Source organism: Micrasema longulum, unplaced genomic scaffold, assembly GCF_059751315.1.
Source record: "Micrasema longulum isolate JH-2025_06_02 unplaced genomic scaffold, ASM5975131v1 h1tg001739l, whole genome shotgun sequence".
Lineage (NCBI taxonomy): Eukaryota > Metazoa > Arthropoda > Insecta > Trichoptera > Brachycentridae > Micrasema > Micrasema longulum.
The window spans coordinates 275,412-409,098 of record NW_028278917.1 but is presented as its reverse complement, the minus strand read 5'-3'; the positions used below and the strand labels follow the sequence as shown (position 1 = coordinate 409,098).

Here is a 133,687-nt window from a genome sequence, read left to right as displayed (position 1 = left end):
TCCAGTCAGTGATCGATTTGTGTTTCAATTTAATAAGACAATAGCGTTAAGCGCACATGAGTGGCCCACTAAAAGACAATTACTGAGCGCGGTAATGAGCATATTCGATCCGCTCGGTTTTCTAGGGTGTGTTACGGTACGCCCGAAAATATTATTACAAGCAGTATGGCGATCGGGAATAGGATGGGATGACGTCATCCTGCCGACCCATCAAGAAAAATGGGCCGAATGGAGAGCCTGTGTGGAGCGCACAGAGAGCTCTATACCCCGGCGGTGTATAGAAAATCGCACCAGTCGGGTGGAACTACACGTATTCTGCGATGCCTCCGAACTGGCGGGGTGCGCAGTAGCGTATTTTGTGGAAAAGACGGACCGTAATAGACATGTACGGTTCGTGGGCAGTAAAGTTAAAGTTAGCCCCTTGCGAGCTCTATCAATACCTCGACTGGAGCTGCAAGCGGCGCTAATGGCCGTGAGACTGGCAGACACCATCAAGCGGGAGAGTGACGTCACTGTGGGGAGGACAGTCTATTGGACGGACTCGGCGACAGTACTGTGCTGGGTACGAAACGACAGCCGTGCGTTCTCGCCGTTCGTGGCCCATCGCCTCGGGGAGATAGATGAGTTATCTCACCCGAAAGAGTGGCGGTGGGTTCCGACTAAGATGAATCCCGCGGATGCTGCCACCAGGGACCTCAACGCGCCTGATCTTACACCTCAGGGAGCCTGGTTCGGGGGACCGGCCTTCCTGACTGGGGAGGAGGGCGAATGGCCGCATCACAAGGGACGCGGCCTGCAGCCCGACATCGCCGTCATGGAAGCAAAGCGCGCCGAACGCATAGTCACCGCGTTACAAGCGGCGCTGCCAGACGCCGCACGGTTTAGCTCGTGGAGACGGCTTATACGTGCCACGGCATGGTGCCTGCGGTTTGTGAATCGATGCCGCCGTGCCGCCCCAGAATGCGTGGGAAAATACCTAACCGCAAAGGAGTGTATAGCCGCTGAGCGATTGTGGATCAGGCGAACGCAAAACGACGCCTTTGGCAGCGACATAACAGCCCTAAAGCGGGGGGAGTCGCTACCCAGAGGCAGCCGCCTGCATGCCCTCACGCCCCGGCTAGACGACACCGGACTGGTGAGGATGGGAACGCGGTTATACGCGGCCAGCGGCGTACGGGAAAATATTGGATTCCCGATAATATTAGACGCCGCGCAGCTGTACGTACAACTGATGCTGAGACACCGGCATGAGATGTGCTATCACGGAAGCACTGAGAGGACTATGGCAGATGTGCGTCAAGATTTCTACGTGATGAGAATACGCACAAAGCTTCGATGGATTGTAGCTAACTGCCAGAAGTGTAAGAACGATCGTGCGCGACCGCAACCGCCTTTGATGGGACGTCTTCCGCCGGCGAGATTGGCACATCACATGCGCGCCTTCACGCATTGCGGAGTGGATCTGTTTGGACCGCTACACGTGACCATGGGACGGCGCAAAGAGAAGAGGTACGGGGCCTTGTTTACGTGTCTCACAACCAGGGCCGTACACATTGAGTTGGTGACGTCACTGAGCACCGACTCGACGATCCAAGCCATCCGGCGGATGGCCGCCAGAAGAGGACACCCGTCTGTCTTGTACTCTGACAACGGGACAAATTTTCGCGGGGCCGATAAAGAGATGGCCGCTGCCTTCCGAGACGTAGCCGAGGACAAGAAAGTGCTAGATGAAATGAGCACTATGAAGATTGAGTGGAAGTTTATCCCTCCTTCATCCCCGCACATGGGAGGGGCATGGGAACGATTAGTTCGTTCCATTAAGAGGGCGCTGTTTGCTATACTGAGAGAGCAAGCGCCTAGAGAAGAGACGTTACGGACGGCGCTAGCCGAGGCTGAATTCTCGGTCAACAGCCGTCCGCTGACGCACGTGACAGTAGACCCTCGTGACGGAGCTCCTTTAACTCCGAATCACTTTTTAATTGGGTCATCCGGGGGCATGCCTTGCCTCGCGGATTACAGCGAAGCGCCGGAGAACGTGTGTTTGCGCAAACAATGGCGCATAGCCCAGAAGATGGCGGATGCTTTCTGGCGCCGATGGATGCGCGAGTACCTGCCAGGCCTGGGCGGACGTCAGAAATGGCGCATCGCGGCCACTCCCCTGCAAGTTGGAGACGTGGTAGTGATCACCGATCCCGCGATGCCACGGAACCAATGGCCACGGGGAGTCGTCACGGGAACCATGCCCGGGGAGGACGGCCAGGTGCGAGCCGTCAGGGTGCGGACCTCCACGGGCGAGTACACAAGACCCACGGTCAAGATCGCGGTCCTGCTACGCCCCACTGATGACAGCGCCCGGAAGACAGCGCCACGCGGCGGCGAGGCCCGATGCGGGACCAGCAGGTGCCGACTGCGCGACACCGGGGGGAGTGTATCGGACATCGCCGCGCGTGCGATAATACAACGTACAACACGGCCTGTGACGCGGCGAACGAGCGCCAAACGTTAGGCACCGACACCAAGCCGAGCGGCCCTTTTGCGGGCGCCCAGGCGGAGATGGTAGCTGCACGGGGAAAATGGACGGAATGACCGCGGAGAGACGGTCGAACCCCCGGCCACGACTGAAGCTTCCCGAGTGGCCGCTAGGGCGACGAATGGCGCTCGGACGAGAGTGTGCGGTGCCAGTGTTTTTAGGTTAATATTTGTATATCATGTTTTTATGTTTATTTTCGGCTAGGAGTCTCGATTTGTAATCTAACTAGCTGCCCCTAAAATAAAGACGGTTAATTATGTCACTCGCAGGGGCAGAAGTTAGGATATCGAGACCCTAGCCACATATTTGTATCAGATTGCGGGGAATCAGACCCTGTCAAATCCTCTAAAACTCATGTCACCCTTTTTCTCAGTATGTAGGACCTTTCCCTGTATCATTTCTACATTAAATAAGATACGGGGAAGAGGCCTACATACTCCCTTTACATGTAAAACTCATCTCGAGGGAGTTAATTTATCTTATAAGCATACGTGTAAAAACAATATCTGAAATTGTCCAGCCAATAGGAGAGCGTGCTACGGCGTAAGCCGGGAAAGTCCGACCCCTTCTCGCTCTCCCTTGCGGCTTATGTATGCTGTCTCGTACCGTGCCCGACTGCGGCACGGTACAAATTACTTGATAGAACCTCTGTATTTTTATTGAATAAAGTGTGTATAGTGTATAACCAAGACTGCGTTTTTATTATATCTACGCCCTCTCCGCCTCTGATGTCGCCGCCTGCCCTTCTGAAGAAGAAAACTGAAGCCTGAAGAAAGCTATCACCCGATAGCCGGTCAAATAGCAGCTCCAAGCCACCTCCTATCTACAGTTCAACTGTATGCACGGCGAGGTGTCGTGTATAAACATTAAAATCTCATATTCAGATGCATAAACATTAAAATCTCAGAGTAATAATGCATAAACATTAAAATCTCATATTCAGATGCATAAATATTAAAATCTCATATTCAGATGCATAAACATTAAAATCTCAGAGTAATAATGCACCAAGCTACAGAAGAGCCCAAACGTAGGAAAACCATTCTAACAAAAAATAAACAAATTAATCAGTGAAACTTAGAGCAGGGGTTTTTTTTCCCCTTATCTAAGGTGTTAACATATGAATGGATAGTTATCTAAAGTACAGATATGAAAACATGATCAATAAGGGACAGGGGGTAAAAAAATAAAATTGTGGAACACTAATAACAAAGTTTTATTTTCATAATAATTTATAATGAAGTGTTACGAAGTGAATGCCGAATCATTTTTATTTTAATTCAGCATAGTTATACTAATTTTACTTTCCAAATCCAGCGTGAAAATATCAATTTGAAGATTACAAAATACAACTTTATCATTTAACTCTTGTGTGGCTGTGATGTCACATTGGTCGACATAGGACACAAGACTTGATATATCTCTCTTATTTAAAAAAATGATGAATTCGTATTTTTTGTAATCTTAAAATTTCCCATCTGATTAAAAAAGTAAAATTTGTGTAACTATGCTGGATGTTAATACAAAAAATATTTATTCCTGCTACGCGAAGAATGAATGTCCGCTAATTCAGCAACACATCTATACAGATACCTTATACAAGAGAGAACATGAAGATAAAAGTCATAGGAAGGAAGATAGAGACGCTGTTGCGGCGGGTGTTGTCTAAAACAGATTCAGTCTTCAGTCGGTTGATGACAGTGATGGGGGACGCACGCGCGTAGCATGAACGGCGTATTTGTGATTTTATATTTATTTTGGTATAACGGGGCCAAATTATATGTTTTTTTGCATAAATTATGGAAAAAGAATTATTAAACAAAGTGTCTCCGTATATATTTTTTTTAATGTCTGAACTTTAGAATATTCCGTCTTTTACTAGAGGTAACACGATGTTACATCACCGCGCGCAAAGGAATTATTTACCACAGTCTTTTAAGAGTTAAAAATAAGAGAGAAATATCAAGTCTTGTATCGTATGTAGACTTGTGTGACATCACAACCACACTAGATTTAAACCAGTGGATGTGAGAGCGCTCGCCCATTACTATTTTAATTACCCGATACTTTTAGGATCTGGATTTGAAGAAGGTTCAGCAATATTACATATGAGCGCTCTCCGCTCAGTAGACCGGCTCTTCGAAGACCTAGGCTTGGAAAGCGAGGATCAATTCAGTTTGTTTCGATTATTTGATTCTTTTAAAATTAAAATATTATATTGATAAATCTCAATGATATTTTAAAGCAGAAATATACCAGTTTCAGCGGGGTTCGTAAAAAATATAATTGATTTGTTTAAACGAACTTTTTGTACACTACGTAATTAAAATATGTACCATTCGCCCCACGATTTAAATAAATAAAAAAATAATAATTACAATCTCTGAAATTAAAAATCATGTGGGAATATTTTTAAAATTAAAAAGTCATTGGTTATGTACAACTTCTTTTATTTTAGATTTTTTAATACAAAAATAAAAAATAATAAAATTATCTTATTACTAAAATGTAAAAAATGGTTTAATTTTATGGAAATGTCACTTTTTACTGGCCGCGAAATACATTTACATCTTAATTTAGCAAACTTACATTTTTTTTCATTTTATATAAAAATATGAGTAATTATTGGTAACATCACTGGTAACAAAGTGGTAAACTTATCACGAAAACAAAGATATTTGTTTATTAACAATTATTGTAGATTTTTTTTAATGATTCCAACACGTTAAAGCGAAATATATAATTAGGTACTATAAATCAGTTTCGGAATAATTGGGTCTTTGAAATAAATAAAGTCAAACGTCAACTAAAAAAAAACTGCGTAACTGCTCATCACTACTTATTTAGTACTTATAACGTTTGACAATTAATTGTTCCCGTCCAGTAGCTCAATCACAAATAACTATCGACGTGCTTATAAGCGAGGTGATAACAATTTCTTATTATGGTTATTTATCGTATTCGCGATCACAATAGAACATCCGTGAACACCTAATATTAAATGTCAGAATATTTACGTTTCGTGACGTATAATCCTGCGGCGCAATCACATATTTGAATTTCACTGATGTCAATATGGAAAATATTCTAAAACTGCTTTTTAATTTATTTATCATGCTATTTATTGCATTTAGCCGGTGGTTGGTCAGCCAAATGTCAAGAAAAGCAGTCGCTATAGTAAATGTAATTTAATTTTCACTTTTTTGTATTAGATACTCCTTACTATTTTGTAAATGCTATTGTATTATTTTATGTAGTAAACGCCGATTTTTCGCCAGTGAACTGTATTTATTTACGAGGAAAACAAAAAACAAACCGACACGAGCGTTGACTTGGATATTACTCACGCGTTGACTTATGACTGCGATAACTTAACCATGTTCAATATTGTTCATTGTGATCGCTCAAATGCTTAGCATGTTTTTGAACACGTCGATAGTTATTTGTGATTGAGCTACAGAGGAATGAGATAATACAGCTCTGTGTGCAAGGACACTCAGTGAGGCAAAATGATGACAGGTGGGCACCCAGAATAATAAAGTGGAGACTATGGACAAACAAAAGAGTGTTGGAAGGCCACAGAAAAGATAGGTTGATGACATTGCCTCCATAGCCGGTAAAACAGGGTGATGAAAGCGGGATAAAGGAAGGAATGGAGACGTTTAGAAGAGCCATTTACCCAGCTGTAGAGATAACAGGCAACAGGGCTGAAGAATATGTGTGCAAAACGGAAAAAGAACCTTGGAAAAGTGTTTCCTTATCGATGGCTATAATTTGAAGATAAGTCGGCCGTAGAAAACACTTTATCTTGTGTAGTTTGTTTTATTTATTTTTTAGGTTAGGTTAGGTTTATTTTGTCATAAATAGTTTTTCTACAGCCACGAGAGCGTTTGGAATACCTGCCCTGGCAGTGCAGTAGTTGGCGCATTTGGCTACCACGCTTAAGATTCGTTCTTCAGTTCGATTATTGGTGGGGTCCACGTGAAAAATTTGTCTTGAAGGTGGTTGATCATTTTTGCATACTGTACGCCCGAAGATGGCAGATAAAATTAGGCGCTTTTATCCCTTAAAGCACGCTGGCTTAAAGAAATATATGCGTGGTGTTAGAGTAGAAATACAAATTAGACCCTATTGGACATTTTTGTGAGTTATTTAATAGTATTATTTCATCTTAATATGATGTAAATCATGAAAAAAAGTGTGGTAAAATGTTGTGTATATATTTTAATGATTTAGTTAGGGAAAATGACGTATGATTTTTTTTAAAAATTAAACAAGAATTTACAATACTACTGGGTCCAATCGGACCGGGGTTTTCGGATGATTCTAGCTCCTATCTTAATTGCTATAATAGGCAATTGATAAAAACAAATAAAAAATGCTAATGGCAAATAGTGGATTGTTTTAGTTTGTAAAAAAATATCACTCTAGTCTCATAATCCAGGGAGAAAATACGGTATACGTTTGTATGAAGAAAAGTCAGACCGAAGAAAGTAGATTCATTGTAGATACAAATTATTATCTAGAGCCGCTGAAAGCAAAATAAAAATTACCGGTTCACGATGGAGTTCTATTGCCAACCCTAATGTATAGGAGCGAATCGGGTTGCGGTCCCGCGGCTAGTGTTGCGGACTCACGGATCAGAGGTCCGAGGTTCGAACCCCACTCTAACCCAACTTGATTTTCATTTTCTAATAGAGAGTTATTTTACAACTCGTTGAAAATGGCCACCAATTTTAATATTTGGGTAAATTATAAGAACGCAAATATTTCTTTAAAAAAAAAATTTAAAGTATGGAATTGGAAAAAAGATGAAAGTGGATTGAATGCTCTCGAAATGCAATCTCTCAGGCGAATTCGTGGTAAAACGATGTATGATAGATGTACAAATGTCTATGTAAGGCTGGGACGAACGTTATCGACAGAATTAAGAAAGGGGCGCTGCGTTGGTTTGGACATGTAGAGCGAATGGAACGGCCAAAAAGATCTACGATGCGAATGTTGATGGATGCAGAAAACGAGGAAGACCGAAAAAGACATGGCACGATCAAGTCCGTCAAATTCTTGAAGATGGAAATGTCAAGAGTAGGAATGATCGGCGTGCGCGCATGAGAAGATGCATGGATGTAAAGGAAGCGAGGTCTATATGCAAAGACAGAGTGATGTGGCGTTGTATTCCTTTGCCTAACCAACCCTCACCAAAGAGTGGCACCGTAAAAAGAAGAAGAAAATATTATTTTAGACTATGAATGATAATATAATTAAATAAATTAAATTAAATAATAAAACGGATGAATACATTAACATAATCGTAAGAGCAGGCATCTTGGCGTAATGTTAGTTTGTTTTGTAAAACAAAATTTGCGCTGCATACCTAATTACTCGTATTACATTTTTGCAAACTGGAACAAATCGCGATAAGGAAATTAAAAAAAAGATAAAACGTTTCAAAAAAGATAAAAACGTGTTTGAAAAAAGACTCGCGTGTTGCCAGTATAATCGATTCATCTCGAAACTTTCACTTCATGTTTTGGCAACGCGGTAGGTATCTAGTCGTTGCTGGTATGGGAATAATCAAGATTATATAACGTTTATAATTTATAGCCATAAACATTGGATAAAAAGATCGCGAGTTACGGACAGAGGTCTCCTAACCTCAAAATGGTTTACATGAGCGAGGTACCCACGTAATATAGAAGATAAAATCAATCAAATCAAAAATGATTTTGAAAATTGGCAAATACCACGCAAGTCTAAGCTTTTTTTCCTTTTTAAGGCAAATAACTACGTAGATCGATGGCAATCTGGCTCAGACTATCAAAATGTTGCCCATGTCTGACGCAAATGGCATAGATAATTCAGAATTTACATGATTTGATTTATTTTTATATTATTGTACGACACAAGTGCCTTTTACAGTATAAAATATAACAGCATAATGAATTAAGTTTTTAAAAAATCAATGTAATAACATAAATACATGCGAGTATAAATAAAAACATAAAAATATACATTTTTTGTTTGCACCACATTAAGCCAGAAGGCCCAATAACAGTAGTGAATCACAGCACAAAACACTATTTCGTATGTAAACTGCGGGTTAACAGTGCCTTTTACAAATCGTTCGTACAGTACATCATAAAATATTTATAAAGAAATGGTTTGAACTCACAGAGACTCGAGTCAAAGATGTAAATTTGAAAGGTAGGCACATTTATTCCCTAGTCTGTGTATGCGCGGTATACTGTCGTAGCATGAAAAAGGGCAGCTATTTGCAAAAGCCGTAATTTGAGATATGACGCTTTTGAGTATTTATCAACTTATTTAAAACTATGAGTAATATAAGTAAAAACACAGTTTGTTTATTATTTCGAAGTATAAAACCAGTGAGTGTCATACCTATACTGGATTTTTGCTTATGAATCTCTAGATACTCTGTTATTCCATAAAAACATCAAAAAACAAAATATCGTTTTTCATCATTGAGATATATAACTAGAGTAAACACGAGCGTTTGAAATATGGTCCCTCAACCTGCTGCCAATTGGCATATGTTTGATATAACGGACTTAAGTCTGTTGCGAGCGTTCGCCGGCTACTTTTGAACTTTTGTCTTCTCGCAATTACTAAAATGTCTATATTATGTACGCTAAGATACTGCACAAATTAATCTGAAAAAGCTAGAAAAAGCGACGGCATAACCTTTCACCAATAAGTAATGTTTTTATCATAATCAATACTTGTTTAAAATAGCTATTTTAATGTTAAAAAACGTTTTATTAATATATTTCCAGTCGTAATCTATCTTCTGTTTCTGTCCTGCTCAGTTAGTCGGGCGTACAGTGAAACGATGAACATAGGTGACGCGTATGCGGAAGGGAGTGACATACCGAATAGAACTCACAGTAGACCTATGTAAACAGTCAGTGCTTTTTACCGCACTACGTGTTTTGCTTGCCAAAATCGACGTGATATGATGTGACGATACTTGCTCCCTCCGCCGGTCATTCCCTTTCCTTTGGGGACGACTTTTTAGCTCGGATTTGTATAGAGTGTCCTCTCTTTATGTTATATCTCAATGTGTTTAACTCATTTTGTAAAGCTACTTTTTTGCTTATGGCGACAGTATAGGTGTGTGACAAAGATTATTTGAAAAAGGCGACAATAATATAGAGCATTTTGTCTAATTATACGTGTTAGTATGTTAATGTTGATTAAGTCCAGAAACCTATATAATTATACAGAACCGGGTTGTGGTCCCGTGGTTAGTGTCACTGACTCAAGGATCAAAGGTCAATTCCGGTTTTCTTATAGTGAACTCGTTGAAAATTGTCCCAAAATTGAAATACTTGGGATAATTGTAAAAACTATTTCTGCTCATTAAAAAAATAACGAACATTTTGTAAAATTTACTTTGTAAATTTATGTAATTATTTACAAATTGGCACTCAACTGAACTGAAAAGAATTAAAAAATCACAAGATAAGCGTAAGAAAATATAAAATATGTTATACCTAACACAAATTAACAAAATTGTTTATTGTGTTTCAAGTCATAAACAGTTGCAAAATATTATTATGACATTTATGTAAGCTCTATTGAGAACTGGTACCTATGTTAAAAAATCAAAATAAAGGCATATGCATGTGTAAATACTAGTAAAATGTGGAATAACAAAAAAATAATAATTGGTAATAATATGCCCCGTTTTCATAATGAATACCTACGCAGATGTATGAATATGTAGCCCGTCGTAAATTTATTCAATAGCCATTTATTACGCGTTCTTTTTGTACTATTTAAATAATTTAAACGTAATGGCGTGAAATAAATTTCGCAAAAATCCTCCAGATGGCAACCTAGTACCTACTGGCCTGGGTTGCAACACCAAAATAATGAGAGGTATATACTCTACTCGAGCCGTTACTGACCAGTTAGTTAGGCAGTTCCTACCCGACCGCCTTACATAAGATCTTTTTGCCCTCTCTGAAATAACATAGTTATATTGTAACTACACTTAATTATAGTAAGAAGTAATGGCATGTTGCATCTGTGGATCGCTTCACGAAATAATAATCTACTCGGTTTCTTTGAAATCAGATCATAGAGAAAGATTTGTGGTGATTATTCTTGGAAACTGTGTTTTTTAAATCGCAAAACGGAACGAAAGATCACGAAATATTGTACAATTCTCCACTACTTAATTTAATGATCTGATGCTTTATTCTGATAACTTATCTAAAAAGGATTTCTATAGACTACATGATGAAAAACTGAGACAATAAGGTTCTTAAAAAACTATAAATGGTTGCATGCATTTTATAATTATATAGTAGACGTTTACTACTGAATAACATAACTAAAAAAATATACTTTGATTTCATAATATAATAACTTACTTTGTCCATATTTATTAAGTTGGTGTTTGTGCAAGTTGTGAAATAAATATTTCTGGTAATTGCGATGTCAAATTTTTATCTTTTTTTTTTTTAAGGATGTTTTATATTTATTTTTAAGCATGACGAAAGTACCCATAAACTTTAATTATTAAATAAAAAATATATTATGTCAAAGTGGTAACTGTCCCCTCGTCTTTTAGTGGTACCTATGTTTTGGGTACTCTTTCGCATTGTAAAAAATTGTTTATTTACTCTCCAGTGGTATAACTATGCAGTGTCAAAGGCATCGCTAGGTGTGAAGGATGATTATGACAGTGGTAAAAGTAATTTAATGTACATACTAATACAGATAAACGTCGTTTTGCACCGGTTCGATTTACGCCGATTTACAATTACGGCGGTTGGTGCCAGCGTGGGACTCCCCGGTTCGGCCGACACCAGACGACAGTAGGCGCCGCGATTCTAATAGTAGACACACTTTTACACGTTCTTTATTCTATTGCCGTGTATGCGAGCAGCATATTGTGTGTGTAAAATTGTTTCCAAGTTAGTTTTACGCTTTTTTTTTTAAATAAAAAGAACTGATTATTTATTTTAATTTAATATTACTAAAACCAAAAGAATATTCAAATGTTTGTAGTTTATGCCATGATTCCGCAAGAAAGGAAGCAACAATCAAAGCAAATGAAATTGGACGTCTTTTTCAAAAGAATATGAGAATTTAATTAAGTACCGATGAACTGGTGAGTTATTTTTTATTATATTTGTATAAAGAGATTATTATATATTTTGTAAACGAATTAAAACTGTATTTATTGAATACATTTATAATTTATTTAGAAAACATAAAGGATATGTATTTAATAAACATTTTTGACACGGAACCTAACCATATATCTTCCGTTTTATTTGTGTTCATTTTACGCCATTTTTTTTTACTTAGTGTCTCTCGGAAAGGAACCCCAGCGTAAAACGACGTTTACCTTTATATAATTAGCAATTATCAATGATGTTAAAATTATGGTATCGAAAAAATATTTCACTTATTATATTGTAGGCTTAAGAAATATATCACCAATCTTCGTCGTTTGTATCAATCATATTTTAAGTAACTAAATAAAAAAAATCGTAAAGTTGACCTCTGTTGTCATATCAACATAGTTACGAGTAAATTATTTGATGCTTTTAAATTTACAAAATGGTTGCGCCAATTTATCAATGTTTGGTTATGGCTATGTGAACTATAAATAAAATACATAATAATTATTATAAATAATACTTCAAATGAAATAGCTGTAAAATTAGCATTGATGAGGCGGTTCCACCTTATATGCTGTAGCCATTAACATAATTCTACCGTTTGTTAACGCTCCGCCTAAGAATATCGCACGAAAGAATTGGTGTTGGAATCACCAGAGTTGAACGAGTATCTACTCTGGTCTCCGCCAAGGTCAAGGTCATATTTTCTCCTTTCAAGGCCAACTGGAAGGACATTAAAGGATCTGGCTTGCGCCTGGTATTGAGGGTTATAGTAGTTGTTTTGGTTGATGGGTTGCTGAGGGACACCGAACTGGGAGTTGTATTGTCTTTGATTGTACTGCGGCTGGTTTTGCAGCAATTGGGGAGCAGGCTGTTGCGAGATGTACTGGGGGTTCTGCAGAAGCTGACGCTGCTGTGCTAAATACTGCTGCTGGTATTGCAACTGTTGGGGCTGGACGTATTGAAGCTGCTGATACTGGTTGTAGAAAGCCCTTTGCGGTGGTTCGTGGGTTTCGTACACTTCCATCGACGCCTGAATCAGAGATTTTTGCCCTCTTTGGTCAAATGCCGACTGGCGATAATTATCATAACTGTTTCCACCTAGCTGTTGCGCTCGGGCAGGCTGGAAGTCGTCCGCTCGCCGGTGGATAGCGGAAGGAGCGACCGGGTAAACGAGCTGAAAATTGGCGTCGTTCACATTCAGAGGCGCTTGGAATCGTCCTTGCTCCAGGCTGGCTAGGTCTCTATTTAGGAAGCGAGAAGTGGGAGGCCGGTAGGTGGTCGCCTTGAGGTCGCCTTGATTCTGGTACTTGGAGGAAGAACTCGCGTGGCCAGCTCGAGAAGCGGAGGAAACGAGCTCCTGGTTTCTTTTCTGTAACAACAGAAAAATGGATGCTCTCAGAGATGGCAGTGACATGAGGTAAAGTGGGATCAAGGCAGGTTTGGAAATGGGGACTCGATAGGAGAGACCTTTATACGACTGTGTTACTTTCTAAATCGAGTTACTCCAAACATTTATCTCTTACCAACTCTTTAAAAGTATCCGTCTGTTAACAGAGTATAGAATTACAATGCGTTACATCATTTTATAAGCTCACGTCATTAATTTATAATCCGAAATGAGAAAACTTTCACCTATAATAAAAAAGATATTTGGTTTCATATCTTCAAACTAAATAACCAATCTCGTATTAAAATATTATGATAGTAGCTAATTCATTAATTCGAAAGAAAACCTATTAGCTGGAACACAACCTACCTACTATAGTGCATCATATGAAGACAGCTGTAGTTTTTTACTGTGTTTTAAATTTATTTAACAACTATATTATTAAGTTTACTTGTTTAATTTTAAATTCGCTTTTAAAATGATTTTGTATAAACATTATTACGAATGTGGCTCATTAAATTAAGATCCGTCTGTAAAGTTGTTTTGGTTGTGAATCCCAATATGATGGGTCCCAATTACAATGGGATGGTAATAAAGTTATCTTTAATATAAAATTGCATTTTCTGTACAAAAATGTATATATTTGTATAAAAATGTAAAGTATCTTCGCCGGTTACCTGTAATTTAGCATTTTTTGGAAAAAAACACAAACAATACATGAATACATTGAATATATACAGTTTCATACAAATAATCCGATTTTACTTTATAGACAAATAAAGATAACTTTGTTACCTTTGTTTAGTAATCAGAATCTAGGTTTTAAAAAATATGTATGATTCTTGTTTTTTAAATGGCTGAATATAACGATTGATTTTTGGCGATCTCATTTTGTTGTAACAGAGATAGTAAAAAAATCTTGAGAAGGGAATATGGAAGTCTAGGCCAGTGGTAAATGGTGATTTTATTTACAGGTAAGCTTAAAAAAATATCATATATTTGTACCTACATAGGATGAGGTACATAATATAATGTAAGTAATATATACTTTAAATTGATTTTTTCTGTGGGTCTGTGTGATACAACAACTCTCATCCATGAAATCAACTCAAACTATGTAAATTCGTGATATTTTGTATTATATAGATATATTATCTATTACTTTAATATATATTCATTAAAAAATAAATTAAAAATACCACTATGAATTCAGTCGATATTTGGTATTCAATTGAAATGTCAACTGGCCGAATTGTTCTAATGATTAATATCTCTAAAAACGGCCGCGTGGAGCGCTTTATGTCCTGCAATATGACGCATGAAATTAATTATGGTCATATGCCAAAAATACCACCTCAAAGAAAAATAGTCTTTCAGAAAATATGTTTGAAATACTGTTTTTCAAACCAAGAATCTTCAAATAATTTGTGTAATCTGCAAGTTTTATCTAGGAGAAAAAACCCACACTGGGGTTAGTACATTAAAAATATAATATGTATACTTATTTGTATAAAAAATAAGCTCGAATAATCGGCTAGTTTCTTGGCTCCCCGCAGGCGCTGGGCGCGCTTTATTAAAATGTATATTTGTATAAGGATAAAAAATGTTAATTATTTATTTGTTTTTCTGTAAATAAAGTTAAAATAAAGCATTATTATGGTTAGTCAAATAAAATGGTAAGCGCATAATCGCTTCTATACACGGTTCGCCCCTGGTCTAGGCATTTACAGGGCTCATGACCTGTCATTGTCTAGTTTAAGTGGCCACTCTACACACTGTGCAACATTCACCATTCTGCATATGTTTAGACATTCACATTTTTTCCACTCTTCATCTGTTGAGTTTTGTGACGTAAAAGAGCTGAAACCTTTATCATGTGGGTGAGATTCATCCAGCTTCAATTCACCTAGTTGCCTTTTGAATGAATTGATTTAGCACGTCAGCGTTGGTTTAAAATGTAATTTAGCTTATAAATTCAGTACTTTATTTACCAAGCGTTGACAACCCGCTGGATCTATGTCTGGAGCCTTAAATAATATCGTAAAGAGATGCATATTTTGAAATGTTATACGTAAACAACTGAATATTCATTGACCCGGGTGTTAAATAATTAAAAACTTACCTATTTCCATTACACCATGAAATATAATTGATCGTCCGTTGAATTACGTTCACGAACTGGAGAAGAAAGTTTTTGGTTATTTAAATAACCGTCGTTATGTTTATAACCATATTGTTTATAAATAATCTATGGAAATTGAATAATAAGCGTACGAAATCCCGGCGGACGTCTTGGGTAAGTCTTTCATTGTTTATAAGAACTTTGCCGCTTCGTATGAATCTTGAATCTTTACATATAACATATTTTAATACTTATTATGTGAACACTTTCAACTCGGTGAATGCTAAGACGGAGAACAGGTTTCATAACCAACAAAAAAGCTAAATGCAAAATCGTTTGACATTAAGGTGACGCAATTCTGTTAATACAAAGGTGGATGAGCATACGAATCCACATTGCAATATTTTCCAATGCATTGAAATAGAATCAAGGCTCAATAAAATACAATATAATATCTTGCGGAGATTTATGGCGAATTTTAATCGTGTGAATGTACACTTTGAATTATTAATATCAAACCATTTTGACTGTCAGAGTAAATCACTAGATATTAATATTATTTTGTGTGACTGGAGCTCAAAGCAAACTAAACAAACAAACTAATACTAAAAAGGTTTGAATTTTTTTATGAGTTGCCAGAAAGCTTTAGGGATGTTGGAAGTGTCTCCATTTGTCGATCAATTTTATTATTATTATTTTTTTTTTTTAATAATAACAAATAAAATACAATATTACAACCAAATACAATTTTTTACATTAATCAAATACTTATATTTACATTAACGTTTCCCATTATATCAAATAAATAAACAATTCTTGTGCACATAATGGGGAGTGACATCTTACAACAGTTTATTTTATTTTAATTAATAATATTTTTAGAATAACATAAATAAATTACAAAAAAGATATAAACGATATTTTCAATCAGTGTTAAATAAAGAAGAATTATAAATGTAATTTTTCACTTCTTTCTTAAATATATTGTATTCCTGACTGTTATTACTGTTACTTTTTATTATCTTTGTTCATTTCATTAAAGAAAAATATTCCTCTGTAATGATGTTGTGCAGTAGTTGTTTTTAATTTAGGAATTAAGATATTACCACCTGTTCTAGGTCGCGTACTTACGTTTTGAGACCTAGAAATACTACTATTAATTTTATCTTTATGTATTTAAAGCAAACAATTTTTTTTATATAGCAGTTTTATATTTAAACTTAAAATTTTAAAATAATTCGACAGTGAAAAAAGTAGACGGTTTTTTCAAAATAACTTTTATAAATAATTTTTGTATTTTTCAACCGGTAAAATATTTGTTTTAAAAGCACCACCCCATCCGATTATTTCGTACTGTAATATGGATTGGGCGAATGAAAAGTATATTGATTTTAATTTTTCGATGGTTAATATATTCCTTAATATAATAAATAAATTTCATATGTATTACTATTAGAAATAAGAGAACAAAAAAAAATTCATGCAAATGTAAGTTAAAAAAACATATGTGAAGCAAATAAGTTAGCTCTTACAAAGAAATCTTATTAGAGCTTGCTTTTGGTAGAAAAATAAATTGTCTGTTTGGCTCACTCTATCCTACAAATTTATATGAGAATCGCGCACGGCGAAATCAATGAAAATTAAGAACGTTTTATTAAATGGCAGATCACGTATTCTTGTTTTTACTAGCTTTTTAATGTTCTCTATGTTATAAACTTGAAAGAATCTCACCCGCATAATAAAGGTTTCAGCTCCTTTACTTCACGAAATTCAACTCGTAGATTGAAAAACGATGAAGTACTGTTCATCGATCATCATAGAACAAACTATGGCCTTAATTCTCCAATGACCCGTCTTTGTCGTATTGTTAACTCAAGACAAGATCTGGACTTTTTTGGTTTAAGTTTACAACGATTTAAACGAGCACTAAATAAATAGTCCAGATCTTGTCTTGATGTCCCTTATGTTTGTCAATGCTTCTTTTCTTTTTTTTAAATGTTTTAAACTATTCTTTTATTGTAATACCTTAAAAATTGTATACATGGACAATGTCCGTTAATAAATAAATAAATAAACAGATGGAAGAGTTGTGGAAATGTGGATGTTCAAACATGGGCAGAATGGTGAATGTTACACAGTGTGTAAAGTGGCCACTTAAACCAGCCGATGACAGGTCATAAGCCCTGTAAATGCCTAGACTTCCATATTCCCTTCTAAAATGTTTTCCCTCTCTGTTGCAATAAATTTAAATATGAAAAACTCTCTACGGAGGAAATCCAGCCAGTCCGCATGCATTTGGACATACTTAAACATTGTTGAGACTTTTTATACTGCTATTTTTTAAAACATTTTTTTAAATTTATTTATTTTTATATCATTTAAACCATAAATTTAATTGCCAACCTAAAACATAATGACAAACAAGTTTTTTAAAATCAACCGATCAACTTCAGCGTTGTTATGTGTTGTGATAGATTTGCAGTTTCCGTTAACCGTCAGTGTGTTTTTACGATTCGGGGCTCTACTTTTGAATGTCAGCAGACCTCACCAACGAGAACTTGTGACTTCACGGGTAGAGTTGTTTTTTTACTTAAGGTTTTTATTTTTATAGTGTAAATATTGTAAAAACATGTGTAATTTATTAAATAAAGACTATGGGATTGGCAATATTTAGAATGATTTGTAGGCATAGTTGTGGCCAGACAAAAAAGCCTACGCTATCACATAAAAATCCTTAACTATACATTGGTACGAAGCATCTTGGAATTTGCATCACAAATATGAAATCCTATGTACAATGTGCAGATATCACGCATTGAAAATATACAAAAGAAATTCGTCAAGTATATGTGTTTCCGGTTGAAACTTGAGTTTAAATCCGATCAATGTATGCAAATATGTAAAAAAACATCATCTATTACCTCTGCAAAAACGTTGCGAATATCTGATATAATTTACCCATTAAAAATTGGCTTTGGTTCAATTGACTGTCATGAACAGCCATGCAAACTCTCAATTAATGTTTCTCCAAAAAATTTTAGGAAAACTCTTCTTTTTCATATTCTTCTTGTTTTATCTAATTACAGGCGAAATTCATATTTACGGCAAACTTTTAATCATTTTAATGTAATAATAAAATCATTTGATATAGATTTATTTGCAAATAATCAAAATGACGTGCGGCGTTTGCTTTTGAAATGATTCGTAGTGTTTTTTCTTTCTTTTGAATTTAAATTAGATTACTGTTTATTTTGTGTTCGGGAATATCTTTTAACTTATTGTGATGCTACTTGTGAAAACCTATAATTGGCTAATTTGTGATTTGTTTTATTTTATATACAAGATAAATAATATAGCTGTTGGTTATCTAAATAAGAATAAATATATATATATAAAACACATCTTTTACATTGCAGTCACTTTGTGAGCGTAGGCATTTATATCTGGCAACGACTTTACAAGTATTTTCAACTCAATTTACTCTCAGGTTAAGTCCTGAAAAATGAAATCAACAGGATATACGTGCCAGATAATTTAAAAAAACAGGTAGAACTGATTATGCGTAATTAAAATCGACAAAATCGACGTTTCGCTGTCTTGTTTTGGCACCCCAAAACTGAACAAATATATTTATTTATTTTAAGAAAGAGTATTATTAAAAGATTTTTTTGTGTCGGTACTTTTTCCGTTTTTATAAATTATTTAATATGTAAGGAACAAACATTCAAAAAGTGATTCATCACATAAATATAGAGCTTGAAAAATAAATAAAAGCTACATAGTCTACAAGAGTATTATTTGTTTGAATTTTAGGACATATTATTTTCATTCATCATAAATAGGAAAAGACGCATTAAGTTTGAAAAACCTACAATTTTTTATCGATAACGACTCTTAGATAAAAACCCTGAAAAAATAAATCAAGTAAAGATTAATCCGTCTAATGGCCTAGTGTTTAGAGCGTTTGCTTAATTTGAATCGGGTTGTGGTCCCGTGGCTAGTCTTGCGGACTCACGGATCAGAAGTACGAGGTTTGTATACCACTTTACCCTAATTTGGTTTCCATTTCGTAATATTGATTCATTTACAACTCGTTGACATGGCCACTTAAATTGTAAACAAAATCTCAATTAATTCAGTAGGTAAAATTATCAAGCCTTGCGATTTGTTCTACAAATTAATAGTGCCAAAAACAGCCGCGTCGAGCGCCAGATGTCCGGCGTTATGATTTCATGAAAGTAAAGGTAGTTATATGTCAACTGCATCATCTTAAAGGAAAATAGCCCTTAGAAAATAAGGTTCGAAAAACGGTTTTCCAAATCGAGAACCTTTAGATAATTTGTGCCATCTGCAAGCTCACTCTAAGACAAAACCCTGACTTGGTTTAAGATGTTCAAAATATAGTACCAATACTTGATTTTCATTAAGAAATAAGCTAGAATAACCGGCTAGCTTCTTGGATCACTGCTGGCGCTGGGCGCACTTTATCATTTTTTTTTTTTTTAAATACAATCGGTGGCAATGATTTATAAAATGTAAAAATTATTAGTTAGTTTTTCTGTAAATAAAGTTACCGTAAAACATTACTATGGATTAACATATTACAACAGAAATGAATACCATTTTAGAGAAGGTAATATAGAAGTCGGCCCCGTGGTGTTATGGTCAGTGCGTTTGTCTACCATGCAAGAGGTCTCGGGTTTGTTTCCCCACATGGTTGATATGAAACATTTATTTAAAAGGGTGTTTTTACACAAGAATATTTCATAGTTCCTGGACTGGCACCTAAAGCGTAAGACTGATCATCTTACCTTCATGCAACAAAAATTATCAAGATACCCTGCGATTGGTGCACCAATGCAGTGCCCTATGCACCATTAGGTGTGGAAAGGGAACTATGAATATAGAAGTCTAGGCACCCACAGGGCTTATGACCTGTCATTGGCCATTTTACACACTGTGTAACATTTACCATTCTCCCCATATTTGAACATCTATATTCCTTCAATTCGTTCGTCTGTTGATTTTTGTAAAGTTAAAGAGATGAAACCTTTATTTATGCTGGTGAGATTCATCTAATTGAATTATTTCACCTACATACTAGGCAACGTCCGAAAGAATTTTTTTTTCAATTTCTATACTTCTTCATGGATTATCAGCCCCCCAGGGAATTGAATCCAGTCCATGTCTACAAAAACTATTGGATATGGATATTCATATATAGTGGTAAGCGGCACATAATCGCTTATCGAGACAATTCGCCTCTGGAAGGCGGCACCCTGTGTGAGATGCTCAGTACACCGATCCGTGTAGCCGGCACGCAACGTGTTAAGTGAATGAATTCGCAATATGGTAATTTAGCCCCTTCAGACATGGTCTGTAATGCTAGTATTGCGCAACATGAAGTAGCTAGTCAGGAGTGTTAGAATAACATGAATTGATGATTCAGTATTGAAAACCAATAAAACAGAATTTAGAAAGGAGATTGTCTTATTGCGTACAGCGTACTCATGCGCATATTTAAGAGTCTCCTAAACAACTATGCTGTATCTACTTACATTAACCTCTTCACCCGGGTGTTAATTTAACTCTTGTGTGGCTGTGATATGTGATGTCACACTAGTCTACATACGATACAAGACTTGATATATCTCTCTTATTTTTTTAAATCATGAAGTTGAATTTTTCGTAATCTTCAAATAGATATTTTCACACCGAATCAAAAAATTTTAATACAAAAAATATTTGTCCTTGCTACGCGAATAATGAATGTCCGCCAATACAAAAATAAATCTGTATAAGAGAGAGCGCAAAGATAACAAAAAAGACAGAGACGCTATTCTGTGGCCAGTGTTTGTGTGAAACAGATTCAGTCGGTTATTGACAGTGATGAGAGACGCACACACTTAAGAAGAGTGGCGAATTCATGATTTTTATTTTTTTTTGCTTTATATAATATATATTTTAATAAATATAAATGTGCTGGATTTTAATACAAAAAATATTTGTCCTTGCTACGCGAATAATGAATGTCCGCCAATACAGAAATAAATATGTATAAGAGAGAGCAGAAAGATAGAACTCATAACAAAAAAGACAGAGACGCTGTTCTGTGGCCAGTGTTTGTGTGAAACAGATCCAGTCGGTTATTGACAGTGATGGGAGGCGCAGACATTAAAAAAGAGCGGCGTATTTATGATTTTTAATTTATTTTGCTATGACCGGTAAATTAAATGTTTATTTTTTTGACGAAATTGAAGTTTGGCTGTCACGTTTTCCGCAACCCAAAATTTAACCAGATCGGTTTTTTAAAAAGATATAGTAACAGAATGAGATTTTTTGTTTCGGTACCTTTCTCATTTTCCAAAATTATTTATCATATTTCTATATCGTATCAAATACTTGAAGATGGACATGCCAAGAGTAGGAATAATTGGCGTGCGTGCATGAGAAAATGTATGATTGTAGAAGAAGCGAGGTCTGTATGCAAAGACAGAGTAATATTCCGTTCTATCCTCTCTGCTTACCCCTTCGGGAAAACGGCTTGATGGTTTGTTGTTGTTTTATCGTATGACCGAAAATGGCACACAAAACCGAGCGCATTTTTGGGTTTTCGGATGGTCCTAGCGACACGCCAACAGCAAATATCTGTAGCGTGTAAAAAATCATCGATCCAGTGCCATAATCCAGGGAGGAAACCCGCAAATACGCTTCTCTGAAGAAAAGTCAGACCGCATTTCCTCCTAAGCAAAAACATTGTTAAGCTCCGTAAGATTTTATATTTTGGCCATTTGTTGAGAGGTGATAATTATGCCATCTTCAGCTTGTCATGAAGGGGAAGATCGAGGGACGAGAGAGGATGGGAAAAAACAGTATTCCTGGCTTCGAAATGTCCAAACATGGGCCAGGATTAGAACTGTGGAGAAGCTGTCTTACGCTTCTTAGGATAGAGAAGCTTTCTCCCCAGTGGTCGTCAACGTCGGGGGGACCCGACGTGACACGTGAAGAATAAACACATTTTGAATTCGCCCAAATACTTGTATTTTTTTTAAACTATTTTACCCAGCAAACATACAGTCATATAAAATAAGTATCAAAAACAAAGATTTTCTTACATAAAAAGACCAATAAAGTTTTCATAAACTTTCGTTACCCATATGAATAAAATAGTTAATAGAGCCACAAAAACCCTAGGCTTTGTTATCAGAAGAACAAGAGAGTTTAAGTCTGTTGATGCAATAAAAATATTATACACGACCCTAGTAAGAAGTCAGTTAGAATATGGGTCCTCAGTTTGGTCTCCTCATTATGTTACCCATATAAACAGTGTGGAGAAGGTCCAACACAAGTTTTTAAGATTCATGAATTTCAAATTAAACATTCCAATTGAGGAGCTAAACTATAAATGTTTAATGAAGCTGTTAAAATTATTATGTATTTGTGATAAAAGGGATATTTCAGATTTGGTTCTGCTTTTTAGGTTATCAAATAATGTTCCCGAACTTTTAAATTGTGTGAATTTTTATGTGAGACAGCGTGGGACGAGACAAAATACTTCTTTTGCTGTTGATTTGCATAGTTCAAACTATGCTAAATACTCACCTATTCCACGGCTCCACATGTTAGCGATCAAACATGGAAACTTTGATTTATTTCATTTATGTTTATACAAAAAAAAATCATTACTTTTAAATCACTTCTTTTCTAAATTATAAAAATGTACTAACTGTTATACTTGTTTGACTGTTTATACTATGATACTCGTTCATCGCCTCTATTACTTTGATACTTTTCATATTTAAACTATTTATGTATTGTTATTTCAATGTTATAATTTCTTATTTAATTTTCCTTTATAAATTATTTATTTATTTTCCGCTGATTTTTTTTTATGTATCTATTTATAAACCGGTTGAAGGGTGATATTTGAGTTCATTGAACAAGATCGACGTTACCATTAGATTAAACGCAAACGTTTTATAACTGCTAAATCTCAAATATAAAAATGAATCAGCCAAATCGAAGACCCAATTACCAGAACCCTGAAAATTGTCGATGAAGGTAAACATGCCATCGATGGAATGAAAAACACGGTGGACTCAAGGAGATGGATCACAAATAACAAAATAATTTAACAAATAGATGAAGGAGGCCTGTCTGAAGTGGTAATTTCCAGATAATACTCGGAGGCATAAGACAGCGGGGACAACACAATAGGTAGGATTCACCTAACTATATCTTATCGAGATAGGTAAACTATGACATGCAGTAGCAGCACTGAGGAGGCGCTTGTTGTTGCAAATCAATATAAAATAACGCTCAATATGTGCGTTATCCAATTTATTACATAATAAGCATAATTTCTAGTGGTAGAATCAACATCTTTACAGGACTAACAAATAGTATAGTTGAATAATGACTATTTTTCGTGCTTTATACATAATTATGGTTGGAAAGATGCGAAGACAGCAATATATATGTATCTACAATATTTTCTATACTTGTGTACATGTGTTTTGTTTCATTATAATTATTTTTTCAATATTATTTTATACTTTGTCAAAGGCGTAAGCCGTCGAAATAAATAAATAATTAAAGTTAGTAAAAGTAAACATTAAACAAACAAATAAACAAAAAAACTTAAATGAGAAAAGAATATTCGTGAACATTTGCATTTTCTGTGGAGGTAATAATGGAGGATTGGTAATAAATAAAAATACCGAATGCACACTCTGAGTCATCGATGCACACATATATGAATGTTTACATATACACACATGCATAGCACATCTACATGCATATTTAAAACATTCACAAACACATACATTACATGCGGTTCATATGTTTATTATAAACCACTCAAGATGTACATTCAGCAATCATTGTATATAGACAAACATTGGATTTCACCCCCTGGGGAGTTATTAAGGTTTACATATTAACTACACTCTGTGTCCACGCGGATGAACAATATAATATGTGAAAAAGATCTAGATTCCTGATCAGGTATTTATGACTCGACTTGTGGTCTCGGGTATAAATCATAAAAAGGAAATTGAGTGATTGAGATATGTCTGCCTTCTAGTGAAGAAATTGGCGTTTTCACCTACTATTTTTAAGGTCCTAGATTCGATTCTTGAAGTGCTATTCTAAACCGCTCTCGCGGCACGAGAAAACAGTGTTTTCGTGTTTTTTTTTTTTTTTTAAATTTAATTTTACAGTAGGCCCAAGGGACATTTACAAAAAATATACATGTAAGTACAAACATATTAATTTTAAAAATCAATATATCTTTTTTTTGTATACGTAAATACACGAGATAATACGAAGGCGTTTGGAATACCATCCCTGGCCGAGAACACGTTAAATTTTGATATTAAGTGTTGTTTAAATGGCAATATTTCATTGTTTGTGAACTGGCATCTGAAGCGTAGGACTAACCATCTTACCCTTATATAACAGATATTGGGTGCGTAGGAAGAAAATTGGATAGGTAGGAAGAAATTGCCTTAAGGCAATATGCCCGCCCTTATATGTATATATAAATATATTGTACATGTATATAAAGTGTAAACAAAATAATAGATGATTAAAAACGAAAGGAACGATGATGAAAAAGATAATTGCCCTATGCACCACTAGGTGCGAAAAGGTAAATAATGTTGAGGATTAAATGGAATAATTATTTCAATATTATTTATTTACATAAAAATATACCATATTACAACAGAGATGGATAATATTTTAGAAAAGGAAATATGAAAAACAATATTACTGGAAATGGAATATCAAATTTAGTCATACCAGTATGTCATCATTTCTTTCAAAAACCATCACAATCGATTGATCGACATTCATCATCAAATCTTTTTTCTTGTATACATAGTAAATTTTTGATTCCAAGAATTTCAGGTCAACTTTGTTGCTAGCAAGATGCACGGCATCACCAGCATCCAAAAGACAATTGACATTTAAATCATCCATTTTTGCTCACGATTTTAAACCTTTCAGTTCTTTCATTCGGTTATCGATAAATACGTTGAACAGCCATGGTGACATCACGCATTCCTGTTTGACTCGAGTGTCAATCTGCAACGTGTATTTTCCATTTACCCTTGAACAGGCTGTGCCGTCCTTATACAGAGAAGCAATAGCCCGGGTCAGATTTCCGCTTACTCTATAATCCGTTTATATAGGTGCGTTTGGCGATTGAGCACAAGACCAAGATAAACTAATCCACTTCCACTGTATTCGGTCAAGTTGGTTAAGGATTTTTTATCGTCGTGAAACATCGATATTCGTTTGGACACAGAATAAACGTTAAAAATTGGCACGAGGTATTTATATTACAGGAAAAATAAACAACAAAAATACATAATACGCTTGCCGGCTCAAGAAATCGCACTTTTCTTCGAGAAATAAATTTAACCTCTTGAGATCCAGCTGTATTTGTATTAAAACTGTATAATATTATGTATTCTCTGACAAGCTATATAAAATGGCTTCGTGAGTCTTGACACTGCCTAATTATTTATTCGTAATATATTTGAGGTACCTTTGTTTATTTTTTTTATATTTTTTATTCAATTTTTTTTACATATTTATTACAGCAATTTACAGGTATTTATTTATACAACAAATTAATTAAGTGGTAAAAGTAAACATTTGTATTTTTAATTTTTGCTGTTGGTTCATCTAAACTGCCTAACTAGGGATAGCTTCCCCGTTCTAAGGCAGTAAAATTTGTATTTTATAATAATATTAAAAATTAATTACAGTTTTATCATTATTTGTGCTTTTTCAGTCTTAAAAGTAAATAATAAATATCCGGAGAAATATAAATAAAATAAAAATCTCTATATCCTAAGTCATTACTAGTAAAACAAAAAACCAGCTTACGTCCTTCTGCATCGGACAACAATTTCTCTGACTCCCTCCGACCAATATGGATTAAAAATGCAGTCAACACCTTCCTCAGCCTGGTAATCCCACCACATTTTCACGAATCTGGGATAAGGTTATATACCCTCGGGCCTATATAACATTGCTGCCTTTGAGCCAAAAAAGTATTAACTCCCCTCTGTAGAATCAGACTTTTTGGAGTGTGTAGTATTATGAAAATGAAAAACCCTTGCGTATTTTTCCCTGTTGAGATGTGTGACCGCTACTGACCTCAATATATACTGTTGACGAATATCCAGCACTTGAAATTCTTTGAAGAGCGAATCACTCGGGTATCGGTATGGTTTTTTTAATATAACTCTTATCACTGATTTTTAAGCTGTAGCTGCTGAAACCATAGTCGTTTTAGTGCAGCTTTCCAAGCCAATTAGACCATACGTCAGTATTGAATTTACCAATCCATAATACAATTGTTTCAGTTCTTTAATCATTGGTTTATTTCTTAAAGGTATGAAAAAATGAATCAAACTATTGTATTCATCATCATCGTCATTATTGTATTCATATAAAATATTGTATTAATCATCATCGTCATACCCCTGTCCGTGCCCAATGGTGCATAGGGCATTGCATTTATTTACCTTTTTTTCAATCACGGTAACTCGTTTTAAACACAAAAAAGAAATAAGTCAATTTTAACCCTTCACGGCTCAATGCAGACGATCTGCTACATACCAATAATCAGAGCATAAAAGTGATTTCAAACATTTTTATCAATCGACGACCAATGTATTTTATAGAATACATAGTTCATAAACCATTTTTAATTTATGTCAGAAATACCCACAGAGTAAAACTGTTCGATAAATATGAAAAAAAGTCAGAGGCACGTGTTATGTCAAAACCGTAATTTAGCCAGTATTAAAACGGCGATTTCTCCGTAATTTAAAACACTGGATTTCAACACCCATGGAGTCGTCAAGATTAAGAAATTACAACAGAGGTGGAGAACATTTAAGAGAAGGGAATATGGAATTCTAGGCATTTACAGAGCTTGTGTCCTGTCTTTATCCGGTTTAAGTGGCCACTTTACACATTATGTAACATTCACCATTTTACCAATTGTTTAACATCCATATTTCTTCGATTCTTCCATCTCTTGATGTTAGCCAAGTTAAAGAGCTCAAACATTTATTGTTGTGAAGAGATTCATCTGATTGAATTATTTCAGATACTAGGCAACTCTTGAAAACCTTTTCTTTATTTTTTTTTCCATCCCTGTTGTAATTTGTTAAAGCCATTTTAGATTATAAATAACAGTATAGACTATTTACACAACTTTATGAAACCAACAGGTCGGAGAAAAAGTTAAAAAAATGGAAAATTGTTTTCATTGGGAGGAAGTAAACCAGTCTGTCTACAAACATTTCGACATACTCAAAACAAAGTTGATTAAACTTACCGGTGTAAGAAGATGTATAAAAATTAAAAAAATGTTTTTGGAGTTAACTAGTATTGGTTAAGCCGGATGCGTCTCACCCACATGATAAGGGTTTTAGCTGTTTAATTTTACAAAGGTTAACAGATGAAAGAGTTGAGGAAGTGTGGATGTTTGAACATGGGCAGAATAATGAGTGTTGCACAGTATGTGAAGTAGTCACTTAAACCAGCCGATGACGGAAGGTGGGACTTGTAAATGCCTTTACTTTCATATTTTCTTCTCAAAAATATTTTCCCTCTCTGTTGCAATAAATTAAAAAAAAATAGTTTTATTTTTTTAAGTTAGAATTTTAAAATTGGGCAGTAGAGGGTTAATTGAAATTAACACGCGCGGAGTAAAGTTTGACAGTTGAGACAGCAGTGACAAATTAAATAATAAATCTTATGATACCTAGGTTTGAAGAGGTTTTATACGCAGTAAACTTGACTTTAACAAAGAATAACTGAACGTACATAATTTTGCAGTTTTTTCGTTCTTTCCGACCGATTTCATTCTTCACACTCTGTTAAACATCCACGCCACAAAAGCAGAAGAATATCTTTTTATTTTTAAAAGAGACGTTGTGGTTTAACGTCATACAATTTTATTTTTACTTGTTAAAACGTAAAACATTAAAATAGTATTACTCTATAGGTATAGAGGACAAGGAACATAAAATATAAGTTAATAATGTTGACTGGTTAAAAAGAGCAAGTGAATTTTAAAATGTATATACTAGTATTATACATCTCATCTCTATAAATATAAAAGGCAACATTTATTATTTATTTATTTATTAGTTTATACATACGTACATTGTTACAAAAATGGCACAAAAAACACTGGCAAATTCTGCTTGTACGAGTAGGCTCAGTGTATGAAGGGTCGGCAAGTCAGAAATATTAGTATGCCTAATGTTGCAATCGGTTCCTATATGGGCAAATGCCTGTTCTAAGAAACCAATTTGTTGCGGCAAATATGGTTTTCGAATATGTTTCCCATAAATCAAAATAAAATTGAAGAAATAGAAAAACAGTTATAGCCCAAAAGAGAAGAAAAGAAAAAAAATAGTACAGTTTACATTAAATGTAAAAATACAGTTAAATATATAAATATATAGCATACAAACATACATATACACATACATATATACACACATATACATACATATACATTTATATACACACATACATACACAATAAATATGCATATGCGAAAATACAATAAATTTATATATAATTCAATGGGATGGCATAATATTTAGATTACTATCCTCAATAAATTCTCAAAATCCTTACTTCCAATGTCTGTCAACCAAATTTTTTTTTTTTTTTTCAGTACTGATGGTTTATCAGATTTCCGAAAACACGGTATTAGATTGTATAGTTTAGGTCCGTTATATAGAAATGATTTTTGGATGTATGTGTGTTCTCGATTGACGAAATAACTGCTGGAGAGATTTACGAGGGATTTTTTGCAAAATAATGAGCTTTGTCATGGGCTTTTTTATAGCTCTTATAATTTTAAATTTAATCTACAGAAAAAAGTGAGCAACGTAAATATTATATTCATCGACCTACCGGGGTTGCATTTGACGAAAATGCAGATACTTAAAAATTGGGATGATGTTATTTTTTCGTATATAAAAAAAAGTATTAGAATGTTTACAAACGTTTGTTTTCATGAATCACAATAAGATTCTTTCCTTAAGTTCCTTATAATTTTTATTCATTTTTTTTACTGGACTTTTGGTAATGCTGAAATAATATTAACTTACAAGTAATACATTTTTGAAAATCGAATTCCTACATAAAGTGCACCCCTGTTGGTAATAAGAGAGGAGTTTGACATTTGCTAAAAAATCATATTTAAAAAATTAATATTTCAAGTTTTAAAATACAATTAAAAACAAGCACCTAGGTATATATCTGCTTACCAACGAAAATTAACACAACCTTTTTACGTTTATCCGAGCGGTTTTTATACGCTTTTACGACCGAATCAGGAATTTTGTTTTCGAATTAAATGTCACGCTCATGTTTAAACCTGGCTGGCAGTTAAAGAACGACTAAATACGCTATGGGCACGACTGAGTGTTTAAGTATGAGTTTAGTATCATAATATTAGAATGTAAGGCGCGTCTATGTGTATCAATTGGTCGATGGTTTTATTTATAAACACCGAATCTGATTCTACTGTTACGTAAAAGCATTATAAAGTAAAGTTTTGTAAGTGTATTTAATCATGTCTAATTTGAACAAAGAACACGATCTGACTTTTTTTCCGTATTTTCCAGTTGAATTAAGGCACCAGAGCAGAGATTTATTTAAATATTTATTTTAGTTAGGCATAAATGGCCAGAAATGCCGTTTTCTTTTTCGCACAGTATTGCGGAGGCATCTGCAAGACAGTGACAGATTTAAAAATAAGTATTTATTGAAATTCCGTGACACGCATATTCTGAAAATTTATGTAATCCAAAACAAAAAAAATAATAGTGTGTTTGTACATACTTAATTAGAACTCGATACAATAATTGATACCAAACTTTCGACTTTGTTCATTTAATCTATATACAAGTATATACTCAAATCGGATTAAGGTTTGGAAGAATTGCCGGATTCAGCTCGTATTGCATATATTTTTGAATTAAGAAAAAAACGGACAAAGTAAAGTTAACACCTAATAAGCTAACATATATATTTTTTATTTTATTGAAAACATACTTTACATAATTTTATTTAATACTCCTAAGGAGTTTTTGTAAAAACTCATTTGGATCATGCAGATGTTTTTTTTTTTTTTTTGACAATTTTATGTTTAAAACAATATTATTATTTACAAAAGCAGAATAGAAATTATGATACACTACCAATTAAAACAGTGGGAATTAAAAAAAAAAAAAACTACAACAAAAACATAATACAGTGTATGGAAATGAATTCAAAATGATATACTCGTATACGAAATCATTCATTAATTTTTTTCATTATTCCCTTTCTGCACCTAAAGGTGCATGGGGCAATGCGTTGGTACGCCAATCCCAGCGTGTCTTGATTATTTTTGTTACATGAAGGTAAGATGATCAGTCTTACGCTCCAGGTACCAGTCCAGGGACTATGAAATATTCTTGTGTGAAAACACCCTTTTAAATCAATATTTCATATCAATCATGTCGGGAGTCGAACCCGAGACCTCTTGCATGGCAGGCTACCGCACTGACCATAACACAGCGAGACCGACAAATTCGTATACATAATACAGTCTTTAAAAGAAAAAAAAGGAAAAAACCTTTAAAATTTCATGTATGAATATGTACAAGCTGAACGAGTACGAGAGTGAAAATGTTAAAAAATTACAAGAATGAAAAAGTTTTAAAAATGAACAAAATACATGTACCCAATACAGGTTTAAAAAGTATTTTAAAAACATTAAAATATTAAAAAACATATGTTCTCTGGATCAACTAACATATTTTTTTCCGAATGTTTGAGTTTACTGTTTGTTTACCATGTATATATATATATTTTTTTTTTCTATTTATTTCTTAAGTTAGCTTATATCAAAACTAATATTAACTATTATGTACATTTACATCATCTATATATATTTACATTTCCTTACAGTAACTTATACATTTATTTTTAAATTCTTTCAGACACTTTTCATTCTTCATACATTCAGGCATCTCATCATAAATTTTTAAACCCTTATACATCAAACAATTTTGCGACTCAGCTCTTTTCAATAATGGTAGTCTTATTTTATCCTTTTGTCTAGTAGCATATTCATGACAATTTTTTTTTAAGACAACTTTATCCTTAAAATATTTTGGTAATTTATCGTGAAAAAATTTATGTATAAATATCAACATATTAAATTTAAGTCTCCTTCTTACAGATAACCATTTTAGTTCATCTCTCATTTTTTTTACATTGCTATATTTATTTTTCTTAAGAACTATTCTCATCGCTTTATTTTGTAAAATTTCTAGTTTATTTAAATTTCCTTCGTTTGCTAAAAATAATATTGTTGAGCAGTAATCTATATGTGGAAGAATGATTGTTTTGTAAATTAGTTCTGCAGTATCTTTATTTAATTTATTTCTCAATCTACTAAGGAAAAATTTTTTTTTTGATATTTTTTTATTTATATGTGCCATTAACAATTGTTTTTAAAATTATTATTATGATTGTAGTGTTTCTGATCCCATACAATATTTGTAATGATATACTCATGTGTCTGTGTCAACTAATTGCTCGATCAAACTCAACACAGGACTTTTAGTCCCAAGGAGTTAGAACTTATGTCTCTAATAATTTATAATAAACTGCCTTCAAATAAATGTATGAAAAAATGTCAAGATGAATTGTCCAGTATATTTTGATTTCGAATTTAAATACGTGGTTTTAAAACATGTTTTTCCTAGATTGATAAGCTCTTTAACAATCAATATGTCAATTTTTGGCCATTTTGGACCAAATATACACAGTGAATAGAATATATTTATACAGAAAGACAAAAATATTTAATAATTATTTATTCTTACCTGGGGGCTAACTCCGAGCATTTTTAGTGATGGAGGAACATTCGCTAGTTCTGGTATTTTAATGTGTCCAAAATCTACCGTAAACGCCTCGCACCAAACTCCGAAATGCCCAATATCGAATACTGTCAGGTCCTGCCGGAAAAATGTTTATGTATCAATATTTTTAATATGTGCAGATGTTTGTAGATATATTGATAGGTTTTACAACAGGGATGATAAACATTTTTAGAAAAAGGATAATTCAGGCATTTACAGGGCTTGAAAATTTAAAGCCTTAATTAAGAAAGTTTAAATTGTTTCATTATTTTACCCATGTCCGCACCCAATAGCGCAAAAAGCACAGGATTGGTACATTAAATGCAGCGTATATCGATCATCCGTTAAGTGAAAGCAAGGTGATCAGCATTACGCTTCAAACGCCAATACAGGAACATCAAATGAATAAAAGGCAGAAAGCAGCCAGCCATTGAAAAGTGAAACTGAGATAATAGCACGTTTGTGAAAAGAGTCAATAATCAAATTTACACAACAGTTGAAATGTTTTTGACTTTGACAAATGATAAACTACCCACTACCCATTCTAGATTACGCTGATGTTTCCATGACTGATTTAAGCTGTGAGCAACTCGATAAACTAGAACGACTTCAGAATACATGCATAAGGTACATTTTTGGTCTTAGGAAATATGACCACATTTCTGATTATCGTAGGCAACTGGAATGGCTCAAAATTAGACAGCGGAGAGACTATCACTCCCTCTCACTTGTACTTCATATTCCTAACGCTCTTATATACCTGTATGAAAAATTTCAACGCTTATCAGTTCATGGTTTACCTCTTCGTTCTCATTCTAGAGGCACTCTCTTAATACCCATACACAATTCCTCTTTCTTCTCTAACTCATATAGTGTCCATGCGGCTCGACTGTGGAATCATCTCTTATCCACCATCAAAGATGTTACTACATTATCTCTGTTTAAATCACGTCTGAAGAAACATCTCCTTTCTCTTCCTTAATCTCACCTCCTTTCCTTTTTCCTCTTTCCGCTTTTTTCCTTTTTCCCATTGAGTAATGGTTTTGATTTAAGGTAATTTATAAACAAATACGTTTATTTATATTTTTATTTATTTTTAACTTTTTAATCTTTTTTTTTTCTATTGAATATTTTCTGTAACTTGAATTATAAAAATAAAACTTTTATTTTATTGGTTGGTTGGAAGAAATTGCCATTTGGCAATAAGCCCGCCAATGTACAAATAACATTATGTACAAAAAGTTAAATAAATAAATAAAAAATAAACAATAAATAGATTGTTTTTATTTTATTTTACAAACAAGAATATTATGTATTTGACCTGTTTAAATGATTTTTTAAGTATCGTAAGATTTTTCTAGTGCTGTGGGTGTTATTTTCAAATTGAGAAATGCCGTTTTTGAGAGCGACACTTTTTTCTGAAGATGATTATTACAGTTAATTATGTGGAAGTGGTCTGGCTGTTTTTAGCAGGACATATAATTGACCTTACTGCGCCCGATAACACCAATATCTCATGTTTTCAAAATTGTGGACTAGCTGCTTTCATGTCAACAATGTTTTGAGTGTGTCCAAATGTTTGTTGACAGACTGGATTTTATCCCTAGGGAGTTTTTTAGATCTATTTTTTTTGCAACAGAGAGGGAAAACATTTTGAGAAGGAAATATATTAGTCCGTGCATTAACCTGTCATTGGCTGGCTTAAGACTTAAGGCCACTTTACACACTGTGTAAAATTCACCATTCTACCTATGTTTAAACATCGGCATTGGTAAAAATCTCTCTAGATAAATAAATGTACCTTTCGCAAAACAAACATTAAAAAGCATTTTTGCCAAATAGATACACAAATTTTATCCTGCCTTTTCGGTATATCCTGTAACGGAAATGAATTTTATAAAATAAAAGGAAAATGCCGGCTTATAAAAAAATATTTAAGCAGTAATAATTATTGGAAAGCCTTCCGATATTTCTCGCAGTGGCTTTGTGTATTTTTTTTGATACTAGTCTTCAGAAAGAAAGAGGAAATAAATCGGAGGGAGGAAAGTTGTGTTTATAATGTAGGTATTGTTACAAACTTACTCCTGGCAAAGTAAGGACGATTGTCTTTCGGTCGTACTTGATGAGAGGTTTAACTTTGCCGTTTTCATCTGGAATTCTGATTCCCTGAGGAGAAGGTTTGTCTCCGCGACCAACCCAAAACTTGGCGTCTGCAAAAATAAGAAAATACATTAATTGGGGTTGCTAATTACTAGTAAGATTATGGCAGCCCTGCACTAGTTGCAAAGTCAGTTATCTAAAAAAAAATATATTTTTTACACCTCGTATTTACTCATTGATCAAAAAGATCCAACCTCGGACCTATACTCTTTCTGATATTTATGGTCCTTAATAAATAAATTAGCTTTATGAGTTTGTCGGCCATGTTATTGATATAAGTGTTCCATGTTGTCATCTATTTCAAGCCCAAGATATTTAATAGTTTTAGAGTGTGCCATTGTAGGACAGCATCTTGATTTGTTTTAACAGTTTGTAACGACTATATTTCATCCTGCTCCATTTAAGCAGCGCGTCATTAACCACGGGTCTAAATTAAATTTTTGCTACGTTAAAATTCAAGCATGGCAATACCACCTCAGACTGTGCATTTTTAAAAAAGCAAAAGAGCGCCCCCGACAAGCGGAAAAAACGTGTAACGTAACAAAATCTAAGATGTAGTACTTTTATTTAGAAGAAGCATGGCTTTACGGCATGTAAGTACTATGTAATTGAATTTGTAATCCTATTGTCGTTTCAATTTGCCAGAACACGGAATCTAATGATGTATTTTGGTCCATAATTATAGGCTTCTTAAATACCCCTTTTTATTTTTTTATATATTAAAAATACGAGTATATGGTATTATCATTACATCTGTCTAAATCTCGACAATTTACGTCAATTTAAATATATATAATCTAAAATATTTAACCCGATGCCGAATCGACGACAATAAGATCGGTCAAAGTTTTATTCAGAGGAATGACGCGGACAGCTATGGCTTACGCTCAGATGTTGGCTGGATTTACTTTTAAAAACTGGAACCCTTTACTTAATACTCCGGCTATTTAAAACCAAAAAAAAATTTTAATGTCTACAAAGAAGATTTTAAAGAATTTAACGTGGATGATTGGTGTCAATATTTATATTTAATTTTCTAAATCATTTGCAATTTGGTCTTTAAAATTTTATATTTAACTAGGTAAACACACAAAACTGTATAATTTTTGCTTGTAAAAATAAAATTGTAATTTCGAGAAAAGCCTTTGTTATTTTGCAATTACCTGGTCTACATATTTTAATTAGCAATACACAGTAATTATTAAGGATCCGAGATTTTTTTAATTTTGAATCCTAATTTTTATCTTGATTCTTCACACATCTTGTGGGAAGGTCGGACATAATGATTTCCCACATTTTGGAGAGTTTCTTATCTTTATTGGTTGAGCGACATTCGTGAATAGCGGATATTTTGTGATGGATTTGATCTGCATATATTTATTCGGCTCACTTTTTTTGCATTGTCTCACAATAATGCTCAGAGCATGACTGTCAACCAATAAAGGCACAATTTAATTTTTTTGTATCATTAAATTTCTTTTTTTTATAAATGTTTGAAAACTATTGATACATTGAGTGTTGACATTCTTTTATTGAAAAAAATGTCATTTTTCACACTCCTCACAAAAGGACGATACAAGTTATGTATTTGAAGTGTTGGTAACTCGTCTGGTTTGCTTCTTGATGTGATAAAAAATGTCAGATAACTTTACACATAAAGAAAAGTTCAAGAAAATTCAATGGACATTTTTTAGACATCTTGACTGGAGATGCAGGAATACCGATCTCAATTATATATCTTCCTGCAAAAAGCACCACTTGCTTACTTTAGAAGATCGCCGTCTACTATTAGACATGGGGGTGCTTCATGACATACTTAGTAGACGCCTTGATAGTCCGGCTCTTTTGTCAGAGTTATCATTAAATGTGCCAGCAGCTCGTACGAACTATGCTCTGAACTCTCCGCTTATACGGTTTGCTCGTGAATATAATTTGAACTTTCCCCTTATTAATTGTTAAAAAATAACATTTAAAATTCGCGTCTTAAAACATACTTTTTTGTCTTATACTTAGTTTCAATAATAAAGTCTTATTTTATCTTTTTATTTTTTTTTTTTATTATTTTATCTCTAATTCTTAATATTTTATATATATATTTATATTTTCGACACTTGACACTTGTGCAATATTTACACACGTGTCCACGCTTTCCAATATAACACCCACTCACCCACCCTCTCACTCACTTACACTCATACAAACACACTTGTATGTATTGTACGTGTATTTAATGTATTTCTGTGGATATCTGTCATTGGTTTTATTCTCTGTATATTTTATTTGTTATATTTTTGTAACATGTGTTACTGTTGATATCCCCAATAAATAAAAAAAAAAAAACTCGTTTTCTTAACATTCAATGTTAGAGAGTTCTAATCCAATTTTGAACAACTGCAAGTCCTTTTAGAGCTATCACGAAAAATTCAAACAGCGTCATATGTATGTAAAGCTTATAATATTTCCATTTGTACGTATGTTGCATAGATTGTTAATATTTATTTTTGCATTTAAGTATCTGTCTGAGATGTCTTGAGATGTTCGCGAAAGGTCACCACATATAATAATAATTAATCACAGAACGAAACACACCTATAATATATTTATACTCTAAAATAATTATGAGGTTAACGAATAGACCGACCTAATTATCTTTGGATAATTAATGTAACTTTAACATTTACGTAATGGTGATTTATTTATGTTCAAAAGTTCAAGCGATTAATTTTATAAGGAAAAGTCGTGCTTATGCATTGAACGCCGCGCCGTGATCAATTGGTTTACCTTTATGGAGATGTATATGAATTATTAAAATAAAAATAAAAATACCCTTTGAGTTAAGGTCTAATGAGGTGTTATCGTATGAAAATAGAATAAGCCAATTATTTATTTATTGTGTATGCAATCGATTGGTTGAATTTCTTATTAAAATTTAGGAAGGCATCCAAAATAAATATTATTGAATTAAATTCTACTTTTGTTTTTATAAATATATTCGAGAGTGTATAATGTGAAATGTTTGGTAATTGGTAGGCAGTGCCTTCTCGCTCGCAGACCAGGGCTGCAATTATAAAGCTTCTCGTTCCCCTAGGAAGTAGTTAATTTGTTTAACTTTTAATTCTTGCTTTCAATATGGCCACACTGATGATTAAACGCCAAAAAATATGAACACGTGATATAAAACAGGATGATTTTCATTTTGAACATTATTGCGACCTGACCTGGTGAATTGACCAAATCGTATTAACTTGATAAGTTAGAACGATTGCAGAATATTTGTATACGTTATATCTTTGATCTTCGCAAATTTGACCTCATAACTGAAAATTGCACGCAACTACACTGGCTCAGTATCAGGCATCGAAGAAACAGTCACATTTTATCACTTCTTCACAATATTTTAAATAATCCCACTTCGCCTGTTTATCTGAGAGAGCTCTTCCAACCTCTTTCACAACACGGACTATCTCTTCGTTCTAGTAACAAGAGAACACTCATAATACCCTGTCATCGCTCTAATTTTCTTGCCTCCTTTTTCAGTATTAGCCGCTCAATTGTGGAATAATCTACCCACTAATGTTAGAGTCACCCCTTCTCTATTTACATTTAAGTCAAGATTGAAATGTCACTATCTAAATATATTATAAATACTGTCGGCCTCGTGGTGTAATGGTTAGTGTATTTGTCTACCATGCAAGAGGTCTTGGGTTCGATTCCCGACATGGTTGATATGTAATATTATTTGAAAGAGTGTTTTTACACTTGAATATTTCATAGTCCCTGGACTGGCACCTGAAGCGTGAGACTGATTGTCTTACCTTCATGTAACAAAAATGATCGAGATACTCTGCGATTGGTGTACTAATGCAGTGCCCTATGCACCATTAGGTGCGGAAAGGGAATGATGATGATAATCTAAATATTTCAGTTGTTCCTTTATCCTTTTTCATTCCTTCTCATCCTCTCTCCTCTCTTCATGGTACAGTGTTATTTTTTTATAAATTTTTATTTTATTAATCTTTTTTTAAAATTTTTGTATAAAATTGTAAGCTTCAATATGTCCATGTATTTGTAATTTTCTCAAACTGAATGGTTTGGGTAGGTAGGAAGAAATTGCTTTAAGGCAATATGCCCGCTCTTATATCTATATATATTGTTTATGTATATAAAGTGTTAAATTAACAAATAAAAAAACATTAGTTTTATTTTCGTTTTTGAAGCAGTTTTCCGAAACAAGGAAACCTTTTTTAAAATTAACTTTATAAAAACCTTAAAATGGAGCTATATGTATTACAATTACTAAATGTATATGTTTGTGCCTATTAGATATTTAATTGGGAATATTTTTAAATAAACAAATGTTTTTTTATTTCCGAAAAAACTTTATGTTTCCGGTACTAGGCAACCTTGCCCGATTTTAATGTGTTGTGTACGTAATTGATTCTACGATAAATGTATTTAATTTTCATAATTGTTTTTGTTGTTTATAATAAAAATGTCTGGCGCACAACTGTAAAAAACTATTTAGCTAAACTATAATTTAGTAGATTGTTTACAAAGAATTCAATGAATCACTAATAAACGTCAATAAATCATAACTACAAATTGCAATTCAACAATCAGTAAATTAAACTCAACAAACTGATAAATTAAATAATAATAATAAAAATACGTATTTAGTTTTATTTTACTTTTATTTATAATTTTTTACCAGTGACTAGGTTTTGTCGTGACCGACATCGTCAGACTAGTGGGAGACTAAACAAATTTCCATACTATACGCAAGTGCAAGCAGGGGTTATAATTCACGATTTTATGGAAATAAACGAGTTTAAATTATAAATAAAAGAGGAATAAAACTATAAACGTATTTTCATTGTTATAATTAAAATGCAGTTCTACCAAGAAATGTAGCAGAAAAAATCAATCGAATAAATTAAATTCAATAACAAAATTCAAATCAACATACTTAAATCAATAAACACGAATCTAATGCCAAGCTGTCTTGTCCTGCAAATATTCTTCGACTCATTTATGTGTGTTTTTTTTGTTGGCAAAGCCAGAATTTCAAGAGGTACCATGTTGTTGAATCGTATGCAGTTTGAGACAAAAAAAAATTCATTTTTTCTATCAATAATAATTAGTGGGCACAGGGCATTTGACAGAGTAGATCATAAAATTCTCAAATATAAATTACATGCCTTGTGAATAAAAGATCCTTTACTCTCATTTATTAATTTGTATCTTACTGGTAGGAAACGAATTGTTCGGATAGATAACTATTTGTCAACCAGTGTTGATGTTACATCGGGTGTACCTCACGGTGCCCATTTAGTACCCCCGCTTTTCAATTTGTTTATTAATGATGTTAGTAAATCATTCTCTAACTCTCGCTTTTGGCTCTTTGCAGACGACAGCAAAATTCTCAAAATAATTCAAACTTTACAAGACTGTTTTCTTCTTCAATCAGACATTAACTATTTTAACCAATAGTGTAAAGTCAATAAATTAGAACTAAATATTAAAATATTCAAAATAATGTCATTTCATAGAACAAAACAACCGATTTCCTTCGAATACCCAATAGAAAACTCCAAAATTGATGTAGTTAAGTCCATCAGAGATTTAGGAGTTGTTTTGAACGATAAATTGACATACAACGAGCATTTAGATAATACAGCAAATAAATCACTGAAATTACTTGGCTTTATTGTCAAAATATCCTCTGATTTTACTAATGTCCGTACAATCAAAACTCTTTATTGCTCAACTGTTCGCCCTTTTCTAGAATATGCCTCTGCGGTCTGGTATTCATTCTATGTGAATCGCATAAATCACATCGAATCAGTATAATATTGCTTGCTTCGAAAAGTAGCGTGGATGCTTGGACTAGAGAGAGGTAATTATTCTTATACTGATATAGAGTCAATGTTAAACATTACTAGCCTACAAAAACGTAGAACTAATATTGATTCCATTTATATGTTAGGCATACTAAATGGTATAATCGATGTTTCATCATTACTGGGATAAGAAAAATTCCATATTCCGATTTGTAGGTTGAGAAACAATGAAGTACTGTTCATCGATCAGCATCAAACAAACTATGGTCTTAATTTCCAATGACCCGTCCTTGTCGTATTGTTAACTCAAGACAAAATCTGGGCTTTTTGGTTTAAGTTTACAACGATTTTAACAAGCACTAAATAAATAGTCCAGATCTTGTCTTGATGTTTCTTATGTTTGTCAATGCTTATTTTCTTTTTTTAAATGTTTTTAACTTTTCTTTTATTGTAATATTAAAACCCTATAAATTGTATAAATGGACAATGTCCGTTAATAAATAAATAAATACAACTAGCTTATTTTTATTTTTCTCGAGTTAAACCTATGGAAGCTAAAAAATGAGTAAAAAAATGCCTTACCTGGAGCCTCTCCATCATAACTGAAGTTAGGGACGAGAAGTGTCTGGGCGTCCACCATAACTATGGGGTCGGAAGAGACCCCATGCACGCCAGATAAACCAGAAATCTTCTGAGGCTTGGGGAAGTCCAGATTTTTAGGGATTTTCACATCTCCGAAGTTGACCTGAAAGAAATAAATATTTTTTAATAAAATATTTAATGTATTACGTACAACTATGTTATATTATTACAGTTTTTATCACATAAAAATATAGTTTAGTAATTTTTTATTTTAATGATTTTTGTCTCTGAAAAAGAGACAAGCTTTTACGCTTGGAGAGGGACACTATTGCAAGTACGAGTATTATAAATATTTTATGTTTATTTTATTTTTTTTTATTTATTTAAATTTAATTATCATCATCATCATTCCCTTTCCGCATCTAATGGTGCATAGGGCACTGCATTGGTACACCAATCGCAGAGTATCTCGATCATTTTTGTTACATGCAGGTAAATGATCAGTCTCACAATTCAGATACCAGCCCAGGGACTATGAAATATTCCAGTGTTAAAAAAGCGTTTCTTAAAAAATATTTTAATTCAACCATGCCGGGAATCGAACCCGATACCTCTTGCATAGCAGGCAAACGCGCTGACCATTACACCACGAGGCCGAAAAAATATTATTATGATATACCTCCGTGAGTCACACACCTCCGTGGTGTAGTGGTCAAGACGCTTGACTCACGCACGGAAGGTTCCGGGTTCGATTTCCGGGGAGAATAGAAAAAAATAAAAATGTGATTTTTGTCAAGCCTGGGTGCTCTGTGATGTAATTCACCACTGTAATTAGGCCTCCTGGCCTGTTGTGGTGCAAAAAAAAAATGTAAAAAAAAAAAATGTAATGTAAAAATAATTATTGTTATTATTATATTGCTTTCGAAATTTATATAATTTCTTTGAATTTTTTCTTTATAAAGGAAAAAAAAGAAACATGCTGACGAGGGTTTCATTATTTTTTCTTTTATATTTTCTGTTCATGTACTCGTATGCATCTTCTTTAAAAAAATAAAAAACGCATAAATATTCATTTTAATGTATCGAAGATCCATTGCATTCGCAAAAGCTTAAAAACCCATGTTTACAGCACCAGTGGAATAAACACCATAAAAACTTGTTACAAAAAAGTGAACACAATAAATAATTTTAATCTAAAACGTACTAAAACACAGGGTATTCCTAACGTAAATGCTAGTATTAAACGGGAAGATAATTAATTCAGACATTTCTTTAATTTGAAATACTTTTTTTGTACTTATTAGTAGGATAGGAAATGTTTTTAAATTTGTAATTTTGAATTCCCGCGGAAACGCTTCATTGCGTTGGCCACGCCCCTTATACGTCACAATTCGCATTAAAGTTTGTCTTTTTGTCATTCCAGTACGTACTTAATTTTAAAAAAAACTTACTTTTGATTACATTGTTATTATATAAAAGCACATTTAAGATTATATTTACGTGTGCCCTATTTTCATAATTCAAAATAAATAATATATTAATAAAAATATTTGTGATTTTGCAAGTATTTTTTTACATTATATCTAGAAGAAAGGGTTATTAATATTATATAGTACCCAGATGTACAACAAATACATAATTTACAAGTCAAAATCCTGCGTAAAAACTATGCGACAATAACAGCCCATACAAATAGTAAGCAAAAATGCCAAACATTGTAAGCGGAACTGAATATTGACGTCACAAGTGTCAAGATTAAACATGTTGCGTTTACGTGTGGGCGTATTTTTCAACAATTTTATTTAAAAAATAAAGAATTTTATTTTTTCATCATGTTCTTTTTGATTTTGAAAATACGATTAATCTCTCTAAATCCATTTCACATATTATTCTCGGTATTTTAAGTATGTGATATTTCTCTATTATCATCAGTGGGCATTGCATTTAATCTAGGTTTAGTAGTGGTAGCATAGCATATATTTATTTATATATTTTTATTTATTCATTTAAAGATATCTATTTAAATAATATAAATAACGTATCCCTAACTCTAAAAAGCCAATAGCCCTGTGTTGAGTTGGGATACTTTATGCTTCTACCAGCTGAGACAAATGCATACGCAAAAATTTGCCGGTTGATGCCGCCCGTCAATTAATAAATGCGTTTGTAGTGTCATCGATTATTGTTATAGTATCTATGCAGGTCTAACAATTAAAAAAATGACTCGCCTACAGTCTGTATTGTATCCTGCAGCGAAACTTATTTTCGGAATTTCTAAGTTCAGCCATATGACTCCGCTACTTCGGGAATTGCACTGGCTACGTTTTCCACAGGGGGTCGAATGCAAACTCTGTTGGCTTATGTATAAGTCACTGCACAACTCTGCTCCGGAATATCTAAGGGAACTTTGCATTCCAGATGAACTAGCTGACAGACGTCTCACGCTTAGATCAGCTACGTCTACGGCGAGAAGAAAAAACAGTATACCTCTAAGCAAACAGCGCACTAAATTTATTGAACGCGCATTTGCGGTCGCAGGCCCTATTGCATGGAATGCTCTCCCAGCAGAGGTGCGAGGCTGTGAAAGTGAAGTGATGTTTCGGAAAAAACTTAAAACCCACTTGTTCTCTAAATCATTTGAATAAATCCGTAGCATGTGACAACAAAATAAATTGTTTTCATTAATTTACAAATTTAAAAGCTTCAATTAAGTTTATTTATCTAAAGAATCACTATGTAAATCGCCTTTGAGGTATTATATTATGAAAATTGCGCTTTATAAGTTATCCATAATAATATAATAATAGTTTCCCTCGTCGCGGGACAAGTCGGACTTGTCCCAGTACGTCGATTTGATCTCCGAACTCCGGACCTTCGAAGTTCCCTGGCCTAGTCTGCTAGCATTCACCACGTGGCCGCTTGGAGCCACGTCCAAGGCGCCCGCTTACTGCCAGCGTAGGAACCATCTTTACGCCCCTTGTCATCTCTCAAGAACGCCGCTTCATCAGCGCATTTTGCGATGACGCAGCTCACGCGTCGTCAACAAGACGTCCGCCTACGCGCTAACCGTGCGCCCTTGCCGCAGCTGGACACTGCCGCCGCAAACAACAACTCCGCTTGCAACACGCAGCCTCACGCGTCGTCGACAAGACGTCCGCCTACGCGCTAACCATGCGTCCCCGCCGCAGCTGGACGCTGCCGCCGCAAACAACTATGCCTGCAACACGCAGCTCCACGCGTCGTCCACAGACACGACGCTGCCTACGCGCTAACCGCGCGTCCTCGCCGCAGCTGCCGCCTTAGCTACCCACCCACACCTTGTAGCTGAAAGCTGCTGCCTTTAGATCGTTTTTGGGTAGTATTAAGTTAAGTAATAAGTCTGTAATCTTAAGAATTAATCTAAGACATAGGAAAAAAATATTTTGTTTAATTATAGGGATTGTTATCCTTTAATTGTTTAAAACTAATAATTCCGTAAACCGTGTAGAGTGCAAGTACTAATATTTTTGCTCTCGCTTTAAATTCAGCTAGTAAAGCTTAAAGGTGCATATTTATGATTGTTTTTGAACATACGTATTTATAAGGAATCGATCTTTGCCTGGTGAGATATTTTACAATTAGTTTACTTGTAATCTCGAAGGATTTGAAATTTTATGCGAAAAAAATCTGTGTTGAGTCTACCTACATTAGAATAAATCATATTGTCCCGGCTGAGGTCTATTTGACAGCGCCGCATTGAGTAGGTACTTGCTAGCTAAGTCCGCTACAAACTCAGGCGAACACAGCAGTGCCATTTTTCAATTAAAAAAAAACGAAAAAGTATTTTATACTTTAAAAAAAAAAAAAAAAACTAAAAGTAAATATGGAAGCTCAATCCTTCGTTGAATATGCTAAGCGTGCTATAAATGCATTGACTACACTGCTAATGGATCCTAATAATAAATTTACAAAAGAACAACTCGGGAAAGTAGTCCCAAAAACCAACGAAATTTTGTGCACAATAGGACAAATGGCAGTAAAGATGAGCGCATTAGAGACTGAGGTTGCTACGATTAAGAAGTATTCCTCTTCAACTAATATCGACGTCTTTAATATCTGTGATCTAGTATCCGAAGTCCAAGATAGAAGTTACAGGGAGAAAAATATTGTTTTATGTAACTTACCTGAGAGTCAATCTACGACCCGAGCCACAGCTATTAAGGAAGATGATTCTGCTGTCAAGAAAATACTGTCTGAGCTTGATTCCTCTGTTCAAAGTCAAGAAATAAAAATATACCGACTTGGAAGAAATACTGGAGAGAGGCCTCGAGCAATTAAAGTTGAATTTTTGGAGGTCAAATGGTCACGACTACTACTGAGTAGGAAGCACCTTTTAAAAAATAATATTCGCATGTACCAGGATCAGTCTTCATTACAAAGGAAACAGCTTATCGAACTTCGTAATGAACTTGATAGTAGAAAAGCAAGCGGCGAGACTGATATCACAATAAAATACATAAATAACAATCCTAAAATAGTAAAGATGTTTACAAAAAACGACAATCCATCAAACTCTACTATCAAAATGTAAGGGGGGTGAGAACAAAACTACAGACACTTAAAACTGCATTACCAACTACGAATTTCGACATCTACTCATTTACAGAAACATGGTTGAACAACAACATCGACAATACCGAACTTGGTTTTAGCAACCACCTGATATATAGAAATGATCGGGATAAACTTGCTTCTAACAGATCTCGTGGAGGAGGAGTTTTGATTGCAGTATCGACTAAGTTCTCATCACGAATGCTCAAATGTAAAAAACAAAATTTTGAACAAATTTTTGTAATGATTTCATCAAAACGAGAAAAAATAATAATAGGCTGTGTGTATATTCCCCCTTCGTCTGATACGCAAACCTACAAAGATCATTATTTGGAAGTGGAATGTCTACGAAGGCGGTATCCCGAGGCCACTATAGTTTTGACGGGTGACTACAACTTACCCAATATACTGTGGGATCCAGATGGTATCAACCCTAAATCTAGTGATGGCATAGACCATGGGTCAAGTGAGATAATTGAAATGTCAATGTTTTTAAATCTCCGTCAAGCAAATTATGTTTATAATTGTCTTACTCGTCTCTTGGATCTTGTTTTTTCTAATTCAGATAACATTTCAGTGCAACTTGCAAATGAAAATATTTTACCAATTGATAGATACCATCCACCTTTATGCATTAATTTTGGAACCCTTATCTTAGCAAAGTACAAAACCTCTGATGTTAGATTAAATTTTTTTAAAGCAGATTTTCCTGCCATTAACTCATTTATCCTTAGCAGTGATTGGAACTTTTTAAATCAAAATTTAAATGTAGACGATATAATTGCACAATTTTATCATATCCTTGATACTGCCATTGAGTCATCTGTGCCTAAAACTAAATTCATAGCAAGTCATTTTCCTAAATGGTTTAGTAAAAAACTTATTGAAGTTATACTACATAAAAAGATTGCTCATAGTAATTTTAAAAGGTCTCGAGACATTAAAGATTATGAAGAATTTTCGAAATTGAGAATTTTGTCTAAGCAGCTTTCTAAAACCTGTTATCAAGACTGTGTAAGTAAATTTGAAGTCGATGCTGCATCTAAGCCGCAACATATTTTTAAATTTTCCAAGATTCTTAACAGTAGGGAATCTGGAATTCCGTCCACAGTGTATTACAAACGCAAAATGGCAGACACACCACAGGAAGTTGCCAATTTATTTGCTGATTACTTTAGCAGTGTTTATAGTTCTACTTCTAATTCTAGGTTACACAGTATTGATAATACAGATTTAATTGATTTTAACGACTGTGTATTTACTGATTCTGATGTAAAAAAGGGGATTTGTGCCTTAGATCCAAAAAAAAGCGCTGGGCCAGACAATATCCCTACACTTCTTCTTATACAATGTTGTCCCTCTTTAACTGGTCCACTTACAAAAATTTTTAACTTGTCCTTGAAAACTGGAAACTTTCCCAAGAAATGGAAGATCTCATACTTAACCCCCATTTATAAAAAAGGAGATAAAACTGACGTCTCCAATTACCGACCCATTTGTATTCAGTCAGCCATTCCAAAGTTACTGGAATCTGTTTTGCTAACTAAGTTCACCAATGAAATTAGTAAAGTTATCACTCCGTTACAACATGGTTTCATAACTGGTAGATCAACTCTTACAAACCTTATGTTGCATCAGAATCGGTTGATCACATCAATGGAGAGACGTCATCAGACTGATACAATTTATACTGACTTTAGTAAAGCGTTCGACAAGGTTTCTCATACAATTTTAATACACAAACTTAGTTCATTGGGAATTACTGGTAATATCTTGGAATGGTTTAAAAGCTACCTGTCATCAAGGAAAATCTTAGTAAAAGTATTCGGTTATAACTCGTATCAGTTTGAGGCATCTAGTGGGGTACCCCAAGGCTCCCACCTGGGACCAGTACTGTTTTCTTTGTTTGTTAATGACATTGTGTCGATATTTGAGAAAGTAGACATTCTTCTCTTTGCCGACGATCTTAAAATTTCAAAAACTGTTACCTCTGATACCGATTGTGGAGTTCTTCAGTCTAATTTGGTAAGGCTGTACAACTGGTGCCAGAAAAATGAACTTTATTTAAATGTCGACAAGTGTTGTGTAATATCATTTACAAGAAGTAAAAAACCCATAATATTCGATTACAACATTAATAATATCAATCTGGGAAGAGTTACACAAATAAAGGATTTGGGGATAGTTTTTGACGAAAAATTGACATTTATTCCTCACATTGATACCATCACTAATAAGGCAATGAAATGTCTTGGATATTTGCAGCGAACCGTAAAGGATTTTAATTCCATCACTACCCTCAAAGTGCTATTTACTGCCTTGGTTAGAAGTAATTTAGAATTCAATTCAACAATTTGGTCACCTTATTACAATGTTCATATTTTAAAGTTAGAAAGAGTACAACGTAAATTCCTTAGATTCATCAATTACAAACTTAATATACCCGCTGAAAATATTGATTATGATAATTTATTATGTACACTAAATATGTCAACTCTATGTAAAAGAAGAATTATAAATGACTTATTAAATTTATATAAAATAGCGAATGGCGTATTGGACGTCCCGGAATTAACTAGTGTTATCAGCTTGAAAGTACCTCTTCGAAATACTCGGCAGCTAACGTTATTCTTTGAATCTCCTGGCAGTCACAATTATTATTACAATTCACCAATACCTAGACTACACCGGCTAGGTAACGAGTATGGTGAAGTTGATATATTTTGTCTGTCTTTATATAAATATAGGTTAAGTATTCAAAAGGTTATAAATTAATTTATGTAAAATTTCTTAATATTTTTCTTTTTTTACTATTTCTTTTTCTCATGTATCTCTTTAATAATGTATAAACTTATATGTATGTATATGTATGCGTGTATGTTTTCATATGTAAATTTTTTAAATATTTTTCTATGTACCATATACCTATGTTGGTACATTTCCTGATTTTTACTTATTATTGTATCTTTTAGCTTTTCTTATGTTATCTTTTATTTTTACCAAATTTACATACTTATGTTTCACTGCTGCACTTAAATGTAATTTCTAAAATATGTAAAAGCCCATTGGGCGTGTAAATCAATAAATAAATAAATAAATAAATAAAACTATAAAACCTACATGGAAATTTTAATCAAGCACTCTTTCATTATTATATACTCCTCCCTCTCAACATAATATTACAAGGCAATCTGGTTAATTTTACTGAATTCTTTTAATAATTAAGATTAACTTTAGAATTAAATGAAACAACAGGAAATCCTATATTTCTACTGAGTTAAGTTCATAAATATTTAATTTTGTAATTTCGAATGAATAAATAAATAAATAAAATAAATAAATTTTCCGTTAATATTAATATAGACATTCGGATCGCCCTGTATAAAAAGTATTGACATAACCTTCTTGACCATGAAGTAATTTGGCCTTGGCAAATGTACCAAACGATACTAGATGAATTGAAATTGATATAAAACACGATTTGGAAAGTTTAATACACTTCTTTATCTCTTTTGAGACCTGTTTTTCAATAGTTTGTTTAAAAGCGACCATCATCCATTATTACCTACAACCACTGACTTTTTTATTTTTCCGTTGGGTACAAAACTGCCACTTTTAATAAAGTTGCTTTTAAGACGACGTAATCCAAATAGGATGAAGCGGAACCAACTCAAGAGTTTTGAGTTTAAATGAGATAGAATTTTTTAAAAAGCGCTTTATTTTATTCAGATTCGTAGGTAATCCCATTTTTCGCGTCATGTTTTGAAAACTAAATCAAGAAGATGGCGGCCATCGGCAGAAATGCATAATTGAAGAATCTTGAAATTTTTCTCAAGATTTTCTGCACAATTATATGGGTATGGCAACAATATAAATAGCGTGGTCTTTTGTGGAGTTGCTGTGTTATTTTCAGACCAATATCGAAAATTGAAAGCTCCAGAGAGATGAAAATAGGCCTCGTCGCTACAGAAAAAATCGGTCTTCATTAGCTTTGCTGAAGCATTTTCTGACAAAGATTTTTGCGGTTTGCCTAGTCAATAACACTAAATTCTTGAACGGGAATTCGTTTAGAGGGGTGAAGCAATAAATCTTCACTAAAAATTATCCTCGAATAATGTTGTGACTACGATTACCATATGATTGGCATTTGTCGTATTTGACAGGCATTTTGGGGTTTAGAGAGACGTGCGACTGGCATTGATCTGAGACGGGCATTTTTGAATTTTAAACTAAAATTCAGTCCATTAAAAAATAAGATGCATCGGTTGTAGAAATTATTTATTCATTTAACTCACCTTAAATGTCATCAAATCGCGTAAGGATGAAAACTTAATGTAACTACGGTTATTAAAAAACTCAGCTCTCTGTAAAACAGTAAATTTACTGTAATTTGTACATAAGTTCAAACCAGAAATTCAAAGCTTGTATGTCAAATAAAGGTTTTTCCTTTTTCCGTTGGAGCCTCTTTTTTTAAATGTAAAAAGCTTATTAAGATCCCATATGGCTACATCTATAAAATTTACTTCAAAGCTGGATAAATGTTGACGATGTAGAGCTATTTGAGCAGTACAAATTTCAGTATTGATGAGACAAAAAAAATAATTATTTATTTATTTATTCATGTAGAGAGACAAACAAAAACTAAAAAAAACATATCCCTAACTCTATTAGACCAAGAACTCTGTGGTGAGTTGGTAAGTTGGGATACAACATGATGGAAAGTGGAAGCATGCATATTATTTAAGAATATAGAAAATAAAAATAATCACATTAACATCTGGACAACACATCAGTTTTCTGCAATAAATGAATCACATTATTTTTTAAAGATTATGATAAAATTATAAATAAACTTATCAATGAAACTTCTAAGTTTAGTTTTACTTTTTATTATTTTGACAAACGAGCGCTTTCGCCTAAGTAGGCATCATCAAGACTGGTGAATTGTGTACAACATTTACAGTATTTATACAATTCTTAACATATTTTGGATATATTCAGAAAAGTATAAAAACCGTAAATGTTGTAAACATTTTACCAGTCTTGAAAATGCCTACTTGGGCAAAAGCGCTCGTTGGTCAAAATAATAAAAAGTAAAACTAAACCAAGAAGTTTCATTGATAAGTTTATTTATAATTTTATCATAATAATTAACTTTGGAGTTTCATCAAGAAATATCAACAAAAAACATCTATCGCGTACTGTATTAATTTCTTCAATCAAATTTCAATGAAAACGTTTGTTATTCTCTTACTGTTTTTAACCGTTTTTTACGTAAGAGGCATTTCCAGAAAAATAAGGCATTTTAGGTACCCCGTTTCTCATTTTTCTCTCCATTTCTTCATTTTCAAATAGTTACCCTGTGGCTGTAATATTCCCAAAGCAACCGCGTGCTTTCGAGCTAAATGTTTCGGTGGATATGCCGCTCTAATTAACTGGACATTTCCGGGAATTTTCACTGTTTTGGGTGCTAAATATCCACCTTTTCTATAACTACGTCACATTCAAAATTTGACTGTGTTAGCAGAAGGGACAGATATGGCACGCAAAATCGCGCCCTCCAATCTAAATTATGATATGACAAAAAACGGGATAATATTATAAATACAATTAGGCTTCTCGCATTTTCCTAACTCAACCTTAGCCCAAGAAGTGACTCTTTAAAACTAGTCCGCCCCACCTTGTACCGTAATTGGACAATAATAGATGTTTTACAATGATGTATTCTTATGATGTTTTAAATACTTACAGAAAACTCATCGCACCAAACAGAGAACCACTTGACGGAGTTGAGAGACTTTCCTTCGGGCAGTGTGAGGGTTATGTCCTTCCCTCTGTACTTCTTAAGAACTCCTGCAGACCCTCGTTCGTCCCTTAATCTCTGTGCGCCAGCGTTACTTGGAGACTTTCCGCTCCCAACATAGAAGTACGCAGCTGAAACAAGGAATGTTATGTTATTATAAATATATTTGTGGGGGTCATAATAATTCATAGCATCTTCACGTTACACTGCGCTAGCAGCTTTGGCAGCGTTACTCCCTCAATTGAGCGCGCAACAGAAGACGAATCGAAAATGTTCATTTTCATCTACTCGGCACTGCATTTTGAAAGATTGTTATCAAATAAAATAGTATATGTAACGTAAAAGCAAACACGACATTTTGTAGAACAAAAAAATTCTAATAACGTACAACCTTTACATCTTTTTTTCTTTTTGGTGGTTTTTTTTTTTAATTTAGCAAAAAACGGACACAACCAATGATCATATATAATAGTTTTTTTTTAATTTTTATTCCGATATATTTTTAAAATGAATTTATATTACATGGAAATGTACGTAACAATAGAAATAGAAATAGGATTAGGCTAGCAATTAATGAAATAAAATATAATGCTTTTATCTACTAAACAGTTATTGACAAAAAAAAAATCTGGAATATAAAATCTTTGTTAAACTGTTTAAAGATAAAATATGAAAGAAAGTCGATGCATTTTTCGCACATTCTCAAACTCTTGGTAAATATAAGTTGACACCCAAAAATATCATATTAAAGAACGAAAGGAAATAAAATCCTTATGTGTTATAATAAATTTAAACTTGAGTTCTGAAATTGACCAAATGACTCAGCACTCAATACTGAGCCAGGGTCATGAATTGTCCACCATTGTCCTAACGAGGTCAGCATTGAAAGAAACATGCGAGTAATATAATAAATAACATGATAAGTGTAAGATTTTGATATTATAAAACAGGGGTAGTAAACTTTTTTTAAAGGTTTTGAACACAAATAAGATTTTAAACTTAATTCAAATAGAAAAGGAAAATTATAACTTGAATGATTTAGAAGAGGATAAGTCTATTGCTTGCTAGTTCATTTAATTCAATTATGTACTTTTTAGTAGATTATAACATTCACATTACACCACATTTATGTAAAGTCCAAATTTATCATGTTTTGATTTCACAGATTTTCATTTCTTTAATTTTTTGTTGTAACTGATTCTACAATTTACACCTAAAGTGCTATTTTATAGCTTAATTATATTATAGAAGAGTTACAACGTGGAATTTTCAAACAAGTCGAGACATGGAAAATGATAATTGTGGTGTTTTATATTAATTTTAATAACTCTCAAAGGGGTTGAATTTAGTTGTTGTCTACAAAAATTTGGACAGACTTAAAATATTGATGAAATATAAAATCGGTAATTTTCGAAATCTTTCTCCTCCACTCCTCTTTATTTTCTCATCCCCAACCATCTTACTGTTCTCTTTTTTACTTTTTTTATAAAACGTTTTTATTTTATCTTTATTTATTTAATGCACAAAATACACAGTTTTACAAAGACAGAATCATATGTTTTTTTTATGTCCTGATTTGTTGGAAAATTCCGTGTTAAGTCGGGACTCTTCGATTTATAAATCAAAAATATTTATTTACATATTGAAACAGTTTGCAAAATAATCAAAACAATATACAAAATAATAATAGAAAAATGTAAATGATAAAAATGTATACATGTCGAAAAATGGAATATAGAAAAGTTATATAATAATACGTATGACAGTGATGATGTACACATATACGTGTATGGATAATAATGAAAACAGAAGCGATGTTATATATTATTGTGTAACATATTATTGTATTTGTGAAAAACTTTAACAGTATTTATTTACAGTTTTTAGATGTTATTATTTGTGTAAAACCTGTTTTTTTACATAATAAATGAATATGTACATGTTTAATATATTCTGTTACACATTATATTTATTTTCATTCTATTAATCCCGCGAGCCATAGATTATCGATCCCTGACATAAAACATGAGATAAGTTTTTTTCGTATCTGTCAATGAATTTATTAATCGCTTTTGCCACCGTGTTAGAAACTTATATGAGAATAGTCCAAAGTAGTTGTGTTAGGTCAAAAACGGTGAATTAAGGTTAGTTTATTAAGGTTTAAACAATTGATTGTAATCCTTGAGATATCTAACTGTAAGAACATATCTTAATATTAAAATTATTTACTCTTTTATTATGATTGTAGCTTTATGATACGATACCAAAATGTACTGTTTAGAAACCATTATTTAACGCCTTGGCCTATTTTCAATCTCCTAAGAATCTACAAATCATTGATTGCGAAAACTGGATTAAAAATGTTGATATTTCGATCTGATCATCTGTTACATGAAAGTAATATGATTAGTCTAATGCTTTGGGTGCTTAAATGCGTTGATAAAGTATTAAAAAAATATATATTGTAGAACAAAGAATCGGGTTGTGGTCTCGTGCTAGTGTCTCAAACTCACGGATCAAATGTCTGTGGTTCGAATCTCACTCTACCTTAACTTGATTCCCATGTTCTAATAGTGAGTTATTTACAACTCGTTGAAAGTGGCCCTCAAAATTAATCATAAAGAATACAATTTTTTCGTGTGAATGATAAATCCACTTGGTCCATGAAGAAGTATAGAAAATGAAAAAATTACATTTTCAGGCATTGTCTGGTATGTAGGTGAAATAATTAAATTAGATGAATCTCACTCAAAAAAAATGTCAGCTCTTTAACTTCACAAATATTAACAGAGTAAAGAATTGAAGAAATATGGATGTTCTTTTTTACTGATAATATTTCATTGATCCCAAACTTTCAAAATTTTCTGCACTATCCTGGATTCAAACTAAAGATATTAACTCTTTTTTCTATGATATATTATGTTGCCCTTTAATAACAAGGAATATTTTTATTGTTATTTTCTTTTCTCTTTCTTATATTACTCAAAAATGTGTACCTGTCTATTTATTAAAGGAGCAAAAATTCATAAACATTTCCGGTGTACCCACGAGCAGGCCATGCCTTTCTGGGATTTTTTTGATTACTATTTTTACTGTTAATATGTATTTCACTGCTATGTAAATATCCTTTATTTTTTTAATACTCTGTTTTACCTCTAATGCATATTGTAAAAAAACAAAAAACATTTTTTTTTTAAATATGGGTAGAATGGAGAATGTTACACAGTATGTAAAATGGCCACTTAACTTTTAAAAGACTGTGATAAATAATACCTTTGCGCGCGGTGATGTAACATCGTGTTACCACTATTAAAAGACGGAATAATTATAAGTTCAAAAATTGAAAAAAAAAACATGGAGACATACTGTTTGATAATCCCTTTTCCATTATTTGTGCAAATAAACATATAATTTAGCCCTGTTATAGTAAAATAAATTAATAATCATAAATACGCCGCTCAGATTACGCGCGTGCGTTTCTCATCACTGTTATCAACCGGCTGAAATCTGAATCTATTTTACACTTTACTTAGTTTTGTTTTTGTCTCTTTCACACTAACATCTGCCATAAAACAGCGTTTCTGTCTTCCTTGTGATGAGTTCTATCTTCGTGCTCTTTCTTATACATATGTGTTGCTGAATTAGCGGACACTCTTTTTTCGCGTAGCGAGGATAAATATTTTTTTGTATTAACATCCAGCATGGTTATACAAATTTCTTTTTCCAAATCCGGTGTGAAAATGTCCATTTGAAGATTACAAAAAATACGAATTCATCATTTTAAAAAATAAGAGAGATATATCAAGTCTTGTGTCCTATGTCGACTAGTGTGACATCACAGCCACACAAGAGTTAAACCAGCCAATGATAAATCATAAGCCCTGTAGATGCCTTGACTTCTATATTACCTTCTCCAAAATATTATTTATCTCTGTTGTAATATGTTAATGTTAACAGCTCCCCAGGGGGTTAAATCCAGTCCTTGTCTACAAAAATTTGGACAAACTCAAAATATTGTAACTAAACCAACTGGTCAAAAAAACGTGACCTCCTTTTCAGTAGAGATTTTGTTTTAGACCTCCGAATGCGCACAGTATGATGTTACGTCTTCTCAATTATTTTTTACTGCGTCGAAACGTGGACGCTTACCCAAGTCAATTCAAAACAATGAACAATCTACTTCCATTGTCCATAAGGACAATAAATTAGTACTCACAATATAAAATTGCTATTAAGAAATGGATAGTGGAGGTGGGTTGCGCACGGATCGATGAGTGGATCAAGCCGAATAGGTAAAAATTTGTGTCCTCTTTATGAAATTTGGTCTACAAGTCTCTATGAATTTGTTATGTTTTTCATGATTATTTTAGTTTATATTCCTTATTATGTTTATGATGATAGCAAGGTTAATTAGATTCAAATTGAATAGATAATAGAAATATATAAAACAGAAATATAAATATGTAATATTGACATGGATATTTATATGTGTGTATATATATGTTCATATGAATGTATGTGTATGTGTATATGTATATATGTGTATATATGTATGTATGGATATGTATGTGTGCATGTACGGGTATATATATATAGATATGAATATAGATATAGATATAGATATAGATATATATATATATATGGATATATATACCGATAGTCAGATGGCAGAAGGGACCATCTGTTATTTTCAAAAATGTTCAGGAGAACTGAAATAAGACTTAATTTCATGACTTAAATCCACAAACTAAAATATTTTCGAGTTATTTTTCAATGATAAAATACCATTCTTACTAGTGCTGTTTTTTTTCTTTTCTCCGTGTGTATTTACTGAAATATTAATTTTAACTTTTGAAAACTAAAACACAGAAAAAAATACAGATGGTCCCTTCTGCCATCTGACTACCGATATAGATATTTACATCTATAGATATATATATATATAAAGATATAGAAATGATATTTATATAGATAAAGATATAGATATGAATATGGAAATGGAAATAGATATAGATATGTAAAGAAATAATGGCTTTAATAAAATGGTTTGTGCCTATTAAATGTGTACAAACTTCTGTTTTAAATTTTGGTACTCTGGTTTTGTATTTATTTTTTATCTTATAATTGCGATATCATTTACTTATTTTTTGTTTTTTTTTTTACATTTTTCTAAATATTATTTGAAAACATAAATTATTAATTGATTAGTGTAAAGGATCTTTACCAACAAGTAATATTAATTGGCTTGTTAAGTCCTGTAAAAAAAATTTAAAAAATAATGTAATATTGCATGTAAATAATAAATAAAATTAATTACGTTTTCATTTTGTTAACTATGTTAAATAACTAATTAAAGGCATGTTTCACTTATTGTAAAATGTTTCCATCGGCACGGAACACCCCAGTGAGGGAACATTATTCAGTATAAAAAAAATACAAACATTGTAAAAGTATAAATAAATAAAAGTAACAGAAATAAACTATAAAATAAGAAAAAAAAGCTACATTAAAAAAATAACGTAACATGGAAACAAGTCTCTTTTTTACTTGTAATTTTATCGAGACGGGATAACTTTCTAAAAACAGCTAAATTATCGTTTGAAATTATAAGCTTGTCATTATTAATTTGTCGCTTTTCGCTCATACCATGTTCTCATTGTGTTTTGAGCGAGTTCACAGTAGCGTGGAGCAATTTTTTAAACACCGTAATATTTCACACCAATGAATAGACGACATGCACTTTCGTGTTAAATTGTAATATGTGAAGATATTCTTTAGTACTATTAAAGGCATAAAACATATTAATACAAAGAAACGCCGCTCTGTACTTGGTAATTGAAAATATTCTTCAAAATGTTAAAAGTATGTCGAAATGTTTGTAGACAGGCTGGATTTCCTATTCGGATACGGTGGTGTTTGAATTCCCTTTAAGTCCACGCGTAATAAATGTATTTTTTCGTAAATACTATGTATACTACGATGATGGTAAAGGTTATAGTGTATTTTAGTATTTGTATGTTGGCGTAGTGAGTGTCCTGACGAAGAGACGGTTACGTCTCGAAACCGGTAGACATAAAAATTCAGTAAATGGTTATTTACTCATGTTTGATAACATTAACCTAGATTCCCATATTCTCCTCTCTGTTACACTAAATTTAGATCATAATAACTCCCTAGGGAGTGAAATTCAGCTTGTCTACAAACATTTGGGCTTACTGAAAACATTGTTGAATAATACTTTTGATCTAAATTTGTTGTAACTGAGAGGAAAAACATTTTTCAGAAGGGAGAATAGAAGTATAGGCATTTACCGGGCTTATGACCTGTCATTGGATGTGTAACATTCACCATTCTACCATTGTTTCAACATCCATATTTTTTCAACTCTTCCATCTATTGATTTTTGTGATAGCTGAAACCTTTATCGTTGACTGTCAACTTAAATGGACTAATCATCTTGAAGTAATTATTAATAAACTAAATGTTAAACCTATGTGTTCAAACGGTTAAGTATTTACGCCCAGCAAAATACTATTAAAATGGTATATTATGCCATTGTCCAGTCATCGCTTTCCTATGGAATAGTTGAAAGGGGAGAGAGCTTTTAAAAACCTTATTTAACCATTTGAAACTGTTCTAAAATTTATCTTAAAAACAATGCTTCACAAAAATCGCACATTTCCCTCATTCCAATTGTTCCAAGATCTAAACTTTTGGAAATAAGACAAGTATATTGTTTTCTATGTTTGAAGTATATATTTAAGAACAAAAATGTATTTACAAGTAATTCAAATAGATCAAGTCAAATTAGGAATCGGTGCTAGAAATACCACATTGTAAAACGAGACTAGAATAGATATATGCATATTTTATAAGCACAATTTTTTTATTTTTTTTACTGATAATATTTCACTGATACCAAACTTTTAAAATTTTCCTTCTTTTAAAAAACACGCACCATCCTTTATTCAAACTAAAGGTGTTAACTCTTTTTTATTATGATACAATATTTTGTTGCCCTTTTGTAATAAGGAATATTTTTTTCTTTTTTATTTTCTTCTATACTACTGTAAAATAAAAAAGTACCTCATCATCTTTTACAGAATATTTTCTTTTTTCTTTCTTATATTATACAAAAATCCTCATTTTTTTCAAAATCCAAAAATCCACCTCTTCCGAGTACGTATATTGTAAAAAAACTATAATATATATATATATATATTAATCATGTGTGTGAGATTAATCCGGCTAAACCATTTAACCCACTTGGCATCTCATGAAACCAATTTTCTAATTTTTATAATTCTCCTCACATCAGTTGGTTTAACCAACAATGTTTTGCGTGTGTCCAAATGTTTGTAGACAGGCTGGATATCCTCCCTAGGAGTTATTAGGATCTAAATTTCTTACAAAAGGGGAATCTTACGGATGAAGTTATAGAGGCACAATTACAGGTCATAAACACTGTAAATGCCTAGACTTTCTTATTTCTTAAAAAAAAAAAAATCCTCTTGCAATAAATTTGAATTCTATTATTTGCGTGTATTGTTTAGTTTTTAATGAATGTTTTGGTGTCCTCCCAAAATGCTAAACTGATAAACTTCAATCAGTTTTCAATGCAGCAGCGAGGCTTATTACGGGAGTAAAAAAATATTCTCACGTCTCACAACATCTTCGAGATTTGCACTGGTTAAAAATCCCAAAGAAAATAAAACACAAGCTTTGCTGGACAATATTCAAATCCCTTCATGAAGTGGCTCAAATGTTCCTATTGGACCTATATATTAGGGAAAATACATGTCGAAGAAAATCTACTGTTAGGCCAGCATTTGATTTAGGCAGAGGAAAACTTGTTGAAATCCGGCGCTCCCCAAACAATAGATTCGGAGATCATTTTAACCGTTGCCAGCCCCTCTGCCTGGAACCAATTGCCTTCAAACTAACTAATCATTGACAGTTCCAGACAGTTCAGATCCCAATTAAAATCTCACTTCTTTAGTTAACTATACCCTCAATTTTAAATCACTTTTGCTTAGTTAGAATGTAAGTTTACGTATACAGTTGTACAGCGCCCTTGAGGTGATTTTTTTTTACAAAAATGGCGCTGTATAAATCAGTTAAACATATTGTCAATAAATAAATAAATAAATATAATGTCTCTCATCGCTTCGATTAAGGTACATTTTGATCATATTTTGACCATAATACTAAAGGGGAAATCAGGCTAAGGCGTGAGATTTCTTCAATAACGATTGTATTTCAAATGTCAAGGGCATAATGAGCAGATCGAGAGACTGGTTGGCAGTTTTATTGAAGTAATTAATCAAAATGATATACATTATGTACATAAATGCGATGAACATCAAAGATAAATCGATTATCTCACCTTCTTAATTTATTTTAACTTTGATTTAGCCATTTCAACACAGCAGCCTCCGTGGCACAGAGAGAACAAAAAAAAGTGATTTTTCTCAAATTATCATCATAAGCTCGACAGCCCTGGGTGGGCCTTGGCTGAATTCAGAAATCTCCACCACTCTCGCCGGTCTGCTACCCTTACTCTCCATTTTCTTATTTCCAACATTGTCGTATCTGCACTAATGTAGTCATCCTGGTCTTCGTCGTTCTTGTGACTCAGAGAGAGTTTGGCGTTTTATATGCTTTTCATCTTCCATTATAATTATATGGCCAGCCCAACTCAATCGCCCTACCAAAATGAACGGTGTGGGTATGTTCGATGAAATTTATTTATTTATTTACACTCTTTATCAAAATACAATTCCATGTTCACTTTTCCCAGCTAACAAGGGCACATACCCCGTTCCAAGCTAGTCAATTACATATTTATATATTATAATAGTTAACAAATTAATATAGAGCACAGACAAACAAAATATAAACTTATTCGTATACACATTTTGATACATATACATACAGACATACACATATATACACACATATATATACACACATATATACACATGTACATACATACACACACACGTACATACACCCATGCGCATACACATACACACATTCATAAAAACATCGACAATTTATTTATGCGAAACTTCATGATTGTCATCTATGAATATATATTTTTTTAATTATTCCTATTTTTATATTTTATTTTCGACATCCAGTAAGAATCTCCAATCCGTGGCATGCATCACCTTTTCTGACTCCTTACGACCAATGTCATGAAAGAGCGAGGTCAACACCTTCCGTAACTTGACAACACTCCCGTCTTTCCACGATTCTGGCAAAAGGTTATGGTTAATCGATTTAAGGTAACATACCCACCCTTATATGTACACAAATGTATATAAAGTGTAAAATAAATTAAATGAAAAACACGTTGCGATACAACAAGACTCAAACCTGGAACCTCTTGATCCAGACTTCGCGACACTACCCACGAGACCACAACCCGTACTTTTGTCTAATAGTGTCATATATTGTTGTCCGTCATTACGTTTATCGGGTTTTTTGTGTCGTAGAATAATCTCAATGAATATTTGTCTTAAATGTTTGTATGTCTAGTATTAGAAATCTATCGGTAGAGTATTCATAGGATTTTTCGTTGGCATTGCTCTTTGTATATCAATTATTATGATTATATGTACATATCCTCTCGTGTGTAATTATCAAATAATTCAATTTAGTATAAAATTCGATGACTGTCATTAGAATTAAAACCGGTATATTTTTAACGGTTTTCCAATAAAACCGGAATCGCAATGGTAATGGCAGTTCGATTGGCTACCTATTAAACTTGAAAGAGAAAGGTGTATTCATATATAGTTGTCTCGTAAGTAACCAATAAAGATAAGAAAATATCACGATTCATCTTTATCTTTTTCTCTGAATTTAAAATGAACTAGCTAGATTGCCTAGCTTGGAACGGGGTATGTACCCTTGTTAGCTGGGCAAAGTGAACATGGAATTGTATTTTGACAAAGAATGTGAATAAAATAAATAAATTTAAAAAAATGAATATTCATAATACATGTACTCGTATCTACAATTTGGATATTTTTTTTTTTGATTTCTAAATAAACTCCTGACATCACTGCAACCTGTGCAGATACATATTACATTAAATATATTTTTTTATTAACTGTATTTTGAGAAACTTGTTAAAGTTTTCTTCATTAAAAAACATGAAATTTCAGAAAGCTTCCGAAATGTGTCTCACTTTAGTCTTGAATCTGTGTATTGTTGTCGATTTCAGTATGTACGGTAGATTCTTGTACATTTTCTGCACATTGTTCAACAATTGAGATTATTATTATTTGTCATAGGCAGTATGTTGCAATATTTTTACTGATTTTGTGGGCGTTCTTTTTTCTTCAAAAAAGCATCCAAACGGTTTTTGAACTGGCTGACCAAAATAAAAAGGAAAACTAGACTTCTCAATTTATTCATATCTGAAAACATCCTGCTGCAAATGATATTTTTCTTGTAGTTGAGGTGGAAAAAGGGATAGCGGAATTTCAGTTATGACCCTGTAAATTGGTGCTAAGATTTTTTTTTTTAAATTTAATTTATTTTAACAAATAAATAACAAACATAATTTTATTTTTGCTCCCGCAACGCCGAAGCTTGTCTGCGGGTTACATTACATTTTTTTTCTAATTTATAAAAGGTAAGTAGATAGTTTAATAATAAATGAAGAATAAAATATATTTATGTGCACACTTAAGATTCACTTACTGTTTTTAATAAGTTTTTGTTTTTTTTTAAAATAAATTTAGGTTTTTTCCTCACGAATTTTAGCTGGTATTAAATTATACAGTTTTGGTACTACACTCCCCATTGATCTATCTGCATAGTAGTTCTGTTGTCGTGGCACCGTCAGCTGCTGTGCCGATATTTGTCGGGTCACGATCTGGTGGGTTACTTTGAATTTAAAACTGCAATCGAGGAAATGATCTGTCACTATCTTATACTGACACTGTTTGTTAATTTAATATTTTATTGTTGTCTTTTGCCCCAATCTTTATTCTTACAGGTACGATAGTTTTTAAAATTTGTACCTGTGGGTTTAAGACTCTGTCGGTATAAGATTTGAAACTTAGTCCTCATATTCTTAACCCATATTGAATTATTGGGTCAACTAGCCCCAAGTAAACTAGTCTAAGCACTGGGTATGGTAGATATTATGGTTGTTTCAACTGGTACATGCTAAGTAGGCAAACTCTTAGCTCATTAAAAACTGTTTTTACCTGTTCTTCCCAATTAAAAGTAGAATCTATAATATTACGAAATACTTATATTTTGATACATGATCTATTTGTGTGCATTTGCAGTCTTTTAGATTTTTATGCAAACATTCGCGAGTGTGAGCACATATAGATAAATCTTCTTTTGGTCTATTATATGGGAACTGTGTGTACATGAGATGACTTGTGCAGAGATCAGTAATAGTAGGTACCTTATCATTCAGTATCTTAAAAGTTTCTATCAAGTCCCCTCTCTTCCGTCGTTCTGTAAATGATGTAAGTTCTAGTGCTTTTAATAAACCAAGATAAAGCACCTGTTTGAGCTATTTAGGAAATTTTCTTAGCACATCTTTTGGCTGTTTCTAGTAGCTTGGTGTCTTTAGTGAAGTAGGGACTTGGTATCATTCTCCAATTAAGCTCTTACATAGGTCTTGTATATGTTATCAAGTAATATTGTAGAATGACTTCTTAATCAACTAAATTATTAACTTGGGTTTCTTGCAAAAGATGTGACGTGAGCTTCCTATTTTAAATCCATTGATATTATTGTGCCGAGATCTCTGGAGATTGTCCTATTTTTGATAACAATGCGTTGTTGTCGTGTCGTGATTGTGTATGCCAGTTACTTGTGTTAGAGAAATGTCATTCTTAATATGTTATAGTATGAGTTGTAGATGAAAGCGGGTGATAGGAAGGATGGAGACGTTTGGAAGAGGCATTTATCCAGCAGTGGAGAGAATAAGGCTGAAGAAGAAGTGAGTTTATGGATTAATTTGAGTGTTTCAAGCTTTCTTTTATTGTGTTTTGTCAATCATGAGCGCACGTTCTTTTATGACACGTTCTGTTATGGCAAGAATATTGAGTAGCCTCCTCCTAAGCTAAGGGAAGACACCTTTTCCAATTTAAACCAAATGTAACAGAAAAACCTTGGTTCTATAAAGTGATTCTGAACAAATTTGAGACATATTCTATATGCAAAATTCGCATTGGACATTGTTGTAATAGTTCTCATTTGTTTAGTATCCATGTTCTGGACTCTGCCATGTGCATATGTCAGCTTGAGGAGGAAGATCTAAATCATGTTTTCTTTGGATGCCTCATAAATGATTGTTATCCTAAGTTCCTATCTGATCTCTCTAAAATCAGCGTCCCATTTCCTAATAATATTTAAACTCTCTTTTCCCCACCCAATGAACATATATTTAAAATTTTATGTAAATATGTAGTTGTAAAAGGTATTAAGTTGTAAATAAGTTATATATTATGTAAAGTGTATGTTATATTTAATACTAACTAGTATAGTAGGGTGGGCTGATACTATTTTTTTCTGAATTTTGAAATAAAGGGGGTCTAAAAAGTTCCCTTTGGATTACTTGGAATGCAAAAAATAAAATAAAAAATATTCGATACTACTTTTGGCCTTCAACCAGAGCTTGAAATTTTCGAAAAAGTCAATTTTTTGCGCTAAACCGGCTGTCATTTCGTATTTAGGTAAGAAAATCAGTCCAATTAAATTTTATAATGTGCATAAAACCTTATTAAATAAGCATCTAAGGACGTAAGTTGCACTTTGTTTTGTGATAAATGGGTAGCATTATTTTAATGAGCCATTGTTTTCGTCAATATTAGCCAGGCGCTCAACGGAATCAGTTCCAAGGAGTGTAAACTTTTTGCATTTCGGTAGTTGTAAAACGTTTCCGAATTTGTAATTAGATTAAGTTATATCTTTACTAACAAAAAAATAAGTTTATCAATATAGATTATTACAAAATGTTCAGACACTGATAAACTTCAAACCTCGTCGGTTGAGGGCCAAAAGAAGTATGAAATGTTTTTTAAAATAATTTTTCCGTTCAATGTGATTCAAAACGCAACTTTTTAGACCCCTTTCACTTTGGTGTCATCGGCCCACTCTAGTGTATAGTACTAACACATGTGTAAATATTTAAATAAGTCAATCTCAAACTTGACACTGGCTAGAACACCCCAGTTAGGGTTGAAAACAGCCAAAAATAAACTAAGAAAAAGAAGAGCGTACGTTCGATCTCAGTAAAAAATCCAAAGATTTCGTGGCACTGCAAAATATTGTGATTTGAAAAATCGATCCTGCATATATGAATAAAAATATGATTTTGCTAATATGTTTCTGTTATCTATTTGATTAAATTTAATAATCAAATTTTATACCTTGATTTACTTGAGAAATAAAATGCCTTATAATGTTATTCGAACGATAATTTAAGGCGATTGAGCCTTCGTGCTTATAAATTAGTTGACTGTTGTAATTTTGCTTTGGGCAATAGAATGGCTGAACAAAAATAGACTCAATACATGTTGTTGCAGCCATGCAAATACGTTATAATACTACTTAAGAGGCCAGTTACAATATTACAAAACAATAAAAAAAAACTGGGAAAAAACATTTTTTTATAATTTTAATTTTTGAATGTATTTATTAGAAAAACCAACTGAAACTATATAAATAATCAACAGTATTTATGAGAACTGGAACATTTCACAAAAGGGAATATGGAAGTCTAGGCTTTTACAGGGCTTATGAGATGTCATTGGCTGGTTTGAGTGACCACTTTCCCACAACATATGGTAGAGATGAGGAAATGTAGATGATTAAAAATAGGCAGACTGGTGAATGTTACAAAGTGGCATACTGCATACTGCGTTCTCATTTATGTTTTCCCTGACTATTGCAACAAATTAAGATAATAGTATTCTATTACGCATTGTAAAATTGTGTTTAAAAAAAAAATTTTGACCGTGTTATTTCTAAACTGTAAAAAAATAGTTTAATACGCGGTTTGAAACCTGAGTGAACATACACAAAATTAGGTGAGAATTTTTTTCTTATAGGTACATCGATATGAACCAAATAACGATAAACATATAAACGCACTTTAATGACATACTTTTATTATGACGCCATAGTTAAAGAGCGATCACGAAGATACATCAACACCCCTTTATGTTCATGTTTTAAAATAGGTGCGTTGGTATGTACCGAGGGCTCAAATACCCAACGGTACACATTTACTCATTTAAAGAGATAAAAGTTTTGTTCAACCGAGCAAATTTCTAAGGTGGGCATTTTTTTTTTTAAAAGCCTTTTTCGAATACGAAAGAGGAATAAGTCAATTTTGAAGATGAATTAAATTCTGAAATACCTGTCAGTTTTAAAAACAAACGACTAGATGCAGGAATAATATGGCTAGATGCTGCCCTATTCACATAAAAGCACCATCTAGCCGGAAAAAAATGCCACTTGTATTCCTATTTTTCTGTTTTAATTAATATTTTTTAATTTTTAAATCGTTCAGTAGCTGCTTTTTATCACAGAAGCTTATTTAAAATATGAATGAGAAATTGTTACAATTTTAATTAAGTAAGGAACGTGGAATAAAGTTTCGCCATCACTTATTGGTTGAATTCGATCTTATGACGTCAAAGATAACTATTCGGTAGAGCATACCAAGGTAGATAGAGATAGTACTGGAGTTAAGTATACCGTCTCGGTATGTATCGATGAAGACAGCGTTTGTAATTGCTGATCCGGAGTCCGCGACACATCACGTGCCATAATCCTACTCTACTTAGCTCGAATGTGACTCTCGTCTTAAATTAATAAAACTATCAATATGTGGATGACTTCAGAACGCTCTTGACTTTTTAAACTTACAGCTAATATTATATAATGTCTAAGGCTTTAGAAAGTGCTTTAAAGATTTGACTTTATGTAATTTTCTTTTATTTCTTACTGTCTATATCTAGCTTTTTGTGGGCGTGGCTTTGTGGGTGTCAAGTATCCATTGAGAAAGTTAAAATTAACATAACAATAAGATATTATAAAAATAATAATTTAAGCACATCTAAATTTTTGCAGACGTGTTAATTTTGTCTTCCAGGGAATTATCAAGAGTGAAATATTATATAATATTTTTATAATTTTTATACAGTTTATCTTTTAGACTTCTCAATTTGTAAATAACTATTAGTATAATTTTTTTATGCTTTATTTTACTGTTATGTTTTAACTTTACTCTACTTGTATGCATATTTTTGTATTTGTAACTTAATAATAGTGCCGTTTATTTCAATTAAAAAAATATTCAAAAAAATATTTCAATCTCGTTTATCTACTTTTTGGTAGATATTTTAGATTTCTGGGCATTTACAAGGCTTATGATATTTCGTTAGCTTGTTTTTGAAACCGCAATTTATAATTTACATACTTTAAATAAAATTTTCAGGCGGGCAGGTCATAAGCCCTGTATGCTTTAACTTCTATATGACCTTCTCTAAAATGTTCTTCCTCTCTGTTGTAATATGTTAATGTTAAAAGCTCCCCAGGGAGTTAAATCCAGTCTTTGTCTACCGAAATTTGGACAAACTTAAAATATTGTTGATTAATCCATCTGGTCCATGAAGAAGTATAGAAATTGAAAAAATAAAATTTTCAGGCGTTGCGTAGTATGTACGTGAAAAATTCAATTAGATGAATCTCACCCGCGTAAATAAAAGTTTCAGCTCTTTGACTTCACAAAAATCAACAGATGAAAGAATTTAAGGAATATATATATGTTTAAATATGGGCAGAATTGTGAATGTTACATAGTGTGTAAAGTGACTACTTAAACTATGCAATGACAGGATATAAGCCCTGTAGATGCCTAGACTTCAATATTACCTTCTCTAAAATTTTATTTTTCTCTGTTTTAATATGTTACTTAAGCGATATTTAATGTCTTTTTTTTTTTTAAAAAAACCCGCTAAAAGGATATCAATAGGTATCATTTCCGGGTGGCTCAGTGTAAGTTGGATTCGTTTCGACGTTTTAGCTACCATTACAGAAGCCATTTTCAAGGTGAACTGTATTTTTTTGTAGAAAAAATATGTTTTTTTATACTAATAATTTGTACCGTGTCACAGTCGGCAGTAGGAACATTCCGCGTCATCTTTGTAGTGTTTATGGAGTTTAATTTTTGGATAATTTGGATCAACCAAAAAAGATACGCATAGATAACAGTGACTTTGAAAACCTACGCATCTGTTAGGGTTATATGAGAAACTAGCGGACCCGACAGACGTTGTCCTGCCCAAATGTTGGCTTGCCTGCTATTAGCTTGGAAAAATACTTTTCATTGATAAGTAGGTACCTAGGTACTTGTTTATGGTTGAATTCTCAAACATAAAATAATTCGATTTCAAATCATGAATTCTTTTTGCATATGTCAAACTCGGCTCTTCTCACTAACAGGTGTGCAATTTATTCAAGAATGCGATTTTTAAAAACATATTAAATGTCAGTTACTATTATTTGAGTTTTATCAAAAATCCAGTAAAAAGAAATAAGTGAGAAGAAATTATAAAGAAGGTGAGGAAAGAATCTGATTGGGATCCATAAAAAGCGAATATTGTTTGTAAACATTAAAAAACAATCTTTTTAAAACACATAAAACAACATCCTTTTATTTTTTGTATGTGCATTCTTGTCGTATGAAACCCTGGTAGGTTGATGAAAAAAATATTTATACTTCTAGCTTTTTTTTCAGATTTGATTGAATTTTTTTATATCTACGAACACGCGCAGCGCAAAGATCTACATTTCACTGAAAACCGCACATAAATCGGTTAAGCCGTTTAGGAGGAGTTCAGTGACATCACGCGTACAGAAGAATTATATATATTAAGATATTATTATATTAAATCGTCTTCTGTCTACCATTGCAGAAGCTATATTTAAGGTAAATAATATGTTTTTGGAAAAAAAAATTAAATTTATTTCAATTATAATTTTGTAGAAATTTGTTAGGCAAGGTAAGTTATGTCTACGTAGCATTTAAGTCCATTGTATAGTATTTTTGACGGTCCTTTGTTTTTGCCATTGTTTTTTTCAATATGGTAGTGTTGTTGTCTGGTTTTATTTGTGTATGTCAACATTTTTTGGTAGTGTCATAGTGTCTTGTGTGTTTTTCAATGCAATTTCGAGTACAACCTTAACCGCCTATTCTATTTTTTCAAAAATAAATTAACGTTATTTTTTTGGATTGTAATTTCAAATACTTTTATTGTTTATTGTAATTATTTATTTAATTTGTTTTGTTTTTTCCTTAGTTGATTATTATGTCTTAAAACGGGAGACCCTAAAAAGAAAAGAAATGAAATGAATAGTTTGTAACATTCACCATTGCTTACGTTGAAACGTCTATACTTTCTAGTGGGATTCCGTCTTTGTCTACAAACACATGGCCGTAGTTAAAATACTATTGATTAAACGAACTCGTCCAAGAAGATGTAAAATAATTGAAAAATACAGTAGCCATTTACGTTGTAGAGAAAAATTATATTTTCAATTATTATTTCATGTCGACCTAACCAGAAATCAAATCGGGCTTCAGGTATAGCGAGCAAATGGACTATCTCTATTCGATTTCGATTTTCGTAATCGCTCGGAAGTATTTATCTTTAAGTATACATACCCAAAACTTGAAAATACAGTGCCAGAAGTGTATCTTCGTAATCGCTCGGGAGAATATATCTTCAACTATAGTCAAAGTGAAGGAATGGATTATGTATCTTCTGATTTAACTACCCCCCAGATTAAATTCGGTTTTTCTATTTAGTTTTTCTATTTAGTTTTTCTATTTGGTTTTTCGTATTTTTTATTTTCTCTCTAGTCATCCTTGCCTCTATTGTATACACCATGATCGATCTGACACTTGTGTTGGATATCCGAATTATGTTTCCAATAATCATGTGTTCATTGTACGACATTTCTTAGGCATCCAGATGTTTACTAACTGAGATGGATATGTTCTCATCATCACTATGGCTGCATCATCTGCATGGCATGTGATGTGAATGACCTTATCTCCCTTAGTAGATTCACTAACTTTTTTTATTCTTACAAGCATTTTGTTTATATTTTTATCCTGTTTGTGTAAGAAAGGGTTTTTAGCGTATATATTGTTGTGCTATATTTAGTTATAAATGTGCTTAACTTGCTTTGTTTCTTTGTTGTTCTCAATATGTGTTTTTTTAATGTTAATATTATATATGTCCCGAATTGAGTTGTTGTTACTCCTGGGAATGTAATTCAACGAATTATACTTGTAAAACACTTTGTGTTAAATGATTTATAAATAAAAAATAAATATTCAACGTAAAGGGATCTTCTTCTTCTTCTTAGTTTTTTTTTGGCTCTTTTCACCCCTAACTGGGGTGTTCTAGCTAGTGTCAAGTTTAATAACGTAAAGGGACCTGACATGGCCCCAAAAAGAAAAAGACGTTTGCGTGATTTTATTATAGATTTATGTTGAAAATAGTCATGTTTTTAATTCTATTTGATACTGAAATGGGTAAATTAGAGAAAGGTGAGATTGGCTAACATTCCTACAATGATTTCAAAATTTTTAATCAATCAGTTTGAAAACCATCTCATAAGATTCGCAACTTTTTGGACAAATCAACATAGCTTTGAATGTGAAATTTTCTATTGTTAAACATTGAAAAGAATCGAATACTTAATTAGTAGAAATTGTTTTTGTAAAACGCCGTAGTGAAATAACCGATTATCTTTACTTGCTTATTGACAACCGTTCAAACTTCATGAATAATTCATTTCATTTTGCATAAACTATAATGAAAGTCGAATTATAGAACAACGTGGATATATCTTCAACAACAACAACAACAAACCATCACGCCGTTTCCCCGTAGGGGTAGGCAGAGAGGATAGAACTCCATAATACTCTATCTTGGCATACAGACCTCGCTTCCTCTACATTCATACATCTTCTCATGCACGCACGCCTATTATTCCTACTTTTGACATGTCCATCTTCAAGTATTTGATGGACTTGATCGTGCCATGTCTTTCTCTTAGCCGTTCTTTCGCTGTCCATTCGCTCTACATGTCCAAACCAGGGCAGCATCCCTTTCTTGATTCATCGGATATATCTTACTTATATTTATTCATTATAATACATGTTTCTGATAGTTACAATAAAAATTACAAAAAACGCATAAACCAAAAGAATCTTACAAAGGAACCGCATATGTTTAGGGTGGATATACATTGATAAAAAATCTTTAAAGGCTACTTAAAGAAAATTATTTATTTTTTTAATAGACATATATTTGACGATCTAATCAATTACCCATATTTCAATTTTTGGGGCAACTTTCAACAAGTTTCAAATAATTCACTATTAGGAAATGGGAATTAAGTAAAATAAAGAGGAGTTTGAACCTCGGACCTCTGATCCGTGAGTCCGCGACACTAGCCACGGGCCACAAACCAAATATATACTTTTTATTTCATTAAAATATTCCCCTTAAAACGTTTGGTACCTAGAAAAAAAATTGAAAATAAAAATAAAAATATACTCGTAGAATTTGGTAAATCCGAATACATATACGTATACCTAGTAAAAAACGTATTCTTAAATATGTATAAATATATACACAAAAGCAACAACAACAAACCATCATGCCGTTTCCGCGTAAGGGTAGGCAGAGAGGATAGAACGCCACATTAAATTGAAAACATTCAAAAGAAATTTATAAGGAGCCTGGAATATCGTTTTGGTAACATTGAAAATGATTACAGCGCATCTTTGATCAATTTTAATATAGAATCACTACAAAAAAGGCGCCTTAGATATGATTTAATTTTTCTTTTCAAAATTCTCAATAACATAGTTGATTCGCCGTATCTTTTACAAAATATTGGTTTCCGTTGTCCTCTTCGCTATACTAGATTAAATTCCCTTTTTTATGTACCAACTTGTAAAAACAATTATACCTCGAATTCATTCATTAGACGCACCTGTAGAAATTATAACGGACTCAGTATTGATGTAGACATTTTTAACTGCACGTTGCATTTGTACAGAAAATTTCTTCATGGGGTCGATTATTTGGGATAGTTGCTGAATGTACATCTTGAGTGGTTTATGCTATGCATATGTGCCGCATGTAATGTATATGTTTGTGTATGTTTTATATGTGCGTTCATGTGTGTGCGTGGATGGCTCGGAGTGTACATTCGGTATTTTTATTTATTTTAATTTATTACCTCCATGGAAAACGCAAATGTCAACAATTATCTTTTTTTCACTTAAAATTCTTATTTATTTTTTATTTTTTGTCACATTTAATGTTTATATCTTTTTAATTTATGAAAACTTAATTGGTCTTTTTATGTTAAAAAATTGTTGTTTTTAATACTGATTTTGTATGACTGTATGTTTTCTAAATAAAATAAAATAAAATAAAATAAAAATAAAATTACTCTATCTTTGCATACAGATCTCGTTTCCTCTACATTCATACATCTTCTCATACACGCGCGCCAATTTTTGGTGTACCAATCCAATACCCTATGCACCATTCGGTGCTGAAAGGGAATAATGATGATATATATGCTAATAAAAAATTTAAATCCTTAGTCAACACATGGCAACCCATATATATACAGTTGCATGCAAGTAGAAAGAAAATTATTATCTTTTTTTTTTCGTTGTAGCTATTGCAAATACTTACTTTTCGTTTGGATTTGTAATTGATTTATAAAAAAGTGTCAGCTACTTAGTATCTAATTGATTTGCATGAATCGAAACTTGAATCAATTAATTATTTTATGCCCTAAATTGTTATGTCGTTGTGGTAAATTCAACATTCAACAACATTCTTTGATTTTTTATTTTTTTTAAGAACAATTTAAGCATTGCTAGTAGCTTAATCACAATGGCCGCACTTGTCAGTTTTACCGACGCGACAAAGTTTCTCACCGCAATGTTTTATCCTTTTAGCGATCCCAACGGAACATAGACTAAAATTTATCGATCGAGGATAATTATCACTCGGTAAGGTATCAAAAAAACACTTTTATTGGGTTAAATTCTATTTTTGTTTTTTTCACATATATGTGACGCGTTTTTTTTTGTTAGGACATTATCAAACTAATTTTAATATTTACAAAGTATCCTTAAATACTAAAAATAATTTATGTTTCATAATAGTGATAATAGTTTATGAGAGTAATTGACAAGTTTTGAGGATTTTTAGACTAAGAAAAAAAATGTTAAAACTCTATTTTTTAAAATAAACCTTTGTAAATTAAATAGTTTTTTTTTTTAATTGTTTTATTTTATTCAGGAAACATACAGTACGGTTACATAGTTTTATATTTTACGCATTAAGACTTTACTCTAATGGACCAGTGAAGTTTCCATATTATATTATAATTATTTTTTAATACAAAAATAATAAGTACAAAAAAGAGACGGAAAAAAAGTTTTGTAAATACAAGCAAATGTCAAACTCCGCTCAGGGATGCACTTAAGTCAGGAATGCGATTTTTAAAAATGTATAGAATGTCTGTTGATAATATTTTATTATAACCAAAAATCAAGTGAAAAGAAATAAATTAGTAAAAATTAAAACGAATTCAATGAAATAATCTGATTGGGATCCATAAAAAAACCAATGTTGTTTGTAAACATTCAAAAACAAACTTTTTTAAACGCAAAAAAATAACATGTATCCATTTTTTTTGTATACACATTCTCGGCAAATGCAACCCTGGTGATGGATAATAAAAAACATTTACGCTCTTGACTTTTTTGTACTAAATAAATTGAAGATTTTATGAGCTATAAACCTTCTCGTGGCAAAGATGTACGTTTATCTGAAAACCACACGTAAATCGGTCCGGTAGTTATCGAGTCCATTCGAACATTTCCTTTTATATATATATAGATGTCAACACCTAAAATATTAACGTTTTCTAAATTACAATATAATTTTCCATCGTTTAATTATTATATTAATTAAAGAACGAAAAATACTTTAAAAAAAATTAGTTGTAAAAACTGCTTTTCTTGACATTTGGCTTACCAACCACCGGCTAAATACAATATTTAGTACGATAAATAATAAATAAATTAATGAAAATAGCAGTTTTTGAATATTTTCCATATTTACACCGGTGAAATTTCAATATGTGACTGCGCAGCAGGATTATACGTCGCAAAATGTAAATATTTTGACATTTAATATTAAGTGTTCACGGATGTTGCATTGTGATTGCGAATACGATAAACAACCATGGTGAGAAAGTTATTACGTCGCTTATTAGCACGTCGATAGTTATTTGTGATTGAGCTACTAGAGGCGTTTTGGTGTGATCGATAAATTGTCAAGATTATTCCCGACCGAAAATGACGAACGCCCGAACGCGAACTGTTTTTTGTCGTTATGCATGAGGTTTTTTGAGCATAGTCTTAAAGCGTCAACAGACTCACACAATATTTTTTTTGTATTAAACTTTTCAAGGTGACTTTGTGTAAGGATTTTTTTTAACAACCCAATGGCGGAAAGAGTGTTGTGCATAGTTAGTTCTACAGACTGTCAGATGGAATGAATGTTTATATCGTGTCACGCGAAAGGGGACATTAAATTTAATTTTGGACAGTAGGTTTAAAGAGTCTTCTTTATTATTTTATCATTTATATAAATAGCGTTATTCTTTAAAATCCCTTTTGTTTAGTAGATTAGCTGAAGGTGCAAAGCGTTTTATTGTTTTTATTATCTAAGTATTCAAAAAAAATATTTTAACATTTTCAATCCTTTCGATGTATATTATGTGTTGTAGGTTCCAAACAATGTATGCAAGCTCTAATTATTTTTTTTATTAATCAATATATTTTCACAAATGATAAATGTTTTTTTTTCTAATGCAAATCTACTTTTATACATTTGGTTTCATACATATTTGATCTACATAATTTAAATGTATTTGAGAAAAAGCGCCGTTCTGAGATGTAGATATTAAACGTAGGTATAGATATATATATATATTTATACAGGATGTTCATTAAACTCTGTCACATCCGAAACCATGATGATCAGTATGAGCAAGAATACATATTGGCACATGAAAATAAATTTTTAAAACGAAAAAAAAATTTAAAAATATAACATCAAAAAAAGGAAATGGTATCTGACTTCAGTAACGAAGAAACGAGGAGGAGGGGAAGGGGAGTCTGATACGCCAAAAACACGTGGCCGGGCTCACCTTGCTTCTCCTCTGCAGAAGTAAGCAACCATTTGTTTTGTTGAATTTTTTTTTTTTTTATAACTTTGTTCTAAATATTTTTTTTCATATGCTAATGTTTTCTTGCCCATACTGAGCATTGTGGTTATGGATGTGACAGAGTTTAATAAACACCCTGTATATATATATTTATATATCTATACCGTTAAACATCTATATTTCAACAGAACGGTGCTTCTTCTGAAATAAATTGAAATTATGTACAATATTTAAGTTTATCCAAATGTTCGTAGACAAAAGACTGGATTTCACCCCCTCGGGAGTCATTAAGATAAAGGTATTCTCCATCCCTGTTGTAATTTATTAATCTTAATGACTCCCGAGGAGGTGAAATCCAGTCTTTTGTCTACGAACATTTGGACAAACTTAAATATTGCAATGAAACCAACTGGTCCAAGAAGAAGTTTAAAAATTGGAAAATTGTTTTCAGGCGTTGCCTATTATGTGAAATAACCCAGTCAGATGAATATCTTCAAAACAATTGAGGTTTCAGCTCTTTAACTTCACTAAAATCAACAAATTTAAGAATGAGTAAGTTCAGTGGTTTTTAAAAAAAAAATATTTGTAATAGACTGTTAAACTAAGTCGATTTTTTTTTTTTAATTTTTATATATCGTATTATCGGCGCTATGATTTTTCAAAGTTTTGTATTTCTGAAATAACTCCGCGTGTAACGTCAGAGGTTCATTTCCGCTTATTCTCATTCAGTTCTTCCCATTGGTCCAGAAGCGACAAGCATACCGGAAGTCTTCCATGGCTCTCAGATCATAGGTCGATTCACATGAACCAGTGACGTCATTTAAAGTAGTGCGTATTTATCAAAATATTTTTTATTATTTTTTCTGTACATTTTTTATTATTTTAATTTATTTCTCTTATTTTTACCCCACGTAAGAAAACATTTTTTGTATTTAATTTCCCGTAGGGCTGAAGTTCCTCATTGAAGAAATATGGATGTGCAAACATAGGCAAAATGGTGAATGTTACACAGTGTGTAAAGTGCCCACTTAAACCAGCCAATGACAGGTCATAAGCCCTGTAAATGACTTCCAAATTCCCTTATTTAAGGTATTTTTCACCCCTGTTGTAATTTTTTTAATTATGTAGATTAGATATTTATGTAGAACTGCTGGTTTCCCAAATATAATAAAGGGGAAAAAAAAACAAAAATTTAAAAAAACAAATAAATTACACAAATAAAATTCAATTTAATTTAATTAAATTAAAGAACTAGAAGAAATTAGAATAACGGTTTAAAGAACACCCTGTTTTTTTAGTGGAGAAAATTTATTTATATTCCATGTTATGTAATTTAATTAAGAAATAAGTACATAATTATTTTTTTTAATGTTAAAACAACCAGTAGTAAAACTGACTTCCTCAACCGAGGTTGGTTTTGGATGCGCCACATTTACTATGAAGGTTGCTATGTTATAATTAAATATTACCTACTGAACTCTGATCAAAATGCAGTAACTTCTCCGTGGGTGACAATATCTTTTTACAACGGCATGAGGTACTAACCGTCTTAGCGAGTGCATGTGATTGCTGTATTTATGGCACAATCTCTGAGTTATTTAAGTGATGGCTTTTGTGAATTTTTGATTCTTACGTTGTGCAATGAGGAAGTTCAGTGATGTGGGAAATTGTATAAAAAATGTTTTCTTAGACGCGGTAAAAATTAGAGCATTTAATTGAATTGTGAGGTTTCTCGAAAATGTATGAAAAAGTTTATGTAAAATATTTTCATCGTCATTGTTCTCTTTCCGCACCTAATGGTGCATAGAGCACTGTATCGGTACATCAGTCGTATTGTAACGTCATCATTTTTGTTACATGAAGGTAGGATTATCAATCTCACGCTTCAGGTGCCAGTCCAGGGACTATGAAATATTCTAGTGTAAAAACACCTATTTAAATCAATATTTCATGTCAACCATGTCGGAAATCGAACCCGGTACCTATTGCGTTGTTGGCAAACGCGCTGACCACTACGCCACGAGGCCAGCATAAAATAAAAATAAAAACGAACTAGTTTGAAACGTCACAGTTCAACCAATCAACTACAGCGTTGTTATGTGTTGTGATAGATTTTCGATTTTCGAGAAGTCTTTTTTTAAACGTTAAGTGTATTTTGACAGATACGGGGCTCTACTCTTAAATGGCAGCATAGATCTCTGACGACAATAAGTGAAGTTACGGGCAGAGTAATTTTAAAATTACAAAAGTTTAAGAAATCGTATCGATGATAATACGATACGTCAAAATATTTTTTTTTAAATTTGGCTTAGTTTGATAAGCAAAAGAAATAATGAAAAAACTACTGAAATTATTGTCAACTAGTTTAAGTTATAAAAATCCATCGTGTTGTCATGCGCTTTTCAAGTTAAAGTACTCTGTTCAAGCCTGCCCGCGAGAAGAAGCTCGAACAATAAGACTCGGACCCCAGTATAAGGTGAGTGATCGCTGTCATTTTGTATTGAAGTTCAGAGCAATGTTAATAACGCGATTTGCAATATTTTAAGCCTGGCAAACCGGCGACCTGTCAATCGAGTGCTAATCGATCTTCAGGCTGCTGGCGCGATCAGGTATATTTAAAATCAGATTAGGTCACTATAGTTAGTTTATACCTACATAGAATACAAACAGGTTAACCTGCTTTTGTGTGTAGAATTTCCATACTCTGAAGTGAGTGCATTTGTAACCATTCCTAGGTAATAATGAATATTAAGTGAACCTAGGTAAGTTGTAAAAGTACTTGCTCTACCAACAGTCGTTATAAGAAACCGGATGAAGCAAAGGTACGAGTACAATGATTGGAAAATATGAGGTTAATTGTTCAAATATCGTCAATTTACAATAATTATAAAATAAAATGAGAATAGCATTTACAATCATTTAACTTATACCTTAATTTGTGAAAGTGTACAATTACTTAATAGGGAAGTATCACGAACTTCGAATACCGATAAAAATACATGAAATAGATTGTGAAAAACTATTGTATTTTTATTTATTTTATTTATTTATTTATTTGTTCACACTCTTTATCAAAATACAATTCCATGTTCACTTTGTCCAGCTAACAAGGGCACATACCCCGTTCCAAGCTAGGCAATTACATTTTAATATATTATAATAGTTAACAAATTAATTTAGAGCACAGACAAACAAAATATAAACTTTTTCGGATACACATTTTGATTCATATACACACAGACATACACATATATACACACATATATATATACACATATATACACATGTACATACACACACACGTACATACACCCATGCGCATACACATACATACATTCATAAAAACATAGACAATTTATTTATGCGAAACCGTTGCATGCATCAACTTTTCTGACTTTTTTAAAATCAATATTGATATTATTAACTCTTAAAAGACTGTGGTAAATAATCCCTTTGTCTTCTCCTTTTTATGTACTTTTTATTTAATATTTATATTTTAACTTTTTTAGAATTCAATTATTTCCCCTCTCCTCCTGCATTTATAATAAATTAGTTTGAAATCTGTAATTGGTCTTACTTTTTTTAATTGTTCTTTTGTACCTTGTTTTATATAAAGACTGTATGATTTTATTAATAAATAAATAAAAATAGATGACAATTTTGTTTGTAACCCCAGATAGGTGTTTTACACTCAATGACTACTATAAAAAATGTCATAATAAAAAAAGAAACGAGCAGTGTAAATCCACGTAATTCATTAATGTGGTGTTGCTAATTGATGTAAAAATTAAATTACTTTTAAATTAATGATAAGAAAATATTAATTATACTATGTACCGACCTATATTTAATAAAACTCTCTCTTAAACAAATACTTTCTAATTGATAAAATCAATTATTTAAAGTTAAAATAGTCATTATTTTTTTATTAACTCTATTATAAACAATCTTAACTTGTTGAGTTAATTTGACATGTTAGGTTTGATCACAAATCGAGGTCAAAGGAATGTTTTTTTTTTCATAAAATATTAATAATGTCACCATAAAAATAGTTTTACTTTTGTGTAAATGAATTTTTTAACAAATTCAGTACTGTTTTAATTTGAATAAATTTACGGACATCCACTTCCGGAATCCATTTATACATACGATATGACTAAAAAGACAATTATATACTGTGACATAAAACTAGGAACGCAACAATAAAAGAAAAATCAAAATTAAAAAAATATAATGGACAAACATTATGGAATCCAGGTTTGAACTATAATAATTATTTAAAATACATATTTAAAAAATATACTTCTACTGCTACTACTACCGTCATGTCATTTTCCCGTAGGGATAGGCAAAGAGGATAAACCGCCACTCACATCTATCCTGACATAGATTCCTAGCTTCTTCCATATTCTTACATCTTGTCGTGCATGCTCCTTGGTTGTGTCTGGTTTTGACGTGACAATTCTATTTATCTGTCAATTCTAGCCATATATATATGTTTTACCATTCTTTCGTCATTTATTCTTTCTACGTGACCAACTATCTTAGTTACCTTTTCTTCAAATTTTTTTTTTCCAGCGGCAGTTTTCAAAGCTAAACAAGCTTCTTTCTAAAGGTATACATAACTAATGAATCCTTCCCTATTTCATTTTATCAGTATTCTACCTATAAAATTTAAAAAGCAAGTTTTTTTGTCTTGAAAGGATGATAATGTGAGATAGATACGTTCGAAACAAGACAGGGGTGGACTAAAATAAATATTGTTTATTTGGCTATTTATATTTTTTTCTGATAATGAATCCCTTTTCTAATTTCTGAGATTTCCATTTATTTTAATTTTTGTATTTTATTATCAACATGAAGATTATAGATGATAATATTAGAGTAAAAGAACACTTACGGTGCCTAAATAATAGTATTTTTTTTAATTCGCAAACAATCTAATAGAAAATAATCATAATTTCAATAACGACACTGGATTAAAAGTTCTTTATGTTGAAAATAAAATACAACTTGGAAATCTTAGAAATTAAAAAAGCGATTCATATTAAGAAAAAAAAATAACCAAATAAAAAATGTTTCTTTTAGTCCACTCCTGTCTAGTTTTGAACGTTTCCATCTCACATAACCATCCTTTCAAGACAAAAACACTTTATTAATTTTACTGGCAGCATACCGATAAAATAAAATAGGGAAGAATTCGTTAGTTAAGTAAACCTTGAGAAAGAAGCTGGTTTAGCTTTGAAACCGGTCGATAGAAAAGAAAAATTGTGGTTAAAAACAAAATTGTTTTATTTATTTTATTAAATATTTTTTTTACTACAATAGCATTACAAATAACAAAATATTTGAGGCGTTATATTGGGACGAAATATAGAACCAGAAAACGTATTTGCTGGAAAAATTGAAAAGATGATTCTGAATTAGCAGAAAAAATCAACGAGAATCACCTTTTATTAGTTCATGCAACATTCAAAAAATTTAGTCAAAACGTTTATTAGCATTTTGATAATCCATATAATTCAATGCCTACGTTTTACGACGGTTTATTATGTTCATTTTGATTATTTTATCATAAAATAAAAATAAATAAATAAAGCCACAGAAATATTGAGTTTCTTCTTTGGCCATATCGATTTTCGCTGAAAAACAAATAAATATGTTACCTGGTCCTTCTCCATCGTATGTGAAGTCCTTAATAAATAATGTCCTTCCATCTACAGCGTACACATGACCCGAAACTCCGTGGTGGAGTTCAGAAAGCTTTCCTAAGGATTTGCCATAGTAAGCGCCTTGTGCTGATCCTGTGAAAAAGAAAAAAAAACATTTAAATTCTCCATACTGTATATTAGACAGACATTACAAGATTTAACTCATTAAATTAATAATACAACTTATTGTTTTTGACTCTTATGCCTTAACTGTACGAAAAAAAAGTCAGTATTAAGTAATAAAATTATAAACAAATGAAATCTATATTGGTTACCCAAATACCTCGTAATAACCCTTTCTTTTTCAAGGATACTTTTAGACTCAGAAGTATGCATTAGAATATATAAGTGTCTTCAAACTTAAAAGATGTGACACTTTTATAACAACAGTTATGTCATATTTATGTTACGCGGTATTCGTGTCATTGGGACAGTATTTACCGAAATGTGCAAATTACGCATTCCATTATTGTCTTCAAAACAATATTGTTTATTCAAAGTCGCTTTACTGCGCGTGATGCGTGTGATATGACTTTGGCTTGTAATAAATGTAATTGTACGGTCAAACATTTATTTATTTTATTTATTTAAAACATTGTGCATACATTTATTAGGCACAGAGACACAGTTTATAGCGACACAATCAGGAACTACCTATGCCTGTGAACTTGTCCCAACTCGCTATAAAATCCGTGTTGAGTCAAGTCACTTGTAACGCATTAACAACCATACATATATACATACACGAGTATATTCGCATATACATTTTCATATTATTTGATTTAAATTATTAATTAACAATTCTTGATGGAATTCCATTGTCATGATGTAATAACTTATATTTACATATAAGTTATTAATTTAAAGAAGTCTGTCAGTCTGAAAGTGCCCATTAAATGGTGAAAGTGCTAATCGGTCAAACAAATAAGTGGAAGTGTACCAAGTGTTTTTTCAATTAATAACTTATTAAAAATAAGTTATTACATCATGTTTATATTATATTTTATACATAGATATTAAGTTTATGCATATCATTATACTTTATACATTATACCACTTATTACAATTTACATTTATAAATACATATTGGTCGTTCACCAGTTATTCCACATTCTATCGAAGCAATCCATTTCCGTTTGAGCAAACCAATCACCCAAACTTAGTTTTTTTATTGCCATTTGTTTTATGTTTGAATACACTTTTATTAATTAAACGTATCCTTCAAAACTAAGGAATTAAATTTTTTTATATGTATGTTATGCAAAACAAATCTGCCAGATTTATGCACAGTTTAATTTTTAAATTTAAAAAAAAAAAAATATTTGTTAATAAAAAATAAAAATACAATATTACAGCTAAATACAATTTTTTACATTTATCAAATACGTATATTTACATTAACGTTTCCCATTACGTAAAATAAATAAACAATTCTTGTGTACATAATGGGGAGTGACGTCTTACAATAGTTCATTTTATTTTAAATGATATTTTTTTTAGGATAATATAAAAAAATGACAAAAAACTTGAGTTTTGAAAAGGATTTTAACTCCTTTGTCACCTGATCCAGTAAATTAAGAGTCCTTTGACCTACCACAGAAAAATGCCTCTGAGCCAAAGTTGTTTTACTTTTTGTTACGTAGAATTTCACGTTAAAGGAATATCTTTCTTTTATTTATTTATTATATATATACGGCCTAAGCCAATTACAACAGTTACATGAAGAAACATAAATGCAAGAAACTGTACAAAAAGAACATAAAACTATTAAGCAAAGACAAACAAGGGCAAAACAATAATAGTATACAGTTTATTAAAAAAAACGAAAGACCAAAAACTTTGAGCTAAACCATGCCAATCCAACTTCATCCCACACTGTTTAGTCGCGAAGAGATCTACAAAAAGCCGGAAGATCTATCCTAAAAATTTCCAAGTCGTGTGATGAATTGACTTATCTACACATTCTGGACATTGGGGCATAAAAACCAAAGTTGCTCTTAGAAGATTTTATAAATAGCAGATTTTGACTTCTGGTGACGCGGTTGGGAACATGAAAAGAAATTGATCGCAACAGAGATGGGACATCACTTAAAGCATTAAGTATTTTGAAAATGCATATAAGATCCATTTCAGTTCTACGTCTCTCCAATGAAGACAGATTAAGAGATTGCTCTATTTCAAAATAAGAATAATTACCCCTTTGTAATCCGAGCAACCATGCCACTTTTCTTAAAAAACGGTGTTGGACAGACTCGATATGGTCAATATGAGTCCTGTAGAATGGAGACCAAATAGGAGAAGCGTATTCTATTATTTCTTTGTGTTTTTTGTTTACTAGCGGTCCAAAAGTTGATCGCACATGACTTAAAAGAAATGTGTCTAATTGAAAGGACTTTGGCCTCTTTGAACGATAAATCAGATGAAAAATTAGGAGGATATCTATATATTATTTTCAGTATTGTTTTTTGGGTTATCATGAGCGGTCTGTAGATTGCCTGAACACAACCACCCCATCCTAGTATACCACATGTTTCCACCGATTGGAAGAGTGAAAAATACACCGCATACATTATATGAATATCACGTCTTTAGTGATAAATACTTCCAGATTAGTTCTTATCTACTTACAAATATAGTTTAAAGGGAACGGCCTTTTGTTCTAAGGGAAAATGAAAGCAAGTAAATAAAATTATAATTATTGAATGATTCTGTGTTTATTATGTAGAACTCCATATTTAAACTTATAATATCATAAATCAAACACAAATTTGAGTCTACGGAGCACATTATTTTATTTTTTCAAATATAAAAATAAAAATTTCGTGATAATTGTTTCGCCTTGTAAGGGCATTTTCAAACGAATGTGAAGATTAGATGGATTGAATGATAAGGACATTCAATTCATCTTATAAATGCCCTAACAAGGCGAAACAATTGTCACGAAATTTTTGTTTTCATATTTTTTATATTTGTAAAAATAAAATAAAGTGTTCAGTAGATTCAAATCAGTGTTTGATTTCTAATAAAATAATTTTAAAATTATATTTTTTAAGACTTAGTTCCGAATTCTAATATGAAGTTAAAATTTATCTTCAATTTTATCTACTAAATAAAATTAAGTTTTCTGTATGAAAAATATAATTTAATTTTTTTTAAAACATCTTCAATTTACTGATGAAGATACTTTGAATTTTGATACAAATAAACGCATTTTTGTACGTAAACATCGATGTTTTTTTTATTTTTTATAAAGGAGTTGCTTATTTTTTGCCTTGCTTATTAAGTACCAGGCTTGTATAACTGCAAAAGATATGTTCCTCCTAATTTTTTTAATAAAGTGTGAGGATTTGGTGGTGGAAACTCGTACAGGAGAAGCCGGACAGGCATCAACAGATCTTCCTAAAAAGATCTTCCTATTTTTATTTATTTCAACAATCACCTTTACTATTTTTACTATGTATGATATTACCTCATGCGATAAGTCCTTATGACTTATTACCGTCGTTTAACTATCGATGTTAGTTTATACCGTCTTGATATGTACCTACTGATGAAGATAAAGTTTGTTATCGCTAGAGATGTAAGGCCGGTAGTATAACATTGGTAGTTTATTGTAAGAAACGTATTTTACTGTATAATATGGTAGATATATAGACCGTATAATACCGTATAATACGGTAGTTTTTGGTAGTATTTGTAGAAATTTTTTTTCTAAATAGAATGGCTATATAATCACTTGATTAGAAATATTTGATTATAAGACCTGTATTCTACCATTGGTAATTTATAGTAAGAAATTATACATGTGTAAAAAACCGTATAATACGTTTGAATATAGTATTTTTCTATAGTTTTCATAGAAAACATATTATTATTTAAATGGCCGTTTAATCACTTTGTTAGTGATATTTCATTATTTTCGTCCATAGCGCACTGCCTCATGTCAGCCCACAGGGCACTGTTTAATATTTTTATTTTTTCACCCTTCTCACGTAAAATTTCCGTAAAGATGCCGTACTGTCACGAAACATGAAATTATTCATTAATAAACTACTTAAGAAGACGGCGAGAGGCTCAAAATATAATCAAAATAATCACAGTAAAAAAGTATTTATTTTATCAAAATATTTATCATTTTTTACCTCAAAAATAAACTACCAAAACTACGTTAGGAAACGGTACACTACCGGTGTACTACTGGGCGATTTGGTAGACTACGGTATTTTTACAACTCTAGTTATCGCGGCCCAAAAAAACAGGTTACGCGGCATTGCAGTACTACCGACGATGTGTCAATAATTAAAAAAAAATACGTAAAAAAAAAAATACAAAAAACATAAATTAAAGAATGTATTATAAATGAATGCCTTGACACAAGTTGTGCCTAGTGAGGTGTTCATATAGAAAAAAAAGTTTTAAGTCAAACATATTTACGTTTACTTTTATTGCAATGTATCTTTTTTTTTTTTATATGGGAGTTGCTTTATTATTTACCTTGCTTATAATATACAAGGTTTATATTTCAAAATGTGGATTTTTCTGCTATTAAATATCTTAAAATTTATCTAAATTATTGGGATCAGGAGGGATATATTAAAGTGGGCTAATCAGGAACTTCTCAGCATTTGCTCACGTCTAGAGGAAACCACTTAAAACTCTTCAGGAGAAGCCGGCCTGTTGGCAGTAGTCAACAGGCCTTCCGTTCCACTAGAGCAATGCAATGTATCTGTGTATATTCATGTTGAACAAAAAATACAATAAAATAAATAAACTTAAAAATCACAGTTACTTTCGTTGCATAATGAAAGATGAAGATTAAAATATGTTTCGTAAGTTAACTGGTGTAAAAGGTCATAAGTGAATGACTCTTACAGTGTGCGTTCAGATGTGTGGGACACAAATTATCTAACCATAATAAAATTTTCATCCTTCAAGCTGTTTACAATAAAATAACAATCAAATTCAATAATAGATTAGAAGACATTTTCTTCCCGGATCAAACCAGAATTCCGGGCGAGTTTTTTTGTCTTGACGGCTAGGCTGTTTTATAAGAATAGATAATCATCAATTTTTCATCAAAGGTTTATAAAATACTGTCCAGTAAAAAATATATATTTTTGCTAATTATTAGAAGCATAAGATATATTTTTAAATTTTTAATTTTTAATTCCCGCAAAAACTATCATTCCTTCGGTCACGCCCCTAATACGTCACGATTCATGTTTATTTGTTCCTAGCCATTGAATTTTGTTTAGAACATTATCAAAAATCTTTACATCACAACTTCTTTTTTTCTTTTTCTACGAACGTATTTTTATTGAATTTCTTTTTTACATTTATGGGTGAAAACTTTTCTCCACAGTATCCATATTGATTTCAAAAATACAATTTATTATTCTAAATGTATTTTATGCAATTTGATCGGTATTCGTATTTATATTTATTTATTTATATTTGGATAATTTATATAGCGCCGTTTTTGTGAAAATCACCTCAAGGGCGTATGTGATATTTTCCTTTTGCCCGAATCCACACAATATCGTAAAATTATGGTGGATTATCAGAATAATAATTATCTAGAGAAGTCCTTAAGCTCTATTGCATAAAACAAAAGCGTTCCAAATTTTCGGCGTGGTTTTGGTTTACAAACGTAAATCGGACGATTTCGGTTAGCATTTGCAACGTACTTACGGCCCGTTGTATTGCTGTAATATGTATCTAACTTCGTAGTCAATAATCATAGAATGGTTTTTCTCCAAATGGGCGACTCTATTTGATTAAGGGTAGATTTAGATTTGACAATGACTACAGTAGAAGTCAGAGAATGGGTAAAATTGTAAATAAATAATTTTGTAGGGGGTTGGCCCAACAACTGAGGACAGAACTCGAGAAATTGATGGCCCAGTATTTCATGATGGCTCTACACCTTGCTTTTAGGCTTTTTATTTTTTTTTTATTGGAGTTGCTTAATGTTTGCCTCGCTTATTATGTATAAGGCATATAATATACTGCAAAATATATGTTTCTTCTATCGACTTTGGCTATAGTCTAAAGGTCCGGTAGGATAATCGGCTGTGAACTTGTTAACTCTTGTGTGGCTGTGGTTTAGCACGAGTCTACATAGTTTACAAGACTTGATATATCTCTCCTTATTTACTCAAATTATGATGTGGTAATTTTTGTAGTCTTCAAATGAACTTTTTCTTGTCAAATTTTGGAAGGAAAACTTGTTTAAATATGCTGGATTATAATACAAAAATATTTATCTTTACTATGCAAATAATAAATATACGAATAAAAGTGATGCCAAGACCACAATAAATCTGTTTTACTGTATAAAAAAGAGCACGAAAATAGAACTTGAAACAAGGAAGACAGAGACGTTGTTCTGTGGCCAGTCTTTGCGTGAAAGAGACAAACACAAAAGTAGAAATTTGTTCAATCCGTCGGTTATTGGCAGTAAGTGAGAGTGCACACTAGTTATATGACCTACGTGTTTTTTTTATTTTTATGAATTATGAAATTTACAATACAAGTGTCCAAATTTTAGAATATTCTGTCTTTTGCTTGAGGTAACGCGATGTTACATAACCGCATATAAATGAATTTTGTTGCACCGCCATTTGAGATTTAAGGAACTTCTCCGCATTTGCTTAAGGAAATCATAAAACACTCATTCAGGAAAAGCTGAACTATTGACAGACATCAACAGACCTTCTTTTCCTCTTTGATAGTGTTCGGCACTTTACGTTCTTAAATGAATTAATGAAAAATTTCCGAAAACGATCCAGGATCCAACTATTTACATACAAAATACACGAGAAAAACTGTTTTCTCGTGCCACGAGAGTGGCTGAAAATAACACGCCAGGAATCGAATAACGTTATAGAAAATTTCGGCCTACAGAAATATCGAGAGAATTAAAAAAATATATATCACGTCGCTTATTAGCACGTCGATAGTTATTTGTGATAGAGCTACTGAGAGTTCCCCCATCTCACTTTAAGTACAATAAGCGAACACGCTAACGACTACATTACGAGGCGGAATAATTTCCCCCCGATTTTTCTGATTTTGATCCAAGACACACCATGGTCTCACTACTATAATTGTTAAGTACTGAATTTATATTTTTTAGACTGGCAATTCATATAAGATTGTAAATATCCCGTTACTACCCAAATCCTTCCAATTTCAAATTCTTGTGCTTCTACCATCCTGTGAGCAAGTCACATGTAAAAAGTTGTCTCTCTGATAAATCTTTATCATATACTGCGTCAGCATATTTCATACAAAGTGAAGCTAGTGTTGTTAAGACAGGCTAAATTATACAATTCATCATCATCTACACGATACTGGTATCTGCGCTACAGCAAAAGTGAAGTGCTCCATATAAGAAACTATCGGAAGAACTTTAAAAGTGAGTAACAATTTCCATACAGTCCACTAAATTCTAATTCTCTCTGTTATCAGTGTACGTGTACAATGCCTGAAAGGCATTGTGCTGACATATAATAATATTTCACTACTTTGATATTTAAAACTTATTTCTAATAAATGATACTAGACCAAATGAATAACGGTTAATTCAATTTCTGTATTACAAAATATTTTGATGTCGATGTTTGTAGTCGTCTTGATTAATCGCTTGCGCCTGGTTATGTTTTGTATATCTTATGTAGTAATCTGTGTCGGTGGTTTATATTTAAATGAATAAACGGGGATACGCAGATGTATCGATGTTCGAGTGAAAGTAGTTTTCCATAGAAAAAAAGCGAAAGCTACGTAGCATAATTAGTCGCGTTTTGTTTCTGAAGATTTAATATAATTCGAAAATTTTAATATTGTTATTTTTGTGCGTGGGTACAGCAAATTGCCGAAACAACCTTTAGCACGATGCGTGCTGTCTGGAACTCTAGTTTACACTCAGTCAAAACGAAATGCCAATTATTTAACTCTTGTATAATGCCAGTGCTCTTACCTGTAAATGGGTGCGAATCGTGCACCTTACCAAAACTCATAAGACCAAACTTCTAAGTTTTGGGAGTGATTTTTTATTCATACTTTGTTGTTGACAGTAATATTTTGTACATCTTATAAAAAAATTGTCTTTTGTTTAGTTTTGACTAGTAGTTTGTTCTATAATTTTAGTCTCTGACAGTCTCGATTGTCCTTGTCTCGTTTTGAAATGTTGTATGTGATATTCTGATATTTTTGTATTACGTCCATGTTTATTACATTATTTTTCAAGTCTTAGTTCTTTGTCTACAATGATATCAGTGGCCAACTTATGAATAACTTTTAAAGATTCTAGTTGAAAAAGTGCATAAAAATTGAATTGTTTAAATTTTTTAAAGAGTTCTTTAGTTGGTATCAGATAAGGTAGGTAATTTACTAGCTTCAATATTTTATTTTGCTGTCGTTGTAGTCTATTTATGTCATTTTGGTTTTGCGTTCCCCATAGTTGTTGCATATAACATATTTTCGATTTGACATAGACTTCATACATATTTTTTTTTCCGGTTTTGGAACAAAGTTTTAGATTTTTGAAAAATACTCTATAATGTTGCTATTTTGATAATTGCATTATTAATGTGAGTTGTCCATATCAACGGTCTGTCTTTTGTAAGTCCTAATGTAATTTACCAAAAATGTATAATATGCTCATATTAAATTTTAAAAATCAAAAAAAAAATTCTGGCTAAACAGAAAGACGTCTGCTGAGAATCTGGCTTTTAAAATGTGGTTTTTTACATTGTAATTTTTTTATGTTTTCCTTTTTTATTTGGCAATTTTTTATTTTTTATATTTGATGTACATATTTTCTTTTTTTTCCATTGTAATAAGAGATTTTATATTTTTATAGAGGTGAATATTATGTGTATATATTAGAACTTAACTATTAGCACCTGCTGACGAACTGCATTTTACGCAGTTCAGTAGGACTTGATAATTTATATGTTATTTTTTGTATGCTTTTGATAAATATTAAAAAAAAAATATTAAGATGTTCAATTTCAATAAGTCGTTTTTCGTTTGTGTAAGCATCTGTTTTATGATTTTTTTTTCTAGATTCAAAACGGATAATATCGCTTTTTTTCATTAAGTGTAAGTAAGTTTGTGTTTGTTCATTTAATCAACATAGTTAGGTCTTCGTTTATGTCATTGTTCAATATAAGGTATAAGATAGTACGATTTCATAACTAACGCTGATGTCTGAAAACGGACAAAACGGAAGCTTCTAGAAAGCCTCAACCCAAGTAGCCTCTTATTCACACCTGCGAGCTCCCGCCGTCCCGGAAGGCTGTCGATGACGATCGTTCGGCTTTATTTTGTGAAACAAAGGGACTCGGAATTGACACGGTAAGAGGCAAGAGCGCTGACTGGCAATGGCGTCTCCTGTAGGCGTCTGGTGATGTACACGTGCCCCACTTAGTAGCAAACGTCGAAAAGAAGAAAAAGAGTTATTACGGTTTCTCCGTCGATTTTCATTTTCCACGTCACAACTCATTATCACCTTTCCTGTTCGCACCGAATGATACACTAATCGCAGCGTATTTTGATCATTTTATTTTATTTACATGACAGAAAAATTTCTTGCTAAAAACCAAAAGCTTTTCTGCGCATTTGTCGATCTGCAAAAAGCGTTTGAAACAGTTGACAGAGAAAAAATATGGAAGGTGTTATCGGAGTACGGAGTAAGCGGAAATCTAACACGTGCTATTGCTTCTCTGTATAAAGACAGCACAGCATGTGTTAGGGTAAATGGATCATACACATCGTGGTTTGACATTCATAAAGGAGTGAAGCAGGGATGTGTTATGTCACCATGGCTGTTCAACGTGTATATCGATAACTGCATGAAAAAACTGAAAGGCTTAAGAATGGGAGCAAAAATGCGTGATTTAAAAGTCAATTGTCTTTTGTATGCTGACGATGCTGTACTCCTTGCTAATAACAAAGAGGAACTGCAATTCTTGGTAACAAAGGTCTACGATGTATGCAAGAGAAGCGATTTGCTGATGAATGTCGATAAATCGAATGTGATGGTTTTTGAAAGAAATGAAAGTATGACTAAATGTGAAATCACTGTGAATGGAGTTATACTAAAACAAGTAAAGGAATTTGTGTATCTGGGAAGTATGTTCACTAGGGATGGAATGACTGGGAAAGATATTGAAAGGAGGGTGAGTGCCGGGAACAGAGTGAACGGTGCACTTAAATCGACCTTGGCAAATAAATGCTTGTCACAAGAGGCAAAATTGGCAGTTCACAACGGAGTCCTGGTCCCATCACTGATGTATGGGAGCGAAGTATGGACTTGGAAAAACAGGGATGAAAGTAAGCTGAATGCTGTCGAAATGCGATCTCTCAGGCGAATGTGTGGTAAAGCTATGTACGATAGATGCACAAATGTTGAGATCCGTACATTATGTAAGGCTGAGACAAGCATTATCGACAAAATCAAGAAAGGAGCTCTGCGCTGGTTTGGACATGTAGAACGAATGGACAGCGAGAGAACGGCTAAGAATATTTACAATGCGAATGTTGATGGATGCAGAAATAGAGGAAGACCGAGAAAGACATGGCATGACCAAATCCAACAAATACTTAAAGATGGACATGTCAAAAGTCGGAATAATCGGCGCGCGTGCATGAGAAGATGTATGAATGTAGAGGAAGTGAGATCTGTATGCAAAGATAGAGTGTTGTGGCGTTCTATCCTCTCTGCCTACCCTTACGGGGAAACGGCGTGATGGTTTGTTTGTTTGTTTGTTATTTTATTTATTCATGTTTCATTAAGTTTGTTCAGTGGTCGGCCAACTCATTAGTCAAAAGAGCCAAAGATCAGCATTGCGACGATTAAGATTTCTTTTCAGAGTTGAATTTCTTTTGGTCAAACTGTTTCCTCTTCAAAGCCAACAAACCTTATTATGCAGGAAAGATCTCCGTATTTATTCTGTGTTTTTGAGTAAACATTCTTTAAATTAGCGATGTTAAGAAGATTTAACGACAATTGTGTTGACAATCTTGATCACTAAATCCATGACATTAGAAAATTTTCGCCTCTCGATGAATGATGTAATGGTAAACAAGCATCTCGTGATTAATTGTCGTGAAAATAAAAAAAAACCGTTCTCACTTCGGTCATAATTTTAGCTCCATATGTCAAAATTGAAATAATTTCATCAAGTTTAATATGATGCTTCTCCATGCATTCAATTAGTGTACTTGCAATATCCTTAAAAATTTCAAATGCATTAGTCCTAGAAGTTTTTCTATAGAACCAGTACACAAAATAATTTGAACAAAAAGTGTAACTTGCGCTGAGCTGCACTCTAGTGGCTAAAGAGCCGCATGCGGCTCGCAAACCGCGGTTTGCCGACCACTAGGTTAGTGTACATCATTTTAAGAACTAGTATCATCTTTTAATAACATTTCAATTATTATCAAAATTTCTCCAGAACGTATTTTTTAAATAAATTTTAAATATTTCAATTTAGGAAACTCATTGTGCAGCTTTAATCCCTTATGCAATGAGCTTTTAGACTCTGTTTTTTTCTCAGTGGTAGTCTTTTCTTTTTTTATCACTAGTTTCCCATGTTGGTTAAATTTGAATATATTTTCAATTTTATTTATCCCTTTAATTATTTTATGTATTAGAATTTCTAATTCATATTTTATTTGCTGTTTTTTTGCTGTGAGCAAACATGATACATTTACTTGTTAAATTAAAATAAGGCGATTAGACTTACGTTCCTGGTTCCTTTCCACGAATAATGAAATATATATAAAGCCATCTTTTCTTTTTATTTTTTTATTTAATTAATGTATTGCATATATACATATACATATTTAATACCAGAAAATCCATATAAAACTAATAAATAGAAAATTAATACGGAGCCTTTTCTGATTAGGATAGTCTCCATCTAATATGATTCAGCCGGTTCTAAAATCGAGTTTTTTTATATTTTAAAGCATGAGTAGTTATATATTAATAAATATAAAAATAAGAACAAAAAAACTAAAACTACCTAATTATAAATGCACAGCTAATCAAATATAGGAAATTAAAAATCTTAATTTTATAAATATAAAGTATATTATATATGCATGAATACATAATGTTACATAAACATAAATAATATAGTTTAATATTTCATAAAAAAACAAATACAAAATATTGTAAATCATAAGAATATAAATAATATGTGTGCCAATTATATAAAATAATACGTTTATTAATATACATATATTTTTTTTTAAAACCTATCGTGACACTATTTATTACTAATACACTTTGAATCAATATTTCATGTCGACCTTCGCGGGATCGAAATCGGGACCTCGAGCATGGTAGGCGAACTTGTCGAACATTATCATCATTATCTGATAATTACCTTAGACAGCGTCAACATAGACTGTTTCTTATTCCAATATACAGGACCAACCTGCCAATGGTTATGCCTGTTGGAAGGGCTATCTCTATGTTGAACAATATCACTTTGGACATTAACATTTTTCACGTCTCTGAGGGAGTTTTTCGTTACAAGATTCTCTTATTTTTTTAACATTTTATTCTTTGGATATTATGTATCCTAATGTGTTTTTTTTAATATAAACCTAATTTTACCTAATTATTTCTATATGTATGAATTAAGATATTTTATTTTGTAATGTACATATATATGAATAAATAAATGATAAATTAAATTAAATTTACATTACTCTACGAGGCACAGTAATCTCCACTCAATTCCTTTATTCAGGATTTTTATCTGACAGTTACTGTCATTCTTAATCCGCCCGGACACAGTTGCATTCTAATATAAAAGAAGTGCTAAGTTATATGGTTACTTATATTTACTTTCAATAGTTAAAATCACTTTAGATTACTTTTATCTCACCGAGAATCGAACCCAGAATTCTTATGCGGGAGTAGAAATCAAATATCGCCATTTCATTGAAAATATATAATACTTGTTTTTAAATGCGTCATACTTATAAAAGTAGAAAATCGAATAAATTTTGGGAAATACCGAATAAAAGATAAGCAAAAGTAAAAATGCATATCAAATTGATTAGTTGTTTTGTACGTTACAAGAATTTCTAAAGACGAAATGAAAATAAAACGTGAATCCAATTGATTATTTATTATTGGTGAGAAACAATTGCATTTGAGGTCACGGATTTACTTCCCGATTCGATCAACATGAAATAATGAATACTTTTTATTTAGAATTTGTGGAAGTTTGTCACTAAACAATTTATTTATTTATTTTTATTAATCTTTATGTACAAAGAACAAGTACTTTGGAGGACTTGTTGCTAAAAGCAATAGTTTTAGCCAACCAAAAAACTAACTGGTCGAAAGAAGAGAGAGTGAAAAATTTGTACTAAAAAACGAAATATGTTTCAAACTATACATAAACAAAAAAAATTATTAATTCAAAATAACAGCTGTTTTTCAATGAGAAAATTCTTGCACATAAAACTTGAAATAAAAGTACATTTAGTTATAAAGGATGAGGAATGTGGAATCAGGTTATGAGTTTGGAAGATGAGAGAAAGAGGCACCAAGGAAAAAAAGGAATTAAAAAATATATTTTAAAAAACAGTAAAATAAAGGGAGGTCAAAGTTGTAATGATGGATTATAGAAATCAAAAAACTAGAGAAGGTGCATTTTTTATATGAAGAGGTAGCTTATTCCAAAGTCTAGCACCTTGAATAGAAAAGGAATTGCTGAAAATTTATGTGGTATGTAGGGACATTGAAATTTTAAATGTAAATATTTTGTTCGCGCTTTTCCTTACTGAATTTGGTTAGTAGAGGAAGAAATATAATCAATTCATAATGAAAAAAAAGAATTGCTTGAGTGAATCCGAAAAAAGACATTTAGTCTTTAAAACGGATTCGGGTATGTGGTGGATGCTTTAAAAGTGCTATGTCGAAGAATGGAATGGAATTTAATAATATATCTACTGGTTTTGTATTAAACGTGTCATCTGTCAAAGAAAAAATATAAAAATAACAATGTTTTTCGGTAAATAAATCTGAACATGACAGAACTAAAACTCGTTTTATGGGTCAGAAAATGGTAAAGTTTCTAGTATAATCATGCTTGTGTCACATATTGGACCGCTTTATTAACTGTTTTACTCGGAACAGTTTCTGGGATTGAAGATTGCGCGTAAGTCCTTTGTTCACAACCGTTTTTGTACCGTTAAAAGGAGGCGATGAGAAACGGGAGTCCTTGTTGACGATCCGTTTATATTGCCCATATAAAACTGTCCAAGGGACAGCGATCCGGCGTAAAAAACGGGTAAATACCCGTTGCAAAAACTAAGCGAGCGGAGTACGTAGATATTTTCGGTGCCATGACAGATAGCGAACAGATTTTTTTTTGAAGAAATTAATTGAATTTTGGTAAAATAAGTGGAAGTGTACCAAGTATTTTTTGAATTAATAACTTATATGTAATTATAAGTTATTACATCATTACAATGGGATTCCATCAAGAATTGTCAATAAATAATTTAAATGAAATAATTGTAATTTGTATTTAACAATTATTTAATATAAATTGAAAGCTTTTATTTGCAACATAAGTGTGTAAACATAATATCACAAGAATATCTGATATACATATTAGACGATTTCAGAAGACTGTTTGCGAAACGCTATTTCAACTTTTATATCTTCAGTACCAGCACGGCTGCATACTGATTGGCAGTAAAAAAATTGATCATATGAAAAATAAAGTAAATCAGCAGGAATTATAATATAACATCATCGTCAGCCGTCTCTTGTCCAATGGTGAACATAGGCCTCTCCCTTTGATCTCCATATCTCCCTATCCTGAGCCAACCGCATTCAACCACTTCCTGCAACTCGTCTTATGTCATCAGACCACCTTGTCTGAGGCCTGCCGACACTTCTCCTACCCGTTCTGGGTCGCCATTCCAGGACTTTTTTGGTCCATCTAGAGCCTGTGATTCTGGCTATATGACCAGCCCAGCTCCATTTCTGGTTGGCAGCCCTATGGACCACATCGGTCACCTTTGTTCTCGCTCTAATCCATGTATGTGTTTTTCTGTCTCTCAACGAAATACCCAGCATTCTCCTCTCCATGGCTCTCTGTGTCACTGATAATTTGTGAAAAAATTTTTTCGTGAACACAAAAGTTTCACAGCCATATGTCAGTACAGGGAGAACACAAGCATCAAAAAGTTTCTTCTTTAAGTAATGTGAATACTTCAGAAATTTTAGGATATATGAGAGCTTACCAAAGGTTTACCAATATCACATATAATGTAGATATAAAGCTAAATTAGTTTTTTTTTAGAATAGTATTGAAATATTTGATTACATATTTTATTTGAATGTATATTCTTTTGGTTAGCAACTCAAAACAACAACAAAAGTCCGTTAGTCCACAATCCTACCATGGGATCACAACCCCGGTTGACGTTGTAATTATAAATGTTGTTTTTGACCGGGTTGTGGTCAGTGATAGTATTGTGGACTCACTGGCCAAAGGACCGAGGTTCAAATCCCACTCTACCTCAACTCGATTTCCAGAAGTTATTTACGACTTTTAAGAAATGGTCAAAAAAAATATTTGTGTAAATAATAAGAACTTAAGTATTTCTCTTTTTAATAAAATAAAAAAATAAATGTTTTACCTTTAATACATTATTTAGTGATATTCGATTAATTGTTCTTGAACTTTGCAACAATGGTGATTGGACTCATAAAGGTAACAAACCAAAATCAGTGATCGAACATCCCATTTCCAAGACAAACAAAAACGATTTTTTCCGAGTTCCTTAGCTTTGTAAGGCTACTAAATACAGGGGTCTAAATATATTTTTTAAAAAGAAAAAAATATGTTTCGATTGTACTTTAGTTAATCTGTAATCCCACACCTAAGAACAAGAGGTTTTCTCTTTTCTGGTGGAGTATTTCATTTAAATATTTTTTTACACTTGTGCTTTTTGCTTTATTTATTCTTTTTTTTTCACATAATAAACAATGATAAATGATAAAAATAATGTGACTTAACTGGGGTTACTCGTGCCGAAGACACTTAACAATATACTTTTTTTTAATTTTTACATGTGAGAACATACCAAAAAGACTTTTAAAAAAGAAATATACAGAGATAATTATCAAAATGTTCAAACAATTATATTTACTACGTATTTATGTTTATATTTAATTTATGTAGAAAGCGTTCAAAAAATAAAAAAAATCATTTTAAATAAATAAACAAGAAACCAATTTCATAAAAACATTTGTAAAGCTATATTTAAAAAAAAATAGCAATGATTGAAACAAAACTACGAAAATTGAGAATAAAAAATAATACCGGTGAATATAAATTTTGCAAATAATGCTTTAATTTTTTTTTAAGTGTAAAAAAACACTTTTTTAATTGCATCAATAACATGAGTTTTACTTGAATAAATTTGTTGGTATTACAAAATTTGTTTTTGAGGAACGCTGGTTGTTTATTTTTGTTGATTTAATTCAATAAAAAAATAAAGAGTATCTAAAAGCCATCAACGTAAAATGTAGGTGAGATTTTGACGCAGGTGTTAAAACCATTAAAAACTAAACAATTAATTATAATGTTTAAAAACCAGTTTTATATTGAGGTTCATTCTTATTTTAAGGGGGGAGTTATGTTTAGTTTTAAATATTATTTACTATTTAAAACGGTCCATCTCACGGAATAATGGTGAGTAGATGCATTTGGCTAAAATGAAATATATCATTAAAATGTTTATTAAAAATATAAAAAATTGTACAGTAAAAATGCTATGAATTGTTCATTAATTTGTTGTAAAATAATGAAGAAAAATACGTTATTAAATCATTTGTTGCAATTTGGTGTCAACAATTTTTTCCGTTATTTTTTCAAGTGAAGAGGACAAAACAAATTACGTAAACTATGTTTGTAATAATGTTTCTCTTTCATGATTTTACAATAAATTGGTCAATAATTGTCACCGTACACCGCGCAAATATCCCAAACAGCTTTGGCAGCTTTATTCCTCCATTTGAACGCAAACAAAACGAGGTGTAAAAATTATCAATTTCGTCTGCTTGACATTCCATTTTGAAGGCTTGTAATTAAAATAAATAAAAGTTGTAACGTAAAAGCAAATACAATGCTTTGTAGAACATAAAATTTTCTTTCGAATAATTTATAACGTTTATTTTTTTGTTTTAAGGTCACAATTGAGATTAACACCCATAATTTTTTTTTGATGTTTTGTAAGATAGAGAACAACCAATATTTTATTAATACTATCTGAAGTACAATAGTTCGAAAATCTATTTTCGATGCTCACAGCCGACGCAAATATTTATGCTATCACACACAAGACCAGCGGAGCCTGGCAGGAATAAAGATCTCTCATATGAGTTTTGTGTACTCTTTGTTATCGTGTACTAAAAAAACCCAAAGAAATTGAACAGTTTGCAATTTGCAGTTCTGATGGTTGTTAGACTATGAAAAAAAAGCATGATCAAAAATTCCATACAAGTGAGATGAAGATGCTTAAGTGATCGGGAGGTTTTACAAGATTGGAAAGAGGAATGGAAGGAATGCGCATATTGGAGGCAGTTTTGGAGAGGTTCTAGTTGCAGAGATGATGAGAAAATGCAGACTCAGATGTTATGCCCTTTTTGCGAGGCATAAAAAAAAATAGGGTGTTTACGGCGCTTAAATTTTCTTAATAGGATAGCTAGAAGTCGAACGAGTGCCACATGGTGAAGGGGCACAAAAAGGAAGATAAAGGATTGCCCATAGCAGGGAATGGAAAGGTAGCGCGAGGAGAGCCGACGTCAAATGAAAAGAGATTTGGGAAAGAGAACATATTAAAAAATCTTAAAACTCCCCCCAATGCAAAAATTATTATTAGCAATAATATATGTAAGTGCTCTAAAAATCCCTACAATGAATTGTGCTTAAAATTAAGTCCTAAAATAAAAATAAATTGTCTTGTTATATTATCAATTATTTGATCAGCAAATGAAGCAGATCAGTTAAAAAAATATGAAAACGTACCATTACTTCAGAATGGGATTATTGGGTGAGGAGGGTCGTATAATAACAAAATGAACTCTACAACACGTCTGGTTATATTTTTAATTTAATTATTGCTTCAGTTCATACATTACATACAGTACAAGCACTAGGAAATTTAAGAAATACAATATTCTTTGATTACACGGATTGACAAGCACTGACTTTACAGATTGAGATGCAGCGGAGTTATTGTTTCACGACAAGGAGTTGATTTATGGCTCAGGGTAACCAAAACACTTGGTGCCTCGGACAGCCAAACCATCTCTTCTTAGTAACTGACTGACTGTTTAGAATTTGGCGAGAGGGCCTAACACCCAATATTCGTAATTCACAAAGTAGGTACTCGGGATTAATTACTATGATCTGGGTCAATCAAACGATATATCTGGCCAAAGAACCCGGTTGCACTAAATAAGGTATGCAACTAGGTTAGCAAGGGCTGACAGTATAATATGACAGTACAGATTGAGAGCCAAGGCGTAGCCTAGTACCAAAGAGTTCCAGATAAGGAAAGCAAGCTGGTTCGCTAGAACAGCCCTAAATGGGTATTTTTACCAAATAGTATCAATAATTTAGGTAAGCAGAAAGGTTAGAAGACGACCCGGATAACTCTGAATTTTCGAGTTTAAAATCTGCCTTATAAAGCCAAAATTAAGGGGGATTACAAATTTAGAGGTCTCGTTGGGTATTGGGTAAGTACGGGTGGCTGAAAGAGTGTCAGAAGGACATCGCGTTCGAATATGAGGGTATGCAAACTTACTGCAATGTTAGAAGAGTTGTGAATACGTAACTATTTTGTATGAGTAGTATAGTAATATGCGAAAAAGTATGGGTATTGAAACGGGTGCCATAACTCCTAAAAAGTACCTACAGATGACAATGAAAAATTTCAGTGTTTTCCTTAAAAAGCTTTTCAAACGAAGTCAATTTTTTTTAATCAAATATTTTTATGTATTGTTTTATAAGTTCTATGATTTTTTATGGTTTTATAGTTTCGAAATTACTCCGCGTGTGGCGTCACCAGTTCGAGTCGGTGAATTCTGCTGATTGATGAATCAGCTTCCCGTAAGCCGGTAATCTATCACAACACTCTACAATTTAATGATTCGGAAGAAGTAGTGACGTCATTTAAAGCAGTTTGTATTTTTTTTTTTTCATACAGTTTCCAGAAATTTCGCAGTATAATCAACGCTACAATTTTTACCGCGCCTAAAAAAAAAAATTGCACACAAATTTCTGTAACACTAAACTTCTTCATTTTCAAAATATTACCTAAAAAAGAATACTTAGCTCCTACTTCAAACAATACTATTATCAATTTTATTTAGATTGTTATTTTAATTTATTTAGATTAGATTGACTTATATTATTCGAATGCTTTGAAGATCACAGACTTTTTGTATTTTACCTACACTTAAATAATTCGTATTTTTTGCCTAAAAGACCTATAATTTTCGAAAATATGAAATTATTTACCTACAAAATTTTGTTTAATATTTCATCTTTATTTATGTATCAACAAGGCATAATGTAATTTGATACTAAAAAAATAAATAATCTATTTATTAGATACATATCTGTTTGACCTACACACTGACTTTTATAATGAAAGGCTTGAATTGCAATTATTATGTATAAGTATTGTCATGTAAAAGCCCTCTGGGCGTATGTAATAAATGAATAAAATATATTAATTCAGTCATAACGATAAAAGGAAAATAACAAAACTTTTATAAAACCAAATGATTCAAAATTAACAAAATTTTATACTAAGCAATTTTAGCAAAATTACATATATTTAGGCATAAAAAACATTAATAGCCTTAAAATATTTAAAAAAATATTCGGTATTTCAGATGTTTTATTGCCGAACAGAATGCGTGGCCTCGTGGTATAATGATCAGCACGTTTGCCTACCATGCGAGAGGTCTCGGGTTCGATTTCGGACATGGTTGATTTGAAATATTTATTTTAATTTATTCATCTTATAATATTACACACATTTTTTTGTACCCTGTACCCAGCTAACAAGAGTGTTAACATTTAAAGGGGTGTTTTTACACCAGAATATTTTATAGTCCCTGGACTCGAACCTGAAGCGAAAGACTGATCATCTTATCTTCATGTAACAATTTTTTTTTTAAAAAGGAATAACCCGCTAAGCCTCTATTTTGAGGCTTGTCAGCAGGTGGGATAGAGGGGATATGGAAGGAGGTAACGCAAAATACACCACAGCACCCAGACCAATTGAGAAAAAAATCTTTCTAGGATTCTTTTCTTGCAACTAGCGGGAATCGAACCCGCGACGCCAGTTTCACAGATAGCCGTCTAAACAACTGCGCCACGGCGCCTGTCAAGCCTGTCAAGATCAATGATCAAGATACGCTGCGATTGGTGTTTCAATGCAGTGCCCTATGCACCATTAGGTGTGGAAAAGAAATGAGGATGATGATGATAAATTTAATACTTATATCAAATGTTTGTTCTGCTTTTCGAGAGAGTAAATAACTTCAGCCCTACGGGAAATTAGATACAAAAAATATTTTCTTGTGCGCGGTAAAAATTTAAGCATTACATTGTACAGTGAAATTTCTTGAAAATGTACTAAAAAAATTATAACTATATTTTAATAAAAACGAACAACTTTGAACGACGTCACTAGTTCAAATGAATCAAATAACGATAAGAGAGTTATCCGGTTTACCTACCGAAAACGGAGCATTTGGCAGAACTGATAGAATAAACGGAAGAGATCCTATGACGCCACGTGCGGAGTAATTTTAGAAATACAAAACTTTGAAAAATCATAGCGCTGATAATATGGTATATAAAATTTTTCAAAATATTTTTTTGTTTTAGCTTAATAGTCTATTAGCAAATTATCTATGTAACCCGTAAGGGTTTATCAATAAAATTTAAATAAAAAAAAAAAATAAAAAAAAAAAAAAATTTAAAAAAGCACTTGCCTTTCTAATTTAAAATATTTCGTGTACGTTTTTGAGCTTTGGCAAATGAACAGTCACGTTCTGCTACTGGTCGGTATGTTAAATTGATTTTACACAAACTAAATACGTACTTAAATTAATATAACTATTGACTACCATCTTAATAGGTGCTTCTTTACATCGCTTAGCATCTGTTACAACATGGCGCCGTTCAATGGCTAGATCTAGAAGCCGACTATTCCCGACAGTCTGATGGAAGTATAATGGAGAATGGTGAGAATGATTCGTAGGAAAGTAACGGTAGACAAGAGTACAGATTCTGACATTCCACACTCAAATTAATCACTTCAAACCTTGTTGGGAAAGGTTTATCGACATACCCTCTCTGTTCATTATTGCCAACACGCGTGCACGTACGGACATTTTAATTAACTTATGTAATAATTCTGGGAAATAAAAAAATACGCCCCAACGTCGTAAGTAAAGATGCGCTTTTTTATTTGTAAGCAATATTTTATTATTTCTTCATTTATACCTCTACATTATGTAGGGCTGAGATAAGTACTATCGACAAAATCAAGAAAGGAGCTTTGCGTTGGTTTAGACACGTGGAGCGAATGAACTGCGAAAGGGCGGCTAAAAAGATTAACGATGCGAATGTTGATGGATGCGGCATTACCAAATTCAACAAACACTTGAAGATGGACATGCCAAGAGTAGGAGTAATCGACATGCGTGAATGAGAAGATGTAGAGGAAGCGAGGTATGTATGCAAAGACAGAGTGATGTGGCATTCAATCCCTTCTACCTACCTCTACGGGGAGACGGCCTGATGTTCTCTGAAATGGTTTAGCCACGTAAAACGAATGGAAGTCAAAAGAATGGTAAAACAAGTATAAATGTCGAGAGTAAAAGATAACGTGGGACGAGAACGACCAAGAAAGACGTGGCATGATAAGGCAAACCAAAATCTTAAGTCTGGTCATGTCAAAAGCAGACAGAAGCGAAGGGCATGTATGACAAGATGTATTAATGTGGATGAAGCTAGGACTATATGCCAGGATAGACGTGTGTGGCGGTGCATTATCTGTGCCTACCCCTACGGGGAATGATGGTAGTACTAGTAGTGGCGAAACTTTTTTCAAAGAGTGGAGATTTCTAATACCCTTGATTAACGGTTCAGTCTCCAATAATATTGATTACGTTGGAAATTTGCAAAGTGATGTTTTTTTATAAAATACTTAATGCTTTAAGTGATGTCCCATCTCCGTTGCAATCAATTTCATGTTCCCAACCGCGTCACCAGAAGTCAAAATCTGCTATTTATAAAATATTATTAGAGCAACTATGGTTTTTATGCCCCAATGTCCAGAATGTGTAGATTAGTCAATTCATCACACGACTTGGAATTCTTTAGGATAGATCTTCCGGCTTTTCGTAGATCTTTTTGCGACTAAACAGTGTGGGATGAAGTTGGATTGGCATGGTTTAGCTCAAAGTTTAAGGTCTTTTGTTTTTGTGAATATATTGTATACAATTATTGTTTTGCCTTTGTTTGTCTTTGCTTAATAGTTTTATGTTATTTTTGTTCAGTTTCTTGCATTTATGTTTCTTCATGTAACTGTTGTAATTGGTTTAAGCCGTATATATAATAAATAAATGTCTGACCCCTAAATTTAACATTAATTGAAAACTAAGTAAAAATTAGAATTACTTATTTTCTCCCTCGTTATAATATACGGGTTTTAAGGTTCTGGATTTGTTAACTAAACCTGCAAACGGTACAAAATTGAGCGGACGTCAATCACTATTGGCTTCTTAAATAAATTTTCCGTTAAAATTCCACATTCCTTTCTATCTCCGTCACTCTCTGTCAGCCGCCGTCTTCCTCGTGTCGTCTCTCTCGCTCGCCGTAGTATTTTTATTTTCGTGTTGTTACAGTTTATGTGAAACAGTTACATGGCCGGGCTGTCCCAAACGAATAACTAACCCGAGAGACAAGGAAAATTATGGCGGCGACGAAAAAGGTCATGTTCCTTATACGTACGTCGATTCGAAGCCAGCATTCCAGGTAACGTATTTTTATAATGACAACCAATTATTTATGTTTCGAATTCCCAGTACATCATTCTATGAAACCTTTTTGAACTGTCAAGTCAATCCCATTCTGGATTTAGCGACAAAAATTAAAATAACATATTTATTAACATTAGGTTCTTAGTCCAATTCCCGAGAAAAACATTATTTTTTATTACTAAGTTACCAATATTTTCTTATTTTAGTTTAAATGGCATTTCGTATATTAAAAGTTGATTTTATATTATCAAGTGTTAATTTATTGAATTTGTATATTTTACTCTCTAATTATTTCAAATAATATTATAAATGCGAAATACCAATGTACATAGAAATAAATGTTAGTTTGTGAAAGGTACTTGTACTAGAAAAAATAAAATAAAATAAAATAAAAATTCACATGTTATATTAGTCGGCCTCGTGGTGTAATAGTCAGCGCGTTTGCTGACCAATCAATTTAATTGATATGAAATATTCATTTAAAAGGGTGTTTTTACACCAGAATATTTCATGTATCATGGACTGGTACCTGAAGCCTAAGACTGATCATCTTACCTTCATAAAAAAAAAAAACGATAAAGATACACTACGATTGGTGTATTAGTGCAGTGCCCTATGCACTTTGCGTTCACCCAATCCATATTACAGTACGGAATAATCAGATGGTGTGGTGCTTTTAAAACAAATATTTTACCGGTTGAAAAAATACAAATATTAATTATAAAAGTTATTTTGAAAAAACCGTCTACTTTTCCCACTGTTCAATTATTTAAAAAATTTAAGGTTTAAGGTATAAAATTGCTATATATAAATAATTGTTTGCTTCAAATACATAAAGATAAAATAAATAATAGTATTTCGTAAGTACGCGACCTAGAACAGGTGGTAATATGTTAATTTCTAAATTAAAAACAACTACTGCACTATGCTTACAGAGGAATATTTTCCTTTAATGAAATGAACAAAGATAATAAAAAGTACAGTCAGGAATACAACATATTTAAGAAAGAAGTGAAAAATTACATCTATAATTCTTCTTTATGTAACACTGATTGAAAACATCGTTTATATCTTTTTTGTAATTTATTTATGTTATCCTAAAAATATTATTAATTAAAATAAACTATTGTAAGACGTCATTCCCCATTATGTACACAAGAATTGTTTATTTCTTTTACGTAATGGGAAACGTTAATGTAAATATATGTATATGATTAATGTAAAAAATTGTATTTATTTGTAATATTGTATTTTTATTTATTATTAATAAATAAAAAAATTCCCAACAAGACGGCAATAATTGCAACTTTTTTTTTCAACTTGGGTTTTTGGTGCTTTTAATCGCCAATCAAATAAAACTACTTGATACGTTATAATCTATGTAATAAAAAAGGGTATTAAAAATAAGACATATTGTTTAACTAAAGGTTTCGTTACCTAAAATAATGTCATATATTTTTAATGAACAAAAACTGTATGGCGTGTCGTTAAACACCCGTTAATGCTTTGAAATTCGGATAAAGTACTATGGAATGGCATTAATAATGCATTTAAAGGTTTCTTTTTAGTTTTGTCGTGCGTTGAAGTATTTTTCGTGTGAAATTCATGCGGCTAAAAAATCGGGTAAAATATTTTTCATGAAATTCCAAAATCTTTTGTCTGTGTGCGACTAGATGAAGAATGCAGTTCTGTGTGTGAAATAGAACCAGAATATTGGACAAGTCTTCCGACTGGATGGCTAGTCTCAGGTAAAAAAAATATTGACGAGAAAAGTCCGCCTCGTAGTGTAGATTAGTGTGTTCGCCAACCGTTCTCGGGGCTCTGAGTTCGATTTCTGAGAGGGTCAAGATGAAATATTTATTTAAAGGATGGCTTTACGCTGCAATATTAAACTAACTTTGGACTGGCACATGAAGCGTAAGAGTTCACCTTACCTTCCTGTAACACATGATCTAGATACAATGCAAGTATTTTTCCAATGCAGTGCCCTTTGCACCATCAAGTGTGGATTAGGGTTTTATGATGATGATATCCTAAACATAAATATATACCATATTTTGAGTTTGTCCAAATGTTTGAAGACAAAAAACTGGATTTCACCCCCTAGGGAATCATTGAAAAATCAAAGAAAAATGGATGTTAAAAAAAGGCAAATTGGTGAATATTACATAGTATCTAAAGTGGCCACTTAAACCAACCAATGACATGTTATAGGCCCTGTAAATGCCTGGACTTCCATATTTCCCTCTTTAAAAGGTTCTCCATCTGTGTTGTAATTTGTAAATGTATATGATAATAATAATAATCGTGGTTTATTAACAAAAATAATAATTTCCTTATCTACTACATACACACTTAGGTAATAGATTTCTCTGGGTCATGTCTAGTGTGCCTAACTAAGTACAGCCTGGTTTACATTTTTATGCAAGAAAAAAAACAATAAAATTACTACCTACTAGTTAATGTATTATACAGTTATACAATATTTACTCATACCATTTATTATTTAAGAATGTTTTTGAGTAAATTTTCTGATTTTTCTCCACCTAAACTCAGTAACCATTTATTTTCAAAATTATTTCATTGAATCGGGGTCATGGTTTTGCAATGTTCGGGTAACAAATTGAATAATTTGAGGCCCGAATTCAGAGTTTGTGGTAGACCCCATGACCTATCCTCTAGTTTGAGTTAAGGAAGTGTGGAAGTGTGGAAGTGTTTCTTTTGGAATTTGGTAGAATAATTTGTTATAGTTAACATTATTTTCTTAATATATATCATTGCTTTATATCTAAGATTTCAAATACCTTAAATAATTTGACGCTGGGGTACCTGAAGGGCAGTTTTTAAAATTATTTTAATTATTTATGTTTGAGCTGATTCGAGGGGTTTAAATAATGATTTATTAGTGCCCCTCCATTATATTATGCTATAAGTTATAATTGAGTTACATAAATGCTTTTTTTTTAATATTTATATCATCAAATGGGTAAAGTTGGGGTCTATGTTCAAGGTGCATGTAACGAATGCAGTTAGGATTTTTAACGGTGCCCGGTTGAGTTTCGATAAATGTTAGCGCATTTATATTCAATAATATAATATATTTGTAAATATCAACCAGCCAATTTTACCGACAAAGATTCTTTAAATTTTAAATAAATAAAAAAATACACATTTTTGTACAATAATACACATTTTCGTAAAAAAATACACATTTTCGTACATAAATATTAATTTTACTTTTTACCATCTCGATATGTATTTGTATGTATGAAGATAGCATTTGTAATCGCGGCCCTCGACCTTTAAACATTTTAATGTTTTTTTCTCATTTTCAGGCTTTTGTTTTCTACCATACGCCAACTAATTAATAATTATTATGGACAAAGAAGTATTGTTCTAATCTATTTATTTATTTATGTTTTCATTCAAAATTACACTTGCTGAAATATTAATCAACTAATTAAAGCTTTAAGGCAGTGCCCGTGTCAAGCCATAATAATTTACAATAAAAAATACATAGTAAAATAATTAAATTAAATTAAAATGACATGTGATACAATAGAATAACAGTCCGAAAAACAAGGTTTAAGAAATAAATAATAAATTTCCAAAGAATACAACGTAAAAAAGTTAATCAGATATAAATATTAAAATATAAATTAAACAAATTTAGATTCATACATAGTCAAATAAATAAATAATTGTATCATTGAAATCAACAAAATTTTAGTAAAATAAAGTAAAATGATAATTGAGATATGGTTTCTTGAAACTCACTCTATACTATAATAATTTAAAATCAATGGTCATTATTCAATGTTCTTTAGAAAAAAAATCGCACGCCTCTGACATGTCTTCTCCACACCTACCAACCTATTTAAGTCCGATTATAAAGTTTCAAGCCCACTCTCTTGTTTAAGATGACGAAATTGAAACATGGCCATTCTTCACACTTTGATGCTCAATATTATCAAGATTACGAAACTCAAACGGCATATCGTATAAATAGTATATTTATTAAAAAAACGCCAAAAATATAAAAGATTTTTTAAAATTCGTTTTTTACAGAAGATTTTAATCAATAACTTTAGTGCTACATAAAATTGCTTTCAAAAAATGTTTTCGGAAATATGGTAAAAATTAAAGCATTTTATTTTCTGTCAAAGTTATTCTTAAATGAGTCAATAAATAAAAAAAAATATTTTTAAAAAAAACGGACTAAACTCCTTAAAATATAGCTTGATTTTAAAATTTAAAATTTTTTTCGTTAAAATTCAATTGAAAAATTCTCTTAAGTATGGAAAACACGTTTACAATTCGCACCTCCGAAATAAAAGTAGCACAACTCATTTTCATAGTAAATTAATTACAAAAACACCCGCGCTATCAGTAAACTAACATTTATTCGCAAAAACAAAGGCACTATTTAAATGAACTGACGTGTGCCATTAAGTTTAATAAAATCATTGTGCCACTATTGTTTCTTTAATTTAAATATAACAGTACAGCTAAGTTTTTTGAAAATGTAGGAAAAAAATAATAAAAATGAACTACTTTGAACGACATCACTGGTTCGTTCATTCGTTCAACACCCTTCTTACTCAAAAACTCTTATTTGATTCCCATATTCAGGCGTATATAAATAAGGCTGACAGAAATCTTGGCTTGATTATACGCACTGCTCAACCATTCAAAACAACCGCATCCCTCAAAATCTTATATAATGCATACGTTCGCAGCCATCTTGAGTTTGCATCTGTTGTTTGGAATCCTCGATTTACAATTTATATATCACAACTAGATAAAATACAGAATAGATTCCTTAAACTTCTGGATCGTAAATCTCTTACATATTTTGACTCGTATGAAGACTCTTCTTCCTTTCATAGTTTAACTTCCCTTACTAAACGTAGAAGCATTTCTGATCTGTCTTTCCTCTTCAAAATTTTAAACAATTTTATCGATAGTCCATATTTCTAGTATTTCAATCAATTGTCCCTTAAAGTCAACAAAACTCCTCTCTTCTACTCCTCCATACTCTATTTTCTTATCCCTCAACCTTCTTACGAGCTCTTTTTTTTCTCATGTCTTATATAATATATTATTTTTCTCTTTACTGTGTAACATGTTCTCTCATTATATTTGTGAAAAACTTTAACTGGGTGTATGTACTATTTTTTATAGTTTGTATTCTTATATAACAACTGTTGTTTTTCCTTAATAAATAAAAAATAACCAAAAAATAATAATAATTTTAAAAAAAAAGAAAACATATTATGTTACATTTTATGTGATAGGTCTTTTGTTATTCTGTCTTTGGATTGTGCATACAATGACTATCTAGCTCATGTAACAGTATGAAGATATGTTTTTATTTTAATTTAAAAACGTGCTCACTGAATCAATATTATTCGATAACTTTATATACAGATCTATTCGATTACTTTTGTATTAGGCGTGGAAATAAAAGGCATTATCACGCTTTGCAACTTTAACAAAACACCGTTTTATATCATAAGTTATAAGATCCTTGAAATAGAGTGAAAGGGAAGATTAAAACGAACTTTATATTATAACAACAGAGATGGAGAACATTTAAAGAAGAGAGTACGGAAGACCAGGCAATTATAGGGCTTATAACTTTTCATTACACTACCTAGATAAATTTACACCCTTTGTATTTTTTTAAAGCCTCTACTCGTTTGCGGGTGATTTTGTAAGATGTTAACAAAAGTTTTGTCCATTTTTAAATAAAGGCTAACAACAATGTTTGAGTATGTCCAAATTCTTGTAGACTGGCTGGATTTCCTCTCTAGGGAAGAGGGAATATGGAAGTCTAGGCATTTACAGATTTAAATATGAATAACAGCCAGTCTTCAAGCATTTCAATCAAGCATTCAAAACGAAACGCGAAGATTTTTATAACAGTGTTTCGGCCTGTGACCTTGATGTTATAACATTAACCGAAACTTGGTTGAACGATGGCGTTTTTGACTCTGAATTATTTGATAGTAACTTTACAGTAGTAAGGCGAGATCGCGGTGGCCACAGGCAGGGTGGGGGATGTTTATTGGCTGTGAGAAATAGAAAAAACTTGCAAGTCGAGCGTTTTTCTGTTTTAGAAACGTCCAATGAAGATCTCTGGGTAAAACTGACATACGATCTCGATATTACGTTCATTTGTGTATTATATTTCCCTCCGGCGAGTGAGACGAATATATATCAACTGTTCTTTGACAGGGTATTGTCCAGTTTAGAGCTACTTCGGGACAAAAGTGTCATTATATTGGGGGATTTTAACATGCATTCAGCAAAAAACATAAAAGGTATAGAGGCTAACCTCACTTTTTTGTGCTCGGTGTTGGGTCTTTCGCAGTATAATTATATTTTGAACTCTAGGGGTAGAACGCTGGACTTAATATTCAGTAGAAGAGTTGTTGGTGTGTTTCGGTCATTATCACCTCTTACAAGAGAAGATAATTATCACCCCGCACTTGAATTTTGTTACAATCTGATTGCAGATCGCCCCCGTCGATCCAGAGTTCCCGCGGAGGGTACGGTTAGTCAAAGAGGATGGAATTTTCATAAAGGCGACTTTGACCGACTGTACTCTCTCATGGGTGGTATCGACTGGGGCGAGATGTATAAAATATCAGATGTAAATGAAGCGGTACAATATTTTTATTGTATTGTTGAAGGTGTATTTGATTCCTGCTTCCCTAGAAAATCTCAGGCTACTGGTGGGAGGCGATATCCGAAGTGGTTTTCTAGGGATATTGTTAGAAACATACAGACTAAGCATTTCTATCATAAAAAGTGGAAAGCTTCTGGCTGTCGCGGTGATTATGAGATGTTTGGGTGTTACAGATCTGTCGTAAGACGTAGCATTCGATTGGCGTACCGGGAGTTCATTTCCAGCATGGAAAGCAACATTCTTCATGATCCTAATACCTTTTGGGACTATATAAGGTCACAAAAGGCGGATGGTGGGAGTGTTGACTCCATGACATGGGGTGAAAAATTGGTTCGAGGTGCAAACATAGCTGAAGCGTTTGCAGGTCATTTTAAAACAGTATATAGCAATGAACCTCCGCTTCTAGATGTTAATATTGCTAAGCAATGTTCACAGACCGGTGCACAGTTTATTGATGTTCAAAATATCAATGAGAAGGATGTGGCCGACACTATCAAAAAATTAAGTATTACTAATTCTCTCGGACCAGATTTTATCCCGACATTCTTCCTAAAAGGTTGTGTGGAACTGATCAAAAAACCCCTCTGTTTTTTGTATAATCTTTCTTTTAATACGGGGGTCTTCCCAGAAACATGGAAGACGTCAAAAGTAACACCTATACATAAAAGTGGATCTAAGTCATCAGTAGAAAATTACAGACCTGTAGCTGTTCTTTCTGCACCAGCGAAGGTATTTGAAATTATCATATGTAGAATCGTCACTTCCCGAGTAGAGCCATTTATTATTGATGAACAACATGGGTTCAGGAAAGGCCGCTCGGTTGAAACCAATCTAATGGTTTTTACAAACTACGTCACGGAAGCTCTGGATGCAGGACATCAGGTAGACTGTTCATATAATGACTTCGCCAAGGCCTTTGATACTGTCGACCATGATGTCTTATTAAATAAGCTGTATGAGATCGGTTTCTCGGATGGTATGTTAAAATTAATGGCGAGCTACCTCCAAAACAGAAACCAATTCGTCTCCTACGGTCTATTCGCGTCAGAGTGTTTCCATACTTTCTCGGGTGTCCCGCAAGGCTCTAACCTGGGTCCATTGTTGTTCTCGATTTTCATTAATAATATTAAAAATGTAATTTTGAACTCGCGTTTTCTGTTGTTTGCGGATGACTTAAAACTGTTTTTAAAGGTGACAACTTCTGACGATTTTCGTCTTCTCCATGCGGATATATCTAATATATCTGAATGGGGAAGGCGAAACAAACTTGGGTTTAATGTTTCCAAGTGTTCGGTCACGTCCTTCACTAGGGCCCAAAAAACTCTTTTTTTTCGCTACAAAATGAATGACCAGAATCTGATACGAACATCGAATGTTAAGGATCTGGGCGTTAGATTTGTAAGCACTCTGACATTTCATGAACACATAGAGACAATCAGTGGTGATGCATTGAAGATGTTAGGATTTGTTCTGCGTACTGCCAGGGTTTTCGAAAATACCCGCGTACTGAGAACTCTTTACAACTCCTTGGTGCGAAGTAGACTCGAGAGTGGCTCGATGATTTGGGGGCCACATGAACTGAAGTACTCTCTTATGATAGAGAAAATCCAAAAGAAGTTTCTGAGATATCTCTACATGAGAGAGTGCGGGTATTATCCTTGGCTCTACCCGACCGAGTTTCTCCAGGGTATGCTTGGCTACAACAGTTTAGAGACTAGAAGGAATGTGTATTTGACCACACATTTTTATCGATTGTTGCGCGGTATGATCGATAATTCTGAAATTATGATGAGCATTGGTTTGTATGTTCCTGATAATTACCTAAGACAGCGTCAGCATAGATTGTTTCATATTCCGATATTCAGGACCAACCTGCCTATGGTTATGCCTGTTGGAAGAGCTACCGCTATGTTGAACAACATCGCTCTGGATATTGATCTGTTCCATGTATCCGAAGGGGTTTTCCGGAGCAGGATTCTTCGACTCCTTTGACATGAGCCTCTTTCGTGTATTTTTTTTCCTTTTTTATAATATGTACGTATTGAATATATTTTTGTAATGTATATGTTATATTTAAAATAAATAAATTGAAATTGAAAAAAAAATTGAAAAATTTGGACATACTCAAACATTGTTGAATTCACTACCTGGTAAAAGGAGAAGTATTAAAACTGGAAAATTGTTTTCAGGCGTTGCCTAGTAGGTGATTTGGTTCAGCCGGATGAATCTCACCCACGCGATAAAGGTTTCAGCTCTTTTACTTCACAAAAGTCAACAGATGGAAGAGTTGAGGAAATGTGGATGCAAACATGGGCAGAATGGTGAATGTTACGCAGTGTGTAAAGTAGCTAATTAAATCAGCCAATGATAGGTCATGAGTCCTGTAAATGCCTAGACTTAAATGCCTTTTCCCTCTCTGTTGAAATAAATTTAAAAGGCTAAAAAACCAACGGAAAACAAATGTTTAAAAAGGGTTTTGGTGCTAAACAACAAAAATGTTTTAAGCATTAACGCTGTAGTCAAACATTTTGTACAAATATGTGGATTTTTCACATCAAAAAAGCCTTAAGGTGATTCGAAACGAAAATATGAAACTAATTATTTATAGATGGCGCGGCACTTTTATCATTTGTGCCATTTTTACGTTTATTTTGAATGGAAATTTTACACTATATTGATTGTAACAAATACGATAAAAATAGATTTAGGCCTTTCTCACAAAACGGTGTACAAAACAAAAAATTACTTATTCATTTTTAACTTAAATTAATAATGATATTCCTTTCATAAATAATCAAATAATTTTTATAATATGGCCCACTTTATTAATTAAAAATTAACTAATCGGATAACCCCCCACCTTTGCCCCTCCTCCCTCATAACTTTCTACCAATTCTTCAATTTAAGATGAAATAAAAATCATTTTTTTTTAATTTATTTCAACAGAGAGGGAAAAAGTTTTCGAGAAGAAATTTGGAAGTCTTGGCATTTACAGGGCTTATGACCTGTCGTTGGCTGGTTTAAGTGGCCACTTTACACACTGTGTAACATTCACCATTCTGCCCATGTTTGCATCCACATTTCCTCAACTCTTCCATCTGTTGACTTTTGTGAAGTAAAAGAGCTGAAACCTTTATCGCGTGGGTGAGATTCATCCGGCTGAACCAAATCACCTACTAGGCAACGCCTGGAAACAATTTTCCAATTTTTATACTTCTTCTTTTACCAGGTAGTAATTCAACAATGTTTGATTTTTAGGTGATTTGGTTCAGCCGGATGAATCTCACCCACGTGATAAAGGTTTCAGCTCTTTCACTTCACAAAAGTCAACAGATGGAAGAGTTGAGGAAATGTGGATGTTCAAACATGGGCAGAATGGTGAATGTTACACAGTGTGTAAAGTGGCCACTTAAACCAGCCAACGACAGGTCATAAGCCCTGTAAATGCCTAGACTTCCAAATTTCTTCTCGAAAACTTTTTCCCTCTCTGTTGAAATAAATTTAAATATGAACAACTCCCTAGGGAGGAAATCCAGCCAGTCTGCAAGCATTTGGACATAATCAAACATTGTTGAACATTTTTTTTACTCAATGCATGTTGAGACATGGTGGTGTTCGCATCTCTATAAATCTGCTTGCGATTTTTGTATTTCTGGAAATGCTATATATATACTACGGTGATGGTGAAAGTGGAGGTGTATTTTAGTATTTGCATGTTGGTGTAGTGAGTGTCTTGACGAAGAGACGGATACGTCTCGAAACCGGTAGACTAAAAAAGTCAGTTAGTGGTTTTATTCTTATATTGTTTTGATTTAAAAGCTTGTATGTAAAACACCACTAAAATATTGAACAAAATAATATATTATGATTCAAAATTCCAATCACGCCGGACCGCTCGGTTCGAGCTCATGTTGGAATTTAGTTAGTTTATATTTTTACTATTACATTTATCATTTTATGTTTTTCTCGTACTTATATTTTTGCTGTCTATTGTTATTTCTTTATGTTTGTGTTGTTTTTATGATTATTATAATTTGTAAATCCATGTAACTTGTTTTGGTAGACGTCCCTAATAAAGGAAAAAGAAAAAACCTATTCTATTTGTTTAATACAACATTTTCATCATCATTTGAACACTAAAAATTATTCTTTTAAAATGTGTTAACAAAAGTTGTGTCCGTTTTAAAAAAAAATTAAATAAAAATTCAAAAGATTATGCTTGCTTTTAATTTTTATTTATTATTTTATTTGATTACTAGCCTTCAAAATGGAATGTCAAGTAGATCGTTGTAAGCATTTTCAACACATTTATCTGTTCGTGTTCAATTAAGAAAATAAAGCTGCCAAACCCGCTCGCGATATTTGCGCAGTGTGCAGATGATATGAATGATTGAATATTTTGTGTATATTTTTTTTTGAAAATTTATTTATCAACCCTTACGGATTTTTACATTTATTTTACAAAAATAATACATATTTTTTTATTCATGCTCTGTTTACTTTTTTAAATTTTATTTGAGAAATCAACAGTTCTACATACATATCTATAGTAAACAAACAGATATAGTGTATAAACTCAGAACTAATAACAGATTTTCAGAAAGTATACAAAGTTAGCAAAGAAAATATATTACATATAAAATAAATACATATAAGTATATCCATATAAAAATGTTATTATCATGTACTCGTAAATATTTTTTAATAATCAAATAATTTTTTATTTTTTTAAGAACAATGGGTTATTTTAAATTGGGCAGGATTAGGACAAGGATGCTTGAAGAAAGGAAAGGGAGGGGAAAGGAGATGTAAATATTTATTATTATAATCTCTACTAAGTTACATAATGCATTTTAAGTGTAAATTTTGAATCTGACAGAGTGATGTTTCTTGGTAATATCATTTTTCACATCTTTTGAAAAGTTATTTTGAGTCTTTTGTTTAGTTTTTTCTGGTAGTTTATTGTATAATTTCAGTCCCTGATTTATTAGTCTCGACTGTCCTTGTTTAGTTTTAGAAGGTTGTATATGACATTTTTCTGATATTCTCGAATTGTGTCCATGTTAACTACAATTTTTTTCAGGTTTAAGTTCCTGGTCTACAATAATATCAGTGGCTAATTTATGAATAAATTTTAAGAATTTTGGTTTACAGAGTTCAATTACATTTAATTGCTTTGTTTGTTTACAGAGTTCTTTAGTTGCTGTCAGTCAATTAATGTAAACACATTGAATAATTGTTTTAAAAAACATACACAATTTATGTTAACATGCAATACTTTATCACAATAAGCACTTTTTTTATTATTTCAATTAAATTATATTTATTTAATATTTATTTCCGACAAAAAATACCGTATTTTGGCAATGAAACTTTAAAAAATCTTAGCCAGGAAACAAAATCTACCCGTGAAATAAAAACCTTGTACATTATACGCAGGCTTAATAAAACTGCAACTTCCGTATTGAAATAATAGAAATATTGAAACTATTTTGTTGATAAATAAAGGATTCAGTCCATTAACTTTAAGAAAATCAAGAGATGAACGAATCAAAGAAATACGTATGTTTTATCATTGGCAAAATAGTTAATGTTACACAGAGTGCAAAGTCATCACTTAAACTAGCTAACGACAAGTCATAAGCCCTGTTAAAGTATTGACTTCAAAACTTTCTTCTTAGGAATATTCCTCATCTCTGTTAAAATACGTAATTCTTATTGACTTCTTAGGGGGTGGAATCAAGTCGTTGTCTTCAATCATTTGGACGAACTCAAAATATGGTAAAGTAGCGTCGGACATGGTATTTAAGTGGCTACTGAAACGAACTTAAATGAATTTAAAATCGGGTTGTGGTCCTGTGGCTAGTGTCTCGGACTCACGGACCAAAGGTCCGTGGTTCGAATCCCACTCTACCCCAACTCGATTCCATTTTCTAATAGTGAGTTAATTACAACTCGTTGAAAATGGCCCTCAAAATTAAATATTTGGGTAAATCATAAGAACGCAAATATTTCTTTTTAAAAAAAATTAAAAAACCAACGACAGGTCATAAGCCCTGTAAATCCCTAGTCGTCTATTACCTTTTTCCTTCTCTTAAATGATAATATTATAATTATATATATAATTAATAATTAATAATATTAAATTTAGATTATGTAAATTTAATATTATTAATTATTAATAATAATTAATATCCCTAGGGGGGTTAATAAGCTAATGGAAAAATGCGAAAAATCAATAACATTTATTTTTAAATGTTAAACAACCTTTAATTCAATATTTTATCCACTTTGCCAGGAATCGAACCTAGGACCTCAAGAACAGTAGGCGAATTTCAGGGTTTTAAACTGAGAGTGTCCATCGAGTCAAGAACGCTCGACCAGGGTTTTGGTTCCTTTTCACACTCGGAACTGTATTCTTCATATACCCGGATACAGACCAAGTAAAAATAATACAAATTTTGTGAGCATACAGCGAAAACTGGCCAAGTCAAATTTTGTGATGTTTCTATTAAGATTTTGTGCTGGATGGTATTTTTTACTGAAAAAAAAACTATCTAAAATAATTGATAACATTGATATTGCAAAACAAAAGAAACTTAAAGTCAATTTTTTTCTAGGGGAATAGCAAAACTACATATAAACCTAGATCTATGTAAAAACTTCAATCTTAATTTGATTACAAAATCGTATTCTGACTTGGTCAGTTTTCGTTTTATGCTCGCAATATATATATTTTGAGTTTGTTCAAATTCCTGCAGACAAAGACTGGTTTCAACTTCCTGGGGAGCTGTTAATATTAACATATTACAACAGAGATATACATTAATATTTTTCAAAAATATTAATACAATTATTATTTGTGTTGAATTGTATTTCTTTCTAAAACATATTAGATAAATTAAAAAAAATATTTATGTACATTATAATATAAGCACAAAACATGAGTATTGTGCGTTTTGTGTATATGTACATTTTATATGTAGGATCTTTTTTTACAGGGAGAAAGTCTGTTATACTGTGATGCAATTCTATGTGAGAATAATTCTTAAAGTTAATTAAACAAAAACTCCATTCACATGCGTACAATAATAAACAAGTATGTTTAATATTTTGCAACATCGAAAAAACATATAAAACAATATATCCAACAGACAGAGGCGTGCGTTATATCATATATAAAATTCATAAGTGAGTATTAAATCCCAAATCATTCGCAAACGAGTAGAGGTTAGGGCGAAAAGAGATCTGGCTGAATATATTTATATATATTTTAAAACATGAATTTCCTAATACCCAAGATTTTTTTTTTTAAATCAACCTAAAAATTATACAGCATATTCAGTAGAAAGTTTAAATAATAAAACATTCTACAGTAATACAACAAGAAAATCAAAAGTACTGTTTCACACAGCTAAGAAAAGTAAACAAAAAACTGTACATATATATAAATGTGTATTATAAAGTGCATGAATAAATAAATATAATTACCATTCACCATCTTCGAAAAAGTTCAAAAAGTTTGTTCTATAGGAACAATACCCTACACTAAATATATCAGATACGTGAGAATAACTGTTGCCGAGTTCGTGAAGTCTATTTAATACGGCATTACAAGTATACACTGTCCGTGAATTGTTGCTACAAAACGGTGGCACCTGTCTAGTTATTCTTCCAGGCACCCTAAAGTTGATGAGAGATAATAGTTCAGGGCAATCCCATATTGAATTTACAATTTTAAATAAATTTAAAGGGTTTATATTTTAACTGTAGTTTTACGGCATTTTTGGTAAAATTCAATTAATATTTTTAATTGATTTTACTCCTTAATTATTTTGTTGATGTTGATGACGTATGTATCTATACATGTGCATATTTTGTACATCAAATCTTGTAACGTTGAAATTTGCAATCCGTATTGAGAATTTCCCAATACGATGACTTACATTGCGTTGTTAAAATATTTAGCAACGATTATTACAGTGTACTTATAAACTCGGCTATCGTGGGAGATTTAATACGCCATATGACTATAAAATAATCGGTCAACATCATAATACTCTCATACGGACGATTAAAAAACATTTAATTGTTGGAAGTATAAAAGATTGTGCAATTGAAAATACGGTATGAACAGATTTTGTTTCATGGCGTTTTAAAAATGTTTTATTTCTAAAGGTTGATGAATTGTCAAAATGCAATTTTCATAAAAAAAATATTTATCAAAACTTTTAATTTTCAGAAGGCCAAAAAAAAGACTCATAAAAATTTGCAGTTAATAGTATAGTTAACTTATAATATTAGAAATCAAACACTGATTTGAGTCTACTGAACACTTTATTTTATTTTTACAAATATAAAAATAAAAATATATTTAATCTTCACATTCATTTGAAAATGCCCTAACAAGGCGAAACAATTGTCACTAAGTTTTATTTTTATATTTGCAAAAATAAAATAAAGTGTTCAGTAGACTCAAATCAGTGTTTGATTTCTAATAGTATGAGTTTAAATATGGAGTTCTACAAAATAAACACCAAATCAATCAATAAATAGTAGGGTATTTACTTTCAAATTAAAGCGTTTTTAAGACGACACATTAGTAATAGATTGTACGTATAAATGTGTTGATAAAAATACTTTTGATTGCACTATATACGATAAAAAATATGGGATTAGGTTAAGACTTGAAAGGTGATAGGAAGATTATCCAGGAAAGAAATGGAATAAAAATAATGAGTGAATCTTGGAGTTTTATGGATATATTTCGGGTATTTTTTAACTCTTACCTGGTTGTGATGTCACACTAGTCTACATACGATACGATCCAAGACTTGAAATGTATTTAAATAACCAGAATAGAAAACATTTTAAATAAATTTATAAAGTACCTAAAATACAAAGCCCGTATTTCTTATGTATCAACTCTCGCTGCCTCCATCTACCATAGAATCACTTCTCTACAGTACAGCAGAGTGTGTGCGGACCAACTACTGCTTCACAAAATTATGACAGGAATAGTTGACTGTGCAGAAATACTTAGTTTTATAACAATACTTGTGCCTGCCAGGATTTGTAGACGGTACCTACCACATGTTTCATGTACCAATAAGTAAAACATCGAATGTTAAAAATGCTTTTTTTCGTAGGACTTTTTCAGTTTTTCATACAATACAAAATTTAAAGACATAGACTACACAAACATCACTCTGACAGATTTAAAATTTACACTTAAAGTGCATTTTGTAACTTAGTAGACATTATAATAATAAATATGTACATCTCCCTTCCCCTCCTTATCCTCTCTTAATGCATTCTTGTCCTAATCCCGCCCAATTTACAATAACTTACTCTCCTTTTTTTTAAGTCTTTGATTTTTGAAAAATATAAACGAGTACACGAAAATAATATTTTTATATGTATATACTTATATGTATTTATATAATTTGTAATATATTTTATTTACTAACTTTGCATACTTTGTGGAAATTTGTTATTGGTTCTGAGTTTATACACAATATTTGTTTGTTTACTATAAATATGTATGTAGAACTGTTGGTTTTCCAAATAAAATAAAATAAAATCTCTCTTATTTTTTTTAATGGCGTAGTTGTATTTTTCGTAATCTTCAAACGGGCATTTTCACACAGAATTTAAACAGTAAAATTTGAATATGTATGTAGGATTTTTATACAAAAAATATTTATATTTGCTACGCGACAAATGAATGTCCGCCAATTTAGCAATACATCTGTTAATGAGAAATCACGAATATAAGACTTTTAATAAGAAAAAACTAGACGCTGTTCTGTGACCGGAGTTTATGTGAGATTCAGTTGGTTATTGACAATGATGGGGGACGCACGCATGTAAGATAACCGGCATATGAATGATTTTAAATTTATTTTACTATAGCAGGGGCTAAATTGTCTGTTTATTTTTATAAATCGTGGAAAGGAATTTTACAGAATTTTTTTATTTCAAATATCTGAACTTAAGAATATTCTGTCTTCTGCTTGTGGTAAAACAATGTTACATCATTGCGCGCGAAAGTATTATTTACCACAGTTTTTGAAGAGTTAAAAGTTGTTAAGTAAAGTGCATTATTTGCATGAAAAGGTAGTCAATTTCAAAGTCTAGCATCTCGAACAAAAAAGAAATTGCTGAAGAATGATGCGGTATGTCAAGGAATAGAAGAAGGTTTCTCCTGAGAAGAGCGGTAGACGATCAGATAAGTAAATGGAAATTAGCAAGATATTTTTATGTGCAAGAGTTGTGAAGTGTGTTATAAACAAGTAAGAGAGATTGAAAGTTAAATTTTAAAATGTCATACCACAAAGTGAAAAATGTTTTTGATAACAAAATTATATTATTGGCGAGTACGGCCAACAAAGCAAAAACTTACAAACGATGAGGTAGTAACTTCGAAACCGGTCGAAGTGTAATTAAAAAAATTAAGTGGTTTATACAAATTTATAAACAAATAAGTGTAAAATGTCATACCACAAAGTGAAAAATGTTTTTGATAACAATAATATATTATTGGCGAGTACGGCTAACAAAGCAAAAACTTACAAACGATGAGGTAGTAACCTCGAAACCGGTCAAAGTGTAATTAAAAAAATTAAGTAGTTTTTACAAATTTATAAACAAATAAGTGTTAAATTTTAAGGTTAAAATAAAAAAATATCTGTAAATAAATATTGTTATCTGCATGTCCCTAAATGAGTTTTTTACAAAAACTACTTTGAAATATAATATAAAATTATATGTACTATGTTTTCAATTTTTATTTTTTTTAAAAAGGTGCAAAACGGTAATACATTGTCATATTTTTTTGGGATTGTAAATAAAGCGAAATAGTTTGCTTATTTAGTATTGATGACTTTTTAAATCAACAATACATGATTAAACTTCTTAGATTTTCACGGCCGTTAAGATGCACAATAAGTTTTTCTGGGTTATTATGCCGTGTGTCGTTCGTACTCTCTACCGACGTTTCGGATCGCGTTACAGCGTCCATCATCAGGGTTGATGTTATTTGTGTATAAATATGTGTTACGTTAGGTACTTAGAATTTTTACCGTGTCGTAGTCGTTTTTGTGTGATGTTATGTATTTGGGACTTGTACCGTGTCGTAGTCGTTTAGATTAATGTGTACAATTATGTACTTAGGATCTATACCGTATCACATCATACCGTATCACATCATATAATCTTAGGGAGGCCAAAGAACCACCAAACACGACTAGTAAAAGAAGCAATTGAGATTTACAAACATCCCGACAACATAAACAGAGATGATGGGATGCGATTAAAAACATCCTGGTACCCAGTCATAAAGAAATCGCATAAAGATTGCAATGTAACACAGATTTGTGATACGGTATAGATCCTAAGTACATAATGGTACACATTAATCTAAACGACTACGACACGGTACAAGTCCCAAATACATAACATCACACAAAAACGACTACGACACGGTAAAAATTCTAAGTACCTAACGTAACACATATTTATACACAAATAACATCAACCCTGATGATGGACGCTGTAACGCGATCCGAAACGTCGGTAGAGAGTACGAACGACACACGGCATAATAACCCAGAAAACTTATTGTGCATCAACAATACATTTTAATTTTTGTTTTGGAGAGATATATGGATATATTTTGTTTTATTTCAATTTTTTATCTTGTTTTAGTTGCATTTATAAGCACTCTATTTATATATGTATTTAATTGTGTTTTAAATATTCTCAAGTATACCTTTATTCATTGGTTTAATTTAATTTTTTTTCTCTATTTTTCTACCTTTAAAAACCTTTCAAACTAGTTTATGGTTTTCATCAACATAATCATTACTCCCTTTCCGCACCTAATGGTGCATAGGGCAGTTGGTTGGTACACCAATCGCAGCGTATCTTGATCATTTTTGTTGCACGAAAGTAAGATGATCAGTCTTACGCTTCATATATGAAATATTCTAGTGTGGAAACACCCTTTAATATAAATATTCCATGTCAACCATGTCGGGAATCAAACCCGAGACCTCTCGCATGGTAAGCAAATGCGCTGATGATTACACCCTTGAGGCCGACCAGAAGAATTAACTTTCTTCTTTTTCTCGTACTTTTTTTTATTTCTGCACAAAGATGCTAAGGCTGCTAGATTACAGATCTACTCAGGCCATCTTTTCTTGTTTGGTGGCGAGCAATTTTTTTCATTGTATGTGGGCACCGCCAAGGAGACATAAGTCCTCAGATGCGGTGTGCGGTGAGCAAACTGTGTTTTATTTAACACTTTATTTTATTAACATATTACAACAGAGATGAAGAACATTTAAGAAAAGGTAAATATAAGTCTAGGCATCTACAGGCTTGTGACCTGTCAATGGCTGGTTTAAGTGGCCACTTTACACACTGTGTAACATTCACCATTCTGCCTATATTTGAACATCTATATTTCTTCAATTCTTTCATCTCTTGATGTTTGTGAAGTCAAAGAGCTGAAACCTTTATTTATGCAGGTGAGATTCATCTAATTGAATTATTTCACCTACATACTAGGCAACGCCTGAAAATGTTATTTTTTCAATTACTATACTTCTTCATGGACCAGGTAATTTATCAACAATATTTTGAGTTTAGATGAATCTCACCTGCATAAATAAAGGTTTCAGCTTTTTAACTTCACAAACATCAACAGATGAAAGAATTGAAGAATATAGATGTTCAAATATAGGCAGAATGGTGAATGTTACACAGTGTGTAAAGTGGCCACTTAAACCAGCCATTGACAGGTCATAAGCCCTGTGGATGCCTAGACTTCTATATTACCTTTCTTAAATGTTCTTCATCTCTGTTGTAATATGTTAATATAAACAGCTCCCCAGGGAGTTGAATCCAGTCCTTGTCTACAAAAATTTGGACAAACTCAAAATATTGTTGACTTTATTTTTAATTTATATACATATAAGGGCGGGCATATTACCTTAAGGCTATTTATTCCTACCTACCCACACCGTTCCTGTTTGAGAAAATTACAAGATCATGGACATATCGAATCTTACAATTTTATACAAAAATTAAAAACAAAGATTAAGAAAATAAAATACTTAAAAATTAACACTATACTATGAAGAGAGGAGAGGAGATGGGAAGGAAAGAAGAAGGATAAATGAACAACTCAAATATTTGTTCGTTAACAAATAAAAAAATACAAACAGAAGTAATAATATCATTTTATAATTACCTGCGACAATGATAGCACTCCACACGCAAATCCACCACAAAATATTCGACATAACTAAAGTCTATCAGGTAAAGGGTGTACTAAAAATCACTTATGTAAAGTTTCAACCGATCACAGAAACGACCCGCAACTCGTTCAACTGGTAATTAATTTGTATTTATTTAAATACTGCCACAATACTTTCCTTATGGGGTGAGTTCTACCGCGCACGCGTGCCCGCCGACAGTTCGAAGCAGACTGGCTTATGGAAGACGATTCTTGCGGTATATATGAAGTATTAAGACTAAATCTTTCTCTCGGGACACCGGTTTATAGTTCATTCACGAGTGAGTTGCATTTCAAGTCAGTTTCACCGAGAAAAGTTTTGTTTAAAAAAACGGGATTACTACATTGTCTAAATGTTTGTAGGCACCCGCATCAATAAAGTTTTCAGTTCTTTGAGAATTTAGTTCCAAACATAGGCAATTTGTTGGATGTTACAGTGTTAACATATTTATTTATTTCACATAAAACGTTACATTTTTCTTTTCTACGTGATTCTTCATTTACATTATTTTTATTTTATGTTCTAGTGCATGATAGATATAATATTATAAAATATCTAACACTATATTAATATAAACATAAAACATAAATAGTAGACATGCAAAATTAATTCCGAGTTCAAAAAGACTACTGTTTTGGTAGAATGACCATCTCAAGGCAGTTTTCAGAACCCAAATCCAGAAGCCATTTTTTTACAAATAAATCAAATTTCTGTTTATAACAACAGAGATGAAGAACATTTTAGAGAAGGTAATATAGAAGTCTGGGCATCTACAGGGCTTATGACTTGTCATTGGCTGGTTTAAGTAGCCACTTTACACACTGTGTAACATTCACAATTCTGCCCATATTTGAACATCTATATTCTTTCAATTCTTTCATCTGTTGATGTTTGCGAAGTTAAAGCGCTGAGACATTTATTTATACGGGTGAGATTCATCTAATTTGATTATTTCACCTACATACTAGGCAACGCTGAATTTTTTTTTTAAATTATTAGACTTCTTCGTGAACCAGGTGGATTTATCAACAATATTTTGAGTTTGGCTAAAATTTTGTAGACGAAAACTGGATTCAACTCCCCTGGGAAGCTGTTTATACAGAGATGGATTTGCTTTGTTTTTGTCATTTTTTTTCGGAAGAAACACATTATTTTCAAATATTTCTTAAGGAAAACTGTATGAAATTTGAATAAACTTAAATGCGAAATTTTTGTGATGTTCACAAAAAAAAATTTGTTTGATTTTTTTAAAAAAAGGTCTAGATCTAGCTATTTCAATAGGTAAATCATAAAAATGCAAAAAGTGTGTTCTATATTTTTTATTATGAAATAAATAGCCGACTTATCGACATATCAACATGAAAGAATTAAATGGAATTGACTAATTCATCTTTGATGAAATCTTATGGTAATTTTTTTTTTTTTTTTTTTTTACATTTTACATTTTTTTTTTTTGCACCACAACAGGCCAGGAGGCCTAATTACAGTGGTGAATTACATCACAGAGCACCCAGGCTTGAGAAAAATCACATTTTAATTTTTGTGTTCTCACCGGGAATCGAACCCGGAACCTTCCATGCGTGAGTCAAGCGTCTTGACCACTACACCACGGAGGCCGCCAAGTAATAACACGCCCCTAGCTAATAAAATTGCCCGTACGGTCAGAAAACATTATATGACTATAAACCATAAAGTTGGCTATATTTTATAGCAATACAACGAATAAGGAATTTCAGTGGTTGTTTTATTTTTATTTGTTAATAAAATATTTAACTAAGCAAAATTTTTTTTTATTTCTATGCATTGTATTATCAGCGCTTGATGATTTTTTAAAGATTTGAATTTCTGAAATTACTCCACGTGTGACATCTCATCTTCTCTTCGGCTTCTTTTCGGTCAGTTCTTCCGATCGATCAGTTGACGGTACTTACCGTCAACTTAACTGTTTACTTCAACAGGAAATCTTTCACAGCTCTCTTCTCATCGGTTGATTCATACAAACTAGTGACGTCGTTTAAAAGTAGTTCATTTTTATCGAAAAAAAAATGTTTTGTACATTTTTAAGAAACTTCGCCGTATAATTTAATGCTCTAATTTTAAGCGCGCGTATGAAAACATTTTTCTATCCAATTTCCTTTAGGGCTGAAATTGCTAGTAGCAAGCACAAATCAAAGCCGTCCGTAACACGTTTGGTGTTAAACTAAAATCCTAACCTCAAACCAAACATTTGGAGCGTTTTTATTCTATGCAATAGAACTAATGGTCCTATTAATCTGAGAGTGAAATGCATGCTTTAAATGAATCAAGTGGAATTTTATAGACACAGGTACATTTATAAACAATACTTGTTCTTTAAAAGCAATCACTTTTGGGTTTGATTATTGACGAGATAAAATAGGTAGGCATTAAATTTTTAAATCTAAAGATAAATAAAAGTGTAATTAGTAATGCTTTTATGATTTCCAAGGCTGATTCGTCTGTCAAGAAAATGGTGGCTTATTTGTATTTATTTATTTGTATTTTATGGAAATATTTTTTTAAATACTGAAAAAATTAAAAACAAAATAAGTTTAAAATCACAAATGTTTTGTACGTGCATAATTAATAATAACGTTTCTACCTCTCTTACAGAATGAAAACTCGTGTTTAAAAGGGAGTTCGTTTAACTTGAAACGGGTTGTGGCCTCGTAATCTGGGGGTATGAATCTCACTCTACCAATATTTGATTGCCATTTTCTTAAAACTTATTTTAATTGCCTCGAAAATTCTGATATACAGGTGAGTCGTAAAAAACAAATATTTATATTAAAAAGGGAAATATTTTTCCTTCTAAATAATTATTCTTCTATTCAATGCAGCCCTTGCTGCGGGCCACAATATTTACACGTATTCAAAGGCTCTATTTTTCGTTTGATTTTTTTCCAGTAAAAGCTTTCGTATACTGACGCCATGACTTATTTTTTTATCTGGAATTTGATGCTGGTAAGACCAGGGATAGTAATATAAAACCACCAAGTCAAAAAAATTAAAAGTTGTTGAGATCTTCTATCGTGATGTGTTGAGCTTTTTTGCTGATTAATCATACGTATCGTCGGGGTCTACGTTCAAAACGCACGGAAGGAATACGGTATAATTTTGTGACGTTGTTCGGTTGAGTTTAAATATAAATAAGCTGGTTGATATTCAGGAATACATTGTGTTCTTGAATATCTAGCTGTCAATTCTTATCGAATTTCAACCGAGTAGCATCAAAACACATTAGCGCATTCCTTCTGTACGCCTTTTTTTTACTATAATAATAATTATGGATAACTTATATAGCGCCATTTTCGTAATATAGTACCTCAAGGGCGCTTTACAAAGTGATTATATAAAGATATATATTTAATTTAAACTTTAACTTTTTAATTTAAGAAAAATAATGTACTTTTTCATACTACTTTTCCATCACATGCTAAGAATTTATTCAAATGATTAAGAGAACAAGTGGGTTTTAAGTTTCTTCCGAAACATCACTTCACTCTCACAGTTTCGGATTTCTGCTGGGAGAGCATTCCATGCCGTAGGGCCTGCGACCGCAAATGCACGTTCGCCGAATTTCGTGCGCTGTTTGCGTAGAGGTATAATAACTTTTCTTTTTGACTTAGATGTAGCTGATCTAAGCGTAAGACGTCTGTCAGCTAGTTCATCTGGAATGCAGAGTTCCCTTAGATATTCTGGAGCAGAGTTGTGCAATTATAAATATATATATATATTTTAAAAATATACATAAGGTGTGAAGCAGAGTGTTCAAAATAAGAATAATTACAGAGCAATGAAATACATAGTAAAAGTAAGAATAGTAAACAAAAAATCCCACAAAGGCATGGCCTGTTCTTGGGTATACGAGTATACGAAATATTTATAATTTTTTTGCTCCTTTAATAAATAGACAGGTATAATATTTTTGTATAATATAAGAAAGAAAAAAGAAAATATTCCATAAAAGATTTGGAAATATTTTTTTTATTTTTTAGTAATTAAAAAAGAAAATATAATATCTTAGAAAAAATGAGTTAATACTTTTAGTTTGAATCCGGGATAGTGCGTGTTTTTTAAAAGAATGAAAATTTTTGAATGTTTGGGATTGACGAATCATTATTAGTTAAAAAAGAATTAAACATTATTGGGCCTATAAAGTATGCATGTCTCTGTGCTAGCCTCGTTTAACGTACAATGTGGTGTTTCTATCACACGATTTCTTCTTAAACTTGATCTATTTAAATTATTATTAAATGAATATTGGTTCATAAATGCATACGTATTTTATATTTTAATCAATGAATCGATGAACGTAGACCTTGTCTATACCTACCTACCATGTGCAAAAGTTATCTACAATAGTTAGACTAATTCCCTATTAGAGACAAATCTAAGGTAAAAAAGTCATTCGAATCTCATATTCAAAGAATAACTTGTATTAACATATTTCTTATTATAAATGTACAAAATTATTAAATGAATGAATTCACATACTAGTTTCGAAACGCAACTGTTCATTTGCAAAGACATAAAATAAATAATATTCTTCAAATGCTTATTTATTTATTTGACAATTTAAGGGGTTTAAAATAAAACCGCCACTGTGCATGTTTTTGGGAAGGCCAACAAAACCAGCAGCAAAAATACTGTTTTTTAAATTCAATGTCCAACATGTGTGTTGTGTAACAGGTAGCGTAAATACAATTTATTTTAAGTTGAATGTGTACATTGAACATAAAAGAAACAGTCTTCCCGAAATCAGAACAGTGGCGGTTTCGCTTCTTCCTCAATTGTAGTTTGCAATACTTTACGGGTTGTTTAACCCATCACGTAATGCAGATTGTAAATATAAGGTAGAAGTTAATTGATAGAAAGCAAAATTGCAGATATGTACAGAATTATATTCATATTATCCGCAGAAACCATATTCAGCAAGTGAATCTCCCTATTATTGGGTGAATTCTGACTTGCATTCGAATGGCTTCTGGGCGCGTGAAACTAGTCTAGTATAATTATTGGGAACATACAAACTAATCTCTTTTAGTATATTTGAATTTTATAATCTTCCAGAAATGGTTTTTCGGATGGCGGTTTCGGATGTGACAGGGTGTAAAAAACACCCTGTATTTCGATTCAATTTTTTATGGAATTAATGGATAAAAAAACTTTTATTTTTAATGAATAGAATATACTTTTACTATTTTTTTCTCATTTTTAGTGACAAAAAATTGTCTTCCAATGTTACTCATTTTTCTCTTATTCATATCCATTGTATTCTTCCAGTAGCCTTTATTTCAATTTAAAATAAAATGTTAACCTGCAATAATGCCTTTGCAGGTTTTTTATGTGTTAATGTAATAGTTTTTTTTTGTATTTGTAACTAATTTATACCTATTGTAAAATGCAAAAAAGAATTTATAATTAATATTTATTTTTTAATGCAAAGGATCTTTACCGACAAGCCATATAAATTAGCTTTGTGAGTCATGTTATAAAAAAAATGTGTATAATGCATACAAATAAATCAAATAAATAACCAACGTTGACATATATTTAACGTTTAGACAAAAGATTTCGATACATAATATGGTTGCTCGAACATTGGTGGAATGGTGAATGTTACAATAATCTATAAAGTGATTACTCAAACCGGCGAATGACAGCCCACAAGCAATCTGATACTTTTTGTTATTTTACAAAACGTTTTGACAAAACTTTCATTTTAGATCTAATTTATTAATTTAATAATGTTAATAAAAAACATTAATGAATATTACATCAACTAATCTATTTGCAGATTTCTGATTTAGGGACACAAGAGTTAAATGGATACATTTAATAAATATAGAAAATTCTAAAAGCAACTTTTATTCATAAATTTCTTGATTAAGTTCAAATTTTTAAAGACAAGGACTGGATTTAACGAGATGGAGAACATTTTAGATAAGATAATTTGATTACTTCACACGCACTGTTTTATTCACAATTTTGCCTTTGTTATACTTTATACAGGTGACTGAAACTGAACCCGCCATAGCAAATTCGCATATGAAGGAGGTCATTTGCTAATTATTGGACCTTACTTTCCTTGGCTAAAGTTTTATAGTTTGGGAGATATATCAATTTTTATACTTTATTGAGATTTTTCAAAAATTTGACCTTTAAGCATTCAGAACTCTATTTTTTTAAATTATTTTAGTATTTTTTTTTATTATTTGTTGTTATTCATAAACATTTGTGATTAAAATACGTTAAAACTTTCCTCAAACTAGGGTTAAAAAATAAAATATTACGCTTTGAAAAAAGGTGACTAACTAGAGAACTAACTTGAAATAGAATAAATTATTGAAACACCGTAGTTTTTTTTATTATTTCAGGTTGAATTTTATTATAAAGTTTTTTATAATATAATGTATGTAAATTTTAATTGGCGTGAGTAATGTATTGTACATTTAAATAAATAAACAAATTAGTGGATAATCCCTCATCCTTAATTTTTCCCATGTGTATTTTGGGCCTTTGTGGTGTAGTGGTCAAGACGCTTGACTCACACACGGAAGGTTCCGGAATCGATTCCCAGTGAGAACACAAAAATTAAATGTAATTTTTCTCAAGCCTGAGTGTTCTGTGATGTAACACTGTAATTAGATGACCTGGCCTGTTGTGGTTTAAAAAATAAACTAATAAAAATAATAATTTACAATTTACAGCATTAATCGAAAACTATTTGTCGCCGCTCGTTTATTTTCGCTTGTTACAGCTTTTACTAAATAATAACGTTCGTTACGTTAATAATTCAAGCGAAATCATTAAGATTAGAATCTCAGTTAATATATTTTTTTAAATGTTAAGCTTTACATTTAGTTTTGTTTCTGATATATCCCGAATAGTTTTTATGTATTATATTGTAGGCATATTTTTTTTCTTAACCATCTCATAAAAAAAATTCTGACGTTTGTTCCATCATTACTAGTCTTTTTTCAATCTTAGACGCTTCGCTTGTAAAATAATAATTAGTATCTACACACATTTTAAGTCAAAATGTAATTATTGATATATTTTTCAAAGTCGATAACTAATTATTAAATTCGAACCTAACAACGCCACAGAGAGACCGATCATATGGAAGAACATTGCTAAAATTAAAAAAACTCTAAATAATTTATGTTGTGTATTAATTATGTCATTATTTTTTAGTTTGTGTTGTCCTCTGCCTGGAACCAATCGCCTTCAAACTTACGAATCATCGACAGCCCCAGTCAGTTCAGATCCCAACTAAAATCTCACTTCTTTAGTTTATTATACCCTCAATTTTAAATCGGAAAATATAATGTCACTTTAGCTTAATCATAATGTTAGTTTAATTATACAAACATAAAGTGCCCTCGAGGTGGTTTTTCACAAAAATAGCGCTATGTAAATCAGACAAATATTATTTTTATTCATTTCCCTTCATACCATTTTGTCACATTTTACGCTGAACGTACCTTCATAATATACTGTTCCGAGTCTCCGGTGAATTGGTGATAACCGCAACGCCTGGAGACCACATCCCTGACGATCCCTATAGGAAGCGAGACACTTCAACTCAAGGTTAGTTAGTGTTTATGACGTATTGGTCTTTTAAGGAAATATTTATTTGGTTGAATTGTGAGCTATCTTATCCCCAGATCAAATTTTCAATTTGGAGAAACATTAACATATTACAACGAAGATGAATAACATTTAAGAGAAGGTAATATGGAAGTCTAGGCATCTACATGTAACATTCACCATTCTGCCTATATTTTAATATCTTTATTCCTTCAATTCTTTCATCTGTTGATGTTTGTGAAGTTAAAGAGCTGAAACCTTTATTTATGCGGGTGAGATTCATCTAATTGAATTATTTCACCTACATACTAGGCAACGCCTGAAAATATTATTATTAAATGTTATTCATCTCTGTTGTAATATGTTAATATAAAAAGCTCCCCAGGGAGTTGAATCCAGTCCTTGTCTACAAAAATTTGGACAAACTCAAAATATTGTTGATAAATTACCTGGTCCATGAAGAAGTATATGGTGAAAGTAGTATGTAGGTGAAATAATTCAATTAGATGAATCTCACCCGCATAAATAAAGGTTTCAGCTCTTTAACTTCACAAACATCAACAGAAGAAAGAATTGAAGGAATAAAGATGTTCAAATATAGGCAGAATGGTGAATGTTACACAGTGTGTAAATTGGCCACTTAAACCAGCCATTTACAGTTCATAAGCCCTGTAGATGCCTAGACTTCCATATTACCTTCTCTTAAATGTTCTTCATCTCTGTTGTAATATGTTAATATAAACAGCTCCCCAGGGAGTTGAATCCAGTCCTTGTCTACAAAAATTTTGGACAAACTCAAAACATTGTGGAGAAGCATTATTATTATACACGCTGCTTATTTTATTTTTACACCTCATGGTGCATAGGGCACTGCATTAGTAGACAATTGCAGCGTATCTTGATCCCTTTTGTTATATCAAGGTAATAAGATCAGTCTTACGCTTCAGGTACCGGTCCAGGGACTTAAAATTTTCTAGATAAAAAACACCTTTTAAAATAAATATTTTTTTATTAACCATGTCAGGAATCAAACCCAAGACCTCTTGCACGGTAGGCAAACGTTCTGACTATGACACAACGAGGCTGAAAATATTTACACGCCTCGCCAATATTTATTTATTTATATGTAAGCCGAAGGGGCATTTTTAAGAATATTTTAATACATAGAAAATGAATGTAAAGGAAAGTAGAAAGACACAATGGTGTTTAGAAGACTTTGTGGGAGGAAGCGGGAGAGAGGTGTTTCTAATTGAATTCAATTTAGTGATCGTTTGAAAGAAGACAAATGCTATCAAAGAAATCAAGACTGGTACGTTTGAGGCAGACCTAAGAATTTTTGGCAAAGTGGAATGAAAACCATAGTTAGTTCTATGGTTATCGGTATGGAAGAGTAAGTTTTGTGTGAGGTTTCTAGTCGGGATATTTAATTTTATTGAGCTAAGTAGTTCAGGCGCATCAAAAAGTGAGTCGAGAATTTTAAAAAGGACTAGAAGGTTAGATCTATTTCGACGGTCTTGAAGAGAAGATATATTTAAGCTAGTTTCTAACTCATTAAACGTATACTGGTCTCTGGATAAGCCCGATCTCCAGCCTACCTTTCTAAAAATCGATGTTGAACTGATTCAATATTATATATATCAATGTTTCTTCCATGTTATTTGAATATCAGAAGATTGAAAAGTGTTTTGTAAACTCTCAAATTGATAAATCAATAAATAACGAGAATTTGGGCATATTCAAATTATTTTTTTAATAATGTCGTTTTACCCGGCACTCCCCTTTGAAGGAAAGCAAAGATTCCCACGCTTCATTACATAATATAATATTATTATTCACGTTTCTTTAGAATTCATTTTAATAATTCATGAAATGATTATAGTCATTATGTAATTTAGCTAACTGCTTTTCGTAAATACTGTAGTTCTCTCTTTAGTAAGAACCACGTTTTTTTTCTACTTAGGTGCTCGTATTGACTTAAAATAAGCGACAAGAGCGGATGGGGTATGAAAAACTATCAAAATTTGGCATTGAATACAATTTCAAAGGTTTACAAACAGTCTATTTATGATATGAAAATAACAGTAAAATGACTTTTTTTCTAATTTTGCCGTATTGACCTATCTTATAATGTACAAGGCTTTTAAATAAAATCCACTTGTGAAATCACAAGTGGATTTTGTTTCCTGGGTACGTATTCTGATGAGAAGATAAAATGCATCATCAATTTTATCTACGAAGTAAAATTAAAATTTCTGTATGAAAAATAGAGTATAATTACTTTTTTTTTTAAAACATGTTCAATTACCGGTTATCAACGAAGATACTTTGAATTTTCATACAAATAAACACTTTTTTGTACATATATATCAATCTCAGTATATACCGATAAAGATAGCCGTTCATAATCGCGGCCCTGTAGCTTAATTACAAATAACTATGAAGTGCTAATAAGCGACGTGATAACAATTTTTCACCGTGGTTGTTTATCGTATTCGCGATCACTATGAAACATCCGTGAACACCTAATATTACATGTCAAAATATTGATGTTTCGCAACGTATAATCTTACTGCGCAATCCCATATTTAAATTCACCGTTGTAAATATGGAAAATAATCTAAAACTGCTATTTTTATTTTCTTTATTTATTATTTATCATGCTATCTATTGTATTTAGCCTGCGGTTGGCAAGCCAAATGTCAAGAAAAGCAGTCGCCATAGTAATTGTTATTTAATCTTACTTTTTTGCAAATGCAATAT

The 133,687-nt window shown here is 32.2% G+C and overlaps 2 protein-coding genes across 2 annotated transcripts; one reads left to right on the top strand and one right to left on the bottom strand.

Annotated features, from left to right (window-relative positions):
• Positions 1 to 182: 182 nt before the first annotated feature.
• LOC148274151 (uncharacterized) lies at positions 183 to 2,910 on the top strand (the record flags this gene model as incomplete). Its single annotated transcript, XM_088237558.1, has 2 exons — positions 183 to 2,428; positions 2,800 to 2,910. Coding segments are annotated over 2 exons (2,357 nt in total), but the record flags the coding sequence as incomplete, so codon positions are not given.
• A 9,302-nt stretch (positions 2,911 to 12,212) lies between these two features.
• LOC148274150 (uncharacterized) lies at positions 12,213 to 123,511 on the bottom strand. The gene is made up of 7 exons (XM_088237556.1): positions 123,268 to 123,511; positions 80,146 to 80,283; positions 51,089 to 51,273; positions 40,750 to 40,912; positions 34,250 to 34,377; positions 32,132 to 32,263; positions 12,213 to 13,060 (listed from the first exon to the last, which is right to left on the bottom strand). The coding sequence occupies exons 1-7, from the start codon at positions 123,317 to 123,319 to the stop codon at positions 12,305 to 12,307; spliced, it is 1,554 nt and encodes a 517-aa protein (XP_088093682.1). The 5' UTR covers positions 123,320 to 123,511; the 3' UTR covers positions 12,213 to 12,304.
• Positions 123,512 to 133,687: the final 10,176 nt, after the last annotated feature.

Bases quoted from the DNA above. Each gene is read 5' to 3' on its own strand.
- LOC148274150 (XM_088237556.1), bottom strand. From the start codon at position 123,319: ATGTCGAATATTTTGTGGTGGATTTGCGTGTGGAGTGCTATCATTGTC. The intron at 34,378-40,749 runs GTAAGGCATTTT...TTATTTTTGCAG, and splicing joins TTATGATGGAGAGGCTCCAG to ACGCCAAGTTTTGGGTTGGT. The intron at 32,264-34,249 runs GTAAGTTTGTAA...TTTTTCCGGCAG, and splicing joins TCGTCCTTACTTTGCCAGGA to GACCTGACAGTATTCGATAT.